The sequence below is a fragment of the Haemaphysalis longicornis genome, unplaced genomic scaffold, assembly GCF_048455015.1.
Source record: "Haemaphysalis longicornis isolate Haplotype H1 unplaced genomic scaffold, Haemaphysalis longicornis Haplotype H1 scaffold_9, whole genome shotgun sequence".
Taxonomy (NCBI): domain Eukaryota; kingdom Metazoa; phylum Arthropoda; class Arachnida; order Ixodida; family Ixodidae; genus Haemaphysalis; species Haemaphysalis longicornis.
This window is the reverse complement of record NW_027526460.1, coordinates 166,308,090-166,452,268: the sequence shown is the minus strand read 5'-3', so window position 1 is coordinate 166,452,268 and position 144,179 is coordinate 166,308,090. Positions and strand designations below refer to the sequence as shown.

Sequence of the window (144,179 nt, the reverse complement as noted above, 5' to 3'; positions counted from 1 at the left end):
GGAGTGAGTGGTACGCCTGCAGTTCCCACATGTCGCGAGGTGGGGCCCCAAGCTGAACCGGGATCACGCAACCGTAACTGACTTCTACAGCGGTTTGTGCCTTGTTGCCAAGGCAACCGATGTTTGAGATTGTCAAAGAAATGGCGCACGCTCCAGCGCTAGAAAGCTCAGAGCCGCGGCGGAGCAAGTTTTGCAGGGGGGTAAAGCGAGCTCCGAGACCGTACGAATCGTGGGCGCTGACATGATACAATTCCCATGGTTGCCAGATCAATTGTATTCAGCCTTCTAAAAAGTATTCATAATTATTTTACTAAAACAAAGAACTGAAGCAAAATAGTTACAAATAATTGCCTCAATAATTAAAACTAGCTTCATAAAAACTTTTAGTGTAATTAAGCTCGAATTAGCGGAGAAAGAGTAAGTGCGTAGTGGAGAAAGAGTAAGTGCGTAGTTCAGTTTTGGTTTCGATTTTTTTTTAAGTGTGCTAGGAAGTGGCGAGGCCCTTGCACCTGACTTGCGCAGTGTCTCTGTGCAGTGTCCAGCTCAGATCTGCGTGCGTACAAAATGTGTACAACTGGTACAACTCGGATGCACGCGCTGAGCAAGTGCCTCCCCGGGCGCTTGCGAGGACCCTATCTTATTGCCTCTTAACTGACGCCGGAACAGCGTTTCCGATCTGACCTTGACTACCGCAAGTTCACTACAGGCTGCGCAGCGGCAGCCAGCGATCGTTCCCGTTGGAAAAGAAATAAAAGGAGCTTTTGTAATCGTTCGGTTCCAGTTTTTTTATTCATGGAACTTCTTACAGCTATTCGTGCTCCGAACTTTCGCGCAAACGTTTGTGAAGGTAGAACGAAAAAATAGGTAACGAAATGCGGTTTCTTTTTTAATAAGTCACAATAAATCAATAAGTCCATGTTCTCTCCTCGCACGCTCTGTGCAGTAAATTACTGCCCATTCAATACTGCGCATTCAGTCCCGCACGCTTTCCCTTTGAAGTGGTTGAAAGCAGCTAGAACTTGACGAATACAGGCAGAAAGGAAAACGGGACACGCCGCGGACTGTATTTCGCATACTCCCTTGGCATGCATTCTTCCACTCCGTTGGACTGCGATCGACCGCGGTCTTTCGTTCCTGTGCTTCAAAACGCCGCGACTCACTGGCAATATCAGCGTTGGCCCATGCGATGTTTTTTTGTTGTGTGTGTCAATAAAAGTTTTACATAGGGCTAATGCCACAGTTCACTTCACTTCGTTTGAAAAGCATTGAGCGACTCGCAAAATGTCAGAGAATGGCAAATAAAGCAGCACTGCGCAAAAATGCACGGAGATCATACGGAGATTCATTTTTCTGTGCGCGCAGTACGGATCAGCTGACTCCTTGGCGTCCTCGCGCATGCGATCAGTCGCATTCAAGCTTGCGCGCAAGTGTTGTGTGAGCGTTGCCACATCTTGCTCAAATAGTCTCACTACATATAAGTCACACGTACGCTAAACCGAAAACACGTCGGTTACCTACCCACAGGAGATAAACTACGCAATGCTGTTGACGCCGCCCACCAAAATCCGCCAGGCCAGCGGTCCGCCATGTTACAATTAATCCCGACATGCTTCGCTAGCCGGACGCGGAAACGCCACAGTAGCTCGTTGCCAGATTACAACCCATCGCTTTCGCCGTTTTTAGTAAGAAAAAGCTCAGCTGGCAACCTTCAAATCGTTGTATCATGTCTGCCACTGTGTGTCGTACGGTTCCAATGCATTGGCTCAGCGGCGCGCTTTCCCTCTAGAGTCAGTATATTATCTATATGAAGTTTTGCGAACGTTGCCGCTCTCCACCACGCGTCGCCCCAAGTTGGACTGGTCACATGATTGAAGCGTTTTGTACACGGGTTCTGTATCGGTTTAAAATGACTTTTTCACATGCCGCCGGCAGGAATTACCACCGCCACAAAATAAGACTCGGCACCAGCGGAGCCACATCTGATACGGCGCTTTTTGGATAAACAGTGTCGGTGCATCGAAGGGAACGAGCGCACCATCATCGCCGAGCGGCTGCGAGTTCGCCGCCCATAAAAAGTCACGTGCCGGCCACTGCAGCAACGTACACCGCGAAATGGCAAGGCCAGGCCGGTGCACACATGCGGCCAGATTTTAAGTGCGAATGCACTTTATAAGCGACCCCAAACCATCCACCGCCGGCGGCGGCGGCGGCGGCGTCGGCGGCGGCGGCGGCGTCCGCAGTGCTCCTCTATATTTAAAAAAGAAACAGCATCCGGCGCCACGTTTCGATCCGAGGACTTTGCGGCCGCAGCGCGACGCTCTACCGACCAAGCCACGGACATTTTTTTTTTTTTTTTTTTTTTTTTCTTTATTGCCGGTCATTTATAAATAAACACTCACGGTACGGGCAAGAAAAAGTACCAACAACGAAACCTGGTGCAAAACATACAATGCATAAGGCGGCCAACCGTAACTCCGGCTTAGCCTTGTCCTTGTTTTCACAACTGCGTGTAGTAACGGTCGTACACAATCCTTGCTCTCACATTTTTCTTTCTGAGCCTGTTTTGGTCTCACACACCGTAAAAACTCTTTAGGTTGGCCTAGCAACGCTGCCGAACCTATAGTTGATAGTTAATATTTGTGGGCCTTAATTACGCTTAATGCACTCATAAGTGACAAAACCTCGTCATCATATTCTTGTTTGGCGTACACTTCTTTCAGTTTGCTAACATTTTCTGCAAAGTAAGAATCCACTGGCCTGGCATTCTCATCACTGTTTCTGACTGCCATTCTGCTACGCCATATAGCATGTAGGCCGAGGAGGAAGAATACATCGTAAGGAGCCTCATCACATTCAACTTCAAGAAAACGTATGCCTTTCGGTGTCAGCGGGAGGTCCTTTTTTAGAGTCCTCTGGAGGACGTCCCAGAAGAAGACGGCGTCCCAGCAATCGACAAAAACATGTTCCACGCTTTCTGGCTTTTTGCACAGTCGACAATCTTTGCCCCAAGGCAAAAACAACCCCCTTTCGTCAAGCCACGTTAGGACTGGTAAGGTCTCAGTGTGCAATTTAAAAAAGAATGTTTTTACTCCTGCGGGTATGATCATTTTCTTGACGCGTTTGAGCACGTCATGCTTATGACCTCCGAGGTATTTCATTCTATACACTGGTTCGGGACACAGGAGTTCTACCACATCACAGGATAACCGTTTACGCGTAACGTTTGACAAGTACTCAATTGAAAATCGCTCGCTTAAAAACCTGAAGGACATTACCACCTCACGCAAAAAACCACTCACTGCGTATCTCTTCATATCTGTCGTAGTTACTATAAAATTTGGCATCGCAGAACACAATCTGATCTGCATGTACGTTCGAAGAAATGGGTTTGTCTCGTCTCGCAAATATAAAAACCTCGCCACCAATTGTCTAACAAACAGGTTCGACAACCCCAGCCCGCCCCCTTTTAACCTGCGAAACAAGTTGCTGCGTTTCGTTCTCTCGAAGCATGATTGCCACACGAACATGGCAAGCAACCTATGAAACTTTTGGATGGTAGCCCGTGTACAATACAGCGCTTGCATGACATACCATAACTTTGCTATTAGAAACGTGTTGCAAATTGTCGCTCGGGCGAAGATCGATGCATGCCGGCCGGTCCACACTTCCGCTTGCGCCTTCATTTCACGCGCTCTCCCTTGCCAATAAAGCGTGTTCTCGCGGTACCTATCGAGCGGTACTCCCAGATACTTAGTGGGCGTGGTTGTCCACTCGACCTCTTCGAACACGCTGGGCATATTTTGCCATTCGCCGTGCCACGTCCCTATGCATTTATTCAAATTTACATTACTGCCTGTGGTTTCGCAAAATTCCTTCGTGACCGATACCACATTACACACACTCTCCCGATCGGCACAAAATACGGCCGCCAAGCCACGGACACGACGCTGATATCAGTGTTAGTGACGCGCCTTATATCTTTAACGCATTCAAACTACGTCGTCAGCGGCGTGCGTTGGCGACTCAGCGGCGTTATAGCGGCTTGATAACTGCGTGGTGTACACGTGATACTACAAACCCGATGGAAGAGATGGAAGAGAAGGCGGCGAGGCGGTGGGCTGCGGGGGCCGAGCGCAAGCGCCGCAAGCGGGCCGACAACCGTGCATTCGCACTTTCACATTCTCCCCCTCGGGGAAATGCGGGGGAATTTTTTTCGTTCGCTTTTCCAGCCTTGAGCGGAGTGCACGATTCATGGTGTCAACAAAGCTTGCCGTAGCAGACGGCAGTCTAAGAAGCGTAATAGCGGAAGTACGTCACCGCCGATGAGCGCAGCATCATGGGAGGGAAGGCTCCCGCGCCGTCAACAGCGAAGAGTAAGTAGAAAAGAGGAGGAAACGCGGCGCGACGATAATGCGCGGTTTTTGATTTACGATTTCTCAGCTAATATTCATTGCTTTAACAAAATTCTCGCGGGAGGAGATTGCTAATACATTGCTTTATCTGGTTACATGTACATCCACGCATCGGCGGAAGGTATTTCAGGACCCCTGTAAGTCGCCTACCAGTGTGAATAAATCCGTGAGTGTGCATTAGCGTGAACATCCGTAAATAGATCTGTGATTAAGAATTCGAATTTTGAACTAGATATGTGAAAATAGACAGGACCATATATTGAACCTATTGTTATTATCCCACTAGATAGCCTAGAGCCTACTGTATAGCAAATGCTTCAAGGTTTTGTGATCAGAGGAACAAATTGAGAAGGAATAGATTGCTGCACAACTATCTGTATCTTATGTCGGCAAAATGTTGCACGGGCTGCGAAAATTGGCTTGACGGTACGGCGTCTGAGTTGTTTCCAGTGCTCCGAGACGGCTCAGGAGCATTTGCCAAGCAGTGCAGAAGGCAGCTGAGTTGTCATAAAAGGCACCTCTCGGGAGCTGTGGCGTTGACCCAGAGTCAAAGTTCGTGCCCTGTGCCAAAACGTGGTGTAAATTTTGTGACAGTGCATGCCGGCCAAACGGGGATGTGTGTAATGTTTTTTAACTTTTGTCGCTAATCTTAACTTTTGTCGTGTCGCTTGGCAATGTCGCTTCATGTGGCTATCCCTGTAGTTTATCCGCACTACGGACAAGGAGACGGAGTGTAGCGCGGATACAAATTACGAATACACTCAAACCTCGTTATAACAAAGTTGATGGGGAGGCATAATCATTTTGTTATATCCATTATTTAGTTATATCAATTATGAGAGTTTCTGGCAATGTATACTCAGTTGGGTGCACAACTATAAGCATGCAAAGAAAGAAACCTCCTCGCGGCCCACCACATCTCTACACGAGCCCGCATGCGACGCAAATTGAATAGAAGAGAAATATTTTGCTTGCTTAACCCGCACACTGCCAATTTTTTTTTGTCCGCTAGACATAGCTGGAAAAAAGTCCGCGATGCTCCTTTGTTTCGGACATTGCAAGCGAAAGACTTCCTTTTCAGTTGTGGCCAGAGCGTTGGTGCCATTTTCGCCGTCGCCAGGGGCCCCGAAGACACGACGTAGAAGGTCAACCGCATCGGGTGTCTGCGATGACGTTGGCACGTCGAACGTGTGTGCATGGGAGACCACGTCATTTTCGTCGTCGCTTGCGTCGGTAGTGAGTGGTATTTTGGAAGATGGGCCGTGGCGACGGCTTTATTCGTATCGTCGGTTGGTTGCCAGTCTGCGGGCTGCAATGGGGGTATCTACTCCCGTGCGCCCGCCTGCACGGGTGCACGGGGGAAGATAAGCTAGTTTCCGCAAGCAGCGAAGTGACACAGTAGACACCTAGGTATAGTGGAGCGAAGCTTTAATTACTCCCACAGGATTGACGCTGCTCACAAAATACCGGAACTGAATTTGGCACATTTGCACGCCCCCCTCTTTTTACTTTATATTTCATTCATCCTTGTTCATCTAACAGTAATGTGGTCAGAAAACACACACACACACGCACAAATATATATATGTATTTTATATTTATTTATTTATGTATATTTATTGACGAAAGCAAATCTCTTTACAATGTATACATATATATATATTGTAATGAAGAGAAGTGAACGGACTAACGGACCTCGATCGTCCAATCCCTGTTCGGGTATGTGCCGGAAGCATCAAGCTGGCATCATCTCTGTGCGTCCTTGTGGTCAGGTCAGCTATCCCCTATCCGGTTCACCTGGAACAGACTGCGCTGCTTCTCGGCTCTCGCTTTTTCTGCTTGTTAGCAATTAAACCGCCTTTCAATATATATATATATATATATATATATATATATATATGTATCTATATAGAATAAGGTTTGGCAGTCAAGAAAACCTCGGAAAGCAAAGGGGGGAATGCGGTAGGTCATAGAAACAGATGAAGAATTTTTTGAGTCAGAACGAAATTGGTGAAAAAATGCCGGCCGAGTAGGATATATATATATATATATATATATATATATATATATATATATATATATATATATATATATATATATATATATATATATAGTATAAGTAAAGAGTCGGATACACAGCAAGAACAATAACACACAATGTTTACTTACGTAGCGGCAACGGGACTTGCCTTCATCAGAGTAAAGTTACATGATTTTACTGTCCTAGTAAAATCATGTAACTTTACTCTGATGAAGGCAAGTCCCGTTGCCGCTACGTAAGTAAACATTGTTTGTTGTTGTTCTTGCTGTGTATCCGACTCTTTACTTATACTATTTCTGCGCGCTTTGTGAGTTTATCTTTCTCTAGATTTATATATATATATATATATATATATATATATATATATATATATATATATATATATATATATATATATATATATATATATATATATATACATATATATATATATAAATATATATATATATATATATATATATATATACAGTGAAAGAGAAGACTAAAGGGTAACGAACGAAAATGTATTAACGTTTCGGCTTCGGAGAAGCCGAAACGTTAATACATTTTCGTTCGTTACCCTTTAGTCTTCTCTTTCACTGTATATTTTTTACCGGCCCCATCGTACTTCATTCATACGCTTTATATATATATATATATATATATATATTTATATATATATATATATATTTATTTATATATATATATATATATATATATTTATATAGCGAATCAGAATAGGAAATGAGGGACTCGTAGAAATAACACAGAAATAAGGGTTGGCAGTCAAGAACACCTCGGAAAGCAAAGGGGAGGTTGTGTTAGCTCATTGAAACAGATAAAGAATTTGGAAAGAAAGAAAGAAAGCGAAGAAAAAATGCCCGCCAGGTGGGATCCGAACGCTTTCTTTCTTTCTTTCCAAATTCTTTATCTGTTTCAATGAGCTAACACAACCTCCCCTTTGCTTTCCGAGGTGTTCTTGACTGCCAACCCTTATTTCTGTGTTATATATATATATATATATATATATATATATATATATATATATATATATATATATATAGTCGTGAAGTAGAGTCCTTAGTAGTACGCTCTTCGGAGACTTTATTTCCAACATTTCGACCTGAGACAGGTCTTCCTCAGGAATGAATGAAAGATTTGGGAAAAAAATCGTACGGACTCAGGGTGGGGGCGGCGCCCCGAAACACAACCCGCAAGAGACACCAACACACAAACGACCACACACACCATACAGAGCTTATTGTGCAATGGCAAGCGAAAAAAGACCCCCAAAAACAAACAAACAAAAACAAAAAAAGAAAGAAAGAGGGAAGGAAAATGCGGCAAGTTAATGGGTGGCGAAAGGCCGAAAAACATCCGGTGTTTCCAAGAGGGGAAAACAACAAAACACATGCCGCCACGAGCAGTGAGTTTACATGCGCGTCACCGATAACAAGGATTAACTACCGACCGTCTTCAGGGGCAAGGTCAACAATGCATTTCAACAATGAAAGCGGGGCCCTTTACTGTATTTTGAGCCCAGACAGCTTCCGCGACTTTAGGGGGTCCCACAAAAGCCGATGGGGAGCCCATTTGAGTCCCTGAGGGGAGCCCATTTGAATGGGGGAGCCCATTTGAATCCCTGCGCGCCCTTCCCCACCTGCACCTCCCTCTGTACACGGCGTTGCGTCGTGTCGCGCCAGGTCAATGCACGGCGTGTTAACTGTTAGCACTCGGCCTGTCGCCGGCACGCGTGGACCCCTGGGCTTATTCTACGAAAATATGGCCGAGCGCGGCAATTTGTAAAAGCATGAAAACAAGAAGAGGGAGGCTACCGTCGGTGTGTGCCGTGCCTCCGGGGCGACCAAAAAATAGAAAAGAAAAGAAAAAGAAGGAAACAATGGAAAAGAGAAGCAAAGCAAAACATGAGCGAAAAGACAGGAAGGACGCGCGCACCCCGTGAGCACTAGCATTGGGGATCACAATGAGAATACAAGACGCCCGAGGCATAAGCCACAACAGACACCAAAATAAAATACCTGTTACACGCTCGGTTGAAATTGGAAGCTTCAACATTCTATCTCACATTTCCCAAGGATAAAATGGGTATGATATCTGGTCACATAAACAGGCAATGGGTACAATCTGGCTATTAATGATGTTAAGAAATAAAGAAGCGCAGGCAGGGGGCGACAGTAGGGGAAGAGGAAGAGGAGGATCGGGGGGCGCACTGCCTCGCTAATCGACTCGATCACCACATCGGAAGCCAGACGCTGGTCTTCTTTCGTTACACATTTCCTGGTGCCGTGAAACCCGGGAAACGAGGCACGAGCGGACCCACGTTCGACGGCGCAGCGGCTCCGAGGCACGCGAGGCTTGGATACCTTCGTACTGCTTTATCCTGGGAGCCTTGCCCTAGGCCGCCGCCCTTTTCGGCTCGTGTCCGAGCCCGCCCTTGACCCCTAGTATTCGAAACCCTAGCGTCTTGCTTCATCGGCTGGTGCCATGGATGATCCTCGTATTCGCCGAGGTTTCCTGCGAGCGACCATCTCCGGGACCATGACAGTCCTCGACGCCTTGCTGCGGAGCCAGGCAGCAACGGCCCTTGGCAGACAAAATGTCCTTGACCTCATCTTGCGTGACCAGGTGAGCCTTCACCAACTCGACGCTCAAGTTCAGGAGAACCTGACGGATGAAGAATTTGATGCTGACGTTTTGGAAGCCATCGATTAAGACGAGCGTATTTGCGCCCTGGGAACGCGTGTACGCTTCTGTGCATTCCAAGACACTGCCGCAAGCCCCGTCCTTCAACGTCAGGCGGCCCTGTTCACCACCCGCATCGCAACCTCAACTATTTTCTCGCTCCCCAAGGAGGCCCGGCGGATAATAGTCCCGGCTGACGTGCTGCCCGTCCGGGAAATAACTGGTGCGGCGGTAGAAGAACAGAACAACGACGACGGAGGCGCTGCAGCCTTTCAGGGCGCCAAGCCAGACCTCGATGGGCTCAGCCCGGGAGAGTGGCTCCAGCGACCGCATAACCCTAGTGTTGCCAAGATTTCCGTTGTGGACAAATCTGAGGGACCCTGCCGAGACCTCGCCGTCGCTGACACGACCATCGTTTCCGAGACGTCTGACCGCCCTTGCCGCAGCGCTGGCGTCACCGACGCGGCTCTCACGTCAGAGGCGTCATTACAGGCCTTCGGCAACCCTCGCATTCACGACTTGACTACCGCTACGGAGACGCCGGACCCGCTCTGCCACGGCCCTAGATTCGATGATGCGACTCTTCTTTTGGAAACCTCCGAGCTTCCCTGTTGCGACCTTTACGTCGGTGCGGTACCTCTCGTTTCGCCAGCAGTTCAGCAACCCGGTTTCGAGTCAAATATGTTTTCATTGGGTTCCGCAACGAAAACGCGATTCGTGCAGAAGATGGACTCGCTTCAGGGAATAACGAAGCGCATGCTCCTCCGACGCTCCGTTAGCGAACTTCGGCCGCACTCGTGCCAGCCCGGTGGGGAGGCATCCTCGTGGCGAAGCAGAACAAATGCTTGTATGGTGACGACCCCTTCTTCAGCCAGCGCAACTCGATTGTGTACGAGCCTTTGTACCGTGTCGAGTCCAGCGAGAGCGAAATCCTATGGTTCGCAAAGAAAACTGACACGCCGATGGAACACACATATTTCTTCATGGAAGAAGTATCAGACGTGGACGTGACGGCAATGCCATACCACTCGCCTGCCGCTCTACGGAAATTTGACCATCCGCATCGTTGTTCCCATTCGATCCCGGCGGCTGCCTTCTGGTCGAAAACCTGGAGCATGGTTTCTCTTCCCGGGTGACCATAGGAACATTCGCGATATTCAATTTTAGACCCTAAGTCACTTCCATCCAGCAACCCAGCAATCACTCGTTGCCCGTGACGCTGGCTATAGACATGTACCGAGATCGACGGCATCGAGGCATCCAGCCAAATGCTCCACTGAATTCCCCAGCCAGCCCACAAGCATTGCTACTGCGGAATTGTGCACCGCCGGAAGTTGAACAACTGGTCGTAGTGAGGCCCGGACTTCTCCACTTCCCGTGCTGCTGCCAGCTAGCTCCCAACCAACTTGGCGGCGGCGGGAGTGTGTTGAGAAATAAAGAAGCGCACGCAGGGGGCGACAGTAGGGGAAGAGGAAGAGGAGGATCGGGGGGCGCACTGCCTCGCTAATCGACTCGATCACCACATCGGAAGCCAGACGCTGGTCTTCTGTCGCTACAAATGAGGCGTGTTATGCTAGCTAAGCGCTGAGACAAGAAAACGAGAGACAGAAAAAAAAATAGCGGGGGCGGGAAGGGAAGTGTTGGTAAGGGGTCGGAAGCTGACGAGAAAATTACAGTGACCGCGGAACATAGCGGCAGGTTGTTGGAATTTCAATGCAAAATTTCGCACCTGGAGCAACAGGCTGCCTGTGCACTTCAGACATGCAATGCCTGGCGCGGGAAAGGCCGATGCACACGAAGGGCTTAATGTAAGCATAGCAACGGGACAACAAAACTACAAGGTCTTGTATGTCCCGGAATCACAATGCCTCAATGGTCATGCAGCGTACGAATTAGTCATCGTTCGAGAACTCTCATTAAGACCAGCGTTCAGGGTATTAAATTTATAGATTAAGACTCACATTGTTCTCACTCCCTACAGATAGAAAAACTGCTCTGTAGGAGTGTGACTTTAATGTCACTGAAAGAGTGAATTTGTGTCGCTAGGTGCCTGGACAAGGGAAGGTTTGGGAGTGCTTTGGTGCGATAGTGGTGATTGTTAAACAGCATTCGAAGAGGTCCATTCGTCTGTCCTATGTAGTGCATATTACATGCGCCACACTCCAATAGATAAACCAAATTGGACGAGTCAAAATCAAATGACCCACGTAGAGAATATCGGAAGTCCTAATGTGTGCTTGTTGCCACCCTAGCGGTCTGTACGTGTTTACACAGCAAACATCTGTGTTTGCCTCACGACCGGCAGCCTAATTGATGGGTGTCCCTGTCTTTGGCGTGGACAAGATAGTCCCATATGTTTTGTGCACGCCTGTATACTACACGCGGAGGATCACTGAAAATTTTGGAAAGTCGCTCGCTCTGCAGGAGAATGTTGAAGTGCTCTTTTAAAATTTGATTCACGTGTGGCGGGCTACTAGTAAAAGTTAAGACTAAATTAGCGCGGGAATTATTCCCATCATTCACGTGTGATCCCTGTAGCAGTGTCTTACGATTTAAACTTGCCGCCCAAGATATGGCATCGTGAACAAGGGCCGGCGTGTAATGCTTTTTGACGAGGACGCCCCGCATTCGGTCGGCGTTCGAGCGAAAGTCTTTATCCCTGGAGCAAATTCTTCTAAATCGATGTGCCTGGGAATAAGGGATGGCCGTCTTGCAATGACGTGAGTGGCAGCTTTCGAAGTGCAGGTACTGTTGGCGGTCTGTAGGTTTCCTGTACACACTCGTCTCCAGGGACCCCGACCGCACATGAACCTGAACGTCCAAGAAACTAATTTCGGTGCGAGAGTACTCGTAGGTGAATGAGATATTAGGATGAACTGTGTTGAATTCTTCTATAAAGGCAACAAGTCGTTGCTCAGTGTCTGTCCAGATCATGAAAATGTCGTCAAGGAATCGCTTGTACAGTGCAGGTGAACTGTCTGAAGTAGAGAGGAATTTCGTTTCAATATTGTGCATGAATATGGTGGCATAATTGGGTGCCATTTTTGTTCCCGTCGCAGTGCGACTTGTTTGGAGAAAGTATTTATTTTCAAATTCAAAACTGTTGAGTTCTAATGCGAGAAGCGTTAATACCTCAATAACCCTTGGGCTGGGAGAGTCGGCTTCCCGGTGTTCGTTGTACGACTAAATAAGGGCATTGATGCCATCGCTGTGCGGAATGTTGGTATAAAGGGAGATCACGTCCAATGTTACGAGAAATGCACCGTCCGGAAGAACCATGCCATCGATTTATTGGAGAAAATGGTTTGTGTCCTATAAGTATGATCGCGAATTAGGTAATCTATATAACTTCAAATTGGCTCTGTGATGGTGCCAAGTCCTGATATAATTAGTCGGCCGGGAGTTCAACTTTGTGCAATTTTGGAAGCATTTAAAAGCGGCCAACCACTGCGTGGGCAATAAAACTGACAGTTGGGCTAGTTCGTCTTGATTCATCTTAAGTAGCGCTAGATACGGGACACAGAAGAGAAGACACACGCGACGGCGCCGTCGTGTGTGTCTTCTCTTCTGTGTCCCGTATCTAGCGCTACTTACGATGAATCACTGCGTGGGCCGATGTTAGTACCGTGGCAAGTTTTCTATCAATTTCTCGGGCCCCCACAAGTTGCTCAAGCACGTTATTTACAATTTTCTGGTGTTCTTTCTTAGGCTCTGATAAAAGGGGCTTATAGAATTTCCGGTCGCCTAATTGCCGATCCCCTTCTTTGACGTAATCATTCCGGTCGAGAAGAACAGTACCCCTCCCTTGTCTGCTGGTTTGATTGCAATATGCTGTCGGTTACTCAATGCATTGAGTGCATCCTGTTCATTTTTTGTGATGTTGTGATGACGGGGTCGGCGTAATTGGTATGCTTGGAAAACGTCTCTCTGGACGGCACGAATATACAAGTCGAGATTTTCCTCCCTTTGTGCACTGGGGGTCCAGTGGTGCTTGGCGATGAAAGAAGGTTTGGCGTTCTCCCCATCACTTCTATCGAGGAAGTACTCTCGTAACTGCAGAGTACGGGCAAAATTATCTAGATCTTTCAGTAGTGTTAATTCTGAGTACTTCCTGTTGCTCGGGCAAAATGTGAGCCCCGGGACAGAACAGATATCTCCGCGGCGCCTAATTTAATCTTCGAAAAATTAACGATGTTGCCGCCCCCACTGCCGCAGTCAACCCCTAGCCACGGTTTCTCCGGCATGCTGTCAACACCCTCCCCGCGGTCAACCGCGTCCACAGGAGGCAGACTCGATTGTTGTCTGACGCCCCTCGCATACGACCCGCCATGTCCCGGAACGTTATCCCTTGCGAGGTTTTTTAACTCTGTTTTTGACACCTCGAGGGTTTTTTTGGCCTCAAACAAATTCAGCTCCTCGAGTTCCGGCGCTGAAAGTAAGGCACTTTCCCGGACTCGACGTTGCTCTCCCAGAAGTGACGTTAACATTTTTTCAGACTGCTCTATTGTGACCGGGAGTAATTTTAGAGAAGCGGTATTTAGTATACGATTCCATTTTTGTACATTCTCGTTAGATAGGTTCTTTATTGAAGGAGGCAGCGAAATACGAAGCCCTTTGGGTACAATACCTTCTAGCTTATATGTTTGAAGGGTACGAACATGAAGGTCATGGCGTACGCGCTTGTCTACAATTTTCCTGAGTTTTAAGAATTCTTTTTATTCTAGTGTTACGTCACCTGAGGAAGAGGAAGTCGGCTGGAGCTCGGGGCCAACACGTCAATCACTCTGCACTCGGCGGGCCGATCCAGGGCATTTCCTAAGGTTGTACCTCGGAGCTGGAGTTTTGACAGCGTCCTCACTGTCCCCCGCGGAAAGTGTGTGCAGCGCTGCGCGATCATCCTCGACAGGGGTTGCGGCGGTGTTGTCTGGTGGGTGCTCGTTGCGGGTAACTCGGGTGATGTGCGTCCATTACCCCGTCGGAACTCTACGGTGGGACCAGGGCTGGAACACTTTCGTCGTCGGAGGCGCAGGAAGGGTGACTCCGGTCGGGGTGTCGGGTCCACTCGAAGGGCTTCAGGGCTGGCACTCTGCCTTCGTGGTTGGCGTGGGGGAAGTACCTCCGGTTGTGGAGCTGGACCCTCAGGAATGGCAGTTGCACCGCTGGCGGGGGTTGCTCCAACGGAATGGTTGGAGCTGTGGCTGGATTCGGGGCAGTTGCACGGATCAGTGGGGGCCAGTCCAAATCCAAATGCCGACTTGGTTCAGTTTGTAGTGTGGCCTGAGCGAACGTAGGCTGCTGTTGCATTTCACGAGCTGGTGATGGCGAGGCATAATCCTGCCAGTCCACAAACATAGGCCGTCGGAGTTCCAGAAGGAAGGTGTACAAGTTCCACGCCATAACCGACACACCACCAAAACTCGGGTGTAGACCGTCGCCTGCCAGCACAATTTTTTGGGGGAAGTGATGCAAGCAGTGGTCCAAGAAAAAGACATTTTCACTGTTTTCGCACAGCTCAACCAAGAGGCAGTTGAAGGCGTCAGCTTCTCTGTTGAATCTAGTTGCAGCGCGCCAATCATGGGGGTTCCGTCGACGGTTTGGGGACCGTGGGAGCAGCAGAGTTACAAATGTTGCCTGGATGTCAGGTCTTTCCTTTCCAAAGTGATCGAGAAGATTCGAGTATCTCTCATTGGCGACCCGGCCATTTGTGTTGGCTACGTCGTTTGTCCCAACGTATAGGATGAGTTCTGTAACACCTCGTGGCACGAAGTCCAACAGGTTCACAACGGCATGGATGCCGGCTCCCGGTAGCGTGATAAACGCTGGTGAATGAGGACGAGACGGGTCGAAGTTATTGTGTAAATATTTTGTTTGCGAATCCCCAACGATGGCGAAAGTGGGGCATGAGAAGGGAATTTCCAGATGAGTCTCGAAGGGGCGCACGCAGCAGACATTGTAGAAAAAGTCGTGAAGTATAGTTCTTAGTTGCTGCAGGAATACGCAAAAACTAAAGTACGCTCTTCGGAGTCTTTATTTCCAACGTTTCGACCTGAGACAGGTCTTCCTCAGGAATGAAAGCTTTGGAAAAAACTCGTACGGACTGAGGGTGGGGGCGGCGCCCCGAAACACAAGCCAGATGAGAAACAAACACACAAACGACCACACACAACATACAGAGCTCATTCTGCAAAGGCAAGCGAAAAAATACTCCCAAAAACAAACAAATCAAACAAACAAAAACAAAAAGACAAAAGAAAGAGAGGGAGGAGGGGTTCGAGGTGGAACATACTGCATGAACGCGGGTGGTGGGGATGACAGGAAATACGGCAAGTTCATGGGTGGCGAAAGGCCGAAAAACATCCCGTGTTACCAAGAGGGGAAAACTACAAAGCACATTCCGCCACGAGCAGTGAGTTTACATGCGCGTCACCGGTAACAAGGATTAACTACCGACCGTCTTCAGCGGCAAGGTCAACAATGAATTTCTATATTTTGAGCCCAGACAGCTTCCACGAGTTTAGGGGGTCCCACAAAAGCCAATGGGGGAGCCCATTTCAGGCGTCCCCTTCCCCGCCTACGCCTCCCTCTGTACAGGGCGTCGGTTCGTGTCGCGCCAGGTCAATGCACGGCGTGTTAACTGTTAGCACTCGGCCTGTCGCCGGCACGCGTGGACCCCTGGGCTTATTCTACGAAAATATGGCCGAGCGCGGCAATTTGTAAAAGCATGAAAACAAGAAGAGGGAGGCTACCGTCGGTGTGTGCCGTGCCTCCGGGGCGACCAAAAAATAGAAAAGAAAAGAAAAAGAAGGAAACAATGGAAAAGAGAAGCAAAGCAAAACATGAGCGAAAAGACAGGAAGGACGCGCGCACCCCGTGAGCACTAGCATTGGGGATCACAATGTGAATACAAGACGCCCGAGGCATAAGCCACAACAGACACCAAAATAAAATACCTGTTACACGCTCGGTTGAAATTGGAAGCTTCAACATTCTATCTCACATTTCCCAAGGATAAAATGGGTATGACATCTGGTGACATAAACAGGCAATGGGTACAATCTGGCTATTAATGCGGCGTGATATGCTTGCTAAGCGCTGAGACAAGAAAACGAGAGAGAAAAAAAATCAAGAATAGCGGGGGCGGGAAGGGAAGTGTTCGTACGGGGTCGGAAGAGGACGAGACAATTATATTGACCGCAGAACATAGCGGTAGGTTGTGGGAGTTTCAATGCAAAATTTCGCACCTGCAGCAACAGGCTTCCTGTGCACTTCAGACGTGCAATGCCTGGCGCGGGAAAGGCCGATGCACAGGAAGGGCTTAATGTAGGCATAGCAACCAGACAACAAAACTACAAGGTCTTGAATGTCCCGGAATCACAATGCCTCAATGGTCATGCAGCGTACGAATTATAGTCATAGTTCCAGAACTCTCATTAAGACTCGCGTTCAGGGTATTAAATTTATAGATTAAGTAAGACTCACATTGTTCTCACTCCCTACAGCTGGAAAAACTGCTCTGTAGGAGTGTGACATTAATGTCAATGAAAGAGTGATTTTGTGTCGCTAGGTGTCTGGACAAGGCAAGGGTTGGGAGTGCTTTGGTGTGATAGTGGTGATTGTTAAACCGCATTCGAAAACGTCCATTCGTCTGTCCTATGGACTGCATATTACATCCGCCACACTAAATTAGCGCGGGAATCATTCCCATCATTCACGTGTGACTCTGTAGCAGTGTGTTACGATTTAAACTTGCCGCTCTAGATATGGCATCGTCAACAAGGGCCGGCGGGTAATGCTGTTTGACGAGTACGCCCCGCATTCGGTTGGCGTTCGAGCGAAAGTCTTCATCCCTGGAGCACATTCTTCTAAATTTATGTGTCTGGGAATAAGGGATGGCCGTCCTGCAATGACGTGGGTGGCAGCTTTCGAAGTGCAGGTACTGTTGGCGGTCTCTAGGTTTTCTCTAAAACTCGTCTCCAGGGACCCCGCCCGCACATGAACCTGAACGTCCAAGAAACTAATTTCGGTGCGAGAGTACTCGTAGGTGAATGAGATATTAGGATGAACTGTGTTGAATTCTTCTATAAAGGCAATAAGTCGTTGCTCAGTGTCTGTCCAGATCATGAAAATGTCGTCAAGGAATCGCTTGTAAGTGGAGGTGAACTGTTTGAAGTAGAGAGGAATTTCGTTTCAATATTGTGCATGAATATGGTAGCATAATTGGGTGCCATTTTTGTTCCCGTCGCAGTGCCACTTGTTTGGAGAAAGTATTTGTTTTCAAATTCAAAACTGTTGAGTTCTAATACGAGACGCGTTAATACCTCAATAACCCTCGGGCTGGGAGAGTCGGCTTCGCGGTGTTCGTTGTACGACTGAATGAGGGCATTGATGCTATCGCTGTGCGGAATGTTGGTATAAAGGGAGATCACGTCCAATCTTACAAGAAATGCACCGTCCGGAAGAACCATGCCCTCTCATTTATTGGAGAAAATTGTTTGTGTCCCATAAGTATGATAGAAATTGAGGGGGTATATCTCGAATGAGGTAATCTATATAACTTGAAATTGGCTCTGTGATGGTGCCTGTTCCTGATATAATTGGTCGGACGGGATTTCCAACTTTTGTGTAATTTTGGAAGCATGTAAAAGCGGCCGACCACTTCGTGGGTCGATGTTAGTGCCGTGGCAAGTTTTGTATCAATTTCTGGGGCCCCCACAAGTTGCTCAAGCACGTTATTTAGAATTTTTTTGGTGTTCTTTAGTTGGGTCTGAATAGAAGGGGCTTATAGAATTACCGGTTGCGTAATTGCCGATCCCCTTCTTTGACGTAATCATTCCGGTCGAGAATAACAATCCCCCTCCCTTGTCTGCTGGTTTTATTACAATATCCTGTCGGTTACTCAATGCGTTGAGAGCATCCTGTTCGTTTTTTGTGATGTTGTGATGACGGGGTCGGCGTAATTGGTATGCCTGGAAAACGTCTCTCTGGACGGCACGAATATACAAGTCGAGATTTTCCTCCCTTTGTGCACTGGGAGTCCAGTGGTGCTTGGCGATGAAAGAAGGTTTGGCGTTCTCCCCATCACTTCTATCGAAGAAGTACTCTCGTGACTGCAGAGTACAGGCAAAATTATCTTGATCTTTCAGGAGTGTATATTCTGAGTACTTCCCGTTGCTCGAGGAAAATGTGAGCCCCGGGACAGAACAGATATCTCAGCGGCGCATAATTTAATCTTCGATAAATTAACGATGTTGCCGCCCCCGCCGCCGCAGTCAACCCCTAGCCACGGTTTCCCCGGCATGCTGTCAACACCCTCTCCGTGGTCAACCGCATCCACAGGAGGCAGCCTCGATTCTGTCTTAATTCACTGAGTCCCTCATTTCCCATTTCTGATTCGCTACATGCATAGCGAGGGCCTCTGTTCTGGCAGTCTTGGTGACAAAGGTAGCTTAAGGAGGTTCAACGCTGGTCGACCACTCTCGACATGTCGTAGACACTGTAGTCACGCCCCGGGAGTTAAAAAGAAGGTCCCCGTCACCCCGAGTATTCCGAGTGGCGCTGGCTACCACCCCCAAGATCTAGGAAACAAAAATACCTTCACATAAATACCCGAGAAAGTGCTGGGGAAACAGCCCCGCCGGTAGCGTAGTGGTTATCGCACCAGACCGGTATTCTGGAGGTCGTGGGTTCGGATCCCATCCAGCGGGCATCTTTTCACCACTTTCTTTGTGACTCAAAAATTTATTCATCCATTTCAATGACCCACGACACTCCCCCCTTTGCTTTCCGAGGTTTTCTTGACTGCCAACCCTTATTCTGTCTTAATTCACCGAGCCCCTCATTTGCCATTTCTGATTCGCTACATGCATAGCGAGGGCCTCTGTTCTGCAGTCTTGGTGGCAAAGGTAGCTTATGGGGGTTCAACGATGGTCGACAACTCTCGAGATGTCGTAGACGCTCGAGTCACGGTCCGGGGGTGAAAAAGAAGGTCCCCTTCACCATGAGTAGTCCGAGTGGCGCTGGCTACCACCCCCAAGTGCAGGAAACAAAAATACCTTAACAGAAATACCCGAGAAAGTGTTGGGGAAACAGCCCCGCCGGTTGCGTTGTGGTTATCGTACCAGACCGGTATTCTGGAGGTCGTGGGTTCGGACCCCTCCCGGCGGGCATTTTTTCACCACTTTCTTTCTCACTCAAAAAATGCAACTATTTCTAAGACCTACCACATTCCCCCTTTTGTTTCCTAGGTTTTCTTGACTGCCAACCCCTATTCTGTCTTAATTCACCGAGCCCCTCATTTCCCGTTTCTGATTCGCTATATATATATATATATATATATATATATATATATATATATATATATATATATATATATATATATATATATATATATGACAGAAATAAGGTTTCGCAGTCAAGAAAATCTCGGAAAGCAAAGGGGAGGATATAGTAGGTCATAGAAACAGATAAAGAATTTGGAAAGAAAGAAGCCACATAGAGATTTCAACAGTGCTGATAATGAAAGTGTTTTGGACTTCCTCGAACTGGATTTCGACACCTTTAAGAGCAAATACAATGACGGGTACCGCGACGTAAACGGATTATGGTTGCACTTCAAGACGGCCATGTATACTTGTATTAATAAATATGTTCCACAAAAACAAAGAAAGATTAATCGCCAAAACCAGTGGATTACGCGTGACATAATTCACTTAAAACGTCCTGTTAAGCGTCTTTCCCGAGCGCCCAAAACGCCTAACGTGTTGCCTTCCCTACGGCCGACCTACGAAAAAAAATTAAAGAATCAAAGTATCACTTTTTTAATGTTAAGATGCACGGCTTTCTTGCCACCAACCATAAGAAGTTCTAGACTCACATCACCCAAAAGAAAGACCCAGTAGGCAAAATTAAAATAAACGGCAGGGAAGTGTCCGATGCCTGTACGAAAGCAAGGGCTTTTAATGCCTTTTTTTTCGTATGTTTTGTACGTGCAACCCAGTGCTGCACTCATTTCAATATTACTAGCTTTGACATTCCCGATATAACTATTAACGAGCCAGGAATACTTTCGGCTTTTCTTAACCTTGACAATAAAAAGTCCGCAGGTCCCGACAAAATACCAAATGCATTCCTTTACGGGTAAGCTGAGTGGTGCTCGAAATACCTTTACATTATATTTAACGAAAGTTTACTAAGCGGTGTGGTTCCAGACGATTGGAAAACTGCAAAAGTTACTCCTGTGCATAAATCCGGCGATAAACTCTATGTGAAAAACTATAGCCCCATATCCCTTTTGTGTACACCTAGTAACATATCTTCAGAGCAACATGTTTTTTACGAGCAATCAGCACGGTTTTCGACGTGGGTATTCTACGGTTACGCAACTAATACACACGACTAACGACATCTCAACAGTTTTAGATAAGGGGGGGGGGGGGGAATTGACGCTATATTCTTGGATTTCGAAAAAGCTTTCGATCGAGTACCCCACAGCAACCTAATGTTGAAAATTGGAAACTTAGTCAAAAATGAGAAAATAACTCAGTTGTTGGACTCCTACTTATCAAGCCGGTATCAGTACGTTCAAATAGGTGAGTCTACCTCTCACTTGTCATCAGTTGTTTCTGGAGTCCCACAGGGCTCCGTCTTAGGTCCGTTCCTTTTCATTATCTATTTAAACGATTTACAGTTCGACTGTCCGGTGCGTTTCCGTTTCTTTGCCGATGACTGCGCTGTATCTCCCTATTGAATCGGCAAATGACCAGAAAGTTCTCAACAAATACTTAACAGCTGTTAGTAATTGGTGTGCCGATTGGAACATGAGCCTCAATACAACAAAGTCCCCGCCAAATGACAATCCGCAAAAAGTGTCCGCTTCAATATGCATATAAAATTGACAATGTTGAATTAGAGGTTGTTAGCGAGTTCAAATATTTGGGTGTAACCATGAGATCAAACTTCACCTGGAACAAACACATACAAAACATTACATCATCAGCACTGCGCAGACTTTGGCTACTAAGACACCGACTTCAGCACTGTACAAGCAGAACGAAGACCGTTGCGTACACTACGCTGGTCCCCCCCTTGCTCGAATATGCAGACGTTGTTTGGGACCCACACACAAAGACGGATTCAGCGATGCTCGAACGGGTACAAAAGAAAGCGTTGCGATTTATTCACAACGCATACATCAGGCGAGTATCCGTGACAGAACTGCGCAGGCGTTCCGACCTACCAACACTAGAGTCCCGCCGCAAGTTACATCGACTTAAATTATTACACAGCATAGTCAACGGTTATTCAAAGCTTGACTTCAATACCTACCTGAAATTAAACATGTCATGCCCCACCCGGAACAAGCACAGCAAAACAATCCTAATGCCTTTCACGAGAACAAACGCTCACCGTCTATCCTTTTTCCCGAGAACGATAGCAGAATGGAACACTGCCACGCGACGTTACTATCAAAATGTTTTTTCAACGGCTATTCAAAATTGTGTATGATTGAAGTGCTAGTCTTGTTCCCCTTCTGTTCTGTTGAACTAATGTATTACGCGTGTTAGCCTGCAACCATGCCACTAACGCAGTTTTGCGCAGTGTTTTCCGATCTTTACATGGCAACGTCAGATATTTCTTTTTCGCACTTCCTGGGCAATGCGCGTAGAGTACTTTGTTGTGTTTTGCATTAGACTAGCTTTGCCGGTTTTATTGTATACTCATGTAAGCATTTCATTTGTAACGAGAATTACTGCTGCTTTACGAATCGTGGGCCGTGTACTGATTGCGTGCACTTGTGTGTCGTAACAGTCTGTAAGCTTACTGCATTATTGCTTCCCTGTAACTGCGGGCCGTGTTACTGGTCGCGTGTAAACTGTGTTCGCACTCTGCACTGTACCACTCCTGCTCTGGCTGCCAAAGGGCGGCTGGCAGTATTGAATAAATAAAATAAATAAATAAAATAAATAAAGCGGAGAAAAAATGCCCACCAGGTGGGATCCGAACCCACGACCTCCAGAATACCGGTCTGGTGCGATAACCACTACTCTACCAGCGGGGATATTTTTTCCCTCCACTTTCTGGGGTATTTATGTCGACGTAATTTTTTCCCTGTTCTTTGGACTGGTAGCCAGAGCCACTCCGACTTCTCGGGGTAAAGGGGACCTTCTTTTTAACCCCCTGGCCGTGACTCGAGTGTCTACGACATGTCGAGAGTGGTCGACCAGCGTTGAACCCTGTTACGGAGCGTAAGAGGGTTCTGGTGCGATAACCAGACCGGTATTCTGGAGGTCGTGGGTTCGGATCCCACCTAGCGGGCATTTTTTCTCCACTTGCTTTCTTTCCAAATTCTTTATCTGTTTCTATGACCTACTAAATCCTCCCCTTTGCTTTCCGAGGTTTTCTTGACTGCCAACCCTTATTTCTGTCTTATTTTGAACGAGACCCTCATTTCCTATATATATATATTTAAATATATATCTTGTAGCGTTGATTATGGACGCGATTGATGTAATTGTGACAGGTGTTCCTGCAAGGACAATTCCCCGTTGGGGATATCCGGCTTGGTGCACGCCCGACGACGAGGAGGCAGAAGCATCGCTTGTCGCACGGGCCGATCGAGCATCGCGTCGGACATAGCTTGCTTAGCACGAAGAACCTCGGATTCTCCGCAGCTCTAACTGCTCGTTAGTGGTCCAATAAACCACGCTTCAACATATATATATATATATATATATATATATATATATATATATATATATATATATATATATATATATATATATATATATATATATATATATATATATATATATATATATATATATATATATATATTGTAGTGCGAAAGACGAGCAAGTGGCGCGCAGCCACCATGCGAGCACTAACGAACAACTGATTTGCTACGCGGCCACAACAGTCAGCATTGTCCTTGTGATTGGCGTATGCCCGCTCCAGGGGATTGACCACCTGGTTTGTACAGACGACGACGAGGCAACAAGGTCAGCCACCGCAGCGGCATCGTCATCGGCATGAAGCTCGTGAAGTGCTCGAGACATTCTGCCGGCTGGGCCACCGATCCGTTTGCCACCTCTGAGTGCCCCTCCTTCCTTCCGCTGTCAAGGCAATAAACCCGCCTTACATTTTGGTGGAGGTGCGGAGTCGCACCCTGCCCTCTACCGCTGAGTCAGCCATGACTACTAACGCCCGAAACACGACGTCGCCTTCGCAATCGGCTGTCGTCTGCTCCGGGGTGATCCGTGAGCGTGAGCCGGCGATATTCACTGGCGCAGACGACCAGGACGTCGAAGAATGGCTCTCGTCTTATGAGAGGGTAAGCGCGCACAATAAGTGGGACAATGTCATGAAGCTGAATAACGTCAGTTTCTCCTTGAGGGGACTTGCCGAAAAATGGTTTCTCAACCACCCATCTGATCGCGAAACCTGGGACGCATTCAAAACGAACTTTTCGGCGGTATTTGACCGGCCCGCGGTTCGCAAGCTTCGCGCGGAGCAGCTTTTGAGAGAGCGAGCTCAAGGGGCCGGCGAGAACTTTACCAGCTACATCGAGGATGTGGTCGACCTTTGCAGGCGCGTGGACCCTTCCATGCCTGAGCAAGACACCATCAAGCATATACTCAAGGGAATAGATGAGGACGCGTTCCAGATGCTGCTGGCGAAAAACCCTCAGAGCGTCCGAGACGTCATCAGCTTGTTGCAAAGTTATGACGAGTTGCGCAGGCAGCGTCGCCTCACTCGTCGCCGCCCTTTGGAGCGTGAGGAGCCGCTCTGTGAGCTGGAAGTTGGTGAAAATCCGTCGCTACTGAACCGCATTAAGGAGCTTGTTCGTGAAGAAGTGGCGCGGCAGATCTCTCTCCTGCCTTGTACATCCGTGCCATCGTCGCCGGTACCAGATCCTTGCTTGTCGTCGCCCCTTCGTCGAATCATTAGGGAAGAAGTCGCTGAAGCTCTACCGACCACGCCAGCTGCTCCGCAACCGTTGCCTGTAGCGGCGCCGCTATACGCTGAAGTTGCGACACGGCAAGCTCCGCCTACCGCTTACGTGCCTTTACGCCGCCCGCAGCCACCGCCTTACCTTCCTCCGGCTTTGTCGACACCTCCGGCTCCGCTCCACAGCAACCCATGGCGCACGCCCGATAACCGGCCGATATGCTATTTCTGTGGGGTTCCTGGTCACGTAGCGCGTTATTGCCGACGTCGAGTTACGCCGCCCGGAGACGCTTACCGGAGACCAGTTTTTGCTGCTGACGTGTACACTTCTCCGCGTTCGTCCAACAATGCCCCTGCCGAGCCGTCCTATCGCTTGCCCCCTCACGAAGCTCCCGATGCCCGTCGGTCGTTCTCCCCACGTCGTCGTTCCATTTCGCCGCTGCGCCGTCGTCCGAATGCCCAGGAGGAAAACTAATCGCCGCAGTTCCGGAGGCAAGAACTGCGGCGCCGTCGAAATACCGAAGCCCTGGCCTGTCTGTTACGAATGCGATTGAAGTCGTTATTGATGGAATCACCACATACGCCCTTGTAGACACGGGAGCAGCCATCTCCGTTATAGCCGCCAAACTTTGCCGCAAATTACGAAAAGTGACGACCCCAATATCCGGTTTCCGTCTCCGCACAGCTACGGCGCATAACGTCGAGCCTTCAGCCGTTTGCACAAGCCGTATCTTTGTACAAAACGCGATGTATGTAGTCGAGTTCGTCGTTCTTTCCTCATGCTCCCATGACATCATCCTGGGGTGGGACTTCCTGTCGCGTCACAACGCTGTTATTGACTGTGCCCGCGCCGAGGTCGCCTTATTTCCGATGTGTGGTACTGAAATTAACAAGGTAACCACTACTTTTAAGCTGTGCGCCGCCGAAGACTCCACAATCCCTCCAGCCTCTGCCGTTATCTTACCAGTAATCTGTGGTATGATGCCTGCCGCAACTGTTGTGTTTACCCCCTCTAATCTGTTCATGCGCCGACAGGGCGCCCCTCTCCCCTACGCCATTCTTGAAATCGAAAATGGCGCTAGCATGATCTCCATCTGCAATACCTCCTCTTCACCCTTAACCGTGCATCGTGGCGAGTCCCTTGGACGCGTCGAAGCTATTGACACTCGCCTCATAAACGACTTCCCGGATGCGTCGCACGTTCTGTCGCTCAGCTCGCTAGGCCCGCCTCTTCCCCGTGCATCTGATTCGGCCGCTTTCGTTCCCTCCGTAGACGGCAACCTCGACCCTGTCCAGCGCAACCAGCTGCTCACTCTTCTTCACCGTTTCCGATCCACTTTCGACTGCCAGCGCACGTCCCTGGGCCGCACGCAGACAGTCACACATCGCATTGACACTGGCTCTCATCCACCTTTGAGGCAGCGACCATACCGCGTATCAGCCAAAGAACGTTCCGTGATCGAAACGCACGTTGATGAAATGCTTCAGCGTGGTGTCATTAGGCCGTCTAACAGCCCGTGGGCTTCACCGGTCGTTCTTGTGGGCAAGAAAGATGGGTCTGTTCGTTTTTGTGTCGATTATCGACGACTGAACAAGATCACCCGGAAAGATGTTTACCCGTTGCTTATATATATAACCCGATGTTTATATATATATATATATATATATATATATATATATATTCGTGCTTTTGCCTTGTTCGAAGTTTTTCTTCTCTTGTGTTCTCACCATCTTCAAAGTTCTACTACTCCCTATATGTATATATATATATATATATATATATATATATATATATATATATATATATATATATATATATATATTGCTACGGACGTAACAAATGGATGAAGGGTTTATTTACAAGTCGTGCGGAGCCACAGGCAAGACATGCTACCACAGATGCCGGTCAGCAGCGAGCCGGGGAAAAACTCTTCTTCGCCCTCCTCTTCTACGTGTCAGCATACCCCCTGGATCCCGCTCCACTGGAACATACCCTACACAGGCGATTGACTGCCGACTAACGTAACAGACAACCTAGTGATTGTCCTGTACCTAACACTGTAACAATTTCCCCCCGTGGAGACGAAGCGCACCGAGCGAGTTAAGGAGTGCGGCTATGACAACGCTTCAACCGAGCTACATGCACGACTTGGGTCTTGCGGGAGCGACGGTCCCGAGCAGTAACTTTTGCGATAACATAGTTCACGGTACTCAGCTGAGACAGCACTACAAAGGGGCCAGAGTACGTAGGCAAAAACTTTTGGTAGCGGCCTCGTTGGCGAACTGGAGTCCACAACCAAACCAGTTCGCCCGGGTAGTAGGAGACTGGTGGGTGGCGCTGATCGTAGCGTGCTTTGGTTCGCCCCTGGGAGCTGAGGGTGCGCAGTCGAGCCAGTCGCCGGGCTTCTTCAGCGAGGCACAAAGTTTCAGCCAGCGACATATCTTTAGGTGCGGAGAATGGAAGGATGGTGTCTAGGAAGCTTTGAGGAAGGCGGACGTACAGAAGGAAGAACGGAGAATAGCCTGTCACCTCGTGTTTGGCGGTATTGTACGCGTAGGTTATGAATGGAAGAACAGTGTCCCAATTGTTTTGTTCTGAATCGATGTACATAGACGGCATGTTAGTTAGCGTGCGGTTTGTGCGTTCAGTGAGTCCGTTCGTCTGCGGGTGGTATGGTGTGGAATGTCGATATTCGGAGCCACAAAGCCGAAGAAGCGCTTCCACAACGTCCGCCGTAAACTGGCGGCCACGGTCACTCATCACAACGCGAGGAGCTCCATGACGTAGAATGACACGATTCAAGAGGAAAGATGCGACATCCGCGGCCGTTGCAGTGCAAAGAGGAGCAGTCTCAACGTAGCGGGTCAAAAAATCCACACAGACGATGATCCAACGGTGACCTGCCTTGGACTTCGGTAGTGGCCCCACCAGATCAATACCCACTTTGTCAAAGGGCGACATGGGAGGATTCACCGGTTGCAAAGGGCCCGGAGACGGAGACGTAGGACGCTTGTAACGCTGGCATTGAGGGCAGCTGGCGACATATTTCTGCGCTGCTGTCTGCATACGAGGCCAGTAGAAGCGTTCCCGAAGCCGATGTAGGGTGCGGGAAAGGCCAAAGTGACCTGATGTTACGTCGTCGTGCATTGCGCGGAGAACCAGATGTCGGAGCGTAGTGGGGACGACAAGAAGCAAACGCGCGCCATCAGCAGAGTAATTCTTTTTGAACAGAACGCCGTCGCGGACAATAAAGGGTGTCGACATTGTGACCTCCGCAGTTGCAAAAAGCCTGCGCAGCGTTGGATCTTTCCGTTGTTCGGCCCGAAAAAGTGGGGCGTCTGGGAATTCTGGTGACACGGAAGCCAGACAGTCCTCGAAGGTGTCGTCGTCGGTCGATGTGCCCGGTTGAGGTAAGCGGGACAAACAGTCCGCATCGGTATGACGGCGCCCACTCTTGTAAGAGACTGTGAAGTCGTATTCTTGTAAGCGTAAGGTCCATCGAGCTAAGCGACCGGAGGGGTCGCGCAGTCCGACAAGCCAGCATAACGAGTGGTGGTCCGTGACCAAAGTGAAGTGGCGTCCATACAGATAGCAGCGAAACTTTTGTACAGCGAACACAACGGCGAGGCATTCCAATTCCGTGATGGTGTAGTTGCGCTCGGCTCTGGACAGGGTACGGCTGGCGTAAGCGACGACGTGTTGTGCCCCTTCGTGTAACAGGACGAGAACAGCTACAACGCTCACGCCACTCGCATCGGAGTGGAGCTCGGTGGGTGCCGTGGGATCAAAGTGGCGCAGAATTGGGCCAGAAGTTAACAAAAATTTAAGCTGCTGGAAAGAGGACTCACAGTCGGGCGTCCAAGAAAAAGGGCTGTCTTTACAGAGTAAGGACGTCAGGGGATGAGCAATCTGCGCGAAGCCTTGAATGAATCGTCGGAAATAGGAGCACAGACCCAAGAAGCTCCTCAGCTCTTTCAGGGATCGTGGGGCTTAGAAATCGCGCACGGCGGAGATCTTCTTGGGATCCGGCCTGATGCCTTCCTTATCTACGAGGAAGCCTAGTACGAGGGCTTGGCGCTCCCCGAAATGACATTTTTTTGAGTTCAACACCAATCCCGCTTCCTCGATGCGGTCCAGGACAATGGCAAGCCTGCTATTGTGCTCTTCAAATGACCTCCCGAAAATAATGACATCGTCGAGATAGCACATGCAGATGTCCCATTTTAAGCCACGCAGAATGGTGTCCATAAAGCGCTCAAATGTAGCGGGCGCATTACATAATCCAAAAGGCATCACATTGAACTCAAAGAGCCCATCAGGCGTCACGAAGGCCGTCTTCTCTTTGTCGGATGGGTGCACTGGAATTTGCCAGTAGCCCGACCGAAGGTCGACCGAAGAAAAGTACGACGCTGAATGTAAGCAGTCGACGGCGTCATCAATGCGCGGAAGCGGATACACATCTTTTTTTGTCACAGCATTGAGTCGACGATAATCTACACAAAAGCGCCAAGAGTTATCTTTCTTCTTTACAAGAATCACAGGAGCTGCCCACGGACTTGAAGACTCCCGGATTACCCCTTTTTTCAGCATCTCCTGCGTCTGTTCGGTTATTACCTTGCGCTCAGAAGGGGACACACGGTATGGCTTTTGACGAATCGGTGCCGTATTCTCAGTGATAATCCGATGTTGCATGCGTGAAGCCGGCAGTGAAGTTTCGTGGTCATCCCGAGCAAAATCAAATACCGCAGCATGTCGGGTAAGCACCTCAAGTAACACCTGCTGCTTATGAGAAGGAAGCGAGGTATTTATCATGCGCTTGAGCTGGGTGGTGTAGTCTGTGTTGTTGGTAGTCGCGTCTTGCGTCCTATTCACCGCATGAATGGTTACGGCAACGTCTTCGTCGGAACGAGCGAGTTTAAGTCCACGGGGCAAAAGTACGGGTTCACTGGAAGCGTTCACCGTCCAAACGCAGCTGCACCCATCAACGACATCAACCAAAGCACGGGGTATCAGCACATTCTTCTTAACTGCGTTTGTTGCATCCGCCTCCACCAGAACTTCGTAGCTCCCTCGAAGAAATGTTTCGGACTTCACAGAGACAAACATAGCCGTCATGGGAGGTAGCAGAACGTCATCGGTGACAGAAAACAGGCCTTTAGTGTCATCACACCCTTCTTCAACATAATTAGGTAGAGTTTCGTTTCGGAACGAAATTTCGCCAGTTCCGCAGTCCAACATCGCACCGCAATCACGTAAAAAGTCGATCCCCAATATAACGTCATGAGTTGCCTGGGCTAAAACAATGAACTCCGTTCGAAAGCTGTCTTCGCCAAGAAAAACCGTCGCTGAACAGATTCCAACTGGAAACAAACGCTCGCCTCCGACTCCACGATACTGAATCTTTCGGTCACAGAAAAACATAACTTTTGGCCCAAGACGGGTTTTGAAAGCGAAACTCATGACTGAAACCGCAGCTCCAGTATCTACCAAAGCTTCCGTGTTCACACCATCTACAGAAACAGTCACTTTGTTCTTTGACATAACGACGGGCAGGGGAATTGGCGAAAATGACCGGCCCGCGACCTCACCCCCGTCGGCCGCAGCATCTAGTTTCCCTCGGGTGGTGAGCTCATTCGGCGGCGTGGCGTTGGAGATCGCGGCCGTCGAGTGGTCGGAGGAGGAGTGAAGCTCCTGTCGGATCCCGGGGAATTATTGCGCATTGCAGTTGGCTGGAACGACCGCTGGAAGGGTGCGTTGGTCTGGTTATCTGTGTATGGCCGTCGAGGTGGCGGTTCGTAATGCTGGGGAGGCCGACGGCAAAAGCGGGAAATGTGGCCGCGGATACCACAGTTGAAGCAGGTGCGCTGTTCACGGAATGCGACCGGTTGACCTAAGGAACGGCGTGGTCGGGAGTAGGCGACAGGTGCGTAACGGATTGGCTCCTCGAAGTAATTTTCATACTCCCGAGGTGGAGGACTGAAAGCTGTACGCCTGGTATGGTCTTCATTGTAAGCGGTACGCTCATTCCTATTCCCTGCTCGAACCCAAGGCACCTCAGAGTGACTCTGGAGGGCTTGCACTGTGCATTGACGAAATACTGGGTCAGGAAGAGCGCACTGGTGAAAGCTTTTGTCACGACACAAACCTTGCTGTGCGAGTTCTTCTCTAATGATGCGACGCACCACCGAAGCTATGTCCTCGGAAGGGGACAAGCCGACGTCCACGCTGGCAACAGTAGTCACGTTTGCCAGGCGTCCAAACTTGGGGGTGATACGTCGCATTTTCAGGGTTTCGAACGCGCGGCAATGGCGAATTTCATCCAGAGCTGACGCCAGGTTTTCCTTAGTTATGAGGTAGTTATAAACATCCTCAGCGATACCTTTAAGCAGGTGACCTACTTTGTCCTCGTCTGGCATCGAAGGATTAACGAGGCTGCACAGTTTGAGGACTTCTTCAATATATGTGGTACAAGTTTCGCCCGGAACTTGAGCTCTCTGCGCAAGAGTCTGCTCTGCCTTCTTCTTTCGGGCAGCCGTGTCGCCGAAGCTCGCCCGGAATTCGTTGACGAAACTGTCCCATGTATCAAATCTGTGCTCATGATTGTCATACCACATTAATGCAGTAAGGTCCAAGGAGAAGACCACGTTCTCGAGCTGTTCGCGAGCGTCCCACCTGTTATACTTGCTGACTCGCTGGTAGTGCTTGAGCCAGTCCTCGGCGTCTTCCTCGATAGTTCCGTTAAACTTGCGTGGTTCTCTCTGATGAGGCCAGACACCGACCCTTCCAGGGGAGGTGGCACCCGTCGGCCCCGTTGGCATTGTCGCTTCTTCCGGAGGTAGCCCGGCAGCACGCCTGCTGCGTAGATAATAGGGTGGTTCCGCCTCTTCCAGGACGACGAATTACCCCGCACCTCCACCAGATGCTACGGACGTAACAAATGGATGAAGGGTTTATTTACAAGTCGTGCGGAGCCACAGGCAAGACGTGCTACCACAGATGCCGGTCAGCAGCGAGCCGGGGAAAAACTCTTCTTCGCCGTCCTCTTCTACGTGTCAGCATACCCCCTGGATCCCGCTCCACTGGAACATACCCTACACAGGCGATTGACTGCCGACTAACGTAACAGACAACCTAGTGATTGTCCTGTACCTAACACTGTAACAATATATATATATATATATATATATATATATATATATATATAAATATATATATATATATATATATATATATATATACCGTAGAGCGAACAGACGGGCCCATTGCATCACCGGGCCCATTGCATCATCTTGTGACGTATATATATATATATATATATATATATATATATATATATATATATATATATATATATATATATATATATATCGACAAGTAGAATCCGACGCACGTCTCAAAAAGCCGACGTGCTTGAAGCCTATACACAACGGACACCTTTTCAGGGGCGGACGCACTTACGAGATGGGGATGTTGGCGTATCCTCTCGTCGTCGTTGTAATCGCCGTCTCATGTAGTCGCGGGACTAAAACATCGGGAAACTCGTTTACGTCTCCCGCTAGAACGTAACGCGCACTAAAAAAATACCTGGACACTCGTTTATACCTCGATTCGTGCTTCAAAAAAAGAGACCTCTACAGCAAGGCTGTATACGTCTAACCCCAAATAGTTTCATCTCCGTTGGCAAAACAGCGCAGGCGCCAAGATTCGCCGATTCGCCCAACCCCAGGTTTCCGGTTAGTGGAGATGGCCAGGTATTTTTTAATGGAACCTTTCAATCAAAGAGAAGGAAGTACTTCAGAACTTTGCATGTCACCACGAAATTGTAATCAATCCCGCTGCCAAAGGTGGCGCAATAGCAAACGGAGTCGATATGATTACATCACAGAATCAGACTGAGAGTTATTGGACACATAATAATAATGTAATGATAATAAAGACTTTATTTGGCATTAAGGATGCATCATTTTACAAAATCCTTCGTTCTGACCCCGCTAATGAATATAAAGAAATTGTCAAGGAAAACCTCGAAGCACTGCTGGAGGCAGATTCCACCTTTTTTTTTTAAATTCACAGTACACACGTCCCCGGTCGCCCAATCGTACTTGACATAGCCACGGTAACCGAAAATATTTCCCTTTGTGTCGACAGCTTAATCAACAGAATTCCCCCTAACTTTACTGCGTTCATACGAGATACCAACCACTTCTTTTCTGAAATCCTAGACCTTGAGATTCCCAGTGGCTGTATGCTTGTTACTATGGACGTAATGTCATTGCGACCAATACTCTCCACTATGATGGACACAGGACGCACAAAGGGAATCGGGGGCTCATAAGCCGGTCGAAAATTCTACATTAGCTTCGTTCATCATCAAATCATCATCATCAGCCTGGTTGTGCTAACTGCAAGACGAAAGCCTCTCCCGAAGATCTCTAACCACTCCTATCGATTGCGAGTTGGGTCCAATGCTTCCCCCTCCGTATTTTCGGAACTTATCCCGCCATCTTATCCTCGGCCGACCCCCTCCGCGTTTTCGGTTTATTGGAAGGCAGTGGGTTAAACGGCTGTTCCGGCTGTTGTTCATCGTACGCATTATGTGACCCGCCCATGCCCATTTCCCCAGCCCACGCGGCTGGTTTCCTCTCCCTGGGCGTGACCCACAGCATTCTTCTCGCTATAGCCCGTAAGCCCATCTAAGTTTCCTTTCCAGTTGTTTAGTGAGACCTCAAGTTTCTGCCGTGTACATCATTTCTGGACAAAGGCACTGATTAAATACCAGCTTTTTGAGGGACAGCGTAACGTTGCTAGTTAGGATATTTGAATTTTTACGGAACGCAGCCTATCCCATGGTGCACTGTTAAACATTTTCCCGTAAACCTACGGTAATAATGACCGCTAACTCTTGATGCCGGCATGTATTCGTATTTATGCGTTGCGCTAATTATACCGTTCCTTCCTTTTATGGCATTTTCACTGTTAGCCCAGAATACGCAACCGAAACCGTAAGTTTTGTCCAACGGAACAGGAACTGTAGCACACTTGTGCAGTGCAGAAACCGTAAGTTTTGTTCAACGGAACAGGAACTGTAGCACACTTGTGCAGTGCGGAAACCGTAAGTTCTGTTCGACGGAACAGAAACTGTAGCACACTTGTGCAGTGCAGAAACCGTAACTTCTGTTCAACGGAACAGGAACTGTAGCACACTTGTGCAGTGCAGAAACAGTAAGTTTTGTTTGTTGATGCAAAACCGTACTGCATTTTTATGGAAAGCAAACCGTTTTTTTCCGTAACGGTTTGAAGCCGTCATGCACTTTCACAAGAGTGTAACTGTAAAAGATCAATACGGCATTTACCGGATGAATTTGAACCGTAAAGCATGCTAACTGTATCGCGACTGTCGCAGCAGTCGCAGGGTTACGGCAAAAAATGAGCGCCTATAAAAGTTTTTTCTTAACAAACCACTTCTGCATTTGCGCTCTAAACTTACGCGATAGTCACATTATGCGGTCTATTTTGTTTGACACAAAACCTGCTTATATAGAAAACAAAAAAAATTTGCCTTTGGGAATGTCACTAGTTAGCCACGGCCATTTGAAATGGCTACAGTTTCTCGAAGGCAAAATTGTTTCATTTTCTAAATAAGCAGGTACCACTGGCATTCTTACTGTCAAACAAGATAGACTACATAATGTGACCTTTGCGTAAACTTAGAGCACAAGCACAGCAGTACAGAATTTCAGAAAAAACTTTTAAAGAGATGCTCATTTATCATCGTTATTCTGTTTAGTATTTCATTAATGGTTTGAAGTTTAATCACAATCACTGGTTCCCTCAATAAATACTGTATTTTCTAGACCCGTTTGACCTTGTTCCAGATTAATTTAGCTTTCTCAGTGCAATTAACTCTTAAGAGGCACATGTGGTACTATTTTTGAATACGCTACTAAAACACAATAGAGAAGAGAAGAAATTCTGCAGTTAGAATGCAACTTCAAGCATGCGCACTGAATCTGTTAACAATTTCCACCCACCACTTTGCTGCAACGAAACATATTTGGTGTACAGAATCTGTGTTGTTTATTACACAAATCGACATAGATTGGCAAGACTGACAGCAACAAGAGTACTTTTGAGGCTATATTGAGAACTGTATAATACATCATTCTGGACTTGCAACTTCCAACTTGTCTCGTATCACTTGACGGGCTTGCATGACGAACATTTTTGGATCAGATTGTCCAGTTATCCAGTGGACGGTCCAGAAACTGGTTTAGCAGAGCAGTGAAAACAAAAACAAGAAAGTATTTTTATTTGGGAGATTACCAAAGCCATTACCAATAAAATATTAATTTCATACTTCATTAAAACAGGGTGAAAATGCATGCCGTAGACCTATTTTGTATATTTGAGGTTGACCATGAAACGGTACATAAAAAATAAGGCCAAAAAAGCTGATATACCTTTAAAACATACCTTTGATTATAACAACCTACCAGACGTGTCTGCATTTTTTTAGTGCAGAGGCCACCGTACTTACAAATGATAGCTTCCGGTAATTTACGATCATTACCACCAAAAAGGATTGATTAGTCTCTCACAGAAAAGTAGACACTACCTCGTGAACGCCCTGGCTTGGGCTAATAATTGTATGAGTACATTGTCGCTCTGTTTTCGAAATGTATTGAAATTGCCGCCCGTCTGCGGGAGATAGCGCGTGCATAAGAAGGAGAACCTCGGCGTGACGGCACGCGGAGGTGACAGAGGAAGGAGGGAGAGAAGATTCTCTGTTGTAAGGGTGCAGCATCTTTATACCATGTCATTATGGTATAAAGATTATCTTGAGTGTGCCTGTCTTATCTTTGAGATTCACCTTTGACATTCGCCTTTGAGATTCTTCAGTGGCCGTTCTTATCAATGTATACGTGTCTTGTAATATATCCAAATAATGACAGTACCAGCTGCTTTTGTCTTTTCCATTATCAGTGTGCCATGTTACACTGTGACATGTCACATTGTGAAAAGGGATACTGTTTTTTGTATGCAGTTTGCTGAAAAAAATGGCAAGAATTGCTCATTACTATGTGGAGTAAAACACCCTAAGGAGCAATTCTAAACCAAGGGAAACCAAGTTAGGCCCAAATGACTGGGGCAGAAAGCAAGTGGAATTTCAAATTATATGCCAGATTTACCTGTAAGAACGTACGGGTAAGTCAAATTCATAATAACCCTAGGAAAAATTCTGATACAAATTCTAATACACGTATATGCTTATTGCCACTAATAGACCTATCAGTCTGCATTAGTCTATTAGGTCTATCAGTTTGTATCAGCCTATTAGTCCTATCAGTCTGTATTAGTCTATTAGGTCTATTAGTCTGTATTAGTCTATTAGGTCTATAAGTGCGTATTAGTCTGGTAGGTCTATCAGACTGTATTAGTCTGATAGGTCTACCAGAGTGTACTAGTTCTATCAGAACCAGTGCAAGTTCGAACAAAGCAATGAAACAAGGCAACACATTTTATTATGAGGGTACACAGGCAAATTCCTCTGGCTGACAGAAATATGGCTGAATAATTTAATGTTACATCAGTTCGTAACCTGATCAAGAACGAATGAATAAATTGCAATGCGAATCCACAAAATAGCTGCAGCATGCAATCAGAAAAGCTCGTCAAACCTGTACGGTCCAGCCGTAGGTACATATCGAGCGCATTAATGGCCGATTGAACACCATTCCCATTTCGATGCAACTCCAAAACAGCATTCACCCTTCCACAAAACGCGATTCGAATGGAGTCTCTTTTTCGTGAGGCATTGCGTTGAGAATGAACAAAGGAGTCCGAAGCGGCGAGGTGACGGGTCAAAGATGGGTCGGGCGGCGGCCCGGATCACATTTGTCAATGTTCGGCGGGCGCTAGACACATCGCCAACACTTCTGGATGACGTGATGCACACGCTTTCTTCGATGTCAGGCGTTCGATGTCAGCATAGCAGACAGAGCAAAGATGTCCGGAGCCGCGAGGTGACGGGTCCATGATGGATCGCGCTGCGGCCTGGTTCATACTTGCCAAAGTTAAACGGGCGTTAGACACATCTCCAACACTTCTAGATGACGCGATGCACACGCGTCTGATGTGAAATAACGCTAGAAGCCGCTTCCTTCTAACCGTCTTCTTCCCGAACGTACACACACGCCAGCCGCACTTTGATACCATCGCCATCTTGGCTACCCAACGAAGACCATTGGCATGGCTTGGCTTGACTTCGTTGCAGTTTTTTCGGCTTAGTTAGATTTCTTGCTGCTCTTCTTGCAGCCTCGCAGGTACGGTCAGGTTAAAGTCTCATCATCTGCTTTAAACGCCGATCAAGGGCCTTTAGGTCAGGTTAGCGTCACTAAATAAAGGCGTAGCTTATTTAGTTACGCTAGGTCAGGTAAGGTGGCTTATCGCTGGCGCAGCACTCCCAGCTCCCATCATTAAGTAGCGCATTTTTTAGGAGCGAAAATAAAAAAAAAAGTTGACCTATATTTTGCATAAGAATTTGGTTGGAGATTTACGGAGATTTGTTAGTGAACAAAACGCTTCATAATAATATACCAAATAAACATTATATAAATATATAAATATAATATATATATATAACCGCTCAAACGTAGCAAACATTCTGCTTTAAGAACCAATGTAAATGCTCCAGTTCAAAATCGCACAATGAAGTCACAGAAACTTTGCTCGTTAGATAGCCGCCGCAGTGTCACAAAGAGTCCAGGTAGCGTCTATGCATTGGGATCTCGGTGCTAACGTTGGTATTGAGGCAAATTCAGGGCAGACCCAGACAAAAAAATTACACCCATCTCGCCGAAGGAAACCATGAGTAGGATGCGGAGCGTCATGGGGGTTCCGTCTGCGTTTTGGTGGAAATGTAGTGAACCCCGTAATGCTCATATATCCTACTCATGGTTCCCTTCGGGGAGGTGGGTGTATTTTCCTTATTTTATGCGTATATACGCGAGTGAGACGAGATTGAAGTGGTATCTGAAGGTCTTTATTTAGGTTTCCACGTCTTCTTACTTTGAGTATGACGGCCTTATGGTCGCTGAAGTGCACAGTCAGTGGATCTCGTAGCAGCGGTTGTATGTAGTCGCCGTTGCAGTTGGTAAAGACGAGATCGATACACGTTCCGTGGATTGTAGTTGGGTGTAATTGCTGTCAGTGTTTGCGCTGATGCTCTCACTTGATTGCGTCAGCACACTCACTGACGGGACTGTTGCTTCCATCCTACTTCATCTGAAGAATCACGGAGTCAAACGCAAGCACAACCGGAGTTGTTGTTGTTGTTCCTCTTCTATAGCACGTACCCACGTGGGGGATTGGCCAAGAAACGGTGCTGTGCGGACGGCGGACAACCGCCGACGCCGCGGGACATACCCCCGAGAATAAGACGTGGGGGATTGGCCAAGAAACGGTGGTGTGCGGACGCCGGACCACCGCCGACGCCGCGGACATTCCCCCGAGCATAAGACGCTCCGCATCTAAAATGTTCCCTTGCACCATGTTCATTTGTCGAACTGGTGAATATGCCTGTGAACCAAAATGCGCGGGTATATGAAACATAGGCACTGAGGAGATGGTACACAACTCCCGTACCAATTCGCTTAGGCGAAGCGGGAGCCGGCACAAGCACATGCGCTACACGGGGAGTGCGTTTTTCGTGCCTCCATGAATAGAGCGGAAGGATGCCGGCCAGTTGAAGATTTCACTTCGCCACCGGGGCCGTACGACAGTCACCTGCTGTCTAACGGCAGCCTTTCCCGAGCCGCCTGATAGAGTGACGCTCGCTCATTAAACACAAACAATAACGCATTTTGTGCTGCTTCCCTGCATGACGCGCTTTTTTCAAGAGAGTAGCGGCTGTATTGAGCCATCTTTTCCCGCGTCGGCCGTCACGCATCTCTGGCGAGGCAGAGACAATAACGCATCGTGCGTTGGAAATGCATAAGATGGCTCTGTTCTGAGAGAAGCGTGTTTGGAGCCTTGCCGAGGTGGAGTGAGAGGGGCGGATTGGCGGCGGTTTTCGAGGTCGCCACGGCCCACGTGGGGCCTCTTGCAGCGGCCGTCAGCGCTTGCGGCGGACGAGACGTCCCGAAGGCGCTGTGCCCAACCGGCCGTGTCTCGGACGTCGGCGGGCCATTGTCGTGCCGCTTCGGTAATTTCTTTTATCAGTTACCGGGGGAAGGCCGCGCACAAGGAAAGGACCATTTGCCCCCTGGAGTCTCAGTGAACGCGCTGCTGCGGACTCGGGATCCTAGGAATCAGGCACGGAGTGCACGTCTCGGACCGCAGGATCGTGCGCACATTTCCCGACAAGCTCACAGGTGAGGATTGCCATTAAGGTTGAGGATGAAGTGTTCCTGCAGGTTAGCTTTCTCTTGGTCCGTCAGACAAACTGAAGGTTGTCTTATACCGTTGCCCTGATTTTTCATTGTCTTGAACGGCCATTGACCTCACGGCCCGATACTTCAGCTTCATCGGCAGTAAACATTAAACAGTGGTACAAACCCTGCGCTCTGAATGCCTATGTTCTCTGGATTTTTGCTTTCATTTTCTGCTTGGCGACTGGGGAGGAGGGGGGGGGTTGAGTTAGAGTGAAACCTTGCCGCACTTGTGCATTTTGTGATGTCATAAACGTATCTGTTTTTATCAAGATATCTGCTTCGGTTTTCCATATTACGAGTGCGATTCCAAGTCCGCGCTCGCCTGTAGTCTTTTATTGATCCTTCTTGTCCCGTCCTTCTTGCGCTGTTCTGCAAAGAAAACTAGCAGAATATGCCAGCTTTCATGTTTCAGAAAATAATTGGCAGTGTTTCGAAAAACATTTTGCAATTATTTAATTGATTGTAGGGTTTAACGCGCCGACGCAACGCAGGCGATGAGGCGCGCCGTAGTGGAGGGCTCCGGATTAGTTTCGACCACCTGGGGATCTTTAACGTGCGCCGAAATCTCGTACACACGGGCATTTTTGCTTTTCGCCTCCATGAGAAAATCGTCCGCCGCGGCCGGAAATCGAACCGGCGACCTCATGCTCAGCAGCGCAAAAAATTTGCATATAGCAAGCGGTGATTAAGGACTCTAAAGGACGTGGTAGTGGGATGCACAGTGGATTGAGCGGTCGAGTACTCATAAAAATGCGGCATAAATGAAACAAGGTTTCCGAGGAAAAATACATTTTGCTCCACCAGACAGAAGATTAACAATGTATCATGCCGCCTAATGCCACTACAAGGGAAATATGCCTTAATTTAAGCTGCAGATTTAAGGACAATAGAAATGCCTGCCACTTTACATGCCCACAGGAACGTGACAGATTTTATGGAGCTGTAAAATGTAGCGGTTTTTACGGAAATTAATGGCTCCCTGACAGTTTTTAGTGTTAGATGATCAACATCGTCAGAAGGGCACGAAAGGGATTCGGTTTGAAGCGCTTGAGCGTGGTGAGAATGCAGGGAACCTTTGGAGGCGCTTACTGACTGAAATATAGTTTGGAACTGCAAACATGCTGGGTACGATGTATGATAAAGCAACAAAACAAGCGTTAAACAAGGCAGAGGAATTCTTATATGGCAGACTAGAAGCGGCTGCTTTCAGCGATAGTGGCAAGCTCGACCGGCAGGTTAATCCGTTTTCCTGCAGTGCAAAAAAAAAAAAAAAGATCATCAACGGCCCTTGCACGGTGGGAAGGAGGACGACCAGCGAATCAGTTCTTTTGAAACGACGGGATGTGAAGACGATGATCGAGCGTCGGTAGGATTTTGCCTCGAGGGGAGCAAACCCGCTTCAGCACGCGAGGAGAGGGCAAGTGTGGCTGAGGCGGAGGGGCCCCCCCCGCCAGCCGACGTCCGTGCAAGCAGCTGGCGACGCACATGATACGCCGGATCGTCACGAAAACGCGTGGCATTGGAGAGGTCTACTTGCTTCGGCTTGTCAAGGTCATGTCGAAGATCGCATGCGAGTTACGCTGCGCTCTGTACAATGTCACTGAGACGTAGAAAGTCAGCACGATCTTCGGCAATACCCACAAACAAGCACTCTGACTTCCGGTCTCCACTGCACCGAGAGAGTTATCCTGCTCTGAACCATCCATAAGACGGCTCTGCAGTTTTATGTCTCCTGCAGCGGGTGGGGTGGTCCTCTAACGTCTGGGACTACCGGCGTCCAATTAGGCGAAATCGACCGCATGAGCCCGCAATGACATCAAAATCCTTTCCCTGCCGCGCGATGTGCGCCCCGTGCACCACGTCGACAGGAGCGGAGCCAGATCAAGAACTATCAAAGAATCAAATCGAACCCAACTAACCAATGCGCATACGGACGTGGCGTATTAGGGCGTGTTTACACGAGGGAGCATTTCAGCTGAGAAATCCTAGCGAGCTCGTGACATCAGCGGAAGCAATCCTTCGCTCGGCCAGATCCTTCGCTGACTTCTACGATGGGACTGTCGAATGTACGCAGTCTTCGTAGATCATACCAGTCGCCAATCTCTGCCGAAGGGCAGAGCTGCCGTAGCTCCTCGATCCTGCGTTTCCAACAGTTCCTGCGAAAGCCTACTCTAGTCCGCCGCCCAAAAAGCACGCGTAGTCGTGATGCAGGCGATGCTAGGGCAAACAGTTTATGCTTCTGGTAAACATGCTCTCGGAGCAGCTGGCTGATCTTCCTAAACATGTTACACTTAATGCGGCAGCGGAGAATAAAGACTACACCGTTCTTGGGGGACTATAACGCACAAGGTTTCGTCTGTCTGTATGTCTGTCTAGCGCTCGATTCAACCGCCAGGCCAAAATATAAAAAAATTCAGGCACGAGGCGTTTATGGAGCCAAAGCATGTCCAGAATGCTAAACCTGTTAACAACGTTGGTCTGGTAGCAATCCGGTAGCAACGATTGTCACATTTGCTTAGCAAAAAGAAAACATTACCGGTATTTGAGGAAGAACATACATAACTTTTACGAGCAGTTGCATTTTAATTAAAAATAGACGTGTGCGTAGTTCAGCAAGCGAAGGAAAAACGCGACCAAACCATGTTTCAACCACAATAGACACGCAACAAGAATACATATCGGAGCAAAAACGGCTCGCATTGGCAAGCGCAGGCGAGCTACCGGATCACCTCTATTACCATAAAAATAAGTGCCCGATACACTGATTGACTGACTCGCGGACTCAATAACGCACAGCAAAAACTGCTACCCCTGCAGACTTGAAACCTCGGGAACACATTTCTGTTATGATGTAGGGGCTCAATACGGCAGGATTTTCCGAATTTGCACTCTTTACTGGCGAAAAATGGTAGATTGTGTCTTCCGAAATTTGGGATTATCTCGCTCACCGGGATAGACATTTAAGTGCTTTTTGCTGATATATGTAGCTCGTATGAATGCGATGGTGTAAATCCGTCTTATGGCGTGAATGCGCATTGCGGAGCAAAGTGGGTGTTTCCAGAGATTTCTCGATATCTGCATTACTGATTGACATACCACGCTGGTTTGCTATTTCCATGATCCTCGTACAAGGGCAAAAACCAATTTTAAGGATTTTGCCCTGTGACGCTAAAGAAAGGGGCTAAAATAAATTTTTTATAAATGATTTGTCGGACGAGCCGATAAGGCTTCACAGGTGATGTCAAAGCTTACCCAGACTAGTTGTTCAGACGGGTTCAAACTTCTTGAGCACATTCTGATTATGGTGTGCGAGCTCAATATTGCTGAAACATTGAAAAACATATGCCCGGGTTAGAGTTGAAAGCCCTGAAATAATTTTGCAGATATTTCTTTTTTATCGCAAGCGTTTGAGATACTAAACCGGTTTCTGTTCATGGGACTAATTTATACAGGTATATAAACACGGCATTAGAAGAATTATCCGTGACACTCGCCTAATAGCGAAAATGGGCATTTTGGGAAAACTACATATGTTAACAAATTACTCGAAAGCTATACAGCGCGTTGCTATGTCCAATTCGTTTTTCTTGCAAGTGCTGCCCATGCAGTTGTCAAAATATAATTTCAGGATTCCGTCCTAACATGCGAATAAAGATGCGAGCGTGATTTATTTGGTTACACCTCTCTGGAAGTGTAATTCAGTTCAATTGTCGCGCGTTCGCAAAGTGTTCGCCATCTGCTGAGACTTTGTGCAACTAGACGACTCCCGTAGGCATACAGTTTCTTAGTATATGCACTAGAAAGGAATTCGGCGCTAGCGTCTATGCGGCTCACATCATAGAGTTTCTTAGTAAGTATTGTGGGCCTCACCTGTGCAATTGAGTGCAGCCTGCCAAGGTGCCCACCATGGGATCGAGCGAGCCAAGCCGTAAACGGCAGCGTCGGCCCTCGCCACGCGTGTGCAGTCACTCCGAGAAGACAAAGTAGCTCCTCAGAACTGAATTTAATTCCGGGTAATCCACAATACAGCGACCAGCCCTGGTATAACACTCCTAGCCCTGGGGCAGAGAGGGGGGTGCCCGCCGACCGTACGCTTCAAGCCGCAGAGCCCGACGCGCAGGGAGGGTGATCGGCTGCTGTTGGTCCAGTGGCGTAACCCACCGGAAGTGGGCTTAACCCGACGGAAGTGCGACAACGGAGGCCGCTCAAGCCGAAGCGAGTGAGAAGCGTGCGTGCACTAAGTACCTGACGGAGCCGGCACCCAACCAGTCTCCCCGGGCCAGACCGAAGCGCGCGCACACCGCCGCGAGCCCTTGGGCGTGGCCACCACGTGGCCCACGTACCGGCGCGCATTGGTCGTACCCCTTGCAGGGAGAGGGCGCGAGGGGCTATCCTCGCCCCTCTGGGAGAGGGGATCTCGGGCTAGCGTGCTTCCGTAAATGAATGTAGTCCTAATTAAGATCCCCACATCCCCCCCCCCCCCTCCTTAAATGCCCTCGTCGACCTAGAAGTAGGCCGACTACTACTAACAAAAAGAACAACCTTCACGCAAGCAACCAGGATAGTGCCCATCTGCCTCTCCTCCAACCCTCAACAATTCTCTTCATGCATCTCTCCGAAGTAAGCTAGCACTGCAATTAAACACTTTATCACCGTATGCAAAAACAACTCTATACACAAGAACGCTACACAAGAGACTAAAGCAAGTAGAAGAGGTAAGGCATGCGTAATACCAACTACCGGAAAAACGTAAACCATGCCATACCGACAAAAAGAAGGCTGCGTGCACAATTCGATCCACAGAAATAACTGAAGACGAAACTGCCAAATACTACAGGGGTAATAAACACAACAAAGAAAACAACATCGACAAGTTAAAATATCACGAACACTGATTTTACCGGAGGAACTCTAATTCGGTCTGCAAAACTCATTCCTATCTACACACGCACACACACTCTCACCCCCACATACACGACACAAAATAAATAAAATAACCGCCACTCGATAGCGTTAATTAACTCGGGAAGGAGATAAGTTATGTCAACCAAGTTCGCTCATTAAGCGAGGCACAAATTACACTACTATATAGCACAGGGGCGGAGAACGTCTCTTTCACGGTGTTCCCGCATTGTTCGGCGCTCGGGGAGCGAATAGGGCGCAAAGTTCCGGTACGGCGAGCGTGCATGGCCGTTTCTTCGGGGAGCAATGCCTGCTCTGCCAAGAGCGTCGCAAAACGCGTCGGTGCTACTGAAGGGCTTTCGAAAAAGGTGGAAAAGGGGCCGGCAATGCCGGAACGGGCTCACCGCTGCGTGAGCAGACTTCGAGGATTGGCAGAAGAGCCATTGATGAGCCATTGGAAGTCGCCGCAGCGCGGGCACCTGCCGGAGGTCAGGGGTCCGGAATCCGCCCCTCATGGATGGGGCACCAGCCAGGGGAGCAAGGCACGAGCTTCAGCCCGACGTCAGGTCGCAGGATCATGATAGCGTTGACACGGAAAGCATGGCTTGCGGAGCATTGATGGGTGCCCCGGCAAGGGTGGTGACGGGCGGGCGTGCAGGACGCTCAGCTCCCGCGAGGCAGCAGCCGGAGGACTGCCGAAGACACCATGCGCTGAGACGTCCAAAGGTCCCGAATGCCCGGCTCCGAAGACAAAACAGGGACCATCCGCGGGATGCACTGCTGGATCCGTTGTAGCTGGCCCGTCACGGTGCACGGGAACAGGCACGCACTTCCGAAAGCACAAATCGTCCTCCGTCGGCCTGTATGCTCACACACACACGCACCACACTCGTTGGCCCCGCACAGACGACCAAAAACAAAAAAAAAAAACAATAGGAAAAAAACAGAAGCAGTCCCCTGCGCATTTCTCCGGCAGAAAGTCCTCACCAGCGTGTAGCCAAGTGTAACACCGCGAAAGGCGCAACAGAAGCTCACTCATACCAGGGGTGTAGCACGAGACAACCCATTCCCGTTTGAACCCGTCCTGCTGGAACCCGTTCCCGAAACACCCTTCCCGCTTGGCCCGTCCCGTGTGCGCCCATTCCCAAAACACCCTTTACGTTTGACCGCTTTCTGTTTCAACCGTTCCCAAAACACCCTTCCCGTTTCAACCCGCTCCCAAAACGCCCGCCTCAAATAGTTGACATAAGTTTCTGAGCTCGCAGTGCGCTTTTAGGCCTCCAAAATTGTGCTGGGCAAGATAGTGTAGGTTACTCAGTAATGACTACAACATATTTTACTAATTTCTTGCCTAAATAGTTAGCGCGGGGGCACATTCTATTTTACCTTGACTCTAGCTCTACTCGTTAGATGGCGCCACCGACACGTTTTTTTTTAAAGCGCTACAGGTGATGGCTACTGTATTATCAAAACAACTACAATTAGTGAGAACGCTTCACCCGAAAAGTGAAATATTCAAGCTACTTTAAATGAAAGCAAATACATATGAGCAACAAAATTATGCGTGATTTGCTATGAGACTAATTCATTAGCGGGTAACGGAAACTCCGGCTCCCGGTAACACGGTAAGCCGTGACGCAAACACGGTAACGGTATGCTAAAACTCTCTTTTATGGACGGATAACTACCTAACTGTTTGCTTTTGCTTTTCCGCGTACTGCATGCCCGCCTATGTATTATCCGTAAAAAGTACACGCAAGAGAATACAGCTTGGGGTGTTATTAGAATGAATCCAGGCGTAATTAACATCTGGATGGAAAATGTGGGCGAACTATTTTCTCCAAGCGATAACTTCAGCTTTAGACTTCAATGGCCATGGTTTTACAGACATTTGCATAGTGACCATTAGCCACACATTAAAATGGATCGTACCACCGACTTAGCCCATAATAGTTACCGCTTTCATACAATACGTTTTAAAGGGACACTGAAGTGATATGTAAACATTGCGGGATTACTAGCGCAAATTGTAGTCCGGAGTCCCCAGGCCATGTTTCGACCACTCTAGGCGCGTTTACGCGATTTTATTTAGTAGAAAAACTAATTCGAAAACGCTGTCCTCCTCTCTTTACGCTCGCCCATTTTCTGTGGCGTTTTCGTGTGACGTCAGGAGGGGATGAGCTGGCAATTGGCTGCGCCACGGCTGCGCTACTGCACGGCTCCCCGGCCGACAGAGTCAGTCGGCCCAGCGTTTCGTCCGCCGGCCGCCGGCGGGTCGTCGCAATCAAGGAGGTTAAAAAAAAATTGCTTGGTCGCAATTCGTTCGCTTAGTTGAAACGAAGCCAGGACACGTTTGTGAATGGAAGAATGTGCCTTTCTTTACTTGGTTTGTTTGTGCACTGTATCTAGCTCCAAGTCAAGGTCGCTTCACACAAGCGCTGCACATGCGACGCTTCGCTGACTGGTACGCCAGTAGGAAAATATAAGGCCTCTTGAAGGCGGGAGAAGAGTCAGCGAAGTCAATATAGGTACTAAGCAAATAAAATCAACTGATATTTTTACCGTACAGCGTAAAACTAGGGCGCGGGAAGCACTTTTTTGCGCTGGGCGAACAAGCACAGCGGTCAGCAGCACGACTACGCATCTGCGAACGCTTTTCCGTCTACGAAATGCAATTGCTAGACGTGAGCTACTGTGGAAACTCGGGCGACGCTTACTGCACGATCGCAGTACAACAAATAGTCACCTAAGCGGCTTGAAATGCCAAAACTAAATAAAAGTGTAAACCGGTTGTACAATATATACCCTATATTAGCAAAGCCTTCGCGTCCCGCTCCGTAGCCTAGCAGTCTGGGGCGCTAGGAATTCACCGCAAATGTTTTGCGAGTCACGAGTTCGAATCCCCGCGGGTACGTGCTTTTTTTTTTGTAAGTTAACTTTTTTGTTTTCCGCCGATGTTTTCTATATTGAGTTCACCTTTTTTGGGGCCGCAACGTTCATGGCTACACGAACTAGTTCACAAAACGCGCGCAGGCTGGCACTGGCGCGCTAGCGAGTTCTCGTTGGCGTGCTGTTGCCATAAGCACCGACTGCTTGCAGGCAGTGGGCACAGACCAGAATGAACAGACCCTTGGCCTGGTGCGAACACGCTTTTTACGATACAGGCATGAGGGAGGCAAGCTCCAAATATGGGGGAAAAGCGCATGACATTTGATCGTCTGCGGGTACGCGGAGGGCGTTCATGCACTGCGTAGGTCTCGGCTAGTGAATGCTACGACTACAAGCCGTCCTGGGAGGCTTATCTTGTGCATTTTACAGCCGACAACATGGCAGAAGCGCGGTACGATGATTACTGAGATATTGAGAATGCCCATCCAACAAAGCCATTGGTTATGTTTTACAGAACCGAAACCGAAACCGAAACTTGTGTGATTGCCAACCTTGGGCATCGTCCAATCACGGCGCCCCTCCTCTCAACGTCACAGCCTTAGTTGGTGCGGCCGCCGCAAACCGCGCATGGTAGTTTTTCTTCTTTCGCGCTTTGTAAAATAATTACCGATTTGTCAACCGGATAAACGATGAAAAGTGTGCTAATTTGAGCCAGTCTACGCAGTGCAAGCAAAAACGGGAGCTTGACAAATTCACTTCAGTGTCCCTTTAAGTGCGAATGCACTTCTTAAGCGAGCCTGAATCGTCCGCCGCCGTCGTCCGCATAGCAACAGCTGCGGGTGCGCGCGCTCGTCGTCTTCCCTAGCAACGGGGGAAGATGGGCGCGCGCTACTCTCCTCCTCCTCTCTCCGCTCAGTGACTGCGGGTGTTGGGCGCCTCCTCTCCACTTCGGGCGGGAGAGCTCTCGCTCGCGTAGCGGGCGCTCCGCATTCCGACGCGTGAGGGCGCTCGTGTAGCCCTCGCCGTAACGGCTGGCGCGACGCGTGAGGGCGCTCGTGTAGCGGCCGCGTGGCGCGGGAGGGTATTAGTCGAGCGCGCGCCGTCGTCGAGAGCGGTCGCTGGTCCTGCATCTCGATAACGATGATGGCGGACCGGGCAACGGTACCAGCAATAACGAGTGAAATATCTTTCTTTGTAGTTGTGTGCGTGTGTGTAATCTCTCGACTACTCATTAAGATCACGATATCCACCGTAATCGCGCAATCAACAACCGTGCATTCGCACTTACACACTCTCCCCCTCGGGGAAGTGCGAAGGAATTTGTTTTCATAGTTAGCTAGATCTGGTAATTATATTTCGCGAGATCTTTTTCGTGCGTAGAAATAAAACCGGCATGTACTACCCCTAATAAATTAATAGTTTCATTTGTTAAAACACCCAGCTTTATTCTCGGCAAGAGCTACGGACGCTACAAACTGACTTTTTTTAAATGCGGAGCATTTAAAAAAAAATGGCTCGCGATGTCGCTCGCGATGTTAGGCTCGCGATGTCACTCGTCGATGTTGTCGGCGCCGTCCACACGCTCACTGCGCATGCGCGTCGCGTCGAGGCGCAGGTGCGTCTCTCTCCCCCGTACCCTCCTGGCTCTCAACAACAGGTGCGGCGGTGCGGGAGGAGCACGTGTACCCCGTGCGCTCCGTCGCTCTCAACAACAGCTGCGGCGGTGCGGGGGGAGCGCGTCTGTGCGCGCATGCGTCGTAGCTACCCGTGCGCTGCGTCGCACTCAACAGTAACGGCGGTAGGGCGTGTACACGGGATAACGGCGTGGTGGGTGCGGGGAAAGTTCGCGCGCTTGTGTACGGAAGTGTGCGCATGCGCGTCTCTTCCCCGTACTCCTCTCCCTCGAACGCGGGCGGTGTGTATATAAGCGGCGGAGCGCGCGTTCGGAATTCAGTCAAGGGCGTCTTTGCTTGGCTTTCGCTTGACTTGACGCTTTGCTTGACGGCAACAAGCAATAAAGAAAGACTTTAACTTTACACTCCTTGCCTTCGCTTCTCCTTCATTCAATAAATAAGAATAATAATGACGAAATAACAATTAAGCATTCCCAAACCATACCCAATTACGCAACATTCACGCGATACCCCCACCACTCTGCGACGCATTTACTCGAGTTCCTCCCGTTGGAAGATGCGGGGGGGGTTTTTTTAACTAGCGCCGCGTATTGTAAAACGGACCATTGCAAAAAGTTTGCAGATTAATAGCACGTCTGCATACTTTGGCTCCGCCAGCCGTAACGTTTTTTTTTTACGGTGAAATACGTTTTACGTAACTTCAATTTAATTTTCAGGTTACAGCGGACGAAAGTAATTTTTGACTTTCGGTTGCGTCGGACGTAACTAAAAACATGAGCTTAAAGTACAGTAGGACGCAGCTTTAATTTTAAAAACTGCACGCCTCGGTCCGGGTCACCCGAGTCGAAACTGGGTTTGTTATTCGATGAAAGGGCTAAATGGGAAAATACGAAACGGGAAGGGCGTTTTGCACCGGGTTGAAGCGGCAGGGAAGAAACGGGAAGGTTCAATAGGGAACGGGTTCAAATGGGAGCAGGCGAAATGGGAAAGGGCGAAAAGGGAAGGTCGTTTAGCACCGGGTTAAAACGGGAGGGAACAAGCGGGAAGGGTGAAATGGGAATGGGTTTAAACGGGAACCTCCCCATACCAGGCACAAAATAAGCACATTCACACAAAAACTACTGGGACCGCGAAAGATACGGGCGGCAAGCAGAAGCGCCGCCAGACGGACGGTCCACACCGCCGCTCCCCACGCTCCCTCCGGTTCCCCCCTCCAAGGGGGCCACCGTCGAGCTAGCCCGGCGAAATCAAAACAAGAAAAGAACACACTACCCCTCGGAGTTTCTGAGAAAAAAGAAGGGCGGCCCTGCCGGGCTCAGCCGGGACCCAAAAAGCGAAGTTTTCGCCTCTCGAAAACGGAAGCCGAGAAAATGCGAGAAAACGCGTTCTTTGGCACACAGTTTAAAATGAAACACACTTTATTCTTCGTACCGAATGCGGTTGGCTAAACAACAAAAATAAGGCATTCCTTTACGCAACTGTATACACATGAAGGACAAACCACTAGTTTATCAACACTAAGCGACACACGCTAACAATTAAAAGGAACATGCACATTTTGCCTAAACGCGACAAAATGCAGTATTTAAGAGAAATATGCACTTTTTACACTCACGCGAAGGGGCTGGAGGTATGATGACTGGCTCATCCGAGAATGCCCGGAGAAAAGCTCGTTGTGATTAGGCTGATGTGCGAGGGCAAAGCTTTCAACCGGGAAACCCCGGTATTAAGCCTGCCGATACTTACCTGGTGCTGGGCTGTTCGGTGCTATCAAGTAAGTTTGTTTTCGTAAGAAAGATCACGTCTCCCGCGGACGGCGCGGGCGGGCAACCCTGTGGGCGACCGCCGGGTGGAGTGAAAACTCCGCCATCTTTCCAACCGACCAAGCACCTCGTCTCCAACGTCACCGTGCCTGCCGACGCATTCGCTATCTCTGTCATCGACGCCGTCGCCGACGTCGTCGGCCTCCCGAACGTGTACATGGTTCAACACCTTGGAGGAGTCAAGTTCCAATGTTTCCGTTTACACGTCTTCCGCCGTGGAGCAACTACTGCGACATGGTGGCCTGTCTATCTGCGGCACGAGCGTCACCATTGAAGCCGTCGCGCCGCGCCTCACCCGCGCGGTTTGTCGCTCCCTCCCTGGATACGTTGCCGACGAGAATTTCCTAAGGGCAATGGCGCCGTATGGCAAGGTCGTCGCAGTCGAACGGCCAGCCACCGTCGACCGTCCTATAGGACGCTCGACGGTGGCTGGCGATTGCGGACTGTATACAGTCCGCAATGGCCACCGCATCGTTCAAATCGAGATAAAACCGGAAAAGCCCGGGCCAAACTTTATCGGAGTCCTTGAACATCGCGTCATTTGTGACTACCCCGGAGTGCTACTAGTCTGCAGCCGCTGCAAAATAGCAGGCCATTACCGGAAAGACTGCAAAGAAGATTTCTGCGACCGGTGCTCGACCTTCGGCCACACAACAGCAAGCTGCACGGCAAAATGCAGGCGGTGCCGAGGCGACCACGCCACGGCTGACTGCGTCAAGCCACAAAGCTTCGCTGATGTTCGCGCCGGTCGCGAGCGACCGCAGCGAAGCGTCGTCATGGAAGAAAATGGCGGGAACGACGGAAGCACGCCCCCTTCAGGCACGGTGTCAGCAGAGGAACCTGCGGCACCGTCTCATAACGAGGCTAATCCGGCCGAATCCGAAGCCCAAGCGTCCCCCCTCCTCTACACGTGACAGCCACTGATTCACCGCAGGCAACCCCCACGGGAACGGAACAGCTCGTGCAGCTCTCCTCAGCCCCTCGTCATCGTGGAAGATGAGTCCGTGAAGCACCCCGCTGCATGAACACATTTATGAGGCGGAGATTCAGCAAATGTGACGTTGCATAGAACAAAAGCACGTATATGCATAGAGTTTCATACAATAATATTTGTATGACACTTTATGTGTATAGGTAGGCGTAAATATGTATATGACGAATTCGGTGCTAAGAAAATTGCGGTGCTGCTTTTTCTTTAATCGCAAACTACAAATTTGCCCGTGATTGTCTGTTTCAAGGAAGCATGAACATTTCTTTCGCTGTCAAGGTATGACTATTGCATGTCGTGCCGAACAGAAAGTAAGTACTAAAGGTCTGTATAGTAACCCTTAAGCGTATATACCCAAGGTTTCGCGTACAATAAAAGCAAAAAACTAAAAAAGAAAGGTATAGCACCGTGGTGCAGGTGAGAATCGAACCCCGGCCTTTTGCGTGTGCAGCGAGTATTCTACCACTGCGCCACATTTGGAATTTTTGTTTTCTTTAATACATGGAAATTTTAGAGAGAAGTCAGCCAAGACAATTAACACACAATATAAACACTAACAGACAGCAAAGGGTAAGCACGTCAGTCTAACAGAGGTTGGCAACAATTCAAAAGTTAGGCAAGCAAGCGCACGCATCCAAAAGATGCAGCCACTCCGGTGGATAACTCTGCGCAACATAAACGCTCCGTACCAACGCCGCCTGTTTCCGAAAAATGACCTTGGTCGGCCTAGAGGGTTCAGCATGCCGATCAGTCATGCGGCACTTCCACAAGCTAAACAAACCTAGGGGCACAAAAACGTCATACGGCACCCGATTAACGTGCTCAAATGGCAAGAAGCGAATGGTGTATGGGGTGATGTCAATGTCCTTTTTTAGTGTCCGTTGCAAAACGTCCCAGAAAAACACCGCGTCACGGCACAGCACAAAAAAGTGGTCAATAGTTTCTGATTGGTTGCACAAGCGGCAATTGTCTGACCAAGGGATCGACATTCCTTTGTATCGCAGCCATGTTTTAACTGGAAGCGTTTGCGAATGAAGCTCAAAGAAAAATGTTTTGGCATTTGGCGGCACGCACATACGCTTGACACGGTCTAAAACATTATTCGTATGGTCCCGCAGGTATGGCTGGCGATAAAGAGGCACGGGGAATAGATTATGAATTAAAGTGTTCATCATAGCCGTCCTTGAAAGACTAAACAGGTGCTCCAGAGAAAACCGCGCAGTAAGGAAATGAAAAGTATCTACAACTTCTTTTAGAAAACCCCATGGCGGCTTTTGGTTCACCTCACCCGTAGAAACAAGGAGAAACGGTAAATGGTAACTTATGCGCTCTTGAATTACAGTACGTAAAAATTGATGCTCCGCCGCCTTGTAGAAGAAAAACCGAGACACAAGTTGGTTCACAAACAAATGCATTAACCCAACACCACCAGACCGTAAAGGAAGAAACAAATTATCTCTGCGCATTGGCGCCCATTCAGATTCCCACACGAAGGTAGCAAACACTCTGTGTAGAGCCTGGACTTTCGCCCGCGCACAGTGCAGTACCTGAAGCACATAAACAAGCTTTGCTACCAAGAAGACCTATTTTTTGTGTTGACAAGCGTAGTGTTCACGAAGCCCTTGCATTGACTAAGGAGTTTTGTGACGTGTCTGGAGCGGTCATGAATATGGAGAAAACTAAGGGGTTTTGGTTTGGCCTGTGGGGAACCAAACCTTCGAAATTTGCAGGTATTAATTGGGACAGCACACCGCTTGAGTACCTTGGCGTGAGTTTGCACCAAATAAGAAACTCAGGACCATACTGGTCTTCAGCACTCACGCATGTCAAGCGTGCCTCGCAGGCATGGATGGGGCGAGAACTTTCTGTATTTGCCCGTGAGCAAGTCTGCAATGTCTTCCTGCGCCACAGTCTTGCGATCGCAGCGCCCCTAACAGATTTTACCCGTTTTTTGCTTCACTTTCGATGTATTCAAAGTACAGGCGTTTGAACCACTCTGTGTTCTAGTTCACTCTAGCTACGCTCGCCGCGTCGTCTGCTTCGGCGGCAGGCCGCCGCTGCAGCCGACCGCGGCCAGCCGCGCGCAGACGTACCGCGGCAGCTTTCTAGTAGTGCTATCACTAAACTTAAACATCTATAATCTTTCCAGTCGACTAGCTTAAACGTCTCCACCCTTCTAGTCAACATTACCGCATCTTATTTGTGCACTGTTTAAGTGGAAATGTGTTGGGCCGTGTGTATGCACTGGCCTGCACGCGCAGCTCATTGGCTGACTAAGAATCGACGGTCGGCCGACATTTTAACTGTCTACATTGCGTCTAACTTCATGTACGGTAGTTTCTAAGCGAATTGGCCTTTTCAGCGTAGTTTTTATAACTAGATCAAAAACGACCCAACAAGTTTGTCAAAGCAGTGCTTTTATATTCACGCGGCCATACGACAATTTTTCTGAATGTAGTCGGTGCGAGGTACCGTTAACCAGCTTCCGATGTAAAGCCCGGCTGGTCTCACCTCATCTCATCTTTGTGCACTCTGTGGTGCATACGAACATTAAATCACCACACATGAAAGTTCGCTTTACAGTTCTGACGCTCAGTTCTTCTGTGACAAACGCACTCGAAATTTTTGAGTTGACATTAACGCTTGAATCCGCAATGTAAAGGTTGTCATGATACGCCTGAATTCATAAGGATCTTTGACCGCCATTTCGAGGTCTTGAACTCAAGAAATCCCTTCAGCTGGTCATACAAGACACCTCTTCGAAAGGCGAATCAGACTTCAATGAGGACATTTTTTGAAAAGGCTGAATTGTACACAACATGACGCAAGGATGCACAAGGAAAACGAGTGTTTCCGGGCCTCCAGAACACTGTATTTGAAGGACTCCTTATATGTATGCACGGGTCAGCACCTTTTGATGGGTTTGGACGACAGAAAAGCCGCCGAATTCGCTCACGCTCAAGATGTCTCGATACCACATCGAAACATCTTGTCTTCGTCCACGAGTGTTTAACGCCACATTTTTCCTTTTCTTCGAGTATGAACCAACTCTCTGAGCAACAAGTTTTGTTAAACAGTAGCTGACGGCAGGTACGCCGGTTGCCACGAAGGCGACGTTTTCATAGGCGTGCTCAAAAACGTTTTCAAGTTCTTCAAACAACTCATTATTTGAAATAACGGGAAAATGAATAAAATACGAGTCTCTAATAGTTTCCACCAAAATATTAACATCGCCGCTAACTACCAGCTTGGTTTCCAGAATTGCAGGCCCAACCATTCCGGACAAAATACGCTTTACTTCCTTTTTCCTTAGCTTTGAAACAGCCTGTTTTATTTTCCACTTATATAATAACACACCATTCTAACCGTCTTTGTGGCACCGTGTTCGACTATACGGCCACTGAAACGTTTCAATCCAGAGAGAGAGAGAGAGAGCTCTTTAATGTGGGCTGGAGAGGTCAGCTCTGCTAGCGGCAGTGCTTGCTACGCCAGATGGGGATGATTACAATGCAGTGAAGTGAGTGTGAGAAATCGGGAAAGCAGCAATAGAGAGAAAACAAAAGTTAAATAAAAATGGCACGCAATGTAGTGCAAGAAAAAAACTCGAAATAAAGTTAAGCAAAAGACAAGAAAAATTGAACGAATGGAGCCCAGGAACGCAGAGCGCCTAACAAGGAAAAGGAATCAAAGCGTACACAACGACGCAAACGCGTACAGACGTAGCCATGCACACAATGGAAAAATTATTACACAGTTTTGTCCAGTCCTGAATCTCGCAGAAAACGCAGAAGAATCTTCGTCCCTAAATATGAGTCATTGTTGTTGTCCCAGGGTCCAAGAAAGTGACACAACTGAAGGCTTGCTCCGCGTCGAACACGAGACAGGCAGCTCGCCGCTGTAACTCGCGCAGCGGAAAATCGCGGGCATATACACAACAAGTGCTCGGTAGTCTCGCGCACAGCGCACGTGGGGCATAGTGGTGAATCCTCCCACCCTATTCTGAACTTGAAGCTTCGGGTGTAAGCCACGTTGAGACGCAAACGATGCAGTACACCTTCAGACGCTTTGCTTAGGTCGGGTGGAACACGGAATTTACAGAAAGGGTCAATTCCATGTAGAGGTGGATATCCGCTGCGAGGGTGCTGCCACTTCAACATTTGCTCTCTCCAACCAGTTCGATAGATAAGGGCACAACCATCCTCTCGAGAGAAAGGAAGCTGTGTCGTGTTACGCAGAGAGTGGCCAGCGCTGGCGGCTGCATCAGATATTATATTTCCCTCTATTCCCGAATGACCAGGAAGCCATTGAAGCAAAATGTAGTGGCCCGCGCGCACTACCGCTGTGTGGATTTCAGTAATTTCACACACAAGCTGACTGCAATGGTTGGACAGCCTTTTTAGAGCTTGCAAAGCACCCCGTGAGTCTAAGAAGATCACCCATCGTCGAGCTTGATGTGCACCAATGAAATGAAGGGCAGCCCTTACAGCCGCTAGCTCAGTAGCGGTGGATGATGTTTTATGGCTCAGTTTTTTCCTGATTGTGCACTGGACCGACGGAATCCACACGCCAATGGCAGGTGATTCTTCGGTCACTGAGCGATCCGCATAAACGTGGGTGTGGCTTGCGTATGCGGTAAATAAGTACTCAAGTGTGAAAAACTTCAGTGCAGGTGCGGGCATGGACGTCTTTGTGCTTATTCCGGGAATTGTCGTTATTATATTCCATGGTGCAAGTATCCACAGTGGCAATGCTGGCTTCACAGGTCGCTGGAAATTTGTACGAGCAAATGATGAAACTAAGGCGAGCACATGGTATAATGCATAAAGTTTCATACTTATATATACTAGAGCGAAATCTGTCGCTGTGGTCGCGGGCCGCCGTGAGCGGCGCCATTTGCGCTAGCGCCGTTCCTTGCCTACTTGGCTTATTGCGCGATATACAGATAACATGTGCAAGATATACAGAAAGAAGTCCCATAGTCAGAGACTGTAAGGGGACCTCTTGTACAATGTAAAAATGAGAATATATCTGATGTACATGGCAGAGAGACAGAACTTCATTAAATTGCAATTTAGACAGTGTATGAATATACGCTTGTAACCTCGCAGAAACAATTGAAAACCAAGAAAAAGACGGTTATTACAAAAACAAGTGATTACAGAACGCAGGTAATAATCAACATGAAACAATTAAGAAACAGAATAACAGTCTAGCTGATACGATTTTTTATCTTCGATTTAATTACATTCAGGGAATGGGATGCTTTGATGTCAAAAAGTAAACTATTGCAAAAAGAAATCCCCCCAAAAATAAACGGCTTGCTTGCCGTAATTAGAGCGAACTTTTTGCAAGAGAAAGTTATTTAGGCAAACCTTTTGACACTGGTATTTGAAGAGTCGATGTTATGTGCGGAAGTTGATTGCTTGTAATTCTATACATATAAATACCAAGGTTCTATTTAACAAGTTCGTAACAGTTAATATATTTTTTTCGTGAAGTAATGACGTAGCGTTAGTAAGAAATGGGCTTGACGTAGCAATTCTTATTGCTTGGTTTTGAATTGTCTGAACTGAAGTAAGATGAGTGGTGTATGTGTTACCCCATAAAATAATACAGTAAGAAATGTGTGAATGAACAAAAGAAAAATACAGTGTTATTAGTTTTGGGAGATTGAAATAAGGTGAGATTTAATCAGTATTCTAACGCCATACATGATTTTTTTTCCTAATATATGCAATGTGTCGGTGGTATTTCAAGTTTCTGTCGAGTTCAACGCCTAGGAATCTACAGCAGTCGCTTACAGGGCTGTCATTACGAGTAATTTTAACCGAGGGGTGAGGGGGGATAGAAGGTAAAGGTTTTTGCGGGGAAGTGAAGGCGACAAATTTTGTCTTGGCTGCGTTAATTTGTAACATGTTATTACTGCACCACGGAGCCAGTTGTGACAGGTCAGAATTTAGTTTTTCAGTTAAGGACGTAACGTTACTATCGCAGCACTATACGGTACTATAACGGTATAACGGTACTATAACGGTACTATTGATATTGTGGTGTCGTCTGGGTATAATATACAATTGTTTGTAGAGAGGCAATTAGTAAATATAGAGTAAAAGCAAAAGGGGCCCCAGAATGGAGCCGTGGGGTACGCCAATAGTAGTTAATTTGGTTGGGGAATACACATTAGAAATTACCACCTTCTGTTTACGGTTACGGAGATAGCTGCGCAATAATAGTAATGGTGGGCCAGTTATACAAGTGCTTCAAGTTTTTTAAAAAGAATGTGATGATTGATCGTATCGAAAGCTTTAGTTGGGTCGATGAAAACGCTGCCCGTATAGTAACCGCTGTCGATAGCCTTTTTTAATTGGTCAGTAAGTGAAATCAGCGCAAGGTCACTGAGTAGCCGGAACGAAAGCCATATTGACAGGAAAATGGCATGTTAAATTTGTTTAGGTAATGTGTCAGACGTGTAGAGATCAGTTCTTCAATTACTTTGCTCAAAAAGGGTAAAATGCAAATGGGGCAGTAATTACTCAGTGACGAAGTATCTCCCTTTTTATTTACGGGGGTTATTTTACCCTGCTTCAGTTCATGCGGGAAACACCAGTTTTAAACATTAAATTCACAATTGAAGAGAATACATTTGATATAAGGTGAGCTACCATTTTAATATGGGAGGGATGAATGCCATCAAGGCCAGCACTTGTCATTTTTAGGGTACCTATTACGCTAGTATTTCATCTGGAGTCGTGGGAAACAGAAAAAACAAATGAAACAGGCGATCTAAAACCACTTTATTTAATGGAGGTAGGGTGGACTCGGCGTTAAAGAAGAACTTTGCAAACTGATCGGCCATGTCAGTTGGCTCACTATGACTAACATCATTGTGAACAACTGTAGTTATTTTATCCGAATGTGGGTTTCTGTTTAAAAAGGAATTAATGATTTCCCATTTTTTTTGTACAATTTCGGGCCTCAGTTATTTTTTGCTCATAATAGTTTGTTTTAGCTTCTTTTAGCTGCGTGTTTATTAGATTGCAAATGTTTTTGTAGCAAGCAAGCGAATTCGTGTTAAACTGTTGCCTTTTAGTTTTTTGTAGAGGTTGTCAAGTTTGCGCATGTCTGTTAGCAATCCACTCGCCAGCCATGGATTGGCTGGTGATGCTCTTATTGTTTTGCATTTTTGTTTATCTGCACAGGATTGAACAAGAGATAGGAGCAAAGATGAAAAGAAGGTGAAAGCTTCTTGTTTGTCGGCTTTAAGATAAACTTCAGACCAGTCAGTGTTAGCAACCGCATGGATAAATTTCTGTTTGTCCAATATTTGTCGAATAAATGAAGGTAAATTACGTTTTGCGACGGAATCGAATCGCAGAAATATGGGATAGTAGCCAGTAATATTAATTTCTAGCACTCCGGCGTCTGGTGCCGTGAGTAGATTAGAGAATGCATGATCGATGAGGGACCCATTGCTATTGCTGGTAGGTCTAGTGGGAAGACTGATTAAACATTCATACCCGAAGCTGTTCAGTGCAGCTAGATAGTTGATTGAGTTAGGGGATAAATAGTCTAGTAAATATAATGTTGATGTCACCCGTGATAATAGCATTTTTATTTTCAAAAGAAATAACATTTAGAAGTGTTGCAAGTTTGTTCAGAAACTGGAGAAGAGGGTGAAGCTAGCCATGCGGCTTCTTTTTTGTCTCGAAACCAAAATCAACAAACAAGGGTGACACTTATTTCTTGTTCATCATGCATGAAGCTTCTACATAATCACCGACAAATTAATCTTTTTGGAGGTTTAATTGTACCATAAGAAAACAAATTTGATGAACCTTCCACAGTAATATTGTTGCTTTTTTGTGGCCAGAGCCAACTTTTCAGCTTGTTCTTGAACCATGCCAAGGCCTAAAGTCTGTTGCCATTAGCCCTACATTAGCCCTACAAGGCCTAAAGTCTGTTGCCATTAGCCCTACACTATTATAAAAATAACTCGTACTGCATCTGTCATCGTCGCTATCATGGTCAACCAATATTCAAATCATCTGTTCAGAAGCTTCATGCACTCCAAGGTACTTGCGTCGCAACTTAAAATTAGCGTCGTCAGACATTGAAAATTTAGCTTATGAAACTTATGTACGACCGAAACTAAACTAGAATATGCTTTCTCAATTTGGAACCCCTCAAAAACATATAGAACTAACAATTTCGAAAGGATTCAGAACCGCGCTGCCCGTTTTATTTGCTCCCAATACTCTAACGATAGCACCGCAACCGCACCAAAAGAAGCATTGAAACTTCCGTCACTTGAATCTCGTCGTATTATTTCTCGATTGTGTCTTATGCATGCTTTCTATTATCAGCTTCAATCACAGCACGTCCTCGTACAACCTCCACACAGCACTTCATCCCGCATAAACCACAGCCACCCTATCGCACCAATAAATGGACACATCTCTGCAATGATTACCTCCTTCTTTTCCAATGGGATAACACTGTGGAACAAACTACCTGATAATAGATTCACGTACAATAACCGCCAAATATTCCGCAATAAACTTAGAAGTCAAATGTCGCAATCTAACTCAATGTGTGTTTCCCTGCCAATATTTAAATACATTTGAACTACTGTATAAACTGTTTTTGTTATTCTCTGGAAGCTTAACTTTCGTACCTGTACTTTTTATTTGCGTTTGGTAATGTTTACTTTGTACTTTGAATTTCGTACCTTTTTTATTATCATTGTTCTCTGATTGTTTACGCTTGGTACCCTTTGGGTTTTGTTGAGTAGTTTATAATACCCTGTACGCCCCCCCCCTGCACCCCCCTCACCCTCATGTAATGCTTTCGCCGTCTTTCGGACCTTTAAAGGGACACTGAAGTGAATTTGTCAAGCTCCCGTTTTTGCTTGCACTGTGTATACTGGCTCAAATTAGCACACTTTTCATCGTTTTTACGATTGACAAATCGGTAATTATTTTACAAAGCGCGAAAGAAGAAAAACTACCATGCGCGGTTTGCGGCGGCCGCACCAACTAAAGCTGTGACGTTAGGAGGAGCGGGCACCGTGATTGGACGATGTCCAATGTAAGCAACCAAACAAGTTTCGGTTTCGGTTTCGGTTCTGTAAAACACAACCGTTGGCGTTGTTGGATGGGCATTCTCAATAACTCAGTAATCATCGTACCGCGCTTCTGCCATGTTGTCAGCTGTAAAAATGCATAAAAAAAGCCTCCTAGGACGGCTTGGAATCGTAGCATTCACTAGCCGAAACCTACGCAGTGCATGAACGCCCTCCGCGTACCCGCAGACGCCCAAATGTCATGCGCTTTTCCCCCATATTTGGAGCTTGCCTCCCTCATGCCTGTATCGTAAAAAGCGTGTTCGCACCAGGCCAAGGGTCTGTTCATTCTGGCCTGTACCCACTGCCTGCAAGCAGTCGGTGCTTACGGCAACAGCACGCCAACGAGAACTCGCTAGCGCGCCAGTGCCCGCCTGCGCGCGTTTTGTGAACTAGTTCGTGGAGCCATGAACGTTGCGGCCCAAAAAAAGGTGAACTCAATATAGAAAACATCGGCGGAAAACGAAAACGTTAACTTACAGAAAAAAAAAGAGCACGTACCCGCGGGGATTCGACTCCTGACTTGCAAAATACTTGCGGTGGCATTTCTAGCGCCCCAAACAACTCGGCCACGGTGCGGGCTGCGCTGGCCTTGGTAATATAGGGTATATATTGTACAACCAGTTTACACTTTTATTTAGTTTTGGCATTTCAAGCAGCTTAGGTGACTATTTGTTCTATTGCGCTCGTGCAGTAAGCGTACCCCGAGTTTCCACAATAGCTTACGTCTAGCAATTGCATTTCGTAGACGGAAAAGCGTTCGCAGATGCGTAGTCGTGCTGCTGACCGCTGTGCTTGTTCGCCCAGCGCAAAAAAAGTGCTTCCCGCACCCTAGTTTTACGCTGTACGGTAAAAATATCAGTGATTTTATTTCCTTAGTACCTATATTGAGTTCGCTGACTCTTCTCCCGCCTTCAAGAGGCCTTATATTTTCCTACTGGCGTACCAGTCAACGAAGCGTCGCATGTGCGCTTGTGCAGCGCTTGTGTGAAGCGACCTTCACTTGGAGCTAGATACAGTGTACAAACTAACCAAGTAAAGAAAGGCAGATTCTACCATTCACAAACGTGTCCTGGCTTCGTTTCAACTGAGCGAAGGAATTGCGACGACCCGTCGGCGGCCGGCGGACGAAACGCTGGGCCGACTGACTCTGTCTGAAGGCCGGGGAGCCGTGCAGTAGCGCAGCCAATTGCGAGCTCGGCTCCTCTCGACGTCACACGAAAATGCCGCAGAAAAATGGCGAGCGTAAAGAGAGGAGGACAGCATTTTCTAATTAATTTTTCTACTAAATAAAATCGCGTAAACGCGCCCAGGGTGGTCGAAACATGGTCTGGGGACTCCGGACTACAATTTGCGCGAGTAATCCCGCAATGTTTACATATCACTTCAGTGTCCCTTTAAGGGGGTTAAATGAAACAAATGAAATGAAACAAGCGGAACGTGCCTGCCCGGCACATGACGGAGCGCTCGCCGAAGCGCGGCTCCCCTAGACAGAGGCCCCAGATTTCCCTCTATTAGTATGAAAGACTATGGTATAAGCATAGACACTACCGCCAGATTCCTCTCTAGCGTATATAGTTAGAAACTCTATGGTTCACATAACGGCCGTCTGTGTCGTCATGGGCCGCCATTATACCATGTACTCGTCTTAGTTTCATCATTGGCTTGGATTGAAACGTTATAGTGGCCGTATAGTCGAACACAGTGCCACAAAGACGCTTAGAATGGTGTGTTATTATGTAAGTGGAAAATACAACAGGCTGTTTCAAAGCTGAGGAACAAGGAAGTAAAGCGTATTTTGGCCGGAACGGTTGTTCCTGCAATTCTGGAAACCAAGCTGGTAGTTAACAGCGATGTTAATATTGTGGTGGAAACAATTAGAGACTCATATTTTATTAATTTTCCCGTTATTTCAAATATTGAGTTGTTTGAAGAGCTTGAAAATGTTTTTGAACATGCCTATGAAACCGTCGCCTTCGTGGAAACCCGCGCACCTGCCGTCAGCTACTGTTTAACAAAACGTGTTGCTCAGAGATTAGGTTCATACTTGAAGAAAAGGGAAAATGTGGCGTTAAACACTCGTGGACGAAGACAAGATAGGGCGGATGCAGGCGCCCGTATTTGTCGTATCTAATCTTTGTCGAAGTACGTGTGGTTTTTTTTCGTCAGCTAAAACATTTGCGGGGGCATATTACCCGCTCAGTCATGCGTTCTTTCGACTCCTGCATGACCACCGTTAGGTACGATCACGCACTTCCTGCTCTTTCACCAAACACGCAGTTGCCACGGCTCATGGCTGCCACAGAACAGGGACGATTGCGGCTACCTCGAAGCTCGTAGACACGTTAATGCCTAGACAAGAAAGCCAATGCAAAAAAAAGCAATCCGCTGAAGAATCCAATTGTCATGCCAAGCCAAAGCCTGAAGTGGGGGTCTCCCCATAACCGGTGGCCCACGACGACATGGATTCCTAGGAGAAGCTCCCTCTCTAGTATACTTACTAGGAAACTCTGTGCCAGTAGGAGCCCGTGTTATTTATTATAAAACTCTGACTTTTCGGTGTCATTGACACATACTGAAGGAATATGTCAGCGAGTCTTATATCCATTAGTGTCATTGCTCTGGTGCCCGCCCGGACACCGACGGGTGCTGCCGCTAGTGTTTCAAGAAAAACCACTGCGGAGTACAAAGGTTCGTCGTTGCCATGGAGGAAAGAAAGCTTGGGAGAGTGTGGAAGAATTTGGAAGAGTGTGAAAAAAGGGACGCAATTATTCCGAGACCATTGTGGGCCTATGATAATCGCGCCCAAGCAACGGCGCTGAAGTCCGGCCCACCTAAGCAAAACGTCACTGCGCGGCTCAGCCGTTAGCCAATGGTCGGCGGGAAAGACAAAGCAGACACAGTGCAGCGAGCGTAGGCAGAGAAGGTGGCACTTGCACGCAATATACAAGCAAAAAAGGGCGGCCTAAATAAATGCCATTTGATTGATTGATTGATTGATTGATTGATTGATTGATTGATTGATTGATTGATTGATTGATTGATTGATTGATTGATTGATTGATTTGAGGGTTTAGCGCGCCGACGCAACGACGCAACGCAGGCGCCGACGCAACGTAGGGCTCCGGATTAATTTTGACCACCTGGCGATCTTTAACGCGCGCCGAAATCTCGTACACACGGGTTTTTTCGCTTTCCGCCCCCATTAGAAAAGCGGCCGCCGCGGCCGGGAAACGAACCCGCGTCCTCGTGCTCAGCAGCACAACGCCTGAGCCACTGAGCCACCGCGGCGGGTGAAATAGAAATTGCGTTTCCGGCTGCAGTAGAAGGTGATGTCACGGCCTCTTCGAAGATTTCTTTCCTCCATGGTAGCTGCACAGTCCTTCAAAACTTGATTGCCAGGAAACTGCTGGGTAAGTCTATGGGGGAACTCTGTATGCTGCCTTTGGTTGCGGCGCAGTGGCGGCACCGTCAGTTTAGGACATTCCTCGGGTGACGCAGCGCTGGCCAAAGCGACGGGGACGCGATCAGTTGGTTGTGTTGGTGAGGAAATGACATGCAACGAACTGTTCACGCTTTTTCTTATCATGCGACGTTATTATTGGGGGCTTAGCACGATGCCTAACACGTTTTGTGTCCCGGACTCGAGCGTCGGGTACAAGGTCACAACGGAAGAAGTTTCCCTGTTGTATCTACCTAGCGCCGGAGAGCCGCCACAAGAAATGGCCACTTCCGCTTCAGCTCCAAGTGTGTGCGTGTGTGCGCGAGAAACGTTTTTACGCCGCTGACATCGTCCTTGCGGATTATTTTGTGGTCGACCGTGATGCGGTGACTCTGCAGCGCGAATAAAACACCGATTCCGAGGACTAATGCCAACCCGTGAAATTTTGTCGGCCTGCCAGTCCATTTGACAAGTCGAAGCCGCGATAACGGACACTGCCACCAAGACCACTAGTGAAATGACGTCGTCGAGTCCAAATTGTCGAATAGCAGGTTACAGCAAACAAAATTGCTTGTGCGGTGTCTAGACACCTGGGCTTTGTCGAATGGGTTTTCCCCGACCGTGTAGCACAGTATCTGCTGCTTTCGCCTGTAGTCTGTGGGAAAGACGTCTGAGGCGATTCATTTTCTCATTTGGGGCCGCCTGCATTTTTTAATGCGAGAAAAAAAAAGCTGTTGCATCTTACGATGGCAGAAACATGCCCAGCAGGGAAAAGAAAAAAAAAACATCAAGTTGACAGAGAAGTGACCAAACAAAACGTTCCAGTTTGCGAGCCTCGAAGACCAATCTTCGTATAGCCCTCGGTGAACTTAAAGCCAGATTGCGTCTCATCAGGAACTTACCAGCTGTGCTTTGTACAACTGCTGGAAAATTTGCCACAGCTTGTGCACAGCCTTATGCGTGAAAAGCTTTGTGATGTTCTTCGTGTGCTATTAATTTCAATATTCTGTGTCGGCCGTGTGCTGCTGCGCAATCGAACGCACAAATTCATTTATTGTGTTCTCAGAATCCCCTGAGTTCGCCTCCCTTTGTAGACGTGGACTCGTTCGCAGCTTGTGAATATTTTTTTTTCAGTTTTGACTTTGCGGTTTTATATTTTCACGAATCAAAGCGCTGCAGCCAAAAACACGTGGTGTATCCTATCATTTCGTGTTTTAATCTACTGTCTTTCTGGTGAACTTAGAGTCCTTGAAATTGTGTACGAATTTGCCCAACTGACAGCGTTATTGTGCGTAAAGGGACTCTGGAAGCACCGCGAAAGTTGTAGTTATCGCCAGCGTGGAGCTGCACTTCGTGATTGGTTCTTCGCTGTGGGCCGCCTTCCGTTTCTGCTTTGCTTTTGTAGCTCTCTTTTTAAAGTGGCTATCTCGAATGCGTTCGCTACTACAATTGAAGGAAAGCCGGCCGATAGCCGATACGCCGCTGCTGCAATGACGTAATCAGAGCGGTCGAAGAGCGCCAAGAGCGGGAAACAGAGAAAAATATTTTGAGCACGTTTCTTGGTCATCTGATAGCTATGTAGCAATAATTCTCGGCTGAGGTACATTGCGACCCCCTAATCTGGGTTGACTGCGCTCTGTAAGCATTTAGGATTTCTAAAAAAAGTTGAGAAAAAACTGTTGCAGGGTCCTTTTAAGGGGCGCTGGTATAGAACACCACAGGGGAAATAGTGTAGTGGATACAGTCACCACCAGCCACTGGTTGTCTCTGAGGTAGAATCCTGGTGCATGGCCATGTTTCTTCTTTTTTAGAAACACATGAACATTTATAAGAGCAAATGTTCTGTGCCGAACTGCGACTGATTCATTGCTTATCATGGTTAATGTGAGCAAAAAATGACCGAAAAAGAAGTTTTACAAAAAGGTAACAACGTTACTAAAAAAGAAATGAAGAAAAGAAGACAGCAAGGAAACCGCGAAATCATGCAAGACTGCCACAAAGCACAACTGTCAGAATGAGCACCAAGCGACACCGCGAGCCTGACGCTACAAGATATGCAACGGGAATGTGCTGGAGAGAGGAAATGCACACAAGATGATATTTTGTTAAAGCAGTCATGAACGATGCGCTGTCCTGGATTGTACAACGTCAGCTTTAAGCCTATTCTACCCGCGTAAGCTACTGGGAAAGAATGAAATCGCAAAGCTCTCGGTTTGCACAAAAATTCATTTAGCTTGTTAAAGTGTTACGAACGAATGGAACGCCTAATAAGTGGTTCAATATAACCGTCCGTACTAATCCCTAGCTTGTCGTGACAACGCCAGTACATAAATTTCTATCTTTCGTAATATCTTCATAGTTCAAAATTGGTTAAGTGGGCTTTTTCCAAAAGTAAACTGGGCGAAATACGCCAACTGTAGCTATTATACACGAAAAATAGCTTTGGTGTGAATATTATTTTCATTTATCAATTTTACTAATGTTACTAACATACTATAATTTAGTAGTATGGCTATGACTAGGGAAATACGTTTATTTATATTTATCATTTTGAAGTCGTTTTGTAACTTCTCGACCATGATGTGAATTTATAGAATTATCACGGTGAAGCGCCTGGACCCCGGCGAAATCACGGCGAGGCAGTGCTGAGGACAAACCCTTTCTTTACTTTTCTTGCGGAAACAGGGCTGGAAGAGGTCCTGTGAACCCTATGAGCATAGACATTTCACATAATATGTGTACGTCTCCCCAAACCCACTTTTTTCTTCACTTTTTTCTCTTTATTATTACACTGTATTCAACCCCATCAGGAGTAGCAAGCCTACTGTTAGTGGGGCTGACCTCTTCGGCTTGCCTTAAAGGTTTTTTGCTCTCTCTCTGTTTACTTCGCTTATTATGTTGTTTCTTTTTCCTAAGATGCATTGCGTATACTGCAGAGTTGGAGAGTCTATGCGATTTTATTCGTATTTCTGACGTGTTCATTGCGGACTTTTTTTTTAGTTTATTCCTTGGTTTTGTGGGAGATGCATATTTTTTTTTATTTTGTGAGATTGTTTTAGTGAAAACTTTATTTTTTTCTATTTTTCTTTGTTTTTGGTTTTTACAAAATCCTATCCATCCAATTATCTCCATTTACGCTATTATAACAATTCAGTATGTTACTTCCCCAAATCTGAATTTTTGTGCAAATGCAGGGCGTTACAGCGGTACTCGGCCACGCATTAAATTTTAGCGGCATAGAACGTCGAATAGGTCTTGCTTTCGGCAAAGCAAGGTCTTTCTTTCGGCTTGCTTTCGGCTTTCGGCGATTAAGTGGGGTGTAGGAAGAGACGGCAGTTGTACGCTATCCCCAATTGCAAATTACTCTCTTCACCTGCAAAAGGTGCCTAATATTTTAGTGATCTGTTCGCGAGCAGCATTTGGAATTGTTTTTGCTCCTCAAAGTCGCACTCGGGAGAAAATGTTCACAAGACTTCGTCTCACAAGATCTCATTCGGGATTGCTTTATTTTCAGACACATTCGTAAGCTGCTTCCATTCTCGCATGAAAAAAAAAAAAGTGGAGGGGGAAGCACATCGGGCCGCGCAGGGTTTTTAGCGGCAACGGTGTCTCAGCGCACACACGTATTAAGACTACTTAGCTCGTATGCAGACTACGTATTTAGACTACGCGCGCATTTTTTTTTTTTTGGAAGGACGATTACACACGAGGCATCATGGGGTCTTCAGCATGCAAAAAAGCATGGCCCAGGCATTGCCCTGTTTCCATAATTTTTTTGGCTTCCTCATCAGTATTGGCACGCCCATCCTAATGACGACCGACACTTATTTTTCTCTTGAAAGCGACGCAACAAAAGAGGGCTGAGACTCCTACTTTCCCCACAGTGCGATCCGTCATCGTACACAACGTTTGCTAGCGGCGCAAGGACATCTGCGCTCAAACAGCGGCAATAAAAAAATACGCGTTCAGAAAAACACAAGTTAAAGCGATTAGGTTACTTGAAGAGCACACCGACTGCCTACCGAAGTTTTGTTTAAGTTTTGGATTAATTTCTTTTTAGTTTGGCGTTTTCCTTGTTTACTATTTCTGCTTTTGTTATGAACTACATTTTATATGGGAGAGCTGGATTCCATCCCGATTTATCGAAATTTCATTCGCCATCCCATTCCGCCTTCCGCTTACAAATTCATTCGATCAGTCTCCTACGCGTTACACCGCTGCTTTCTTCCTTGTGCTAATGCCGGCTTGAAGTGCGTGTTTTAGAACGCTTCGCACTTCACACGCATTTGGAGCTTCTGGAGCCGCTGTAAGCACGCACGCAAACAAAAAAGAAGCAGGCAGCCACGAACACCTATCTGTATTTTACGCCTGGTGCTTTAAAATGACGCGGGCAACGCTGGCAACCTTTTCTTTCCTCCATGACGCTTGCTTTGCCGGCAGGCTTCTTGGTGTGAGGACATGGAGACAGAGATAGAGTGAGCACAAATTTTATGTTTCCGGGATTAGGAAGGGGGGTGGCGGAAGTCCATAGTGCCGGCGTGACCTCCAGGGCCCGTGACAAAGGGCATAAAGGGATGCATGAAATCCTAAAACAATACGTGTTATACTGACCTCACGTGTGCTTTAAGCAAATTGTTCATGTCCTATAGGCAGATAAAAAAAATCAATTGCGCTGCACCAAAATTCGAATCCATGTAGGGCGAATCGACGGCGGACACTCTATCCACCTCCGGTATTCCGCAGCAGCGCCTGTAGTGGATTTCCGGATGTCTGGCTTCAACTTGCCTGGGCCGCTTTTGCCACTATTATAATACTCTAGTTCACTGTACCTCTAGCTTAACCTGGGCGTCCTGCTTGTTTACCTCCGTGTTTTCGTGTGGAGGAACACACGAAAAGACGGAAGTAAACAAACCAAGCGGCCGGCGGACACGAACGTAAACCGATTCGCCCAGTTATCTGTTTTGATCAAGACATAAAGTCTGTTAGTAAGAATACTCGAGAGAAAAGTGCGGATTGGACACAGTTACTGGCCTCGCTTGTATATCAGATTCTTAATCGTCCTTTTCGGTGAGCTTTCCTCACTATGCATTGCTATGTCTACCTAAATTGCCAAAACTCCCTTCTTTTCTCTCGCTTCGCTTGGAAACTCTAAATTCGCTCCATTAGTTCGTGCTAAGACAGCTGTGCTCCATCGTAAGCCAGTGGAAGGTCTTGTGCAGGCGAGTGACCGTGGGTACACATTTCCATAAGTGCAAACCCCAACATGTAGATACGTTAGATGGTGGTCAGGAGAGTGTGCTTCCGGGTTCTTTTTTGCAGTAGCAGCACATGTGTTAACAGCGCCCAAAAATCTTGACTGCGCGGGTAATTAGCTGTCATGAAAGTTGTAGCAGACGCTAGCAGAAAGTTGTACCGAACGAACGTGAGCTTGTCGTCACGAATGCCCAGAGTAGTTCAAGCTGGTGCGTGGGCTTGCGCCACGTAAAGAGCTCACAAAAAATACCAGCAAAAAATTCCTAGCGCATTTGGGCGTGCGCATCGTAAGGAGCGCCCGGAGTCAGCCAGCTCGACCTCCGGAAACACTGCCCAACGTGCGTGGCGCCATCTCTCTCGTGCTGTTCTCCTCGCCAGTTCGCCGGCTTTCGCGCCTCAAGGGGAGAGCACAGACGCTGAGTTCGCACTACAGTCGTTGAGTTCCTGAAGCTTGGGGCCGCGGTCCACTTTGGGAGAAATGAGAAAGCCTGCGGACAAAGCCATCCGGGCTTACCACTCATGGAGAACTTTCAGCGGCAAATGGACCTCTCCCTGTATGTAAACACCGTGACGTCACGAAGCGCACGTGCGCGACGGGTGGCGCCTGCTGGCGGCCGCGAAATGCGGCTTCGGTTGGCAGAACGCGCCTGCGCCGTCGGCCCGGCCTGGCCGCGCAGTGCCCGAAAAGAACGATGTGCCGATGGTTCGGGCCGTCGCTGGCCGCCTACATTACAGGTGGGGGTCTAGCTATCCTAGCTGCGGACGTCGCACCTCCATGTAGCTTTCTGCACCAACAGCCTCCGCAACACTTTCGTATATGACGAGTGACGCTTTCGGATAATCAGTGCGTGACAGCATTAACGAGTCATTCTGAAGATTGGTGCGTTTGCGACGCGTTCCAAGAATGTTTTGTTAGGATGCTTTACGTTAGGACACATACCAAGGAAAGCTCATTCATTGTTGTTTTCGAGGTCCGCTTAAGCTGAGCGCGGTGCCTCAGGCAGCGTATACGCTCCCTGTTCTTGGTATCTCTGCGTCGCCCGGATACAGTGGCTTACGAACGATTTCATGTCGAGGGGGGAAAGGAAAGGTAAAGCATGAAAAGATTAAAAAGAAGGCAAAGCATGAAAAGATTAAAAAGTAAAATTAGCAGCAACAAAACAAAAATATAAAGAGCAAAACCCAAAAATTATTCAAATAAAATTATGGCGATGATGTCGTGCTCTACGTAGGTGACCGATTGCTTTGTTACATTTTTCCCCAGTAAAATCGCGAAACGGCTCATCGCCATTGTGAGAGTAACATAGCAGCCACATATTGTTAGTGCGTATAGCTTGCGACAGTGGCACTGAAATAATTATCCGTACTCGTTATTTCATGATAGTTAAAGTTAGTGTCCTTGTACACCCGCTGAATTCGCCGGCGTCGGGAGGCCGCAACAAAAGAATACATTCACTGAGTCCGTTCGCTTAGGGCCAACAGATATCGAGTTTTTTCGAGACGCGTGAGCGGCCCATCTCACGCCGAAGGCATGATGCTACATGCATGTGAGCACGGCAAGCATGTCAGTTTGGCCGCGTCCTTAGGGCATAATATTATTGATCAAGGTAAAACTTTATTGCATTTACAAGCAATGAATTTCGTTCGTCTTGAACAGATCTCCCCATACAACCAAACTTGTCGTGGTCGATTTGGCGGCAGGCGGCTATCGCGGATACTTCTTCGAAACATTTATTTCGCGTAGCTATAGCAGGTCAGGCATTCATTGTATTTTTAATACAGTACTCTATCTCATCAAAACATGGCAATATTTCCCAGCAAGAAAGTTTCCATCTGACCCCAACCCCCGGTACTATTTCTGCTGGTACTACATGATAGCAGATGGTTAATAAACAGCATCATTTCATAGCAGTAATTAGCGCGGACTGATAATGTAGACGATATGACTGCGCTTTGAAGAACAGCAGAAGTTCGAGAATGAGAAACGTTGCTATGAGTAAGAGCGGACGATGTCGCTGCTTGGGCTGCTAGCCTCTTCGGCGCATTGCGCGCATCCACAATACCTGCCGAATTTACCTGTTTGGGGACGCGGCAAAGCCTGATGCCGCTGATTTTGCTCGCACGATTTGCTTAGCCGAGAGCACAGCAACCCACCGGCATCAGAAAACCGAACACATAAACACAAACTCCACTTTTGCGCGCGTCTAATGCAGCCTCACTGCATACGCGCCGCGCGCGGGTCCGAATGTTTTGCCAACCACCCTCCCGGCCACACCCAGCACGTGCGCTCGCCGTGACGTCACGGCCGCCGCGTGACGTACCCCGGGAGAGGTCCATTCGCAAGTCTATGTGAGGTACAACAGCCGGTTCTCCGGCGAAGGTAGAGTGGCCGCAAGCTCTGCTATTTTTCCCGCCTTGCACCACAAGGTTAAGCTGCACCAATTTTGTTTTGTGAGTACGCGCGCTGGATAAGCAGCATTGAGGCCCGTTTGACTGATATCGAAAAAACTGTGAACACTGAGTTGAAATTCCAAAACACTTTTGACGTAGTGGCTGATTCCGTGTAAGAAGTTAAGGCGAACGTTTTGTAAAGCAAATGAAGGTCTTGCTGATGTCGTTGATGACATGAACAACCTTATCATTAATGGCCTTCCTGAAGAAGAAAATGAAGGATATGGGGAATCCTTTCGTTTTTCCACCCACTGTGAAATCAAATAAAATTTCCACCCACCTTGAAATCTTTTTCCACCCAACTTGAAATCCTAAGCTGGAGACATCGAGAGTGCCCGTAGACTAGGGATTCGGAAACCCCGACCTGACTTTCACCGTCTCATTATTGTTAAATTTCTTAACTTTAAATAAACACGGGAAGCTCTGAGTAACGCCTCAAAATTGAAAAATCTTGAAGCGCCCAAAGCATCCAAAGTACAGCTAGACCGGAAAAAGCGGCGCGATTACGCGAAATCGACCAGAAAAAGCACCGAGAAATACACCGTGCGCTTTAACAAACTGCACATGCACAACTGCACTTTTTGTTATGGTGCTGCAAACGACTGCGCTGTCAAGGAGAGAGAGAGAGAGAGAGAGAGAGAGAGAGAGAGAGAGAGAGAGAGAGAGAGAGAGAGAGAAAAACAACTTTCGGTGAGCCCATTTCAGGTGACGCTCATCGGCGTCAGACAGGGTGGAATCTTATTCACGAGTCCCATATGAGTCCAATAGCTCCTGGCCCCTGGACGCGAGCTCTTGCTGCATCGACAGGTTGGGGCTGGACATCAAGATCTCCCATCGCTCGGGTAGGGGGGGAAGAGGAAGGGGGAGGGAAGGTAGGCGATTCTTGAGCTTAGTACACTCCGCCAGCATGTGCGGCAGGGTGCCTTCAGTCTTTTTGCAGAACGGGCAGATGGGGTCGCGTTCTGCCGCGAACATCTTGTTCAATAAAGCTGGGTGCGCCAGGGACCCCGCTTGTGCGCGGCGCACTATTGTTTCTTGCTTTCGGTCGAGTTGCTGGTGCGGCACGAGAATCCTGCACCTGGCGCTCCTGTAAAACCCGGTAATCTCGCGGTAGCTCGTAACTGGGTGTGGTAGCTCCGACTCGTCCTCGGCCCGGTCTGCTAGTTTGCGGGCGTAGTGGTCGGCGAGGCCTCAACAAAAGAACGCTCTCCACAATGAACATCAGAAGGGCCACTTCAATAAACTAAGTCAAGCAAACCGGTATCCTTGCTGCTTGCAAATTGTCGTAGCATCTATAACAAAATTGACTCCCCAAACGCTATTTTGTTCACGTGTTCGGCTGATATATTTGTAGGCACCGAAACATCGCTACCTGAAGGTGTTCCAAAAACTGACTTAACACTTCCCTCGTCATTTGCGCTATGTTGCAAAGATAGAGCGGGCTGCCGAGGGGGAGGAGTTATAATCGGCGTGAAATCTAGTTATCATCCATTACTTATTTCCATTTCCTCCCTTCTTGAAATCGTTCGGGTTTCTTCCTATTTTGAGCATGTTCAATGCGTCATCGGTGCCTGCTACCGGCCATCTGATAGCCGGCACGACTTCGTAGAAATTCTTAACGATTCGATCGATACCCTTTTCCTCACGTTGCAGAGTTGTCTACTAATTCTTGCCGCTAACTTTAATGATCCTGATATTGACTGGGCCTCCCTAACCGTTTCTGCTCACCGTAATCGCCATGAACAACTAAGCTTTCTGCGCCTACTTCATTACCATAATCTCAAACAACTCGTAGATGAAGCGACGCGTGCCGGCCACATACTAGATCTTTTAGTCACAAATAACCCATAGCTTGCTAAAACAAAACATACTAGACAAAATCAGTGAACATAACGCCATAAATTGCTCGTTGTAGCTACCACGTGCCGAGAAATCTAAAGTAAAAAAACATATCTTTAACTACAGCCGAACCGACACTGAAAAACTAAACTGTTTGTTGCAGAGCTTCTCTGAAGACTTTGAACTCAACTTTGCAAATAGTTCAGTGCAGCATAATTGGTGTTTGTTCCGCGATAAACTCAAGGAAGGAAAACTATCAATAAGCGCATGAGTAACTGATCCTTGGTTTACTGGAGACGTAAAAAGAAGCTTAAACAAGAAAAGAGCGTACCAGAAAGCGACTAAAACGGGCAACCCCACGACTGACTTAAATACAAGAGTACATACAGCGTGTGCGCGGATGCAATTCGCAAGGCCAAAAATGAATTCTACAATTGCACGCTCCCAAACCTTTTAAAAACAGGCCGTAAAAATTTTGGACCGTTATTAATTCAAAGAACAACTCTTTCTCACCCCTCAGAAGTGAAGATGGCAAGACCTTGCCCGTTGCAGAATGTGATGAAAAACTGAACACCTACTTCTCTCAAGTTTTCCCTGTTGAGCGACCACTACATAGCTCTCTCGATTTGCCGTCACTAACCGTTCAACACCCCTTTTCCGCTATCGTAATCACTACGCATGGCGTAGCCTCCACAATAGATCGTTTGGCACTCAAGACTAGCCCCGGACCAGACGGAATTAGCGCAAAATTTCTAAAACTAACAAGTCACTTCTCGTCATATTTTCTTTGATTTTTCAACAATCACTTTATTCAGGATTCATACCGGAAGATTGGAAATCAGCGCATTTTTTTATTTCATTTATTTCAAAACAACCCTAAAGGCCCTCCGGCGGAGGGTATTACATAGGGTATACATCTAAGCACAATAGTGAAACGATAAATCAAAATTTCATTAAAACAAACCACAAGAACAAAAAGAGCAAAGGAAAAGGACAGTGCATCGCGTAATAAAAGAAACATTCGCAGATGAAGGGAAAAAGAGTAGTTCTGGGAGCACCGTATCAAAATTGATACGTCACAGCACGTGTTCTCGCATGCGGAAAAAAATAAGCAATAACGAGGAAAACAAATGTACAAATGTACAAATGGGAAAAAAATAAGCAACAACGAGGAAAACAAATGTACAAACGGGGCAGTGAAATGGCGTTAGGTCTGCACCCACTTTTTAGGGCATCTGAAAATTTCGACACATTTGTTTCGATGACAATGTGTGATGGCAGATTATTCCATTCTATTGCCGTTCGAGGTATGAATGATTGAGCAAATGCGAGTGAACGACACGTGATGCGTTTCACCTTGTGTGGATGAACACGACGCGGGAAGATGGCTGAAGGTTCACACATAAAATCATTGTGAAGAGACGCATGATAGTAAAGTTTGTGAAATAGTGTTAAACGAGATACAAAACGACGATGGGATATGGCTTCAAGCCCGGCGCGATTTTTTAATGCTGTTACACTGGTGTGACGTAAATAATCCAAATAAATGAAGCGCGCAGCACGGTTTTGCAGTGCTTCCAAATCAGTTATTAGGTATGTTTGATGAGGATCCCATATGGCTGAAGCGTACTCTATTTTAGGACGTATTAGTGTTGTGTATGCCAGCTTGCGTAAGTGTGCAGGAGCATGTTTGAGGTTATGTTTGAGAAAGCCAAGAGAAGGATTTGCAGATGCGAGAATATGGTTAATGTGATCATTCCACCTCAATTTAGTGGTTAGGTGAACGCCAAGGAAGAAGCCTGTTCCACATGATTGTTGTTTAAGATGTAAGATGTTGATGGGCGGAAAGCCTGATTAGTGAAAGACATTAATTTTGTTTTAGCAAGGTTGAGGGGCATTAGCCAGGTGGAGCGCCATGTGTTTACAGCGTTTAGATCGGACTGGAGAATGGCATGATCACAGTTAGAATTAATATTACGACATATTACGCAGTCGTCCGCAAAAAGCCTAATATAAGATTTAACGCCGTCTGGTAGATCATTAATATATATTAGAAAAGTAGAGGCCCAAGTACGCTGCCCTGTGATACACCAGATGTTACGGGGACTAGAGATGAGCTGTGATTGTTAACAGTTGTGAATTGCATTCTGTTAGAAAGAAATTCTTTTGTCCATGTGATAACAGTAGGGTCAATGTTCAATTTAGTAAGCTTGTGAATGAGCCGACGATAAGGGACACGGTCAAATGCTTTTGAAAAATCTAGGAAGATGGCATCTACTTGGACTACGGCATCTATAGATGAATGTACGTCGTGAATGAAGCCGGCAAGTTGTGTGTCACATGAAAAGTTTTTGCAAAAACCGTGCTGATGCTTAAATATGAGGTTATCTTCTTCGAGGTATTTAAGGACTTGCGAATGTATAATACGCTCTAACAATTTACAAATGGTGCTTGTTAAAGAAATGGGTTGATAGTTAAGGGGTGACGAACGATCACCTGATTTGAAGAATGGTACCACCTTGGCCACCTTCCCATCTCGGGGTATTACGCCTGTTGATAGTGACTGTGAAAACAAGACTGACAATAGTGGAAAAAACGCTTGGTGCCAATTTTTTTAGAATTGTTTCATTTAGGCCTGTATTGTCCGCTGAAGATGAACTCTTGAGATTAGTAAGGAGAGAATAAATTCCACAATCAGTAAATATTATTTCTGACATATAAGAGACAATGTTAGTGGTGATAGTGGCCAATAGTTCTAAACATTCACGCGTGAATACCGATGAAAATGTTTCATTGAGTAGTTCGGAACAATCTGTTCCAGTTATTGCTGTGCTGTTTTGACCACTAAGGACGATGTCAGGAATATGCTTGGGATTAATGACACGCCAAAAGCGTCGAGAGTTTGTTGTTAACATCGATGATAAATGATGTTTATAGAATTTGACCCCAATTTTTAAATCGGGTGACAATACAATCCCTAATAACTACAGGTAAATGTGACTAATATCAATCTGTTGTAAATTACTCAAACACATATTATTCACGCACATAATGAACCACCTGAATAACCTGCTCTTAAACAACCAACATGGCTTTCGTAAAGATCTATCTTGCCAAACACAGCTCTTCGAATTGGTAACCGATATTTATTCCGTTCTAAACGTGTCTCGTCCTGTTGATGCAATTTTCATTGACTCCTCAAAGCCTTCGATCGCGTGCCACATAAACGTGTTTTACTAGAAATTCGTCACCTCCAAATTGACCAAAACACAACACGATGGATAGAAGAATGTTTGACCAATCCTTTCCAGACAGTCAAATTAAACAATCACATTTCTAACCAAACACGCGTTTCATCTGGGGTCCCTCAGGGGTCAGTGTTATGTCCTCTTTTATTCCTGATTTACATCAATGGCATAGCATGCAGCCTGAAATCACCAATTCGCCTGTTTGCGGACGACTCTGTAGTATACAGAGAGATATCTCATCCGGCCGTCACAATTATCTTGCAATCTGATCCCATTAAGCTAGAGGAATGGTGTAGCCGCTGGCAAATGAAAATTAATGTAAAAACCAAACACATGATGTTTAGTTCTGTCCCTAAGACCGTCCCTGCTAACTGCAAAATAAAGGGTACTCCAATAGATTCAGTTCAATCGTTTAAATATTTAGGTGTGTTTTTTACGGCGAATATAAAGTGCACGTGTGTCATGAGCAACCTCCCGAAGGGGTATGTGCCAAAACCCCCGAAGGGGCATGTGCCCAGAAGAAGTGTGTGAAATGTACCAGCATTTAAGTGAACTTAGAGACGTGAGGAAGAAGAGGAACGAGGCAAGCGTTGTGAGAAGGAAGAAGAGAGGACCAGGCTACGCTCCTGGAACCGCCCCCAGACCAAATTCTTTCTTCTGCGCCATTATTTTGCCTCGCATGATTGATTGTAATGAAAACATAACTCTTCTTGGCCAATCCCCCTAAGTGGGTATGCGTCATTTTTCGGGCCACCATCACCACCAGCGTCAACGGGGCCTGACGACGCCTCAGGCCTACCAACACGTTCCAGGCTCTGATCCTGGAAGGAGACCCCGCGGCAACGCATTCTTGGCGACTACAGGCACAAGAACCAGCGGTGCTAGAGGCGGGAACGCTCGGGCTACGCTGCTACACATCGCAACTAGGGCTACGCTCCCTTGGCTGTTGGCGGAGACGGCTGGGCCCACTTCGTGCAAGCACTACGAGACACGACGATCGCCTTGGCCCACACATCAAACAGGAAGATATCACCCGCAACGTGAGGCGACGCAATACTTAGTCTTTTACGCAAACTTAAACCGCGAGAACACTTGTCTGACTGTTTACCGGTACCTGACTTGTGCTCCGAAATATCGTCCTCGTCGATTAAACGGTTTTTTCTGTGTGTCCTGCCCGCTTGGTGAATTGGCGTGACAATTTTGGCGAGCCTGCCAGGAATTGTTGAAGAAGTACGAGGAGAGGCGTCCCACAAAGAGGAACAGTCAAAGTACAGCTTGCATGGTGCTAGCTGAAGATCGGGGTCATGAAGTACTCTCATATTCAGCAAGAAAAACTATGGGAATAGAAAAGTCGAAATATGCCTCTCCTTGAGGAAAAGCGAAGCACTAGAACTTCGAACCCTGCTCCAGAAATATGCTCACCTGTTTTCGGATGTGCCCGGAAGGACTACCATGCAAAAATGCAAGCTACAACTAACCTCGGACAAGCCTGTGCACGTAAAGCAATATCCATTACCACTAGCAGTCCAAGAGGATATTGAAAGAGAGGTAGAATAAATGTTGACCAAAGAGATAATTGAACGGTCTGATTCTGCATATAATGCCCCTCTAGTTGCAGTAAAGAGACCAGATGGGTAGACGAGAGTGTGTGTAAATTTCTGAGGCCTCAACAATATTTTAGTCGCCGATGCTGAGCCAATACCTCGAGTGGACGTAGTTTTCGCTAAAGTCGCAGACGAGAAGTACTTTTCGATGCTCGACCTCACCAAGGGATATTGGCAAATCCCTATGGAGGAAGAGTCGAAAGAAAAGACAGCTTTCTCCGGCTCGTTGGGTCTTTTTCATTTCAAGTTTATGCCATTTGGGCTTAAAACAGCTGCTGCTACTTTGCAAAACTAATGAGGAAGGTGCTACAAGGCGTCCGCAACGTGGAACACTACATTGATGACATTTTGGTGGCCACAGACACATGGAAAGAACACGTCGAGACACTTGAAGCTTTGTTTCAACGACTGCAAGAGGTGAATCTTACGATTAAGCCCTCAAAATGTGAATTCGGTTACCAAGACGTGACGTTCCTGGGATACAAATTAGGAATGGGAACCGTGTGTACCAAGGAACATATCCTGGACAAGATAGAAGCAGCGAATCCACCAAAGACGAAGAAGGAGGTGCAGTCATTTCTGGGACTGACCGGATTTTACCGCGAGTTCATTCCCAACTACGCTAGCACGGCTGATCCCCTGGTGGAACTCACGAGAAAGGGGTCGAGCAATACCATTAAATGGACAACAGCGTGTGCAGAAGCATTCGCTAAACTCAAGAGCTGCATGGCACGAGCACCGGGGCTGTTAGCACCGAACCTAAAGGAGCCTTTTATTTTGCGAACGGATGCCTCAGACGGTTGTGGGTACGGTTGTGATGCAAGAGAAAGATCAAAAGTTACATCCCGTCTGTTTTGCAAGTAAGAGAATAAATTAGGCAGAGAGAAATTACTCTACCATAGAGAAGGAATGTCTGGCCTTGGTATGGGGTATCACAAAATTTCACATATACCTCTATGGGAAAGCTTTCAAACTGCAGGCAGATCATCAGCCACTGGAGTATCTGAAGAAGGCGAAACTAAACAGCCGAATAATGCGATGGTGGTTAGCTCTGAAACGGTATGACTTTCGTGTGAAGTACATAAAAGGAAGAGAGAATGTAGGCGCGGACTTTATGAGTAGAGTAGCTGCCTAAGCAAACGTGTACTCACTATTTAGCGGTTAGGGTATCCAACCGGTTAAATGTAGCGTGGACTTTGTGTGTTTATTATAAACGGACATCGAACTCGTGCTGTGTTTATTATCAACGGACATTGAACTGTGTCTTTAAATTGTGTGGTGAACTGTAGAGGTGAACTCGGTATGTTAGAGTAAAGTGTACTTGGACTTTCGTTGCCTGCAAGATAGCATCGGTGAGAGAAGACTGCTCCACTTGTGCTAAGAAGAGAGAGTGCTTTTTCAGGATCCACTGAGTCTAGATTTCCCATGCAACGAGTGAGCCGTTTTTTAGGAAAAAAGGTTTAAAGGGGGGAGGTAATAATGTCATGAGCAATCTTCCCGAAGAAGACTAGTAGAAGAAGAGAAGGAAAAAGGAGACATGTCATGGGCAACCCCCTCAAGAAGGGGACTGGAAGAGGGGGAAGAAGAAGAGAGGCGCGTGGAGAGAGGAGAACGAGGAATGGCGACGCCTGCATTGAAGCTCTAGGCACCGAACCCGGAAAGGCGACCAGCCGGCCTCCTGAGCGCGGCAACGATCCTGAGCGCAACAACGCACCCTTGGCGGCTTCAGAGACGACCACCAGCGGGGCTACCTGGCTTGAACGCTCGGGCTGCGCACCCGAAACAAGGTCGCCACGGCACACGGGGCTACGCACCCTGGTCTCTGGCAGCGTGTCCGGCAAGCCTCTCAAGTGGTCATCGACTACCGGACTCTAGTGACTACAGCTGCAACCAGGAACGGACATCAATTGGAAACTGAGTGGATGCTAACTGTGTATTGTTCTTGCGTTCAGGACGTTTTTCACTACTGCAGTGAGGAGCGGTGTGATTTGTGGAGTCGCTCGCGTTATTGTCGTTGCATATTTAACGTCTCGTTTTTCTGCATCCGGTTTTCCTGGCTATTTGACGTGACAACGCGCCACATCGAACACATTACTAAACCCTAAAAAACTTGGCTTTCTTAAGAGGCGCCTACATTTAGCCACCAAGAAAACCAGGTTTCATGCATATAATTGCCTTATCCGGCATTCACTAGACTACGGTTCTATCATACGACATCCTCAGGGCGCAAACCTAACTAACCTCTTGGAATTCATTCAGAACAAGGCAAGCCGGTTCATCACATCCTCGTACTCGCGCTACAAAAGCATATCTTCTTTAAAGGATTCACTTCATCTTCCCTCGCTTGCCACGCGCCGATAGTTAGCTCGACTATCTTTTGTTCATTCGCTGTAGCACAGTAGCACGCCGTTTTCCCAGCTTCATATCATTTTACCGCCTCATATCTCCGCCCGGGTAGACCACATTTTCAAAGTTAGACCAATTTTTGCTAAAACAAAAAGATATAAAAACTCTCCTTTGCAATCGCACAGTGGAACTCGTTGCCTGCTCACGTCGCAGAACTGTTCGATTCATCATCCTTTCAACACATGCAATCACAACCACCCTTGAAGTTCTTTCATAAATCTTTTTTTTCTTCTGTTTTTTTTCGTTTGCTTTTTTCTTCTCCGTATCTTTTTTTGCTGCAGTTGAGTGTACTGATTGCGGTTTTTTTTCATTGTTTTTAAGTGTATTTCAGCCCCTTTTTTTATTCAATGTAATGTATTGTTGTTTGGCGTTGTTTCTAGATTGTACTTTCAGTTTCTCGGTGCACTAATCATGTACACCATCCCTGCCTTCATTGTTATGTTGTGCTGGAAATGTGTACTGTAGTTTTGATCATAACCCCACGCTATCCCCCCCCCCCAATGTTATGCCCATTTGGGCCTTTAGGGTATGTAAACAAATAAAATAAATAAATAAAAGCTTTCTGGGCTTTCAACCAATTTTTTTTTAATATTGGCCAAATAGGGGCTTTAATTAGGTTCTCCCAAAATTTTACAATATTGTTTTCTACCAGCCTCGTCTGTAGATTAATAGGCACAAGCGCTCCGGCAGGCCCTCAGTAAAAACAATATTTCGAGAGCGAGCCCCCACGGCTCCCGCCGGGCGTGTACGTCTGTGACTGCACGAGGGAAGCTATAAATTTCACATTATATGGGTTTATTACGCGGACAACCGCGATACAAACAATATGCACTAAGCACCTAGCCCCTGTGGTACACGCTGGGCACACGCTGACACTCGTCAGCGTGTGCCCAGTGCGGCTTTGGGCGGCAGTCAGCGTCCGCCGGCGCGCGACGCTCGCTGAGGTAGGAGAACGCGTGCTCTCCTTGGCCGCTACACATTTCAAGCCCCTGGGCTCGACAGGGCGGCATCAGCGCTCGTCAGCTGACTTTAAACGGCGCGGGCCGTCACAGCGCGGACGCGGGCAACCCCGCCATTGGAACGGGCAATGGCCCGAGACTCACCGGACAACCTAGATAAATGCACTGACGCAGTCAAGGCGTGCGCAAATCAGCACGGTGGGTGCCGTGACCCACGCTGTTGAGATACAACAGCCAATGCAAGAACGGCCAAAAGTGGCGGAAAAGCATTTACGTACTCGTGCGCTGCGCTTCCGTTAAGGCAGAAAGTTGGGCCAGTTGGTTATCTGACTGCATTTTACTAGCGGAAAAAGAGACGCGGATGAAGAAGTACACAGGACACTCACTAGACTACAACTGAAATTTTACTTAGCATTCCTGAAACAAAGTAAGATAGCATATCACCTCGACTTTCCCCTACACAACCCCACACACGCCAGCCTATGTCTCGCACACGCGCCCTCGTATGTAGCCTATCTCCTTATCTGTAAGAGTGATTGCAGGAGTGCTCACACAATTAACTCCTTCCCTATCGGTATAACATGCCTCGTTAATCTCGCGACTAGTTTTGTCACCTGCAAAGTAGGTGTCATCTAGCGCATTCCGCTGTACTGTGGCAAATGCTACGTGGGACAGACGGGACGTTGTTTAAACGACAGGCTGAGAGAGCACCGTGCAGCAGTTTCATCGCTTGCGGCGGGAGGCCACCTGGCCGATCATTGCGAGCGGTGCCCTGGTTCTACGCCGGCGTTCGATAAAACACGTGTTTTAGGATGTGGACGTGACCAAACTAGTCGCGAGATTACCGAGGCATTTTATATGTATAGGGAAGGAGTTAATTGTGTGACCACTCCTTCAATCCCTCTTACAGATAAGGAGACAGGCTACCTACGAGGGCGCATGTGCGAGACATAGGCTGGCGTGTGTGGGGTTGTGTAGGGGAAGGTCGTGGTGATATGTTATCTTTCTTTGTTTCAGGGACGCTAAGCAAAATTTCAGTTGTAGTCTACCGAGTGTCCTGTGTACTTCTTCATCCGCGTCTCTTTTTCCGCTAGTAAAATGCAGCCTCGCTTCCGACCACATTCTCCTCGGTGGTCTCTCCCGCGCGCCCGCAGTCGCCCCGTAGGGAGAGGAGGGAGGGACGTGAGGATCCCCATCGCCCCACTAAGGAGGATAGCGTCGCTAGCGCCTCCTTGCCGGGAAAGGGGCTTGTTTCCTACCTCAACACTGCTCTCAAGTCGTGTTCTGGCGCTGTGGGACTGCGAATTTTTGGCATCGAAGATGACACAATCCATCGTAGTATGAAATTTGCGCCTGTTACACCAAGCAATACACCAGCGACAAAGAGGACGACACTTTAAGCGATAGCTAGAATCGTTGACTCCCTCGTATTGATTTGTCCAATCATCATAAAATGAAACATGTCGTTTCAAAAACTTTGGATTCAGGAAATTGGTTGGGACATCCGTCTTTTGAATAACGTGAAGTCTGAATGGAACGATTGGATTGATTCGCTTTCAGAGCTGCAAGATATAAATGCCAGACGCAATGCATTGAAACGGAGAAATCACGAAATGATCGACACCAATTCACCGACAATAAATCTTTTCCAGGAACTTTCATCAATCCATCACGTCAAAAAAAAAAACAGGCCGCGTCTTCCAAAGTTAAAGATGTCGTGCTCATCGAAGGAAGAGGTCCACGTGGGATTTGGGTGACGGGAATCAAAGTGGAAGCGCATCTGGTCGTGATGACATAGTTCGTGCATTAAAAGCCCGAATCCTGAATGGACCGTTCATGATGATGATGGTTAGACGTTAATGGAGCAAGCCCAACTGGAGCAAAGACCACCGAGATAATGATTTTGTCATCAGAACAAAAAGGTAGAAACAAAAATCGATGGGCCAAAACAACAGTAAAACCATCAAATGCACTGAGGATGGCTGGTGTAAAGGGCCAGGTTGTGTTCAGGTGTGACATGTAATGAGGCGTACAAATTGAACTCTAGATACAAATATAAAAACAGGTTTCAGAGAAAAAACAGGGATGCTTCCTAAAAAGTAGACTCGGTGCGTAAATTGTGTTGTCTGTAGGGTTCTCTGAAGTGTTTGTGTGGTGTTGTGTTGATCGCCTTTCATGTGATTTAGGATGTAGACTACGGATAGGCCCTCCCACAGCTGCTACACAGGGGTCTTGGAGACCCAGTGAGCAGTTTTGAGTGCGTCGCATGCGTGTTTCCTGAACGCTGACACTTGATGATGATGATGGTGATTGCTAATGGCTTCCCCTCTGTAGCGGGGTGATGACATGTGATCTTACCAAAAAGGAATAATATACTACCGTTGTTTTATACTCTTGGTTTAATACTAGCGCTGCTTAGGGTAGGCACAAAAAGCTTATTGGGCACAAAATACTTTTTTTCTGTTACAGGTGGCAACTGTCCTAGGCAATATTTCCCTCTCAGCTTTTCGTCCACCAGCATTCTAATCTTCTTTTCATCCCCTCGACAGCCTTGAAGTTAACTTCCTCTCTACTACCCTTAAATCCTAGGGCTTCGGGAAGCCGAATATTTCCCTCATGTAGATTTGGGTGGATACCCTCACATTCTAACTCAATGTGCCACATATTGTCTCTTTCTTTTCCGTAGACCACGCATACCCCATCATTTTGTGAATACTTCCCCACAAAGCTCTTAGTTCGCAAGCAACCTGCTCTAGCCTGAAAAAGCAAAGCACTGCCCTGGGAATTATCGTACAAATTTTCCTTTCTGTTGTTCAATTTCTCAGCCCTGTACATCTCTAACGACGTTTTAGCTTCCATTTTTTCCGTCCATTTATTCGTTTCAATCTACCTTGCCTCTTTTTTGGTTACCTTGGCTGTTTTGGATTCTCCACTGTTCTTTCTGTATTTCATCGTTAGCCTTCTAGTCTTCCTTAAAGGAGCCATGAAGAGAAAATGCAAGTTGGTTTTATTCGAAAGATTTCGTGTTTTATAGTGCCCCCAGCGCTTGTCCGGATACAAACAATGCTTTGTTCACTGAGAAATTAAAACAATTTAGGTTAAAATTTTGATTTTCCCGCTCAATCGTGCGTTTTCGTGGTCCCAAATGACATCACAGGAACCGACCGCTCTGCAGCCTAGAGTACCTTCATTCACGCATCCGCCGTACAGGGTAGAGACACGTATACGCTGGCGCCGCCATTTTTGGTTGCTCGCTCGCCGCCGAAGCAAGTCATTGTGTCAAAACCGCGCTAAAATTATCGCCGCAACGCGGTTTACTGAAGAAGTTCGAATCATATTGTCTGTTTCGCGTTCCTAGGTCTCGTGGGAAACGAAAAGAATAACGCGTTGAGCCCGTTGGCCCAATTGCGGCGGCACGGGACCGTTCAAAGGTTGTCTCCACCCTGTACAGCGGTGTTGGTTTGTTCCCGCGTTTCTTTACGTTCCGTTACCTAGATGGCGCCACCATACCGTGGCAAGCGTTTGGTTTGTTTTTGCCCGCATTTAAACCAGGCTTGTTTTTGTTCTGGGAGAAAAAATTCGTTCCCTGAAACAGTGCTCGCTCGACAAATGGGGTCACGTAAGACACCGTTCCTTGCGTCAATCGGCCAGTGTCGTCTGAGACAACCCCAAGCCCCGCAGTGCTGTGCAGCTAAACCAAGCATCCTGTGCGCAGTACGAACAGCAGAACGCATCAGTACTTCTATGTTTACATGTGCTTTCGTAACTTCCACTGTTTGTCCCATCATTCTTATTGCTTTGTAAAGAATGTGCCCTAAATTTAAGCGCAAATCGCTCGTTCGTCTAGTTTGTAAGCTCTACCTAATTTGCGTCTGCTTCTGCCAGCCTCCGCCAATCGCAGAGCTTAGCTCATGTGACATCATAGGTTCTGTTGCGGGAAATGAGCTGGTGGGTCGCATGACCATTCCCGTTTTTCCTAATTATGTAGCTTATTTGAGCGAAGTTTACGTTAAAAGTGGTGTCAGTATGATTCTAACGAGACAATCTTTTGAATGAACCAAACTTGTGTTTTCTCTTCATGGCTCCTTTAACCACTGCGTGTCCACGCATTTCAAGTATAGGTACCTAAAAACTTTAGCTGCCCACCTCCGTTGATGCATTGCTCTCAACCTCATCTCAAAACATATTTTACTCTGTGCTTCTCTAACTTCAAGTGACGTCCAGCCCATATCTCCCTGTGCTGCTTCGTTAGTTGCTTTTCCATGCGCGCTTAAGGCCAAACAGCCTGCCGTTCTGTGGTTCACTTCAAGGCCTGATAGAACGTATGATTTTAAGCAGAGTACAGCATTTGCAAATGTGAGACCCGGAACCATTACTCCTTTCCCCATTCCTCTTACTACTTCATATTTGTTATACCCCCACAGAGCTATAGGCTTCATTATAGCTGCGTTTCGCTTTCCCTTAACCCTAAGTTGCTCCTCGTCAGTTCCTAAGTAGTTATCCCCTTCGTTTATCGTTTATCCACACTCCCAAGTATTTATATTCCTTCACTCTAGGTAATTCACCTTGCTGGATAGACACTGTGTCAGTGGCAGCGTCATTGAAAACCATTATTCCTGATTTTTCTGCACTAAAATTTAACCCGAGGTCAGTGGCTTCCTGGCCGCTAATATTTATTAGCTGTGGCATATAGGTCTGGTTATCCGGTAAAAGAACAATGTCGTCTGCGTATAGCATTCGCGGTATACGCTGTTGTACCATTTCGCCTTGCAGCATATGGGTTAGGCTAAACCCTACTTGACCAGTTTCTTTTCTAAGCTTGCCATGTAAAGCATGAACAGTATTGGGCTGAAAGGGCATCCCTGTCCCCGGTAGATGTTGACCTACTGGGTGCATTTCTGTCCTTCTCATGTAAGGTGCACTCTATTGTCTTTATAGATTGCTATAAGCAACTGTATTAACTCGTCATCTAATCCCTGGAATCTCAGCATTATCCACAGCCATTCTGTGTTTACGTCGTCATATGCCCCTTTAATATGCCCTATTAATGCTTCTTTAATATTAAGCCTCTTTTTATGCTTGACTTTTTATGCTGCGCATAGTTTTTGAGTGTTGTCACTAGTGTAAAACTTTCCTTAGGATTTTTGTTACGTTTGTCTGGCGACGTCGAGACCAATCCCGGCCCTACATTAAAACATGAACAGATGTTATTAGACTTGCTTGCTGGACAAACACGCATTAGCGAACATATATTAGCCCTCACCACAAGGGTTGCAGCGTTCGAAACCCGTCTAACAAAATTGGAGTGCAGTGTCACTGATAATGACGATCTTGTGAAACGTGCACCGGAATTAGAGATTAAAATGAACGATCTAAGTAAAGCAGCGCACACACCTAATCGCAGAAACGACGACTTGGAAAATCGATCACGACGAAATAACCTTGTAATACATGGATTGCTGGAACGACGTGATGAGAAACCCGAGCAGCTACTACGGCCGGTCGTGATCCTTATATCAATGAAGTTTCATTTTCAATGTGACAACATCGAACGGTGTCATCGCCTCGGAGCACGCAGAAGCGAAATTCCAAGGCCACTTCGAAGGCGAAGGCGACTTCGAAGGCGACTTCAAGCTACTCGATTTTCGAACTAAAGCCGAGATCTTAAGCAAGGCTAGCAAATTAAAAGGAACGGATATCTTCATCAACGAAGATTTTTCAGTCAGGGTTTGACAAATCCGCAACGAACTATGGCAATACTCTGCTGACTTAAGAAAAGTAGCCGAAAAAGTACGGCTACAGTACGATCAGTTAATAATTGACAGTGTTCGCTACGTCTGGGACGACGTCACCAAGTCAGTTATTGAAGCGTGTAGCACTCGTGTTCACCGTAGCAATGAATGACTTTCCGGAAACCAGCGTAAATTAGTACTTCTGAACGTAAATGCTCACAGTTTGGTGAATAAGAATGTAGATTTTAATTGGCTCATCGAAACGTACGCCTCATCACTAATTTCTGTCGCTGAGACATGGTTCAACATTACTATTTCCGATGCTGAATTTCTACCCCCGGGATACTCGGTACTACGTAAAGAGAGGGCGGACAGCCGCGGTGGCGGCGTCGCCGTCTTCCTAAAGAATAGTATTAAGTTCTATCCGTTACCCGACCTTCCCCAGTCAGAATCTGTATGGTGCAAAATCAGCGTCGGGGGACAAATACCCGTATTAGGTGTAATATACCGGCCTCCTGGTGCTGACCACGTTGTTTTTCCTGCTATTAGTGAATATATTTTGAAAACTAGGCTTCACAAATTTAAACTGATTTTACGTGGTGATTTCAATGTACCGCATGTTGACTGGAATTCACTCTCACCCACAGGTCGCGATAGGGCACTCAGTGAAGCTTTAATTGATCTTGTTGTGTCCTTTGATCTTACCCAAAATGTGTCGATGTTCCTACACGGAAAAATGCCATTTTAGACATTGTATTCTTAAATGAGGCTGTACAGCAGAGTGGATTTGAATGTTAATCAGTGGAGGGTGTATCTGACCACAAGGCAGTCCTTCTTAGCTTGAATGTTGCCTGTGAACCTAAACTTCCGACGTACAAAACGGTTGTAGATTTTACCCACGCGGACGAAAATTCAATTCTTGCAGTTCTACTAGCATCTTTTGATGACTTCTTGTTAAATAGCAACCAATGCAATGTGCACTTGTTAGTTGAGCAGTTTTATAAGATTGTTGAACACTGCATACACACATATGTCCCCCAGAAGTGCCTAAAAGGAAACCATCGGCATCCTTGGCTAAACAGAGAAATTGTTCAGCTTACTCGGAGAATAAAGCGACTTCGAAGGCATCGTGAAACTCTTCTTCTCTTCTAAACTCTTCCAGCACTTACTAAACTCTGTGAAAACAGAGCAAAGAGAAAAAATACATGTTCCCGCAAATTCTACTATGAACCTTCGTTAAACCCCTTTATGAAAAATGACCCATCTAAATTCTGGAAAAGTCTTAATCCTGCAGGCCCTTACTTCTTCCTTACTTCCTTCCTTACTTATTGTGATCGAGCAGCCCTCATCCGATTCCTTACCTATCTCTGAAGCCTTCAATGATTATTTCAATTTAGTGTTTAGTATAGATGATGGTACCCGTCCCGCTTGCGGTCTTGACAGTACATTGCCTGCCTTCCCGGAACTACAGATTACTTACGCTGGAGTTGTTAATCTACTACGGAACATCGACACATATAAAAGTGCTAGCATTGATATGATAACATCCCAAACATATTTTTGAAACGTTACGCTGAATGGAATGCTAGGTATTTAACAGTCATTTTTCAGAGATCCCTTGAAACAGAAATTCTACCCCAGATTTGGAAAAAATGTGAAAGTCGTTCCGGAGTTTGAATCTGGGGAAAACAAGTCATTCCGAACTATCGACCTATTTCGTTAATCTGCACATGCTGTACAATTCTAGAGCACATTATTCAGAAACATGTAGTCACATATTTAACTCAAAACAACCTCTGCTCCCCAAATCAACATGGCTTTCGTGCAGGATTTTCGACAGTCACGCAGTTGCTGGGGTTTACGCATGATATCGCTGCTTCTTTAAACGATCGCGGTAAAGTGGATGTCATTTTTAATGACTACTCGAAAGCTTTTGATACTGTTTGCCACAAAAACTTATCCTCAAATTAAAAGCCTTTCTGCGCGGCACTCACGGCATTCGCTTGTTATCTTGGCTCTCAGATTACCTAAATTTAAGGCAGCAGTTTGTCACGTTTAACAATTCGCATTCGTCATCCCTTCCTGTCACATCGGGTGTGCCGCAGGGCTCGGTCCTGGGGCCGCTCCTTTTCCTAATTTATCTGAACGATGTTGTTGAAATATCAAAAAAACACACCAGTCAAACTCCGTCTGTACGCCGACGACTGCGTCCTCTATTCTTTATACAGTTAAATATACAGTTAAATACAGTTAAATAAAGTTTTTTTCTTCTTTCTGTACCTGGAGGTCAACGTGGCAAATGGCACTAAACCTTAACAAAACGGTAAACATGACATCCATAAACAAGAAGGAACCCCTACGTTTTTCCTATGGCCAGAACATGAAGCATGTTAACGAATTCAAGTACTTTGGCGTAACACTTTCGCCGAGCTTAAAATGGCATCAACATATAGACGTAGTCTGCTCGAAAGCGCTTCGGAAATTGGGCTTCTTGAAGCGAACGTTAAAAGATGCAACTCACGAATGCAAACTAACAGCATAGAAATCCCTGATACGGCCTGTACTTGAATACGCCTCCGTTGTCTGGTCACCTCACTGCGCATGCGACATAGCACAACTGGAAGGTGTTAAAAAAAAGCAATAAGATTCATATATCACCGTTATGATCAGAATTTTTCGCCTTCATCACACGCTATACGTCTATCACTCAAATCACTTGAACACAGGAGTACTTGTGAGCGTATCGGCACTTTACATAAAATCGCGAACATTGACATGCCCATTTCCTTTGATAACTCCGGTGCAAACACTCGCAGGTCAAACCCCATTACATCACGCCCCTTATGCCATTTCTAGATTGTTTTAAGCTTTCATTTTTGCCTTTCACAGTTGAATTGTGGAATAAACTGGATGTTTCTCTTCGGAAGTTGCCAATGAACTACCAAACCATGTGTTCTGTTAGTTTAGTGTGTATTCACTTTATGGACCCACTCGTGCAATGTCTCAAACTGTGTGAAAGCAGTATTTGTAAACAAAAAATAAAATAAATAAAAATGTCCAAGAGCGTAATCCATAATGGTCTATTCTGCGCTTTCGCAATTTCAATGCATTGTGTTATCACGAACAAAGTGTCATCCAATCGCCTGTCTTGTCTAAATTCATTCTGCAGTTCCCCAAGTATTTCATTTTCATCCATCCATGCTTGAATTTCTGATTTTATCGCCTGCATTACGAATCTATACACCATTGACGTCACAGGGGTCTGTATGAATAAATACTGGCTTTGTCTGCTCTTCCTTTATATATTAAATTCATCCTACTTTCTAGCCAGTCCTCTGGTATTTCTTTGGTTTTAATCACCTTATCTGCTGCCCTCATAAACTATTCCTTACTTTTAGGTTCAAGCAGGTTTATTAGTTGCATTGGTATTCCGTCCGGGCCCACGGCTGTGCGGGGGGAACCTTTTGCGCTGCTCTTTTCCGATAAAGGTTGCTCAAACGTATTTCCCTTCTTTCCGCAGTCTTCTGTGGCGCATGTTATCTGTTCAAGCTTCCCTACCACTATTGCCCCAAACTTCTCACTAATCCCTCCATGAATATGCGGCAATGGGTGCTCACCTTCTAAATGTTCCCCCTCCTCACCAATCAAGAATTTTTGATGTATATCGTTTTTTTAGCTTAGTAAATTTACATGGTTCCAAAACTTCTTGGATGCGCTTTTGTCCTTCTTCCGTATTTGTGCCATACATTGTTCGCTTTTCTGCTTGATCTTCGCTTGCACCATTTTCTGCACTTCTAGTTTTTTTTTCCCGGTAGATATCCCATTTCTCCTTCACTACATCCGCTTCCATACCAGTTCCTTTTGCTTCTCTATGTTCTCTCGTCGCCTTTCTTCGCTGGTCAATGGCCTCTTTTGTTTACTTATTCCACCAGCCTCTCGGCTTTCTCTTCCCTGTCCATCGGTTTCGTTGCTTTGCTTGATTCATCTTACCCTTTATGAACGCAATCATTTCGTCGTAATCCCAATTTTTGTCTGTGTATTTATTGATTTCATCTGCCATTCTATCAGCGATTATCTTTTACTGATCAATTGTTGAAATTAGTTCCAGATGAATATTACTTCCAGTTTACTTCCAGATTACTTCCAGATGAAAACCTGTGCCCTCTCGAGGCGGCTGAGAGCCGCGGGGAAGATGTGATAGCAGAGGTAGAACAGGCGCCAGTGGCGGAGCAGCACGGCACAATAAAAAGGAAGCGCGCTCTTCCCAGTTCCACTGACATTGTCTGTCTTGGCTGTTCTCCTGTTCCCGTATTCAGCAGCTGATCCGTATCCCAATTTCATCCTGGCAAGAGATTGATAAGCTAGTACTTGTTGATTTTTAGGGGCATGGCGCAAAGGACATTTTAAGAACCTCGTTGTTATGTTAAGAGAGTGAATGATGCGTAATGTGCGTTGCGCACAATTAATCACCGGTAACAATAAAAAACTGGCACGTAATAATAATGTTTATAAAAAAAACGCGTAGGCTCCCTTACGGGTGCCTTGTTGGTTTCAAGATTTCCAGTAGGCAATATGCGTACACGTGTGGTAAGTTGCCGTCATTGCGATTAAGTGTGTGCTCCGTGGTCTGGATTTTCAGGGATTCAAGATAAAGCCCTGAGGTCCAATTCTTCAGACCACTTCCCGCAACATTACCGTATCACTTTCTCCCCCAGTTTTCATTGTGAACGAGTCACCCGTACGGGAGCCGAAACATATTTTTTGAATTTTATGAACATCCTTGGCCAGTGCCAGTTTTTATTGTTGTCACGCGTTCTCCCGACCAGAGGGGCTTCTGTCATTCATTTCACATTAAATCACTACACAGGCTTGATATAAAATATTTGTAGTAGACAACTAGTTTGAGGCAGGCATCAGCAGTTTGGTACTTGAAAAAAGTCGATTTGGATGGCGGCGGAAGGCGAGAGTTGCATTCTTGGCTCAGTTTAGTGCAGTCTTAGCCTAGGGGTTAGTTTCAACACCATTATTTCACGCTTCGCAAGTCAGTTTCAAAAGAAGTGTTTCGGAAACGTTTATTTTACAACAAATACCGCAGTCGTCTGCAAAAATCATTCTTAATAATGTTGGTCACAAACAGCAGTGTAAAGAGGACAAACCATTGAGGGGTGTTACTGGGGTTGTGAACTGATCGTGAGCTTTTAGTTAAGATTTCTCTATGTAATTTTAAGATATTGCGATTTAATGTAACGCGCCAAGTTCAGTACTAGACTGTCAGAATGTACCTTGTCAAGTGCGTTAGCAAAATCTCGGAATATGGCGTCAGTCTTATATTTTTAGAGACAAGATTAAGATGCAGTCCTTTAAAGAACATGGCTAGCTGTGTTCCCCAGGAAAAACGTTTTCGAAATCCGTGCTATACATGATAAAAAATGGTTAGAATCAACCAAGTCCGTGATATGCGTGTAATAAAAAGGGGTGATCATTTCTTTGGAAGTGTATGGCACCTTATTCATAGACTTGACCGACGTTTCCGTGTTTCAATCGCGAGGCAGCATGCCTGTTGAAACTCGTTTTGGAAATGTTCGACACTGATATGTTGCACAGATATCTTTGGTATTTTTTCAACTCTTTTGCGTAATATTGTGCTCACCAGCTGACGATGAAAGGTTGATGTGTTCATTAGAGATATAAAGGCGCCGGGAAAAAATGTACGTGGTGACATGATACATTTCAAGTTCACATGGGGAACAGGAAATGACGATTCAGTTTCTTGAGGGAAAACTGACGCAAGCGTTCCACATGTAGGCACCTTCTGTGTCTGTTAATACATCAGCTTTCATAGGGGAATAGTGCGCAGGTCCTGTGGATTTAACACTAGCCACAAGTTTTTGCCGTTCTCCTTTAAGCATATTAGGCACAACAGAATGAAAGAAGGAGGGCTCGGTGGGACGTAAGGCTTACAAAGCAGCAGTTCCGGCGGTTATGTAATTGCCTCATGCATCAGGGGCGTTAACCGACGTCACTGCGCCGGAGAAAGGTTTTTACAGCAAAGACGTATATGCCTTATTCCTCCAAGTGTTAATTCGGTGTAGCAGCTTTATTCGCCACCGAACTTTAGCTTCCCATTGCCACCGCTGACGGCTCCTTGACATGTTCTATAACGCTCGCCACCAGCGATGCCTCTTTCGCAAGTCGCACTCGGCTGTTAACGGCGCTAGCACCGTTGTACTTCGAAGTTGCACTTTTAAAAGAGTTAAAAGTTGCACTTTTAACTCGCTAGAGAAAGGACGGAACTCGTTCGCTCGGATGAAGACGAGCGGGAATTAGAGGAACGTCGGCGCGAAAACAGCGGAAAACGCTGTCACAAAACGTGCAGCAGTCGCCATTAGCGCCTAAGGCTCCACCTCATCCAGAAGCTGCGAATAATTTCCGGTTGAAGAGCAACTTGCCCGTTTGTAACGCCGATGTTATCCAATAATGATATGTAGATTCACTATAGCAAGACACCACCATAACAAAACACACCATAACTACAGATGCTTTTGTGTTCGTCGAGGGCTCCTGGAGTCACGTTTTAGCCCGTTGTCCCATCGAGCTTGAAAGGCTCCCGGAGCTGTGGTTTTGCCAGCGCTTTTCACGCCTAAGCAGACGCATGATACCGGTCACTCCTTTATGCAGGCATTCGGGTTTGGGGGGGGGGGGGGCGTGCACGCGAAGGCGAACATCATTCGTTCACGGTTGACATACCCGTTCTACCGGGGGATTTCAACGTGGGCGTCTTACGACCCGATGCTACCCGACTATTCTGCTCCATGGTCGGGCGGTTTAGGATACAGTGTTATATGGCCCGTAGGATGCCCACGACGCGGGAAGAAACTGGACAGTTCCGTGTTTCCCGGCTGCAATAAAGCACTAGTACTTCCAAGTGTTATTCATCTAAGCAGCTATAATTCGTGTGTTTTGTTTTGTTGTTTTGTTGTTTGCGTTCCTTGAACTGCGCCTGGATTCGCTGGTGATACGTCTTCACAGAGCGAAATGGCACTGAAATTTTTCCTGGCGCATTTTATGTCACCCGTGGTTGTTGGCTTTTCATACACTCGCTGTTCGCCCGCATCATCAGAACCGCGCAGTCGACGGAGTTTTCAGTGTCGTTAGGGCAAACAGACAGCCATTCTGCACGTACCTATGGTCTCTCGCGCTTGCATGAAACAGCAAAATTCTCTTTTGCATGTTCTCAACGCCCAAGAAACTAATTGCCCTGATGAATGGCGATGTCCGATCTACTTAAAAAATTAATGGTTATAAGACCAGTGCTCTCCATATCCAGAACAACCGAAACGTTCTGATTGAAACACACACGGATAACGGCGAGGCGCTTAATTTTAGTGTCTTCTTATCGTTAGGTTGAGGGCGTCTATTACGTATATGCGATGACGTGATGCGCTTTCTGAGTGATTTGTACATAAACTGCGGCCACCTCGCAGCCATTTACACCGCTAGGAAATTTGTTGGATGCGGGTGGGCTGAAGTGCTTGCGAAAATCAGATATGAGGGGCGGAGTACCTTAGTACCACACAATGTCCGTCCGCGTGCATGCGCATAGCGTTTACAATCGCAAAAAATCACACAGACATCGGAAGGATTCGAGCCTGTATCTGGTAGACCAGAAAGAGTTAGTGTCAGTCCTCGGATCCATTGTGCTATGACCCTCAGTTAGTAGCCCAGAGTCACGGCTTACTCCCTCACCTGTAACGCTGCGGAGTACCTTAGGACCTCCCAATGTCCGTCTGCGTCCATCCGTGCGCACACCACCATCAAGCGATTTAGGGAATAATCAAGGTGCAACTCACGGTTCAAATCGAATGACGGTCGAGGCGCATATTGGATATCACTCGGGGCGCAACTTGGATTCCATTTCGAGGCCCCGTACTCCGCAACCTCACCATCACCCACAGAGTGGAGATGCTGCCATTTTTAGCAAAAACTTTTGCTGGTTCAACAAAGAGTGTTTGTTCAAAACAAAAAAAAGCAAAATGCTAAACAATATTTTTTGATACTGTAAAGTGAATGAATAAGCGAGCTCCTCAAAATATAGAATAAGTTGGAGAAAATAGGAGTACAGTAAAAGAAAAAAATACTGCTCATGTAGTTTCAGGACCGCAGCGTTCTAAAGTGGCTTAAGATGCGATCGGGAGGGGATTAGGCAGAATTGCAGTATGGTCTGCAGGAAGCCCAAAGGTGCTTGCGTGGCGTCATCGAAATTGCGCTTTTGAGATTTAAATTTGATCCCACTGCTTTGATTCGATCAACAATAGGCCAAGCCGTATTCTAGTAGTTGTGTAGTGTGGTACATATTTCCGAAATGCGGCTCCTTGTAGAAAAGTAAACCCTGAAATTGTTTGGGGCCTATCGCAGAGCCTGCAAAGTTCTTTCAGGGAAGACTCCATTTGTTCGAGTTGGCATGCTTTGCAGCGATATTCCGAAGCCACAGTCGCTAAAAAAAATGCTGTTTATTATATTTAGGATGTCTCGATTCTATTGCGTGTCTACAGACTGTCAGTGGTTGTTGTTGTGTTTATAGATTTTTTTAAAATTTAATGAAGTTAATATCAACTCTCAAATTCTTGTTGTCACATGTAACCTTCCTACCTCGTATGACTTTCTTACCCAGTGGCTGCTGAAGTAGCGGAAAGTTGGTCTTCGGCAACTGCGGCAGTGCGCCTTGCGGCTCCCAGGACGCACATCAGACGGAACGAGACAACCTGAGCGAGCTTGCGAAGAGCTCCAGAAGACGCACTCAGCGCACAATGTCACTCCGCTCCAGAACAATAACGTGAGAACCAACATGCGCTCTTTTCATTGCAAACATTGTGCCTGGACATCTTCTTGCTTCGTTCAATCCGGAAAGTGGCGGGTCTCTGAAGAGCTACCCTATTCACCATTAAACAAACCGCCGCATATTTGCAGAGTCATAATGGCTTCTAAGCGAGGTGAACGCAGTGGTAACAAACTTCTTACTTCGGGGAATACAACTTTGCACGTGCCATTTCGACAATATTACACACGGGAACTAATTTTGGTAGCAGTGGTTATTGGAGGCAGTCGGTGCGATACTTGCATCAATTTGCACCACAGAGGAAAGAAGCTTAAGGGAATGACATCGGTAGCAAGAAACGTGAACTGGAAGCGTGCGCACATGAAAGGTGTTTGGCGAATTTTACCATGAAGACTTCAAGCAGAATTTATTCCCTTTATAAACAGGAGTGCAAGAACAGTGCCCACTTTTTTGGCCGACTGTGCTTCCATTTGCGAAAGCCGTGAGTGTTACAAGGCTACTTTGACGGATCACCGCCGCAGCGGCTGAGTGGACGTTGTGGTGCTGAGCTGAAGGACGTGGGGTCGGTGCTGGCCGCGGCAGCTGCTCTTCCGGGGGGTGCGAAAAACGGAAACGCCCATGTGTTGATATTTTGCCGCACGCTAATGACTCCCACGTGGCTATAATGATTATGGCGCTATTCCCTACGGCGTGCCTCACAGCTCAAGTATAGCTGCGGCAAAGCGTCTCAAAAATTGCGATTTTTGATTGATAAGTTATAAAGGATTGCTTGCTGATTTCAGCGTCTCCATACCGAGCGAATTTTGTTTACCTTGTGGGCTTGTCGATGCTGCAGAGTGGAATTGGCTAGATTGCACCACCACCTACAATTTCCGTGAACATGTGACCATACTTAAAAAAACAATATAAACGTATACATATATATACATTTTTTTCTCCACTTTCCACATTCATTATCAGTTTCAATGATCTAGAACATCCTCCCCTTTGCTTTCCGAGGTTTTTTTGACTGCCAACCCCTATTTCTGTCTTACTTTCAACGAGCCCCTCATTTCCTATTCTGATTCGCTACATGCATAGCGAGGGCCTCTGTTCTGCCAGTCTTGGTGCCATAGGGAGCTTAAGAGGGTTCAACGCTGGTCGACCACTCTCGACATGTCGTAGACACTCGAGTCACGACCCGGGGGTTAAAAAGAAGGTCCCCTTCACCCCGAGTAGTCAGAGTGGCGCTGGCTACCACCCCCAAGCGCAGGATACAAAAATACCTAACATAAATACCCTGAAAGTGGAGGGAAAATTGCAGGCGATAACCACTACGCTACCCCGCCGGTAGCGTAGTTGTTATCGCACCAGACCGGTATTCTGGAGGTCGTGGGTTCAGATCCCACCTGGCGGGCATTTTTTCTCCACTTTCTTTCTTCCTTCCCAAATTCTTTATCTGTTTCTATTACCTACCACATCTTCCCCTTTGCTTTCCGAGGTTTTCTTGACTGCCAACCCTTATTTCTGTCTTACTTTCCACGAGCCCCTCATTTCCTATTCTGATTCGCTATATATATATTGTGGCGAACCACGTATGGGTTTGATTATTTTATTTATTGTTTGTTTTTACTGCCGGGCCACGCCCGGCTGTGTTATCTGTGTTCCAAACGAAGCGCGTCTTACATTCTTTACTTTTATGCCGCACGGGCTATCACATTCAGATAAGCAGACTGTTTCGCCCTAACGACACTAGCCCAGAATAATCTTCTGTGATCTACAGTGTTCTGGATGTGAATAGACGTTTCCAGAAACACTTTCGCCGAAAGATAAAAGCCTGCAGAGCAGATGCCGCGGCGTTCATTCGAGGACACTTGCCTGTTCTAGTCACTTTGTTGACGGCTGCTTCGCCGCCTTTGTATTCTTTTGAGTTGTTAGGGGAGCACAAGTTCGCTCCAGTAAACTTGTTTCTCCTTCAAGACAACTGCGTCGTCCTTGGCTTCGTGACATCTGGTGGGGGTGCGGGGTAGCAATGCTTGCAGTCGGCGGCTTTCTCTGGTTGGACTGGCTTGGCGGCTTCCAGATGTCGTAGAGAGCATAAATGCTTAGTACCTCGAAATGCGTGCTAAGCAGTACGACCGGAACTTAGTTGGCATGGCCAATGCGAATTGCGTCGGCGGCATGCGCATTCCCGAAGATAGCCTACGGGAGACTATCCGCGAAATAGTGAGGGAGGAGCTGCGGAAACTGCTCCCAACGCCGCCGGAACCACAAGTCGCTTCTCTTACCGACGTCATTAGAGAAGAAGTGCAGCAAGCGCTGGGAACTTCACCTGCAAGCAGCAAGCGCTGGGAGCAGCACGCGCTGGGAGCAGCACCTCGCGAGCCGCAAGCCATGTCCTACGCGGCTGCTGTCCGTCGCCCTCGCCCACCTGCACCCTATCGTCACGAGGCTCCGAACCGTCGTCCCCTGTCGCCGGCCCGACTACCTGCTGTGCAACCCCCCGCCCCAAGGAAGACCGACGTGTGGCGAACGTCTGACGATCGTCCGCTGTGCTACTACTGCGGAGAGGCCGACCACATCTACCGTCGCTGCCCCTACAAGAGGCTCGGGTTGCGAGGGTTCACCGTCGACGCCCCAAGCCCCCGATACGGCCAGCGCCCTGTTGAGATCGAAGAATACCTCTCCAACACCAACCGAAGACCAGCCCGCTTCAACTTTTCACTGTCGCCCTACCCGTATCAGTCACCGAACCGCCGCTGCACGGCTGACTTCCCACGTGGAAGGTCCCCCAGCCCACGCGGGGGAAACTAAAAGCAGCTACTTCGGGAGGTAAAGTTGCACAACGGCGGAAAAATGAAAACCCTCCAACGACGCAGCGACTCGTAGAAGACCATGATTCAAGACATGCCCCGACCCCGACGACCCAATCTAACCCTGACATGACTCCCGACCACGACGACAGCATAACGGCGCGACGTGTACGCGACATGACCGAACCTGCCGATGAGAATACAACGAAGACCACGACGCACAGTGCCCGACCGTCAACACGCAGAAGCCGAGATACGACGCCACGACGCACCCGGAACTCGAAGAAGGCAGCGTCCGACGTTCAGCTGTCCATCGACGGCTTTGAAGTAGTCGCCCTCATAGACACGGGCCCCGACTACTCGGTCATGAGCGGACTTTTTGCGTATAAGCTGAAGAAAGTCATGACCAGATGGGACAGTCCGCACATTCGCACAGCAGGAGGCCACCTCGTGACGCCAAGTGGAACGTGCACATCGCGCGTCACCATAGACGGCACAACGTATCCTGCGACGTTCGTCATTTTGCCTAACTGCTCCCGCGACGTAATTCTTGAAATGGACTTTTTAACGGACAACGGTGCAATAATTGATCTACAGACCAAGTCCATAACTTTTTCCTCTGATCACTCTATGACGCCAGAACCGAACTTCGAACACCGTGCTGCTTTAAGGATCGCCGATGATCATGTCACGCTGCCACCCCGCGCAAGCTTGACGATCACCATCTACTGTGGAAATGCTATTCCTGACGTCGACGCTATCGTGGAGAGTAACCAAAGGTTGCTCCTCGACCGCGGTGTCTCCGTTGCAAGAGGCATTGCGCGCTTTACGCAACGCCAGTCCCAAGTTTTGGTCACTAATTTCAGCGAGGAATACCAGCATTTAAACAGAGGCGCTGCAATTGCGTACCTCGAACAAACGCAAGAAGCAAGTGACGTGATCGTGGTTGCCGACTTTGAACGCGCACCCGAAGAGACCTTCAAGCTTCCGAATCCCTTCCACGTGAATCCGGCGTTACCGCAAGAAGAACGGAAGAAATTATTGAATTTGCTGCATCGCTACAGAGAGTGTTTTTTGTCGAACTCAAAACTACGTCAGACACCTCTGGCGAAGCACCGAATAATAACCGAAGATGGAGCCCGACCTACCCGGCAGTCACCGTACCGCGTCTCTTCACACGAGCGGGAAGCCATCCGGGCTCAAGTCGACGACATGCTCAGCGACGACATTATACAGCCGTCGAAAAGCCCCTGGGCTGCCCCGGTCGTACTCGTGAAGAAAAAAGACGGCACATTAAGGTTTTGGGTTGACTACCGGCGACTGAACAAAATCACCAAAAAGGACGTGTACATCCTCCCCCGAATAGACGACGCCGTCGACAACCTCCGCCACGCGAAGTACTTCTTATCGATGGATCTGATGACCGGCTACTGGCAAATTGAAGTGGACTAGAGAGACCTAGAGAAGACAGCATTTATAACCCCGGACGGCCTATACGAGTTCAAGGTGATGCCGTTCGGGTTGTGCACGGCGCCAGCAACGTTTCAACGAGTCATGGACACGGTGCTAGCTGGCCTGAAGTGGCGCACCTGCATCGTATACCTCGACGATGTTGTGGTATTCTCCCGGACTTTCGACGAACACCTTGCAAGGTTGCAGTCTGTACTCGAGGCCATCCGTACGTCGGGGTTAACGCTGAAGCCTGAAAAGTGCCGCTTCGCGTACGAGGAACTCAAGTTTTCGGGCCACGTCGTCAACGCCGCGGGAGTCCGTTCTGATCTGGCGAAAACTTCCGCCATAGCGAACTTCCCAAGACCGAAAGATAAGAATGGCGTGCGGAGATTTCTCGGACTATGCGCATACTACAGGCGCTTCGTCGCGAACTTCGCCCGCATTGCAGAGCCACTCACCCGCTTGACGAAAAATAGCACCCCTTTCAGCTGGAAAAATGCCAAAGAAACAGCCTTTTGCGAGCTGCAACAATGCCTGCAAAGCCCGCCTGTGCTTGCGCATTTCGACGAAAATGCCGAAAAAATGCGAAACGGAAATGCACACGGACGCCAGTGATATAGGCTTGGATGCCGTCCTCGTGCAAAAGCAAAGCGGGTGCGAGAAAGTAATCGCCTATGCCAGCCGTGGTCTGTCCAAGGAAGAAAGAAACTACTCAGCCTCTGAGAAAGAGTGCCTCGCTATATATGGGCCATTTCAAAATTTCGCCCATACGTGTATGGAAGACCATTCAAGGTTGTGACAGACCACCATGCGCTGTGTTGGCTCGCCAATTTGAAGCACCCCTCTGGCCATCTTGGTAAATGAAGCTTGCGCCTGCAAGAATTCGACGTTACAGTAGTCTATAAAATCCGCCTTCAAAACCCCACCACGACCGCGACGTTCGGGAATCTTATCTCATTTTTTATAAGTTTGGGTCAGTGACGCTTGGGATTAATGAAAGTTACGGAAAGCTAACGTGCTTATCCCTCGATTAAAATTGGCGGCCTCACAATTTTTATAACTATGTTCATTAATCCCACCCTTGAGTTTCCCATCACAATTCGCAGAAACTCTCCAAATACAGCAGGTTTATTAGCCTAATGCGGCTCAACAATTTCAATGAGACATTGACATTGACACAAGGCTGCACCACCTACTAGGGGAATACCATGCGCGACCTCTTTAAGGCAAATGGCATGTCGGCACGCTCATGGTAACAGATTTCAGACGGCTTGAGAGGATAAACCCCTGGTAAATGCACACAAGTGCTAACGTCCCTAAAACGTTCGCAACACTGGCTGTGTTTTGAAGTTTGAAGTTCGCTGCCGCAAATACGAAGTTTACCTCTGTCTCAGTGCCGCAAGAGATTGCTTCTTAGAATTTCAGGTTAAAAAGTACGAGCTCCAAAGCGATAAATCTTAGAGGCATTGAGAGAGAGAGAGAGAGAGAGAGAGAGAGAGAGAGAAGGTTTCTTATTAGAAGCGAAAGCCGAGATGTTTGCCGGAATTTCGGCACCGACATGCTACTCGGAGGGGGAAGGATGAGGGGAAAGAAAAGGGTCCATAGATTATAGGGCAGAAGAAAGAAGAAGAAAGAGAAGAAATAAAATAAGACAGAAAAATAAAAATGACGTTCAGTTTGTGGGTAAAGGAATTAAAAAGCCTGTATAAATCACGGAAATCACGCCAATCTCGTCCAGATAGTCGAACAACGCCTCCAGTACTTTGCGTTGAGCTGGTGGAGATGGCCATGGACCAAGAAGTACTTTCAAGGGCATTGGTCCTAGGCTGAGGCACTCTAGTTCTTGCATAAGACTGCACCTTGCGTGTATGTATACGGAGCATTCCAGCTACAAATGCTTCGTGGTTTCCGGCGACCCGCAGTTGTCGCAAAATACACTGTTGACTACTGCTGGCAAATCAAGTACCTGAATACAGTTTTTGGTTGTGCTAATGGTCATTGACATGCCTGACTGCTCAGAAGCACTATGTGTGCGCCTCCAAATTACAAACTACAAATTACAATTTTTGTTTCTTCGATCAATAAAACTGTTTTGGTTCATATCACTGAGTTTGGGTTTGTTTTTTGAATGAATATTTTAAGGGACCACAATTTTCCTCATTTATCCTAATTAGCGTCGGAAGGGGATATTGAGAGCTCCCGGCGAGCATGTTATACTTCGTGTACACGGTGTAAGAATATTTAGGTGTTGACACTGCGCCCGGCGGCGCGGCCAGATCTTGTTCGCCGCTCTAGGCGCTTCTCCGGAACGCCGCCAGAGTGCACCCCGCCACGAGGGCCTGTCTGCTCGCCGAGCTAAGGCAGCCGTGATGCAGGTGCTGTGGGATCGTTCGGTGGAGCGGCGTGTACGTGAAGTTTTTTTAATTGCAGATAGGCACAGACAGATTGAAAATGCTGTCGACAGCAAATAATTTTGGGCAACGTTCATTTTTACTCACAGAAACTGCAGCAGTCCGCGGAGCAGCAGCGAGAACGCGGTCGTGCGACCCTTCGGAGATCGTTGTCGAAACGCTTCTATTGCGAATAATTTTTTTTCGCTCATCCCACCAACTCCCGAGAGTGTAGTTACTTTGCCGTTTTTTAAAATAAAAAGTTGTCTCAAACGCACACGCTCGCCCTTTTGTGCCGAAGAGCCTACGCGTAGCATAAAATCTTGCTTGAGCAGTGTAAATCGCCCAAGGTGTGAGGTGGTAATGCCCGCCGTGTAGAGGATATGGTAAAATTCGTCCAACTGTGGTTCTTTAACGTGTCCAGAGACGTCAGTGACGCTTTCGTATTTCGCCTGTATCAAAAATGCTACCTCCATAGCTAGGCACACAACCCGCGCTGTTTTGCTGTGTAGCGGGACGCCTGCGCCGTTGTACGCGCGAGGGCCCGGAACGAAAAAGCTAAACCATGACAATACATATGCGACATTTTAATGGCTAAGGCACTGCAGTGCTGTGCTGCCTACTCGACGCGAAAATTGTCAATGCAAATTTCCCAAGCGTTACTCTATCAAGCTCCGCTTTCACGACGATACCGACGGTGCTGGGCGGTTGTCTATCTCAGAGAAACACAGGCGTGCACGCCCAGACATAAAATACTGACACGACTCTAAACTGGGATTGGCGGATGTCAGTTTGGAATAATGGCAGTCGGCGTGGTAAGGCGACTTCGTGGACCACAAAATTCTCCACCGAACTTAGTAGGGTCAGGGCAAATGTTACAGCTTTATAAACGTATTATGCTTAACCAAATTGTGCAGCGGCTACAAACTGGGCACGCGATGGCTGTATAAACTTAACCACATCGCTGCCATGGCGTGTGGTGTGCCTGTGCAAATGCTTTTTTGAAAACACATCGAACATCGGTGGCCTCGGGAGCCTCAATCGGTGCATCGGTAGCCTCAACTATTTCTAATAAATTTGGAACTTGGGCTAACTGGTTCTTTCGCCAATTTTGACAAAAAAGTGCACGTACACAGGGGGAATAAAGGAATATACAAGAGCTCGTGTTTGTATTTCCTTTCTTTGTCCTTATTTATGCACGGTTTTCTTTTGTCAAAATTTGCGGAAGGCTCAGTTATTTCGTCCGTGGACCTTGTGACCTCCAGACTTTTGATATTGTGAGATTTTACTGATCAGGGAGCTCAATCTCACAATATCAAAACTCTGGAGTGTAACACTGACTGCGGCATCAGCGAAAGAATGCAACTGGTGCCCCTGTTCTGTACGATTTGAATAATCCCATTTGGTCCTAATTTGAAGCCTTGCATTGCGGTGTCTATTATTTCCCACAGTGGCGTATCCAGAAATTATTTTCATGGGTTGCTATACGCCACAGGTTAAAAAATAAAAAGAAATAGATCCTGCGGCGAAGCAATTTTCGTTTTTCTGCCTTAGTAATGTCTGTGTTATTTGTTTCGTCCACGTAATATCTGCACACAAATACGGGTACGTACAGGGCTCTGAAGGTACCTACTTCTGAACAAACCAAAATTCTTGTTATCCTTGTTTTTACATTTTAATATAACCATTCGGTGTGTTAATAGCATTGCTCTGTCTAGGCCCCTGATTACCCATGTATACATTCAGCATAAAGATAAAAAAGTATTTTTGTTCCACGAAAGCCAAAATAGCCGTTATGTGTTACACACATTTTTAAATGCAAGTCGCCTTTCTTGCTGGAGAAAACACAAGTGCCGTTCGCAGGGATTTGCCATCGAAAAAGCACATGCGCCGCGATATTTATTTATTTATTTATTTTACAAGTACTGCCAGCCTTGTTACAAGGCCTTAGGCAGGAGTGGGCATTCGGTACAAGCACGGATCAACAAGCTCATCATCATCCCCAGCCTATCTACGCCCACTGCAGGGCAAAGGCCTCTCCCATTATTCTCCAATTATCTCGGTCCTGTGCCAACTGTGCCCGATTTATCCCCGCAAACTTCTTGATCTCATCTGCCCATCTAACTTTCTGCCGCCCCCTGCAACGCTTGCCTTCTCTAGGGATCCACTCTGTTATCAACAAGCTAGAAGACAATAAACAAATAAATGCACAATATTCAGCACAAAGAAATGTTTTTCCCTGCCACTTCAGAAACAAACAAAAATTAACAAGAAAGCAGCCAACGAACGAGGAACTGCACAAAAATCAGCACAAAATATTTTTCCGTGCCGCGATATCGGCGCACTGCGTCGCCTTGCTGTATTGCGTGAGCTCCACAACGCTCACTGCGGCTGGTGCCGCAGTGATCGGTGACGAACACAACGTGGAAGCTGAATCATAATGTCTACTCCTCACTCTGCAGCAGAAAACATTGAAACGCAGCGTAAATGACACAGAAAGTCAAGCACGCCGCGCATCCACCGCAGCTGCGCCCGTTACTCCGCAAGCAATAGCCGGCCCCTCATTCGCAGCGCCCCCGCGCCGCTGAGGTCTGCGCATGTACTAAGGGCGAACACGATCTGGCCGCGTTCTCCGCCGCGGCGGCCGGCGAGTGTCAATACCTAAATATTCTTACACCGATGTCGTGTATCGGATCCATGAGGCTGCGTGTTTAACCACTCCCCTAGATGAACAAGGGGTCACTTGGCTGTGCTGACAAGGAAACGCCAACATACTGGCCAAGGAAAATTCCGGCCAGCTGCTTTGAGGTTTAGTGCAATGTGAGAAAGCAGAGGCAGTAAGTATCCCGCCGAAACGAGGACATTTATTGTAACTACTAATAATTTGCAAGCAATGGGTTTTTTTGGCGAAAACTGTGTACAGGTGCGCCTGATCTTTAAATATTCTTGGTGACAAACCTGCTCTTTGTTGCAAAACTTCGGCTAAACAGAGCGCTTGAAGAGCGGACATCAGTGTAGCTAATCCCATCAGCCCCCAATTCTCCCCTAACTGTTACAAACAAACTGCGCAGGCATCCGTCGAAGGACAAGGAGCCACCGGGGGCCGGCCCGAGCTCGCCACCGGAGGAGAGGCAGCGCCGGAGCCTCTCGCTCGGCATCAGAGTGGCAATCGTGGCAGCAGTGGTGGTCATCAACCTGCTCATATACGCCAATCTCGGATACTTCAAGGCTTACGCGCCTTCCGCAGGCCACAAGGAATGACTCCCCACAAGGGAACACCCGTGTGGCATTCTGTGCCCCTTTTCAGAAATTATCCCGGAAGAAGCGTGTGTTCTATGTATATGGAATGTTACTGCGCATAATAAACTAGTCCACAACGTACCACGATTACTGCAACGTGGATTTAGTGCAAGGTGGCCTCAAAAAATTCGCACGTTTCTCAAACAGTACCAGTTTGAGGCTCCTCTAAGGGGCTTCAATTTGCGTGTGGTGTGTGCGAGGCTGTTTGGCAGCTGTTAAAGATTTAGTGCTATGCGGAGATCATAGAGGTACCAGAGAAGTACCTCGATAGATGAATGAGACGGCAAAATTCGCGAGCACAGGATCTATTCGCGGAGCGCAGGCTAGACACTGTTGGGAATATTCGAGGGCTTCGTCCTGCAGTAATCGTGAATAAACTGTACGGTGTTCATGATTGGTCAAACCTTACAAGGATAATAATGATGATCAATGATATGTATCAATGATGAATAATGATCAATGATGATCAATGATGATCAAATGATCAATGATGAATAATGATATGTTCGCTTTGTGAAAAGCGCTAACTAGCCTATTCTGGTATCATTCCGGAGGGGAAAGTTTGCGTAAAAAGGAAACACGTGAAAAAAAAACTGGATCACCCACTGCATACGAGAAGTCCGTTCCAAGTACAAGGGCCCACCTTCCCACTTTTGGTTCGTGAAATGAGCATGACGTCTGCGTAGGGTCTCGTGTCGCCGTTATGTTTGGCGATGATGTATGTATTTTACCCTTATTCTTTGAGGCGTAAAGCTCGAGCAAGGATTATGTAATATGTACAAGTGATTATTCTAGCATGGGCATACATGAATTCATAATCATCCAAAAGCAGAAGCATATCCGAAGTTGTTCAAGGAAAGGGTCCAATTGCTCATAACCTTTGAAGTACCGATAGTCGGACGATCTTGTTCCTCAACAGTTACATAGCAATGGGAGAAACAGCGAGAAAGGAGAGGACGTAGAGCAGGAGACAAACAGACGGCGCTGACTAACAACCAAGTTTTATTTCTTGCAGGCGGCTTATATATACATCTACAAAGCAAAGGAAAACAAAAAAAATTACAGATGGCATGAAATCACATAAGTTTTTGTCACATGGTCATCGATACGTAAGGCCCAGTTATTCATTTGTAAGATAAGAAGCTATCTTGGTCAGACGGGAAGATGTATCATTCTACGGCTCCAGGAGCATGCAAATTCACTAAAATCGAATATCGGCGGACACCTAGCTGCGCACTGTCGCCAGTGTAAGTGCCAACCAGAATTTCACCCATGTCGTATCATTCGAAGATATGCAAACAAACGCACACGTGAAATCTTTAAAGCGTTTTGCATTAGTCAGAGCGCCGATAAATGTGTAAGCAAACCGTCTGTGCTACTGTTTGAAAATGAAATAATGTATCTTTCAAAAGTATACATATATATGTATACATATTATTATTATATGTATATGTATACATGTATACATATACATATTATATACATATACATTTTATATATATATATATATAAAATGTATATATATATATATATATAAAGTAGGGTGTCGACCCAGAACCGAAAACCGGAACTGAACCCGAACCCGAACCGTTATTTTTGGCTCACGTTGAACCCGAACCGGAGCTGAACCGAAAACAGAAATAACGGTTACCGGTTCATGCCGAAACGGTTCGACCCTCCGTTGTTGTTACTGCACAGTCAATGCAATTCAGGCCTTTTTTTCTTTCACGTTCCACCAACTTCGTACCCGCTCGTACTATCATGCTGTATGTAAAAAGAGGGGAAATGAATTAGTACAAACGTAACAATGGTCTGTTGCTGCTGGAAGCGCGAGCGTAGTGCAAGCTGGCCAAACGAAATATCGTTCTAGGCAGCTTTCAGCGGATATAAAACCACTTTGTCCTTCCCTAGCTGCGACTTTATTTGAGAAATCAGGCTGCAGGAGTGCTCCACTGCGCAACAGCAAAAGCCCACACTCGATATGTGCAAAGTTTTAGCATTTCATAATATGTTAAAAGGTTCGACACCTGCAAATTGTTAATACTTGACAAGTGTGACCGGAGGAGCTGTTTAATGGCTAAGCCGTTTCCTGTTGACCACAAGTGGCCTTGATCTCCCTTCCCCACGACCGTTTTCTGAAGTAGATGGAAATCGATAACGTCCGTGTAGCGAGATTTTCATCCACTTTTGACATCACCAGCTGGTTAAAATAGGTCTGCCGGCCTGCAACATAAGCTACGCCTAGGAGCAGAGATATAGCTTGAGGCAACGAATGCGGCAGTTTTTTTAAAATGTGTCTACACGGAAAAAAACAAAAAAGAAAATGCGAATCACGTTTTTTTTAAATATTACGCAAAAAGTAAGTAAAACCCAATACGTAAATAAAAGCACCAAAAATGTGGATATTGCTCTATACTTTTCTTTGTCCTGCCTTTCACAGCCAAACGTGTCATCAATGCGAAGGGAGTGAGTTCACTGGTCAGTTTTTCATCACAGGACAAGTTCCGTTTTTAGAGATACAAATAATAAAAAATATGTCAGGGAAAACGGTTAAGGTGCGCACTTAACCCTTTTGCAAGAAACTCAGCCCTCGACCTTGGCCTGGAAGCAGAAGCAGTAATAAAGCAGATGACACGTGCAGAAACACAGGCCGGTACTTCACACTGTTCCATTCGCCCAGCGATCATCTTTTCTGCTTGTTCTGCAGTTTTGTCACTTTCATATCGGCTTTTTTTCGAAGGTGCACTTGTACTCACTGCCCAACTCGCTACATTACATTACTTCTACTGCTACTAGTTACGGAGGGGACTACTTCTGTGGACGAATTAAAGGGAGTCTACCCAAAAAAGCCCCATCTCATGCTCCGCGCATCAAATTTCCCTTTCATTTTGTAACACCATAACCTGTTATAAGATTCCGCAATGTAACACACGGAACGATGGCCAGGGGTCAGGCGGTACGATGACATACTGATTGCAATGCACTCATCCGGTATAGCTATCCCAAAAGGAATCGCCGTGGTCAGAGCAATAATGCAGTCACTGAGAGTTCACTAAAGCTTACTTTTAACAAAAGTGTGGCTAACACATTCGATAAGGTGATAGCTAACAAATTATTCAGGGTGACCAAATAATCTAATTCATTATAAGGCTTCAAGGTTAGCGTGATGGGCAGTTTCATAGTGAAGATTGCGGTTTCAACAAAAAAGGAAAGAGCAGAAAATATATCCCACCGTCATACTTCTTGGCGGTGGCCTTATGAATAGTCGCTAGGACAACATAAATTCTGGCCGAGAAAGCAGGTGGTAAATAGTGGCCACGTCATCTGCTTATCTTTAAACTTTAAACTTTAGATAGACTCGAGTGTAGTTTTAAACTACTAAATGTTTTTTTCTTGTAATTTTAGGGATAATTCAACTCATCGAACCGGTTCGCGAACCGGTTTAAGCTCCCGAACCGGTTCGCGAAACGGTTCGGTACGTGATTTTGTCGGAGCGGACTTGAACCGAAATGAAATGATTTCGCCTAAACCAGAACCGTAACCGAACCGATATTTTTTCGGTTCGGCACACTAATATATATATATATATATATATATATATATATATATATATATATATATATATATATATATATAGTCTTCAAAGATAAAAACTCGCACACAGCGCGAAAAAATAAGGTTAGTAGAGACAGAGACACACAATATATACATATATATATATATATATATATATATATATATATATATATATATATATATATATATATTGTGGTAACGCGGCAATAGTGGCGGGAGACAATCCCACGAGATGGACATGTGCCGGGTGAGGATGAAGATGTGGCGCGAGATGAGCGAGGTTAGAACATGGCGGACTCGGCGGGACTAGGTGTGCGCAGCCCGTTCGGCTAGGTAGCGGAATTCAACGGAACAGGACTCCCAGTAAAGGTGTGCTTTAGAGCGTGCAGTGACTTCCTGGGAAACCGCGGCGGGGTGCAAGAACCTCGGTACCACATTTGGCGCCCTGAACGTGGGGCCGGCCGTAGTTCCTGTGAAGGGTATTGTGGTCTTCTTCGTTGTTCTGGTGTACCGCGGTGGGCGTTTTGCTGGGCGAATTACATTGCCGTTTTTTTCGTGACCACCGGGATTTTTGGTAGTCCTCGTATTTTGAGGCGCATTTTTAGTGGCTTGGGTGGTTTATCACCATTTTTTCTTTGTGTTTTCATTTCGCGGCGCGCGAGAGCATTTCGTCCCAGCGACATATCTTTCCGTGGAGCCGCTACCCGTCAGAGCCCCTTGGTTGCTTCGCGCGAGCCCGCAAGGGATGCGAACGCCACTGGGCTCATCAGCGTGCTCCGCCCAATCATGGACCTCTGCGAGAACCTCACGAACCAGCTGGCAGGTCTCGGGCTAGAACGCGGTGGGTCCGAGCACCACCCATCGTGCCACCCGAGCATTGAGGTGCCACGTTTCACGGGATACGATGACCGCAAGACAGTGGCGGACTTCCTGGGCGACCTCACAGTATACAAGGTGGCGTCGGGTGCATCGGACGAGTACGTCCTGTCCCGCGTCCTGCCGGTGGCTCTGGAGGGATCCGCCGGTTGCTGATGGCGGCTGCAGGCTCCATTCGCGTCCTGTGCCGACTTCGTGGCGCGCTTCGGCGAAGAGTTCCTGCCTCCAGACTACGACTACCGCATCCGCCATGAATTGGAAGCACGTACGCAGCACCCACGAGAGGGCTTGCTCGAATACATTCAAGCTATCCAGGAGCACTTCAAAAGAGCTATCCCTGGTGCTTCTCATGCAGAAATGATGAGGCATGTCTTACGACGATGCCACCCGCGCTTCCGACCTTACTTACGGGGTCGTGAGTACTCGAGCCTGGTGGAGATTGCACAATCAGGCCGGTCAATCGAGGAACCTCTCATATCGGAGCTGAATTATGTACCCCCTCCGCCAGCAGGGGAAGCAATCGAGCCAGCCTGTGCATGGAGAGACACCCTTGAGACTTCGCCAGAGCGAAGTCCACAGCCGCGCACTGCAGAGGCGGCCCTGAATTCCCCGTGCACTAGATCCTTCTGCCCTTGGCGACAGGCAGTTGGAGCGCGGAAGACCACTAGATGGTGTGGTCCATGGCGGGAACTCCCCGCAGCAGTTTGAGGCAGGGTTCCTGCGTTGGGAAAACAGGCCCTCTTTACTGGCAGGCTCACCGCTCCTCGACCCGAGTCTCTCCCTTTGGGGTGGGCAACGAAATCCCCTGAACTCCAGAGGTCCTTCTCGTCCAGTTGTCGAGACGGGAGGGTCGCGAGGCTACGTGCCTGACGGAAATAAAGCTGGCGGCTGTTACCAATGTGGACAGCCAGGACACGTCAGTCGTGAGTGTCCCCGTGTGATGGCTGGTCGGCGAAATACAAATAGCCATCGAGATGAGGGAATGCAGCCCTGGGCAATGATGGTGACTAATTCGTGGCCGAGGGCCGCAAAATTGGCTGGAGGCGACCACTGGTGTTTTTTTACCCAATACTTACCGTGTTGAAGCGGCCGCACAGCCCATAGCACCGCATGTTTCTGTTCACGGGCTTGGAACGGATGTTGACGCATTGGTTGACACTAGCGGCAGTTTGTCACTAATTGGAGATGCAATCTTTGAACTCTGCCGAGTACGTTGTGTCAAGTTGCGCAAATCCAGCACCCGGTTGCAAGTGGCCAATGGTGCTGTGGTTGAAGCGCCTGGGGCTGTGCGCTTGCACATTTCTTACGCAAGCACAAGGTGTCGGCAGCGCTTTACGTACGCCCTGGCTTGGCGGTGCCCATGATTTAGGGCCGTGATTTTATTGTTCGCGAGTGCCTACTGCTTGACATGGCGGGATGTGGTTACAGATTGGGCAATGACGCGAAGTTGATACCTTTTGTGGCGTCGACACATATCTCTACTCTGCCAAGGTCAGCCGCAGTTGCAACGAAATCGGTGTTGCCTGAGCGAATCAGGCAGTTGCTTGAGGAGTGTCTTTGCAGTGACTATGAGAGGGAGCAGCTCGCCTATGTGCTGGAGCCGTTTGCTGAAATGTTTACGGAGGCCCCTGGGCGGACAACCGTCCTGGAACATCGCATTGACACGGGAGACGCCCCTCCTTGGAGCTGCAATCCACGGCCGCTCAGCATCCAGAAGAAGGTGAAACTGGATGTCGCCCTTGACGAGATGCTGAACACGGGGGTTGTGCGGCCGTCGCAGAGTGCCCATGCATCTCCGATCGTGTTGGCTCCAAAAAAAGACGGCAGTGTGCGTCTCTGCGTTGACTTCCGTCGTCTCAACGACGTAACTGTGAGAGACGCTTATCCTTTTCCTGTCGTAGAATCCATCATTTCCTCGCTTGGTGGTGCACCCGTGTTTACCTCTCTAGATTGCTCACGCGGCTTTTTGCGAATTGAAACGCACCCGGATGATATTCCTAAAGCATCCTTCACGTGCTACAGGGGTCTTTTCGAGTTCGTGCGCATGCCGTTTGCGCTGAAGAACTCCCCGAGCTTGTTTCAAAGAATAATGGGCATCGTCCTTGACAATGTACGTTATAAGTACGCGATGACCTATATGGATGACGTCGTCGTCTTTTCGCGTGCCTTTGAGGAGCATCTTGTGCATCTTAGAGATGTGCTTGACCGCATGAAACGCGCCGGTCTCACCATCGATCCCAAAAAGGTTCAACTCGCGACAAGCAAGGTTGACTTGCTGGGCTTTGTTGTTGACAACGGAGAGCTTCGTCCTAATGATGCCAAATTGAAGGCAATTGCAGTGTATCCGTGCCCGCGTGACGTTAAGAGCTTCCAGCGCGTCTTGGGCATGATAGCCTTTTACCGTAGCTTCATCCCTCATTGTGCAGAGCTGTCACGTCCGCTGAACCAGCTTTTACGGAAAGGCGTGAAATGGCAATGGGAGGAGACTGGACAGCAAGCTTTTGAAGCACTCTCTCGCGCAATCACGAAAACAGCGGCGTTAAGGATACCGGACCTTAACAAACTATTTGTCTTGCAGATCGATGCCAGCGACTATGGACTGGGCGTAGTGCTGATGCAGGAGTTTGAAGGTGTTCTCCGTCCGGTCGCATTTGCTAGCCATACGCTCTCTCCGGCTGAGCGCAATTACACGGTCACAGAACGTGAGTGTCTAGCAATCGTGTTTGCACTGAAGAAATTTCACATGTACCTAGACGGTGCCTCGTTCACGATCCAGACAGACCACATGGCATTAACGTATCTGCAGCGTTTGCAGAACCCTGCTGGTCGTCTGGCCCGCTGGGTGCTTGCGCTTCAGCGCTACGATTTTACCATCCAGCGCAGGAAGGGTTCGCAGAACCAAGTCGCTGACGCGCTATCACACGCGCCCCTGCCGTCATCTTCGGCCTCGGAAATGCAGGCGCTGGTGGCTGCAGTGGATGCTGACGCACGCTGGGGTACGCTGGTTAGCAGGGCAGATCTTCTCGCTGCGCAACGTGCCGACGTACTCTGTCGTAAGATCATTGAGCACGTCGGGTGCAGGGCGCTGCTCGCACCAGCAACAGCGGTGAGTTTGATACATATGTGTTAACTGAAGACGGTCTCCTGCTGCGGTACATTCCGCAGGAAGACGACGAAGCTAATTCACCATTCCGCGCTTTTGTACCTCGTAAGCATCGGAGGGCTTTCATCCGTTACTTTCACGATTCAGCACAAGCTGGACACAGCTCTGGCAGCAAAACTTACGAGAAGTTATGTCGGACTGTCATGTGGCCGGGAATGAGGCACGATGTACTGAGGTATGCCAGGAGCTGTCACGTGTGTCAGACAGCGAATCCCTGAGTTGGTTGCCCGGCCGCATTGAGGCAGTCTGTGGAGAGTAAGAGCCCCTGGGAAATTGTTGCTTGCGATATCATGGGACCGTACCCCCCCAGCCCACGTGGTAATTGTTATTTGTTTGTGGTGACGGACCATTTCACAAAGTGGGTAGAGCTGTTCCTGCTACGTACCGTAAATACACCGAATCTATGGAGGTGCCTAATGGAAGTGTTTTCGCGCTTTGGGTTCCCCGCACAGCTCATAACGGAAAATGCTACGTATTTCACTACGAAGTTGTTTGAGGACAACTGCCGAGCTGTAGGCGTGAAACACAAACGTACGACCACATATCACTCTCAGGCGAACATAACTGAGCGTGTAAATCGCAACCTCAAGGCGATGCTAATTGCTCATACGGAGAAACACTGGGATTGTAATGCTAAGCTGCCTGAAATTGGATTTGCCACTCGCACCACGGTGAGTCGTTAACCGGGTTCACGCCGGGTTATTTGAATAACGGTCGGAAAATGTCATTTCCTCTTGACAGGTCCTCTTGAGAGGACACTTCTGGTTTTGGTTTTGGCGGGCTCTGGCCTGTCGCCCCATGCTGTGGCCGTCCGCCAGCGCCTGCGTGACGCGATACAGGCTGCCCGGGAGCAGCTTCACGTTGCTCATCTCCAGCAGGTGGAGCAGTATAACCGGGGCGGTCGAGATGTTCAGTTTGCGCGTGACGACGTGGTTCTCCGGCGTACTCATCCGCTGAGCGACGCTTCACGCAAGTTTGCCGCGTCGCTAGCCCCTAAATGGGAGGTCCCTTTTACCGTAAGCGAGAAGCTGTCACCCATAACGTATCTTTTACGCCACAGCAGTACAGGTTAACATGCAGGCCCAGTTAATATAGCAGACCTTAAACAATACCACGTGGACTGATCTGTTTTTCCCGCAACGCCTCTTGTTTCTCAATGGCGTCTCCGCATTCGTAATATTAACTTTCTATGACATGTTTCTACAGCTCCCTTTTTAGGTATTTTTTAAAGACGATAATCTTTCTTGGGCTGCTTAAACCCAGAAATTTTGGTCTGTCTCTATGTCTGTCTGTCTGTCTGTCCGTCTGTCTGTCTGTGACTAGATTCAGCCACCCGGCCAAAGCAAAACAATGCCTGCGCAATAGTCTTATATAGTCACAGCTAAATCTACCCCGCTATGTCCGGTGTAATGTTCATACTTGTCAACATTGTTGAAGAAGAACATGACATTACGCAAATATGAGACAACAAATCAATACAGAAATGATATTTGCAGTGTTCCTTTATAAAAAATCAAACATTCTTGATTTTGGCGAAATGAAATACATGTACACTATTAAAGAAAGAATAAAAAAAAATGTTCAAGAAAAAAAAAATACTTCATCAACTGCAGAAAAAGAATTCACTCCGCCGTTTGCCTGCTGTCGCCCGCGCCACTACTATAGCTTCTGGCGACATTTTAAAAAATCAACCGGCAACAGTTACGCAAGGTTCCACTAGATAGGTTCCACGTTCTGCTTGCAACGCACGTGGAGCAGGGAAACGCGGTTCTATAAACGTTGAAGTAGGGCGCCTCGATTAACGCGCGTCTTCACCGTACGGTAGCGTTCGCATCGAGACACACGGTTTGGATCGGAGGAACGCGGGGAGTTTAAAATGATTGAAGCGAACCTTTGGCGTCTTTACCTTGGGAGGAGCGTGACGCAAGAGGAACAACATGAGAGGTGAGCGGGAAAGCATTTACTTCGCAAAAGCCGATAAAGACTGTCGTCTTTCGACGGCATTTGCAACGAAAGGAGCAGATACACGGCCAGTTTTTTTGCTTTGGTTTGCCTTTTCTTAGCCCTACGTTTGATGCTTGATCATGTCCCACGTGGTGCGCTTCTTCATTTTTTTGTTTTTTTCCCCACCTAGAATTGTTTTATCCGGGCGCTATTTTTCGCTTCTTTCGCATCCAGCATCCATTTTGGCATTCGCTCCGGCTGCGCCCGCTTTCACCGTCGCACCGTTTGGAGGACATTCAACACTGCTACATCAACATGCGCGTTGTGCGTGACCCAGTGGCATCCTGAGCTCCTGACTCCCTGGCCTTGGGGCCACCTTCCTGCCACGGGGCTTGCTCCTGGCCGTCCCTGCTCTCTCCTCTTCACTGTGCTGCATTGGCCTGCGTGCTGTGGCCCTTGAGCCGGACTTTTCGGTGTTGCTGTCGGCTCCCCTCCAGCGCTGCGTGCCTCTGGCTGGGATGCCCTATCTCCTCCCACTGGGGCTGTTGAAAAGACCGTCATCGGTTGGTGGAAATCCTCCAGTGGCACCAGCGATCCAGCGGCTGGATCGCTCAGCCTGTACCTGGGCTGAACTGATCCTGTGGCTGCTGTCCCGGAGGATATCTCGAGTTTCAAGCTTGCTGTTGACAGCTGTTTTGTGGACTGTGACGTCATCTTAGGGCTCCGAAGCCGATGCCGTCGGGTTACTCTTTGTCCATTCTCGGTTGGCTCGAGAACTGTGCGGCGCCCTTTTATTTAGAGGGGGGAGAGTGTCTCCCGCCACCCGGAAATAGTGGCGGGAGACAATCCCACTCGATGGAAATGTGCCGGGTTAGGATGAAGATGTGGCGCGAGATGAGCGAGGTTAGAACATGGCGGACTCGGCGGGACTAGGTGTGCGCAGCCGGATTGGCTGAGGAGCGGACCTGAACGGAACAGGACTCGTAGTAGAGGTTTGCTTTAGTGGGCGCAATGTCTTCCTGGGGAACCGCGGCCGGGTGCAGGAACCCCGGTACCACAACCACAATATATATATATATATAGCAAAAAAAGAAAGACACACGTCGAAAAAAGAAAGGTTTAACGTTTCGGCCAAGGGACCGGCCTTCGTCGGAATGATATATATATATATATATATATATATATATATATATATATTCTAGCAAGGATAACGAGCAGCTTTTGTAACGCCATCAGCTTATCCGGGTATGCGCCACATCAAGAAAGAGTGCCATGCGATCGTGGCCAATCTCCGCTCGACGGTATGCGAGCACGCTGGTGGTCCTCCTTCCGTGGTCCTCCTTCCGCTGTAACTTCATGGAAGTCTTCGGGCGCCCTTCGGTGAGGAAGCTTCAAGCCGAGCAGCGCTTACGTGTGCGAGGACAGCAGGCTGGGGAGACGTTCACTAACTATATAGAGGATGTCATCGACCTGTGCAAACGCGTCGACCCCTCCATGGCAGAAACAGAGAAGGTCCGACACATCTTAAAGGGAGTCGATGACGACGCCTTCCAGATGTTACTATCCAAGGACCCCCGAACTGTCGTTGACGTCGTCCGCCTTTGCCAGAGTTTCGACGAGCTGCGCAAGCAGCGAGCCCTCACATGGCAGGCTTGTGTTCGGGAGCAGCGCGTATCAAGTGTGGAGGCAGTATATGAAGGGGACCCTGCGCTGTTTGCGCGAATCAAAGATTTCATTCGGGAAGAGGTGGCCCGCCAAGTCTCCCTCCTGCCCTACATCTCAGACCCGCCTTCCACCCTGGCGCCTTCGCTTCAGAATGTCATCAAGGAAGAGGTCGCTGAGGCACTACCATCGGCTCAGCATAACCTGCCCGTAGCTGCGCCCCTGACTTACTCGTCGGTAGCAGGAGGGCTATCGCACCAGCCTGCTTCGTTCTCTCGCCGACCTGTTGTATGCCCACCTGCCGCTTCCTTTTCTGCCGCCTCCTTTCCATCAGCGCCCCGTGCTCCAGCTTCATTACCAGCACGACCGCCGATAAGCCTGGTGAGCAGTCCCCAGCTAACGGGTGCGTGGCGCACGCAGGACAATCGTCCGATTTGTTTTGCATGTGGCACGCCAGGGCATGTCGCTCGCTACTGTCGCCGCCGCATATTGCCGCCCGTCGCCAGCTATCCCCAGGCGCCTTTTTACACCACCCCTTACTTTTCGCCGTATGCCGCTCAACCAGCGCCGTACAATTTGCCCCCTGAGCCGACTGACCGTCCAACTTTCGCTGGCCGCCGTTCAGCTTCTCCACGCCGCTGTTCGGTGTCTCCCATGCGTCGCCGCCCTACTAATGCCGAAGAGGAAAACTAAAAGCCGCAGTTCCGGAGGCAAGAACTGCGTCGCCATCGCATCCTAGAAGTCCTCATTTCTCACCTAAAAATGTTATCGACGTAATTGTGGAAGGTGTCCCTACCATTGCTCTCATCGACACTGGAGCCGCTGTTTTGGTCATCCACGCCGACCTCTGGCGTTCTATTCGAAAAGTCATGACACCCCTTTCTGGACTCTCGTTACGCACCGCCAGTTCACATCCCATTAAGCCGCTAGCCGCTTGCACAGTTCGTGTCGTCATCCAGAACAATTCCTACACCATTGAATTCATCGTGCTGCCAGCTTGCTATCACGACATCATCCTCGGGTGGGACTTTCTTGCCCACAATAATGCTATCATTAATTGTTCCCGTGCTGAAGTCGAGCTTTCTTCTGTTCTTTTCGACGGTTCCTGTAATGCCGCTACAAAATTACTCGTCGCTGAAGACACCGACGTCCCGTCCAGCTCCTCCGTCATCGTGCCCCTGTGCTGTACCTCTGTCCCCGACGCCACTGTTTTGTTTACGCCTTCTTTCATTTTCTTTCGCCGCAAATGCCTTCCACTACCTTCCGCCGTTTTGGCTATGCGTGATGGCGCCACCACTATGTTGGTGACCAATCCGTCAGCGACCCTGTGCGCTCTTCTACAGGGAGAAACACTTGGCTTCGCAGAGCTTGTAGATTCTCGTCTAGTTGTTGACGTACCAGGTGATCTTTCTCATGTTGAGATCAGTGAACTGAGTGCTTCTCCATGTTCGCCCGGGCTATTGCCATCCGATGCCTTTGCCCACTGCATCGACGCCAATCTGGATGCAACCAAGCGAGAACGTATTACTTCATTGCTTTCGAAGTTTCGTTCTTCCTTTGATTGCACGCAAACCTCGCTGGGCCGCACGTCTACTGTTACGCACTCAGTCGACACAGGATCACATGCTCCACTTCGACAGCGCCCATATCGTGTGTCTCCGACAGAGCGGCGAACCATTGAAGACCACGTCACAGATATGCTTCAACGAGGTGTTATTCGCCCCTCGAAGAGTACGTGGGCTTCACCAGTGGTTCTGGTTAAGAAGAAAGACGGCTCTATTCGGTTTTGCGTTGATTATTGCCGCTTGAATACCATCACAAAAAAAGACGTGTACCCTCTTCCGCGTATCGACGACGCGCTGGACTGTCTGCAGTGAGCGGAATTTTTTTCGTCACTCGACTTACGCTCCGGGTACTGGCAAGTTCGCATGGCCGAGGTTGATCGCGCAAAGACGGCATTTGTAACCCCAGACGGCCTTTACGAATTTAACGTTATGCCGTTTGGGCTTTGCAACGCCCCCGCCACGTTCGAAAGAATGATGGACAGTCTCCTCCGTGGCCTCAAGTGGAAGACGTGCCTCTGTTACCTGGACGACGTAGTCGTTTTCTCCCCCGATTTAGAGACACACCTGATTCGCCTAGAACAAGTCGTGACTTGCCTTGCGAGCGCTCGGCTGCAGCTAAACCTCAAAAAATGCCGCTTCGCCGCACGCAAGCTTACTATCCTCGGTCATGTCGTTTCCAAAGACGGCATCAGCCCTGACGCAACAAAGCTTCGAGCCGTTGCAGAGTTCCCGAAGCCGACCACACTGAAGGCGCTTCGGAGCTTCATTGGCCTCTGTTCTTATTTTCGACGGTTTGTTCGCAACTTCGCGACCATCATTTCGCCTCTTACCAAGCTCCTCGGTAACGACAGCGGCATTTCTGCTTGGTCACCATCCTGCGACGAGGCGTTTGCGACACTGCGTCGTTTGTTGACATCCCCGCCTATATTACGGCATTTCGACCCGTCGGCCCCCCACGGAAGTGCACACTGATGCGAGTTGGATTGGCCTCGGTGCCGTGCTCGCTCAGCGGAAATCCGGCTGTGAGGAGTATGTTGTTGCGTACGCAAGTCGGGCACTGACGAAAGCGGAAACAAATTACTCCGTCACAGAGAAGGAATGTTTGGCCATAATATGGGCGCTTGGGAAGTTCCACCCGTACTTGTATGGCCGCCCATTTGTTGTGGTGACCGATCACCACGCGCTTTGTTGGCTCGCCTCCCTGAAGGATCCTTCAGGTCGTCTTGGGCGGTGGGCTCTTCGCCTGCAAGAATATGATATCCGCGTGGTTTACCGTTCCGGCCGTAAGCATTCGGATGCTGACGCACTCTCCCGCTCTCCAATCCCGGCTGATGTGTCTCACCTTGCCACAGCGGACTGTAGCTTGTCGTCGCTCAGTGTCACCAACATGACTGCCGAGCAGCGTAAGGACCCATGGATAGCTTCCATCATCGGCGTCCTCTCTGGTCCTTCAGCTACCGGCGCACCCAGAGCACTGCGGCGACAAGCCTCTCACTACCAACTGCGTGAAGAGCTCCTTTATCGTCGGAATTACAACTCGGATGGTCGCAAGTGGCTTTTGGTTATCCCACGCCATCTGCGTGCCGACATCTGCTCCGCCTTTCATGCCGACCCGAGTTGCGCGCACGCTGGCGTCGTCAAAACGTACGAGCGACTACGCCTACGTTACTATTGGAGGGGCATGTATACCTACGTGCGGAAGTACGTGCGCTCATGTCCGGAGTGTCAGCGTCGCAAATCACCGCCTATTCGCTCTACAGCCCCGTTGCAACCACTACCGTGCCCCTCGAAACCCTTTGATCGCGTTGGAATCGATGGGCCCGTGCCTTTAACGGCTGGCGGTAACCGGTGGATAATTGTAGCGGTCGACCACCTCACAAGGTAGGCCGAAACAGCTGCCTTGCCGGCATCCACGGCTCGTGACGTCGCCAGTTTTCTTTTGCGTAACTTTGTACTTCGTCACGGAGCGCCTCGGGAACTTCTGTGTGATCGTGGCCGCGTTTTCCTGTCGGACGTTGTGAAAGCTCTACTCGCCGAATGCCACGTTGTTCACCGCACGAGCTCCTCGTACCACCCGCAAACCAATGGGCTCACAGAGCGCTTCAACCGCACCCTGGGAGATATGCTATCGATGTACGTGTCGTCGGATCACTCCAATTGGGACCTCGTACTTCCGTTCATAACGTATGCATACAACACGGCTACCCAGACAACGACAGGATTTTCTCCGTTTTTCCTACTTTATGGACGCGAGCCGACCTGTACACTGGACACCATTCTGTCTTACAACGCTGACGCCACAGAATTTAAACCGGTTTCGCAACTAGCGCAGCAAGCCGAAGAGTGTCGCCAACTCGCCCGTACCTTTACAACTGCAGATCAACAGCGCCAGAAGCATCGCCGTGACGATTTCACCACCCCTCCGACATTTGAACCCGGCTCACATGTCTGGCTTTGGGTGCCCTGCCCAACACCGGGTCTCCCCTCTAAACTTGTCGCCAAATATCATGGCCCTTACAAAGTCATCGCCCGCACTTCGCCCGTGAACTACATTGTGGAACCAGTCACCCCCTCCTCTGATCTTCGCCGCCGGGGGCGTGAAACAGTCCACGTTCAACGACTGAAGCCCTACTACGACCCCCTGGTGTCGTCCTCACCATAAGTCGCCAGGATGGCTCCTTTTCACCGGGGGCGATTGTAGCAAGGATAACGAGCAGCTCTTGTAACGCCATCAGCTTATCCGGGTATGCGCCACATCAAGAAAGAGTGCCATGCGATCGTGGCCAATCTACGCACGACGGTATGCGCGCACGCTGGTAGCAGTGGAAGAAGTACGGCAGAAGGTGCTTGGCGCGTGTGTTCGGCCATCGTCTGTACGCTTGTACCTGCGCTCGCCTAGCTTCTGCTCCTGCCAATAAACAACGTTCGGTCTACTACCGGAGGGTCAACTATATCCCTTACAATATATATATATGTAGGGTTTGGAAATGAGGGGCTCGTTAGGAAATACACAAAGAAATGCCGGCAGTCTACAACGCCAAAGAAGGCATAGGGGAATGGTTCGACCAATTTTTACCGTTAGTGACGTTACATTATTTTTTTTTATTTATTATTACGTGAGAACGAAAGAAAAACACGAGCCAAGAGTGGGGACCGAACCCACGCCTTTCGATTAGATCTGGAATGCCTTACCAATTCGGCTATCTGGGCGAATGTGTTCTCCTTCACTTTGTGGGGTATTTATATTTACTACAACTGTATCTGACGCTTGAGGGTGGCAGCCAGCGCCACTCAGACTACACGGGGAGAAAGGGACCTTCTTTTCAACCCCGGGACGTGACGCGAACGTCTACAGCGTGTCCTAAGCGGGTAACTGGAGGGAAGCCCTCTTATGCTACCTTGGCATCAAGGAGGAGGAATCAACTTTTACTGAGCCCAAGAAATCGGTGGTGCGCGCTGGCACCAGACGGGGTGGTTCCCTAGTTACGGGACCCATATGTTCCCAGCAGCTCCTGGCCCCTGTCTGTCAGTGCGAGCTGAGTAGGCAGGGCGGGGCTGGTCAACAAGGTCTCCCATCGCTCAAGGGGTTGGGGATTGGGGGTGTTGTGGGGAAGGGAAGGAGGGGGGGTCTTGAGTTCTGTACACTCTGCCAAGATGTGCGGCAGGGTGCCCCTCTCTCTTTTGCAAAACGGACAGAGCGTATCGTGTTCCGCAGGGTACATGCGGTTCCTCAGTACGGGATGCGCAAGCGATCCCGCCTGCGCTCGACGCAGGATCGTCTGTTGCTGCCTAGTCAGTTTGGGGTGCGGTTCCGGCAGTCTGCACCTCTCCTCTCGGTACATCCGGGTAATGTCCCGAAAGCTGGTAACCGGGTGCGGTAGCTCTTCCGGCTCGTTCTCGGCCCGGATTGACATTTCTCGGGCATGGTAGTCGGCGATGGTGTTGCCTGCTACCCGCGAGTGAGCCGGGACCCACACGAGCTCTATGGCTCTTCCCGGTGGCTTGCACTTGGATAGAATGGCTCGGGCCGCGGAAGAGATTACCCCCCTGCGGAAGCTTCCGTACGCTGTCTTTGAGTCGGTGACCACGGTGTCCACGCATGGCTGTGCGAGTGCCAGGGCCACAGCCACTTCCTCGGCAACTGCGGGGTCTGTTGTCTTCAGGGACGCGCTGACGATCAGCCGGTCTCTGGACGTAACTACCGCCGCTGCACGGTCGGTGTGTTTTCGGAGCGAGGCGTCCGCGTAGAGGAGGCTGCCAGAACCGAGGCCCTCGCTAAGCTTTCGCACGATAATAGGGTTTGGAAATGAGGCGCTTGTTAGGAAATACACAAAGAAATGCCGGCAGTCTACAACGCCAAAGAAGGCATAGGGGAATGGTTGGACCAATTTTTACCGTTAGTGACGTTACATTATTTTTTTAAAATTATTATTACGTGAGAAAGAAAGAAAAACACGCGCCCAGAGTGGGGACCGAACCCACGCCTTTCGATTAGATCTCGAATGCCTTACCAATTCGGCTATCTGGGCGACTGTGTTCTCCTTCACTTTCTGGGGTCAGATATAGTTGCACTAAATATAAATACCCCAGAAAGTGAAGGAGAACACACGAGGTCGCGGGTTCGATTCCCGGCCGCGGCTGCCGCTTTTCTGATGGAGGCGAAAAGCAAAAACGCCCGTGCGTACGAGATTTCGGTGCACGTTAAAGATCCCCAGGTGGTCCAAATTAAATCCGGAGCCCTCCACTATGGCGCGCCTCATCGCCTGCGTTGCGTCGGCGCGTTAAACCCCACAATCAATCAATCAAGAACACAGTCGCACAGATAGCGGAATTGGTAAGGCATTCGATATCTAATCGAAAGGCGTGGGTTCGGTCCCCACTCTGGGCGCGTGTTTTTCTTTCTTTCTCACGTAATAATAATTTAAAAAAAATAATGTAACGTCACTAACGGTAAAAATTGGTCCAACCATTCCCCTATGCCTTCTTTGGCGTTGTAGACTGCCGGCATTTTTTTGTGTATTTCCTAACGAGCCCCTCATTTCCAAACCCTATTATCGTGCGAAAGCTTAGCGAGGGCCTCGGTTCTGGCAGCCTTGATGCCGAGGTAGCATAAGAGGGCTTCCCGCCAGTTACCCGCTTAGGACAGGTTATAGACGTTCGCGTCACGCCCCGGGGGTTGTAAAGAAGATCCCCTTCTCCCCGTGTAGTCTGAGTGGCGCTGGCTACCACCGTCAAGCGTCAGATACAGTTGTAGTAAATATAAATACCCCAGAAAGTGAAGGAGAACACAGTCGCCCAGATAGCCGAATTGGTAAGGCATTCGAGATCTAATCGAGAGGCGTGGGTTCGGTCCCCACTCTGGGCGCGTGTTTTTCTTTCTTTCTCACGTAATAATAATTTAAAAAAAATAATGTAACGTCAGTAACGGTAAAAATTGTTCCAACCATTCCCCTATGCCTTCTTTGGCATTGTAGACTGCCGGCATTTCTTTGTATATATATATATATATATATATATATATATATATATATATATATATATATATATATATATAAATATATATAGAAAGATAGGGCAGCAGTATATATATATATATATCATGTGCGTATGAGGGGTCGGCGGGTGACAAACCTATCGACTCTCTCACCCTTGAAACTTTCCTTCACCTTATACTTGAACTTAACAATTTTGAGTTTGATGGTGTTAATTACGTGCAAGTAAGCGGAACGTCAATGGGAACCAAAATCGGGCCCAACTACGCGAACATCTTTATGGGATGTCTACAGTCAAACTTCCTCGAAACCCAAAATTTGAAGCCATTGTACTACAAAAGGTATATAGATGATATATTCATGATTTGGCAGCACGGTGAAACGGAACTACTTGCGTTTATTGAGGCTTTTAACCTTGCGCATCCTACTGTCTCCCGCTCTCATTCCTACTCTGCGCACAGCATAAATTTCCTGGATGTTACTGTCACAGTTTCTCAGGGCAGACTTCAGACTAATCTCTACAGGAAACCTATGGACACGCACCAGTATTTACACTTCCACAGCAGCCATGTCAGGCACTGCAAGACTGCAATACCTTATAGCCAATCTCACCGTTTTAGGCGAATCTGCACAAGCCAGGCGGATTTCGATTCTAACTGCAGAGAACTTAAAACCGCGCTCTTGAATAAAAAATACCCAGAGCAGGTGATCGATGACGCGATTACACCAGCTAACCAGTTGAACCGCACCGACATTCTTCGAAAAAAAGCTCCAAAACCCAATGAACAAACAAACCTCGTGTTGACCCATTCGGCCTCTTCTCCGAAAGTTGCATCCATACTAAGGAAACATCACAATATCCTTGCTCAAAGTGAACGCCTAAAGAGAATATTCCCCGAGCCGCCACGTGTTGTTTATAGACGCAGCAAAAATTTGGGAGACGTTCTCACTAAATCCAGCATCAGCCGACCAAAGACTACTGGTTGCATGCCCTGTAAGAAACCACGGTGTAAGGTCTGCCCACAAATGACCACCACACAGCGCGCCGCCAGCACAGCTTCAGACTATTATGTTAATGTAAAAGGGAACTTTAACTGTTATTCCGCCAACGTCGTATACCTGCTGGAATGCACCCTCTGCGGGAAAGAATACATCGTCCAGACTGAAACACCCTTTCGTTTGAGGTTTAACAATCATCGCTCTCATGCAAAAACCTGCCCTTCTTTGCCTCTATCAAAGCATGTTAAACCTCCTGGGGCGGTATTCTCGAGTTTTGTCCCTTTTGCGTCCCTTTCAAAAGTGTCCCTTTTGGCGAGCCCTGATTGGCTAAAAGCAAACAACCGGAAGTGACGTAACACAAGCGCAACAAACCTACTGCCAACGCCCACTGCTTAACCGGAAGTACGTCACGATGAAAGGGACTCAAAAGGGACGTTTTCAAAAGGGACAGTTACGAGAATACCGCCCCTGGTCATTCTTTTGAACAACTGAAGGCCACAATTCTTTAATCTAGTTTTAAAACGCATCACGATCGCGAGGTTCGCGATTCCTACCTTATCTATAAGTTTAAATCAGCGTTGTTTGGCATAAATGAAAGTTATGGGAAATTAACGTGTCTTTCCTCCGATTAAAATTTCGGCTGCATTTCTCAGGCTAGAGTTATGCCTGTTCATTTCTTTCCCTCAATAATATGCTCCCATTAGTTGGCGAGCTCCCGTAATTGGGTATAGTTTCGTTCTAGCACGGTGTTTTTTAGCACAATGGCTTCACTGAACCTAATTTGATGAACAAGTCTGGACAGTGTGCTCTGGGTAGAAGGCTTCAGTACCATTTTTAGATTTGTTATTTTCACCTTGTAATTAATTTGTGAACGCGAGCGTGTGTGATTGCTTTCGTGTCCTCTTTCTTTCTTTTATTGTTGTTTTCTAATATTCGTTGCTGACCGCGTCGGCATTCCCTGAACTGGCACCATGCGTCGCCCAGATGAATACCACCTGCTGCCGCGTCATACGCGTGCACCTGCCTGTTTTCTTTCTTTTCATGACTTGTTTCACCTTGACTTTTTTTCTTTTTTTCTTTTTTTCTTTTTTTCATACCAATGTACACTCATTTCGAGTCGAAACTACCTGTCCTACTGCTTTTTGGCGTGACCTTTACCTCCCCCCAACGAAAGCCACGTTTCTCATGTTTCAATGACCTTACCCGGATTCTTAGAACGGGTGTGTAAGGGCAGATCTTCATCCTTTGTGTGCATTTGCATATCTTCTTTTCCTTGTTCCGACGACTAATCTTTTTGCCCATGTCAAACGCGTGCATGGGCATATCTTGTTTTGACCCCCCTTTCACCCCCGTTGCCACGAGGGAGGGGAAAATTACCTTGTTAATTTGTTTTCCCCGCTGTTTGTATACCAATGTACACTGATTCCTGTCGGAACTGCTTGCCCTGCTGCTCTTGGGCGCGACCCTTGCCTCCCACCAACAGAAGCCACGTGTTTCTTGTTTCAAAGACTTTACCCGGATTCCTAGAACGGGTGTATATCTTCTTTGGAACGTCTCTGTTCCGCGGGACTAATCTTTTCGCCCATGTCCAACACGTGCATGGGCATATCTTGTTTTAACCCCTCTTTGACCCCCGTTGCCACGGGGGAGGAAAATTACCTTGTTATTTATTTATTTACTTATTTTTTTTTCTGTGTTTGGTTATTCTCTCTCTTTTTTTCTATGTTCGTACCGCGTGACTGTGTGTTCTTATTATCCTTTTTATAATTTATTTTCCCGCTCTCTCGTCATTCTTTTGCTACCCATCAACCGTGATCCATTTGTACAAACTCTCCTTCCTCTAACCTTGCCCTCGCCCTTGCTACATTTTCTGTATATATATAGCTCTGAAATGAACTTATTTTGTACTCTTAAGAAAGGGAGTCCTCTCCCTGGAACGTCAGGAAACTTTTATTTTTATTTTCAATGTCCTTCTCGTGTGTCTCTGTCTCTACTAACCTTATTTTTTCGCGCTCTGTGTGAGTTTTTGATTCCACATTATATATATATATATATATATATATATATATATATATATATATATATATATATATATATATATATATATATATGTGAGGCCGTAGATAGCAGGCGACCAGACCGTGGCTTCGTAGCTCCTTTATTCGGAGGCGAGTCGACTAGAACGCAAGATGGCGATCAAGCCCCAGCACTGATGATGATCTCCGAAGAAGCGGGCTCGTCGATGATAATAAGTTTGTACAGGAAATGAAGAAGTGATCACCTCAAGCCTGTGGTGATGATAGTGAGCAATTGCTACCTATGGTGGCATACAGGCTGTAGCCTCAAACAAAGCTCACACTAATGTCCCCTCTTGGGAAAAGCGGCCGCCTGGCCGCGGGTTAGGCAGGATCACGGCGAGTGAAGGCCTTAAGCCGGCACACGTGTACGATCTCTGTACCGCGACGACGACGGTCCGAAGTTCCACAAACTGGGGTGACGCGATAATTGACGGGTGAGGTCGCCTCGAGAATCTCGTAAGGACCAAGGAAGCGGTCTAAAAATTTCTCGCAGAGGCCGGGAACGCGAACCGGTGTCCAGATCAAGACTTCGTCAGCAGGGGAGAAGTAAACAGATCTTGAGCAGTGTCATAGCGTTGTTTGCGGTCCTGTTGACTAGCTTCAGTGCGCGTGCGAGCAAGCTGGCGACAATGTGCGATGCGAGAAACGAATTGTTCGGGGGACGATGCGGAAGGGGAAACCGGAGCGGTAAAGAAGCAGGTATCCAAAGTGTGTGAAGGGTGCCGACCGTACACAAGGTAGAATGGGGTGTATCCTGTGGTGCGTTGAACTGCGGTGTTGAAGGCAAAAGTAACAAAAGGTAGGTTAGTGTGCCAATTCCTGTGATCAGGCTGTATGTACATCGGGAGCATGTCGGAAATAGTGCGGTGAAAGCGTTCCGTGAGTCCGTTAGTTTGAGGATGGTAACTCGATGTCATCCTGTGAGAGGTGTTAGCAGCTTGAAGTACATCGGAGAGGACCTGCGACAGGAAGCTCTTGCCCCGGTCACTTAGGAGGACGCGAGGTGCGCCATGGCGAAGTAAGATATTGTGCAAGAAAAAGTGAGCGACGTCAGCAGCGCTGGCCGAACGAAGTAGAGCCGTCTCCGCGTAGCGAGTTAGATGGTCAACGGCCGTGACAATCCAGCGGTGACCAGTGGCCGTCATAGGCAATGGACCGTAAAGGCCAATACCGACCACTTCAAACGGTGTAGCTGGGCATGGAACCGGCTGCAATAGACCGGCGGGTGGAGACGTAGATCTCTTGCGATGTTGACATGGCGGGCAGGAGGCGACGTATTTGGCGACACTGGTAGACAGTCCCGGCCAAAAGAAGCGACCTCGAATGCGCTCGTATGTCTTGTGAAATCCAAGGTGGCCAGCAGTTGCGTCATCATGGAAAGCTTGCAAGATGCTTGAACGAAGGGAACGAGGCACAACTGGAACCCATCCGGCACCATCGGTGTGGTGGTTGATACGGTGCAGCGCGCCATCAACCAACCGGAAATTTCGTAGTTGCCGACGTAGGCGGCTATTAGGTGGTTGCGTCGAACCGGTGAGCCGATCGATTATGTTTCGGCAGTAGCCGTCGGTGCGTTGACGGGCAACCAAGTCGCGGTGATCGGCAGACGTGACATCTATGGCTGCAATGGGCAGGTGGAGCTCATGGGTGGGTGACACCAAATCGTCCGACGACTGCGTGAGCGGGCACCGTGAAAGCGCGTCTGCGTCGAGGTGCTTGACTCCGGACTTGTACGTAACCGTAAAGTCGTATTCTTGCAAGCGCAGTACCCACCGACCAAGTCGCCCAGACAGGTTCTTTAATGAAGACAGCCAGCACAATGCGTGATGGTCTGTAACGACCGTGAAATGTCGGCCGTAGAGATATGGCCGGAATTTTGGTACAGCCCGTACAACCGCCAGACACTCTTGCTTAGTGATTGTATAGTTCTGTTCCCATTGTGTCAGAGAGCGGCTCGCATAAGCTACGACTCTTTCACGCAACTGGGCATCTCACTGTAGCAAAACGGCGCCGATGCCTTGCCTACAAGCATCGGTATGGAGTATGGCGGGTTTTGTGTCATCGAAATGACATAGTACTGGTCCGGAAGTAAGTGCCTGCTTGAGGTCTTCAAAAGCTTTTTCGCAGTCATCAGTCCAGACGAAGGAGCTTCCGGAATGCAGTAGCTGGTTGAGGGGCGAAGCCAGAGTGGAGAAATTACGGACGAAACGACGAAAATATGAGGCTAGACCGAGGAAACTGCGAAGGGCTTTTTGGTGTTGGGGGCGAGGAAAATTGGCGACTGCGGAAATTTTGTCTGGGTCGGGCCGGATACCATCCTTGCTGACGACGTGACCGAGAACCTTGATAGATTTTTGGGCGAAGTGACATTTTTTGGTGTTCAAAGTCAGGATGGCGTTAGCCAGACTAGTCAATACTTCATCAAGTCGTAGGAAATGTTCAGAAAAACTTGACGAAAAAATTACGATATCGTCAAGGTAACATAGACATGTCTTCCATTTAAGGCCGCGAAGGACTGTGTCTATCATGCGCTCAAATGTAGCAGGGGCATTGCACAAACCAAAAGGCATTACGTGAATTCGTATAAGCCATCTGGAGTTGCAAACGCTGTCTTCTGTTTGTCAGACTCGTGCATGGGGATCTCCCAATAGCCAGATCGCAAATCCAAGCTCGAGAAATATTGAGCGCCTTGCAAACAGTCGAGCGCATCATCTATGCGCGGCATCGGGTAGACATCCTTTCTTGTGATCTTATTCAAAGCCCGATAATCGACACAAAACGTACTGAACCATCCTTCTTCCTCACCAGGACGACGGGGGAAGACCACGGGCTGGAGGACGGACCAATAATGTTGCGTTGAAGCATGTCCCCAACGTTTTCTTCAATCACTTTTCGTTCCGACGAAGACACGCGGTACGGGCGACGACGAACGATTTGTGTCCCTTCCGTCTCAATACGATGTGCTGCCACGGATGTTTGTCCTAGTTTGCTGGAAAAGCAGTCAAAGGAGTCCTTGTGTTTTTCCAGGAGCTGAAGAGGGAGTTGTGTTTCCCTTTCTGTGAGGTCTGTGCTTATAGTGGCCGCCAGTGGGGAAAGTGATTGTCCAGAATTTGAAGGGCGTGAAACAGGGAATACCGAGCAGAGGGGAAGAAGGGACACGGCTTCGCCATTCACAACAGAAGCAACGTTGGTGCCTTCGGGGAGCCTAATCGGCTCGGAAGTGGCATTGGTAGCTAACAGCGTCGCCGAGTCTCTATGAATCGGACGAGACACGTTGCGATGACGACTCCTTTGGACATAAAACGCGGAGATGGAACTATCATCACGTCACCGTCCCTGATCTGCGCCGACGAACACAAAGTAATGTCTCCTGGTCTGGATATAAAACGCAGTAGGTACTGGCTGTTAGGTGCATAGTAGGTTGCACCTCCGAAATGCTGGGATGCTCAGTATCTGTCATTGCAATTTCGGGTTGGTGACAAGAAATGACGGCGGAGGCGGAAGACAGAAAATCCCAACCCAAAATCAAATGATAAGCACGGGGAGACAACACTGCACACGGAATATGATGGCGAAGGGCACCGATGAAAACCCGCACCGTGCATTGTCCGGAGGGCCTAATCACACTGCTGTTGGCTCCTTGTAAAGAAGGGCCGTTGTATGGTGTTCGTACCTTGCGTAAGCGTGCACACAATTCCGCGCTTATGACTGAAACACTAGCACCAGTGTCAATTAGGGCATCGATGCGAACACCTTCCACTAAAACAGACAGCAAGTTCGACGGACGCTCTGGAGGACTTGTAAGATTCGCAGGAGATGCAGTTTTCCCTCCCAAAACTGCATTAACTAGTTTTCCGGGTGGTGGTCGGAGACGTAAGACGCAGGGCGAAGAGGCGATACCGAGCGGCGACCCGGTGAAGGCGAGCGGGGTCGTTGTTCACGGGAGCTGCGGGGAACGTCGCTAGACTGAGGCGGAGACGGGGAGCGGCGGGAAGGCGACAGGTACGCACGCGGCCGGTAGCCGTAGTAATTCGGGTCCAGGTGTTCGCGTTCATAGGCGGCGTAGCCACGTTGTTCATCCCGTTGGCGACGTCGACAAAACCGGGAGACGTGACCTCGAAAGCCGCAATAGTAGCACACGGGGCGGTTGATGGCGGCATCCTGGCGGGCCGGAAAGTAGGGCGGCGAGCTCGACACACCAGGCATGGCCGCCACATAGCCAGATGACGGGTGAGCCGTGAGTGGGGACAGCGGCAGGGGTGTCCGTCCAGCGACCTCAGAGTAAGACGGCGTTGAAGGAGCCACAGGATGAACAGGAGGCAATAGCACCGGCATGGCGGCAAGCTCCTCTTTAACCATCTCGCGAAGGCCAGGAGCAGGAGATGTTGAGGGGACACCATGTGTGCAGTGAGAGACGTCGCCATACATTTCCTCGCGAACTATAGCGCGAATCATCGCACAAAGCTGTTGTTCGTCTCCAAGATGATGAGTAGACGCCATGTCCCGTGGAAGGCGGATCGACTGACGTTCATCGAGACGCTGACAGGTAGAGATTACGTCTGATACAGTGTCCAGGTTCTGAAGGACAAGTGCGTTGAACGCGAACTCGCCGATCCCCTTCAGAATGTGACGGACACGGTCGGACTCCTGCATATCTTTGTCGACGCGGCGGCACAGTGCTAGAACATCTTCGATGTACGAGGTATAGGTCTGGTTAGCTTGCTGCATGCGGACATCCAGTATCTTCTTTGCGTTGGCACTCCGAGCTTTACTGGAACCAAAAATCTTTCGCAGCTCCGTAGTGAAGCCAGCCCAGTCGGCAAAGTCGTGTCGGTGGTTTAAATGCCATGTCTCAGTGACTTGCTTAAGAGAGAAGCCAACGTTCAACAATTTGTTGTGATCATCCCACCTATTGAACTGGCTGACGCGGGTGTAACTGTCCAGCCACTCCTCCACGTCTTCTCCCCGAAGACCATAGAAGTGGGGCGGGTCGCGCTGGGGGCTGGTCACGATGCACTGCAGGGGCGCTGAGACAGCGCCACTGGGAGTATCTTGCGACATGGGCATTGGTCCCATGGGATTAGTGTGAGCTTTGTTTGAGGCTACAGCCTGTATGCCACCATAGGTAGCAATTGCTCACTATCATCACCACCGGCTAGAAGTGATCACCTCAAGCCGGTGGTGATGATAGTGAGCAATTGCTACCTATGGTGGCATACAGGCTGTAGCCTCCAACAAAGTTCACAATATATATTGTTACGTGGCGGCAGAGCCAATGACACGAACGATGGTTGAAGGATGAGGAGCAATTTATTTACAGAATTTACAATGCGGCCATAACAGCGCGCGCTGGGACCCTGCCACTTCGTCTTCCTCGTCGTCTGCTGTGATGAGCCATGGCAGTATGGGGCATTGCCGCCTAGGTGTCCCGTGACATTACCCCCCGGTCGAGGGTGACCGTCCCGGTCGAAGCTGCAGCGCGGTGAGAATGGTGCCGCAGATGAGCAATGTGGGAAAACACATGCCAGGCAGCGTTCTCCACCCAGCTTCGCCGTCGTCGCAGATCCTTATGCGTGACGCTACATGCGGCTGCTGTCTTCATCGTCTTTGATGGCGTACCCTTGTGCTCGAAGGCGACCGTCCCGGTAAAGGCCACAGTAGCATGATGAGCTCGGTGAAGGTGAACGATGTGATGAGAATATAAAGCGAAGCTCTTGCCACCAGGGATGTAGGGGATGGGTTTGATGAGCTGCCGCCCACAGCCGCGACGTCCACAAAGGAATGACTAACCGGTGAGGGCTTGCTACCACGTCGGACCACAGAGCTGGGGGGACACGCCGTCGTCGTCGTCTGGTAAAACGTCATCGTCGGATCGGCTCTTCACGGGCTGGGGACACGGGGCGGCGGGGACGTCGTCGATTTCTTGTAGCGGCGGGGCTGGGGCTGCCCGACGCGGTTCACGTACCCTCGGTGATTCCACCAATGCCGATGAGGTGCGAAGCTGGGGCCAGGACGGGGAGGACTACCCAGCACCACTACCAAATGTAACGTGGCGGCAGAGCCAATGACTCGAGCGATGGTTGGATGACGAACAATCTAATTACAAAATTTACTATGCGGCCATAACAGCGCGCGCTGGGACCCCGCCACTTCTTCGTCATCCTCGTCGTCTGCTGTGATGAGCCATGGCAGTATGGGGCATTGCCACCTAAGTGTCCCGTGACAATATATATATATATTAAATATATATATATATATATATATATATATATATATATATATATATATATATATATATACATATTGTGGACGTGGGTGAGTGCATTCAACGTTAATGAGCACTTGCTTCGCTGTAGGACCCTTATATATGCTGTGGCCAATCACCGTCCGTTGGTAGGGCCAATCTCTCATCTGTGCATACCCATTATAATCATCATCTGTAGATAATCATAGTCACGGGTGGCTTGTTCTGTCTAGTCACCGACGGGCGGAATAAAGCCCAAACTGCTGGTACTGCTGCCGACTTGTGTGGGGTCTTCCCTCCCCTTACAAGTGGTGGAGGTTGCTTCTTTCGATCCTGACGTGTCCCTGACCAAATGCACCCCTGGAGCTCCGTTCCGGCCGCCTTGTGCTACCGTCAACCCAACCAATGGAGCGAGAAGGCGCACCGAATGCTGGCGCTTCTACCTTGCCGGCATGGATGGTGACCTGCCCGCAGCACGACCCTCCATCCTTCGCTGGACGTCGTGGGGAAGACGTCGAAGAGTGTCTTGACCAGTTCAAGCGGGTCTGCCAGTTTCACAGGTGGGACAAGTTCAAGTTACAGAACGTCGGTCTTCCCCTCCATGAAGTTGCGAAGAGGTGGTATCTTAACCAAGAGCACACCATAACCGATTGGGTCTCTTTCACTGAAAAGATTCGCCAGATATTTGGCACGCCGTCTGCTCGGTCAGATGAGGCCAAGAGGACACTAGATTGCCGCTGGCAGCGCCCAGACGAGACATATTCGTCTTACATTGAGGACGTCCTCTCTCTCTGCCATCGGGTTAACCCAGACATGTCAGAGGCTGACAAGGTTCGTCATCTCCTCAAAGGCATCCCAGAGTTTGCATGTAACTCGCTGCCCTGCAAACTCCAACTTGTGTGGATGATGTTCGGACCACCTGTCAGCGCCTGGACCAGCTAAAAGCACTTCGCCTGCAGCCAAGGCAGGAATCAGCTCCTTTCCCTCATGAGTAGTAGCTACGTGCCCTTATAGGCGTTATTATCCGCGAGGAGCTCAAACAGCAAGACCAATCGTGTTCTCATGGTGACCGCTGCACCAATCCCGCCAGTGATTTGCGGGGAATGATTAAAGAGGTGCTGGCGTCGATGTCGCGTAGTTCACGAAGCGCCCCCGCAGTGGTTCCCGGCACGCCCTCATACGCGGACGCAGTTTCGCATCCGCCGGTCTCGCCGATCGGAATTCCTGTGCCTCGGCCCATGGTCGGCCAGTTAACGGCCATTTCCTCAACGCCCCCTGCTTCGAATGCGTATTACAACTGGCGACCTCTTCAGGATTTCCGTCGTAACGAACGGCCGGTCTGCTTCTATTTTGGAATCCACGGCCGCATCTCGCGGTTTTGCCGACGGCGCCAGGAAGATGAGCGGCGAGGCTACGCGCCCTACGAACGCGACGTTCGCTACAGCTACGGACCTCGACGACCTGGATATCCCCCTCACGACCGCTTCCCGTCGCCTCAGTTTTCTCCAGACCATTCGCGCCGTCAACTGGATCCCAGACGCCGTTCCCCTTCGCCTGGACGTCGTTTCATCTCGCCTCTTCGCCCCGTTTCGAACGACGCCAACCCCCTACCGGAAAACTAGATGCTGCAGTTTACGGAGGGGAAACTCCATCGTGCGAACTGTTCACAACTCCTCCGGCGCGCCCCTCGAACACTTTGCCTGTAATCGTTGAAGGAATTTTTGTACAAGCGTTAGTGGACACTGGAGCCAGTATTTCTGTTATGCATAGTGATCTGTGCGCTCGACTACGCAAGGTGAAGATGCCCTACAATGGCCCTTCGTTATGTAGTGCAATTACGAATCTTATAGAGCCTGCCTTATCTTGTACTGCAGGTGTGATCATCGGGAACGATCGTCACCATATTCAGTTTGCTGTTTTGCCAGAGTGTGCTCGTCAGTTAATTCTTGGGTGGGACTTCCTTTCATCAGCTTCTGCGGTTATAACCTGTCGCCAACCAGCCATTCGCATTTCCAACACAGACCCTTCCCCTGCACTGAACTCACGACAGCAGCTCTTAACCTTGCGCACGGACTATGTTTTACCACCCGATGAAGAGCAAGTTCTTGTAGTGTCCTCCAGCAGCATTTTTGAAGGTGATGCCGTAGCGTCTCCTTCAAGGCGCTTGCTTTCCCGGGGAATCACTCTACCCGCATGCCTCGTCCGTTTTTCCAAAGGATCTGCAGCTCTGGCCGCTCTGCACACCACCCGAGAGCCGATATTACTACCTAAAGGCATGGCCCTCGCTTCTGGGATTGATAGAGAGCCTGTCTCAGTCCTCTCCAGTGCAGTACCTTCCTCGCGAACGTGTGACTTTGCTTCTTCGGCTGGTATGTCCAGTATCGCTGCAACTATCAGCCCCGACCTAACGACGAAGCAAACGGAACAGCTGCTCACGATACTCGCGAAGCATGTTGCATCCTTTGACGTGAGTCCCAGCACTCTCAAAAGACGACTGTGGCTGCCCATCGAATTGAGACGGAAGGCTCGGCGATTGTGCGCCGGCGACCATACCGCGTGTCGTCACATGAAAGGAAAATCATTGAGGAGCAGGTCGCTGAAATGCTCAAGCGCGACGTTATCCGCCCATCGTCGAGCTCGTGGTCATCGCCGGTAGTGTTAGTCGAGAAGAAGGATGGGTTCGTTTGCTTTTGTGTCGACTACCGGGCGCTGAATAAAATCACTCGGAAAGATGTTTATCCAATGCTTCGCATCGACGACGCTCTGTATAGTCTCCAAGGAGCGGAATACTTCTAGAGCCTTGGCTTGCGTTCGGGGTATTGGCAGATCCCAATGCACGAAGATGACAAAGAGAAGACGCCGTTTGCCACCCCAGACGGGCTTTTCGAGTTCAACGTGATGCCATTTGGGCTTTGTAATGCGCCTGCAACGTTTGTATGAATGATTGACACCGTACTTCGTGACCTTAAATGGAAAACCTGCCTGTGCTACCTGGACGACATCATTGTTTTCTTAACTACAATTGAACAACACTTACAAAGTCTGGGGGAAGTACTCAGCTGTCTTTCAAATGCGGGACTGCATATCAACACAAAGAAATGCACTTTCGCCAGCAAATCTATCAAAGTATTAGGACACGTCGTAAGCAAGAACGGAATAGAACCTGACCTAGAGAAGATTTCGGCCGTTTTAAATTTTCCCGTTCCACAACAGCAGAAAGACCTCCGAAGTTTTCTCGGCCTCAGATCATACTTCCGCAGATTTATCCAAAATTTCGCAACTGTTGCTTCGCCTCTACATACCCTTCTCCGTCCTGTCATCCCTTTCGTTTGGACAGAAGACTGCGAACGGGCTTTTCAGGCGCTCAAAGATGCCCTCACATCGCGCCCCGTGCTTTGCCATTTTATTGACAGCGCCCGAACGATCCTGCACACAGACGCCAGTGGGAAAGGCATCGGTGCCGTCTTGCTACAACTCGATGCTCAACAGAAGGAGCGGGTGGTCGCCTATGCCAGTCGTTCACTTAGGGCGGCAGACCAAAACTACAGCATAACAGAGCAGGAAGTCCTCGCCGTTGATTGGGCAATCCAAAAATTCCGCCCTTACCTATACGGCCGGCATTTCACTGTCGTTACCGACCACCACGCGTTGTGCTGGCGGTCGACACTCAAGAACCTTTCCGGACGCCTTGGTCGTTGGTTTCTTCGTCTACAGCAGTACCGTTTTTCCGTTACATACAAGTCCGGGAAGAAGCATTTGGATGCAGACGCCCTTTCACGTGGTCCGTTGTCCAAATCACCAGCCCCTGCCTCCGCATCGACCCAGCCTGCTGTGCCGATCGCACCCATTCCTCATGCCATGGCTTCAGACACAGTCAACCTATCCGCCCTGCAACGTGCCGATAGTTACTGTCGTCGAATAATAGCGAAAATTGAAGGCTCCTCACGACCTCCAAACAGCCGCGTACGCCGACAGCTGAGGAATTAAAAAATTGTGAATGGAGCCTTCTGCCGCTACAGCCTTCAGCCTGCAGGAAGTAGATGGGTAACTGTTTTACTTCGGAAGCTCAGGGGCGTTATGTTAGAGGCGTTCCACTATGACGCATCGGCCTGGGCACCTAGGGTTCGACAAAACGTATGACCGAATCCGCAGTCGTTTCTATTGGCCTGGAATGTCGACCAGCGTGGCAAAATACGTTTCATCTTGTGACAAATGCCCGCACAGGAAATGCAATACGTCTCCCCTAGTTGGTCTGCTACAACCAGCTCCCTGTCCACCTTCGCCGTTTGATACAGTGGGCATTGATCTGTATGGGTCACTTCCGCGAACACCTGCCGGCTATCGCTGGATTGTGTCGGCGGTCGACCATTTGACGCGGTACGCAGAAACATCACCTCTGCGATCGAGATGCGCTCAGGAAATTGCAAATTTTGTGCTGCAAAATATCATGTTGCGCCACGGTGCCCCTGGAATCCTTTTGAGCGATCGTAGGAGAGCCTTCCTATCCCAAATTGGGGCTGAAGTGCTTCGAGCTGCCAACATTGTGCATAAAACTACCACTGGGTACTATCCTCAAAGCAACGGCATCACCGAACGTTTTCATCGAACTCTGTCCGACATGCTGTCCATGTATATCAAGCCGGACCACAGGAACTGGGATCAAATTCTTCCTTTTGTAACGTTAACCTACAAAACGGCCATCCAGCGCATCAGAGGCTACTCCCCTTTCTTCCTGGTTTTTGGACGCTCCCCATCCTTCATCATTGATCCCAATTTCTTTGCCGCACCGGACTCTTCTGCCGGACCGTTTTCTGGTGTGTTTGTTTCTCGCCTCAACCACTGTCGCCATCTGGCTCGCCTTCACACTGAAGCCGCCCAGCAAGAACGGAAAACTCAGTACGATTGGACTCACCAATTCGTTCACTTCCGCCCTGGGGAAGAAGTATTACTTTGGATGCCCATACGCTCCCCCGGCCTATGCGAAAAGTTTTTGCATCGATATTTTGGTCCGTACATTGTGCTTGAACAGACATCTCCTGTGAATTACCGCGTGTCTCCGACAGCTTCCCCCACTGACCGCCGGAGGAGAGGAACTGAAATAGTTCACGTCTCCCGCATGAAACGATACAACCAGGGCACACCCTAACTCACCGCGACCAGGCGGTCGCTTTCAGTCGAGAGGGAGATATAGTGTGGGCGTGGGTGAGTGTCTTCAACGTTAATGAGCACTTGCTTCGCTGTAGGACCCTTATATATGCTGTGGCCAATCGCCGTCAGTTGGTAGCGCCAATATCTCATCTGTGCATACCCATTATAATCACCATCTGTAGATAATCATCGTCATGGGTGGCTTGTTCTGTCAAGTCACCGACGGGCGGAATGAAACCCAGACTGCTGGTACTGCTGCCGACTTGTGTGGGGTCTTCCCCCGCCTTACAATATATATATCCAACCCACTATATATATATATATATATATATATATATATATAGAGAGAGAGAGAGAGAGAGAAAGAGAGAGAGAGATAGATAGATAGATATTGTTACAAGACGACGACGAGGATGCGAACAAGAAAACGTGGTGCAACGTGCGAAGACGAAGAAGCTGGGTAGGCGCGCAGCGAGCGCTGGTTCTGTCTCATGGCTGACATCTTGTAAATTCCTAAAATACATCGTTCGCCCATATCATGGTTCACGTCCTTTGTCCTGCCACCACGTAACATTTGGTGGAGTGTGCGGGACGATCATCTTCATCCTGGCCCCCCAGCATCGCGCCGTCTTGGCTCCTGAAGCGATCTTCTCCAGGCTCTTGGACCGCATCGGGATGCCCCAGCCCCAGTGAGCCATCACGAGATCTGTTCCCCAGCCCGTACCCCCAGCCTATGACGAGCCGAAATCAGCGGAGACGTGAGAAGCCGCGACCAGACAAGACGACGATGCCGTCCCCCTGCCCCGTTCGCCGGCGCGTCTTCTCAAGGGCTTTGGACGTTGCTTTATGAGGTCGGGCGGGCTTAACAACATGGTTTAACAACGACCTTAATGGTTTAACAACAACCGATCTACCTTCACTACTTGGCCAGACTTCACGGCTGAATTTACGAAAGGTTTCGGCCGACCGGCAGTTCGCAAACTCCAGGCCGAGCAGCGGCTGCGTGAGCGAGCGCAGCAGGCCGGTGAAACTTTTACGAGCTACATAGAGGACCTCGTCGACCTCTGCAGGCGTGCAAATCAGCTATGGCCGAAAACGATAAGATTAAACACATTCTCAAGGGCATTGAGGACGATGCGTTTCAAATGCTGCTGAGCAAAAACCCGCAGACTATTAGCGACGTCGTGAACTGGTGTCAGAGGTATGACGAGCTCCGCAAGCAGCGCATTTTCACCCGCCAACGCCCTTCGCTGGAAGAACCGCAACGTGGGTCTCTGTCGGCATTGGCTGCTTCTCCTGACCTCTCGGCTCTTCTACCTGATATCAAGCAGTTCGTGCGAGAAGAGGTTTCGCGTCAGCTGTCCCTGCTTCCCTGCGCTCCACAGCCCCCTTCCAAGTTGCCTCAGTCTGTCCGACGGGTGATCCGAGAGCGTGTTGCCGAGACGATCCCTTCCGCACGCCAGCCGTCAGTTGCGCGGGCATCCATCCTTTCACCAGTGGCCGCGTCGGTCGCACCTCCTGTAGTGTCGCCTATTGAACCATACGTCGAAGCCCCGCTCACCTACGCTTCCGTCGCCACAAGACCGCCGCTAGCACCATTCCCTTCCTTTGTATGTCCCGCGGAGCAGTCAGCAGCGCCGTATCCCCGAATGGCGCCTCGGACCCCGAATCCATGGCGCACCCCCGACAACCGCCCAATCTGTTTCGCTTGTCGACTACCAGGACATGTGGCACGTTTATGTCGCCGTCGACCCCAACCTCCCGTTCACGCGTACCAGTTCCCAGCCTATGGATTTCCACCACTATTCGCTCCCGCTACTTCTGGCGCAACCCCCACTCCGTACTCAGCTGACCAGTCGACCTCGACGTCTTCAAGCCGCCGTTCCTTTTCTCCGCGTCGCCGCTCCGTTTCCCCAATGCGCCCATGTGCCAACCCCGCAGCTGAGGGAAACTAGCGGCCGCAGTTCCGGAGGCAACAACTGCGCCCACGTCAAACTGCTCAAGTCCTCCGTTTTCGCCTAACAATGTGATTGACGTTACCGTAGAAGGTATTTTCGCATTCTCTCTTATCGATACTGGTGCCGCTGTGTCTGTAATACGTGAAAGTCTTTGTCATTCCATGAGGAAAGTCACCACTCCGCTTTCTGGCCTCACCCTCCGGACCGCGAGTGCTCAAGACGTGAAACCATTGGCCACGTGCACCAACCGAGTTACAATCCAGCAAACCGGCTAGATCATCCAGTTCATCGTTTTGGCCTCCTGTTCGCACGATATCATCCTCGGTTGGGACTTTTTGTCACGACATCACGCTATCATTCGGTGTGCTCGCGCTGAGGTTGAACTTTTCCCGTTTGACGACATCGCTATCCCCGAACGCCCCGCCAAATTGAGTGCCACGGATGATACCGACATTCCTCCCGGCACCTCAGGGCTTGTTTCCGTGTCTTGTGACTGTTTGTCAGACACCACCGTTTTCTTTTTTCTTTACGTCGTCGCCACTCTTCAGCGCCCGGAAATGTTTGCCGCTACCTTTCGCGGTCCTAGAAATTCGCTCTGGTCTCGGTACAAGCCTAGTTTCAAACCCGTCGTAATGCCCCGCCACATTGGTTCGCAGTGAATGTCTTGGCCACGTCGAGCCAGTTGACGATCATCTCATCGCCGACGCATCCCAGAACGCTGCATCACTGCACCTCGCCGCTCTTGGACCTAGTGTGAACTGTGACTCTGATGTCTTTTTACGTTCCCTCGACGACGCTTTAGCTCCTGTGCAACGAGACGAGCTTCTGGCCTTTCTTCATCGTTTCCGAGACTCTTTCGATGCCCAACGCGTCGAATTGGGCCGGGCATCCATTCTTTCGCACCAGTTCCCACGCACCCCTAAGACAGTTGCCATACCGTGTGTCGCCCACTGAGCTCCAAGTCATTGATGAGCACGTTGCGGACATGCTCAAGCGCGACGTTGTACGCCCTTCGACAAGCCCCTGGGCCTGTCCCGTAGTACTTGTGACGAAAAAAGATGGCTCAATTCGCTTCTGCATGGACTACCGGCGTCTAAACAAGATCACGCGGAAAGACGTCTATCCGCTTCCTCGCATAGATGACGCCCTCGATTGCTTACAAGGAGTCGAGTTCTTCTCTTCTCTGGATTTATGGTCCGGCTATTGGCAAGTTCCTATGGCAGAAGCGGATCGTCTCAAAACAGCCTTTGTCACACCTTACGGGCTGTACGATTCAACGTGATGCCCTTCGGGCTTTGCAACGCGCCAGCAACCTTTGGAAGGCTGATGGACAACATATTGCGCGGCCTGAAGTGGAAAACATGCTTGTGTTACTTAGATGACATAGTCGTATTTTCCCCTGATTTTGCGACGCATCTTACCCGCCTCGAACAAGTGTTAACCTGCCTTGCCACAGCCTGCCTGCAGTTAAACTTGAAGAAATGCCGCTTTGCAGCTCGAAAACTTACTATTCTTGACCACGTGGTGTCAAAAGATGGTTTCCTTCCTGACCCAGCAAAACTTTTCCCAAACCGACGAAAATGAAACAACTTCGCAGCTTTATAGGACTTTGCTCCTACTTCCGGCGCTTTGTTCGCAATTTCGCCACCATCATTGCTCCTTTGACGAAGCTCCTTGGTGGTAACAACGAGATCGGCGATTGGTCACCCGCCTGCGAGAAAGCCTTCAATATGTTGCGCCGCCTTCTTGTTTCCCCACCGGTACTGCGACATTTTGATCCCAGCGCTCCCACGGAAATCCATACCGATGCCAGCGGTGTGGGCCTGGGCGCAGTACTCGCACAACGCAAGACCGGATTCGAGGAGTACGTCATCGCTTACGCCAGCCGTACCCTTACAAAAGCCGAAGTCAACTACTCCGTGACCGAAAAGGAATGCTTAGCGACCGTTTGGGCTATTACGAAATTTTGCCGGTACCTCTACGGGCACCCATTCGACGTGGTGACGGACCACCACTCCCTTTGTTGGCTCTCGTCGCTAAAGGATCCGTCTGGCCGCCTCGGTCGATGGGCCCTACGGCTACAAGAGCATGACATACGAGTGGTATACCGGTCCGGCCGCAAGCACACACACGCAGATGCCCTTTCTAGGTCTCCTCTACCAACCGAAGCTGAAGATATATCTTCTGTGGAGTGCCCTCTGGCCCCCTTGATATCGCCGACATGGCTGCTGAACAGCGATAGGATCCGTGGATCGCTTCCATAGTGGATTTTTTGTTCCGTTCATCGCCAGCAACCGCACCCCGCTCTCTCCGCCGCCAAGCTGCCCAAGCTGACCAACTCCTTTACCGCCGGAACTATTCGTCCGAAGGTCGCAAATGGCTTCTGGTCATCCCTCGTCATTTACGCGTGCACATCTGTTCTTCGTTCCACGGTGACGCGCAGTGTGCCCACGGAGGTGTCCTGAAGACATACCGATGACTTCGCCTTCGCTTTTACTGGCGAGGCATGTACACCGTCGTCACAAAATATGTTCGTTCCTGAAACAGACTGCCAGCGCCGTAAGTCTCCCCCGCGATCAACAACGAGCGAACTCCAGCCTCTGCCGTGCCCTGCCCGTCCCTTCGATAGAGTGGGCATCGACCTCTACGGACCGTTGCCGTGCACCTCCAGAGAGCACCACTGGATTATCGTTGCGGTAGATCATCTCACGCGATACGCTGAGACAGCAGCCCTTTCAGCAGCCACAGCCCGGGACGTGGCGTCCTTCCTCCTCCGTCGTTTCTTCCTTCGACACGGAGCCCCCCGAGAGCTGCTGAGCGACAGAGGTCGCGTATTTTTATCGGACGTTATCAAAGCGCTTTTGGCCGAGTGTAACATCGTTCACCGCACTACCACAGCATACCATCCGCAAACCAACGGCCTAACCGAACGATTCAACCGCACTATGGGAGACATGCTGTCTATGTATATTTCATCAGACCATTCAAACTGGGATCAGGTCCTCCCGTTCATCACGTACGCGTACAATACCGCGACGCAGTCGACTACCGGATTTTCACCATTCTTCCTCCTCTACGGACGGGAGCTGACCTGCACGCTGGACATGGTACTTCCATACCGCCCTGATCCCTCCGAGTGCACACCGATTTCCCAGATTTCGCAGTTTGCTGAGGAATGCCGCCAGCTCGCTCGTTCATTCACTTATGAACACCAGCAGCTACAGAAATCTCGCCATGACGCGTCCAGTGCACCACGCGATTTCTCTCCCGGCTCTCTTGTTTGGCTTTGGGTGCCATGTCCCCCTCCAGGTCTCTCTCCGAAGCTTACTTCGAAATACCACGGTCCTTACCGTGTTATCAAAAGCACTTCGCCAGTGAATTATATCGTCGAACCAGATATGCCCTCATCGAATCTTCGGCGCCGCGGCCGTGAAACTGTGCATGTTCAGCGACTCAAACCCTATGATCCGCTGGTTCCGTCGTCACCATGAGTCGCCAGGATGGCTCCCTCTTCTCGCCGGGGGTGATTGTGGCGAAGAACCTGAACATTAGCAGATGGACACTTTTCCAGTGGCTATGTCCTGTCCTAACACAGCAGTTGGTGGACAATCTTCAGATAAGGTTATGTGCCAGACAGCGCTTTTGGAAGGAGACGAAGTGTGTCTTAGATAGATAGATAGATAGAACTTTATTCGAGCCCTTGAGGTCACCGTTGAGGCGGCCTCCGACGGGGTGGTCCCTTATTCACAGGGCCCATAAACGGCCAACACCTCCAGGCCCCGGGCCACTAGGGCCGCGTGGGTCGTTGCGGTGGGGCTGGACCGTAGGATCTCCCATCGCTCTTTGGGGGAAGGGGGTAGGGGGTTGGTGGTTGGGAATGGGATTTGTGGGATGGGGGC

General features: G+C 48.4%; 1 long non-coding RNA gene across 1 annotated transcript; it reads left to right on the top strand.

Moving 5' to 3' along the window:
• The first annotated feature begins 38,184 nt into the window (after window positions 1-38,184).
• LOC144153934 (uncharacterized) lies at window positions 38,185-105,662 on the top strand. The gene is made up of 3 exons (XR_013319414.1): window positions 38,185-38,454; window positions 95,477-95,638; window positions 105,347-105,662. It is a non-coding gene; the product is annotated as an uncharacterized LOC144153934 (long non-coding RNA).
• The last annotated feature ends 38,517 nt before the right edge of the window (window positions 105,663-144,179 follow it).